Source organism: Argentina silus (assembly GCF_951799395.1).
Source record: "Argentina silus genome assembly, chromosome: Y".
NCBI lineage: Eukaryota > Metazoa > Chordata > Actinopteri > Argentiniformes > Argentinidae > Argentina > Argentina silus.
Window position 1 is genome coordinate 13489679 of NC_139654.1, and position 144179 is coordinate 13633857.

The window sequence follows — 144179 nt, forward strand, 5'->3', positions numbered from 1 at the left end:
GGAGATTTACGTGATACACCTGCAAGCTATCCCCCCGGTCCGAGCGTACTACCTCGTAATCCACGTCCCCCATGCGACGTGTGACCACAAACGGCCCTTGCCACTTCGCTAGTAATTTCGTGCTGGAGGTGGGTAACAGTACGAGCACCTTATCTCCCGGTGTAAATTCTCGTAGGGTAGTTCCCCTGTCGTACAGTCGCTTTTGACGCTGCTGGGCTTGCAGCAAATGCTCGCGTGAGATAACCCCTAGGGCGTGGAGCTTTGTGCGCAAGTCCAGGACGTATTGAATCTCATTCTTACTGTCGCTAGACCCTTCCTCCCAATTTTCTTTAAGAAGGTCTAGGACACCCCGGTGTGTCGTAGCCATTTATGCCAATTCCGACTATCCTCGTGTACAAACTTCCGGATCATTGACTTCAAGGTCCGATTGAACCTCTCACAAAGGCCATCAGTGGCCGGGTGGTAGACACTGGTTCGAACCGCCTTGATGTTCAACAAGCCATACAGTTCTTTGAGGGTGCGTGACATAAAATTAGTGCCCTGATCGGTGAGAATCTCTTTCGGGATTCCCACGCGGGAGATTACTTGAAACAATGCCTGCGCTACACTCCTGGCAGAGATATTGCGCAGCGGTATTGCCTCGGGGTATCGGGTTGCGTAATCTATCAAGACCAACACAAATCGATATCCCTGTGTACACCGATCAAATGGCCCGATAATATCCATCGCAATGCGGTCGAATGGGTTCTCGACCAATGGTAAGGGCCGCAAGGGGGCCCGTGGAATGGCCGGGGGATTTACCAACTGACATTCGCGACAAGAAGCGCACCACCTACGCACCTCTGCCCGAATTCCCGGCCAATAAAATTGAGCCATTATACGGTTTAGTGTCTTATCATACCCTAAATGGCCCGCCATGGGGTTGAAATGAGCCGCTTGGAAGACCATTTCCCGGCGGCTACGGGGAACCAACAACTGGGTTACTTCCTCCTGGCTATGTGAGTCACGACTTACTCGGTACAACCTGTCGCTGATAATCGCGAAATAGGGGTGGGCGCGTACCGAGTCTGGCCGTACCAAAGTACCATCAATCGCTATCACTTGGTCATAGGCCGATCGTAGGGTCTCGTCACGAGACTGCTCGAGGGGGAAGTCACCTAGCAGCGGATAGTTCAGCGGGGGAATCTCGGGTTGAGACCCCCCCGCCGGCTCCTCGGCATTGTCGCGAGGCACCGCCTCAGCACAGAGCACATTACACGCCTCACACCTCCCTCTCTGTCGTGCACGCACCCCGGTAGTCCGCTTTACCGCTTGAGGAAACCCCTCCCAATCTACACCCAGAATAAGGGGATGCGTGAGGCGCGGGCTAACCGCCGCCTGTACACTATGCTTTTTCCCTTCAAAATGAATTTCGATCGCGACCATGTGAATGCGTGAATGTCCCCATGCACACACTTCACCAACACCCTCGATGCCTTTAGCAATGCCCCCGGTCGAACCAGGCGCTCCTGGATCATGGACTGCATGCAGCCCGAATCCAAGAACGCCTGGTGCGTATCATGTTGTATCCTTACCGGAACACGATACGCCGCTCCTGGTCCGGGGGGAGGGCCCGGTATGTCGCCGATGCGGACGACCTGACCAACCTCCCTCACTGGGCACTCCGCCCGTACATGGCCCGGCCGTCCGCATCGCCACCACACCCCCCCTGTCGCTCGGGGTGCTTCCTGTGGGGCCAGGGCTGGTTCTCGACATGCCTGCCCCTGCCATCTCGTCCTCGGGGCGGGCGCCGGCCTCTCCTCCTCCGGCAGCACGGCAACTTCCGGGGTTGGTCGTCGGGGCTCCTGCGGCGGGAGGGAGAGATGGTCCTCCACCAAGGTAACGGCGGCCGCGAGATCCTGGGGCCGGTGGTACTGGACCCAGGCGGCGGTCCGGGCCGGGAGCCCCGTGAGGAAGTGCTCCAACACCACCCGGTCCCTGACCTCCTCCGCCGAGCTGTTCTCTGGGTCCAGCCACCGCCGCGCGCTGTCCCGCAGCCGCTGGGCGTAGGCAAAGGGCCGGCTCCCCTCCTCCATTGTCAGGGCCCGGAACCGGCGACGGTGTTCCTCCGGGGTGAGGCCCAGGCGGTCCCGAATCGCCCGAGCGAGGGAGGGATAGTCCCGCTGGGCGGCCGTTGGCAGGCTGTGGGCAGCGAGCTGCGCCTCGCCCGACAGGAGGGGCAGCAGATGGTACGCCCACTCGCCGTCCGGCCACCCCGAGATCCTCGCCGTCCCCTCGAACACCGCCAGGAACGTCTCCGGATCGTCCAGGTCCCCCATCTTCTGGAGGTGTACCTTGGGGGGACCTTGTGGCGACCCGGGCGTCGGTCCCGCTTTGATGGCCCCGACGAGCTCCCGGAGGAGGGCACGGTCCTCAGCCCTCGCCGTCGCCATCTCTCCCATCGCGGACTGCTGCTCGTGCTGGAGGTGGGCCTGCTGTTCCAATATGAGGGCCATCTTTCCGATGGCCGTGCTTAACGCCTCCATCTCTGTGTCCCAGGTTGGGCGCCAATGTAACAAAGTCCGTGTACACAGAGAGGCAGACGCAGCGTGTCGGTGAGGGAAAGGTCCCGTTTATTCATAAAGTCAGAATAGTTCGTTTGTTGGCTTTCCAGCCTCCTCAAAACACTCGGCGACTTTCCAGTCGCCGTTCTCCTCCGAAACAGAGGCACACACATCTTAAACCATTTAGTCAACGAGGCTTCATTTGCAACAGGTGTGCAACGGAGCCTCGCCGACATAACCCTGGCCACGGTCCTGTAGCTCCCTCTACAGGCCGAACGCTGCATGTCCCCCCACAGTATGATATATAGTATATCTATGTGTATACGGATTTGGAAGAAAGCCACCGTTTCCTCTTAAAGGAAACGTAAGATACTTTTTGTAAAAACCAAATAATCAAAAATAGGAATAGAGGCAACCCTTTGGGTAGTCGGAGTAAGAATTATGAGAGATAATTGAAATAAGTGGAGAGAGACTCGGAAAAAAACGGGAAGGCCGCCATCTTGAAACGTCATTCGGGTGGGGCGGTAATATTGTAAAAGGGGGAGGGAACCAACCGAGTTGGCTGAGCTGCGTTTTATACAATAGACTTTACAGCAGTCAGGTTTAGGTGAAAAGAACTAAAATATTTTATTATATAAGTATATGCTGAGTGAAAGTGATTCTTAACTGAAGAGTTGCATGTCTAAGCGCACACTGATTCATTTCACATTCTAGGGTTCCATACAGACACACCCCACATTCACACCCACCCTACACACACTTACCCCCTCCCCCTCATCCTCACCCATTCACACCTCACTCACTTACACTCACACACACATCTTATACATACATTACACACACACACACCCATTCTTACAGCCAAATCAATAACAGAAGAAGATTGCCTCATGTGCAGTCCATCACCGCTCAAAAAGCTACGAGTTGTACCTAATCCACATACATACCAGGCATGTCATCAGTTTAATCAGAAGGTCTATCACTTGGGATGGACAGAACAACCCTATTGTGGAGCCGAATGTTTGGGTATCTTAAGCAACCATACACTTAATAAATTGTATGGTCAGACTTTTAGAGACCAATGTAAAATGCCATTTATTACAATCAGCAGAGGTTCATCAATTACACAGATGATGTCCTAACAGCCCAAGGAGAGCAGGTCAGAGAGACAAGCAAAATGATATGGCAGAACAGACAGGCATTACATTTTATAAGCTCAAGGTGGAGAATGTAAACTGTTTGGGGACGAATGCTGTACCTATATTCCGAACAATACTGATCCCGCAGGAAGTTTTGTCAGAGCAATGACTAAACTTAAAAATTTGAGAAAGGAAGTGAAAATTAATGCAGGCACAGACTTTGGGACATGAGACTGGTTAGACAACATCCTAGGATCATGGGGAGGAATGTTGGCAAAAATGGGAATAATGGTTGTGATTGTAGTGTTAGGACTGATATTTTGTTGTATAATGCCTGTTTTGAGATCTTTCTTTATACAGAGCACAATTAAGCAGATGAGTGTGACCAGAGGGATAGCTCCGATGGCACTCAACAAAACTCAACACCTACTTGAGAGGAACATTGCTCCATTCATTAAGAAGGACGAAACCCTGGCCATACAAGGACTATATTCCCCTTGGAAATATTGACAACTCGAATGGACGATGATGTGTTTTATGGTGTCGTGTATAACAATTATTGTGTGTAGAACTGATAGAATGACCATGTTGAATGTATGCATAGAGGTGCAATGGGATGGCCATGGTTCAGGGACAGGGAATGTTCCCCTGTAATGGAAATATAGGTTCCATTACAGGTTGGTGTATTATGGGATATTTTACTTTTTGTTAACGAATTGTGTCGTCATATAAATGTGTAGGAAGTTGTTGCTCATGGGGACGGTGAGAACCGTGGGGGAATTTTCCTGGTAAGAGGCTAGGTTTTTCGCCCCCACCTGTAAAGGAGACGTGCCCCCAGGAGCTAATAGAATGTCATACTGTTGATGCAATTCATGTGTTATTTTTTACTACGATTCACATGTGTATATTGTCTTGAATCATTTGCATGTTTTATTAGTAGGTCGTTTTCAATCACCAATATAGGATGTGGGACTATTAAGTCCCAAAGGGGGGAATATATGGTACATTTAAAGACAATATAAGGGTTTGTAAGAGGTCACAAGAAAACAGATGGTCCTAGAATATTTGGAGAATGCAGTCAGGAGGGGTGAGGTCAGATTGAGGGGTTTGATATAGGTGAAGAAAACAAAGGATCAAAGCTGCAGAAACCAGGATAGAGTAATTAAAAGTTAGGGTAAATAAGTAATAAACAAAGTTGTAAACAGCCAGAACAAAAGGCTTTTGAAATCAGCCTGGGCTCAGCAAGATCTGATCAGACAAACTGACACCAGCCAGGTGTGCGGCGCACACCTTGATGACGAAATATAGATCTTGAATGTTATTGGTGCAAGTAGACAGGAAACAGAAATACGTTGAATAGGAGGCGTTAACCTGTGCGAAGTCTATAAAGGCAGGTGACTGAGGAGATAACGGGGTCAACTTTGCAAACCTGAACGGCTACATATTCTGCGTGAATAAAGTCTTTGAATAAATCAACAGCTCTGGTTAACGGTATTTTATTTCAAAGTATTATAGCTTAAATTCTACGACACTTCGACCTATTTTGCTCCTTTGTGTGATATTGTTACAGGTCCAGACGGATCCACAAAACGTTGCCTTACAGTATGCACACAAGGTAGCAGGAATGATGAACCAATCTCAATGTTATGTTTGTATGTTGATGCCCACATCTCATGCACTGGGAATACCCCAAATGCCCGTACCCCTTTAATGCTGCTCTAATGAAAGACTACTACTACATGACTGCTCGGCAGAATAGACCTCTGTACTACTACACAGCCCTTCGTAGCTGTATATTCTATGTTGCCCCTAACACACAGACCTGTGAAACCTGAACGTACAAAGTTGCACATTGTGCTCTCATGGAAATGGACTCCACCTAGTCAGAACCATACTATAACTCTAGCATGCAGACTCAAGGGATGCTACTGTCTAAAATCTGTAAATGGTAGTGTGCCCGTTGGTCGGAGTGAGTGTAATCACACAGTCACAACTAGGTCTCACCTACCCAGCTTCAAATACATTGAACAACACTTATTGGGTTTGTGGTCCAAAGGCCTACTCTATGTTGCCTAGTGACTGGTTTGGGACTTATCTGGGTTTCGTTCTTCCTGGGATTGTGGAATCTTGGACTACCTTCTGACTATGTGCAACACTCATACACACAAGCTAGACGTTCACTTAATACTGAGGTGTCATCCAAACTATCTCACTCTCGAGGTATTCAACATTACCTTCTCTCTTGGTGTTGCCCTGACTGATATCAGGACTTTGGCAGAGGAGATGGATAAATTGGCTTATGCTCCAGCTTATCACTAGAAATGTTGGGAGATGAGACGAGTAACGTGAGAAAAGTGGTACTTCAAAATCGTATGGGCTTAGATATGCTTTATGCTCAACAAGGAGGACTGGGTGCAGTCCTTAATACTACTTGTTGTTTCTACATTCCCGATCATTCTCAAGACTTGGCAGTACAAATAGAATAGATAAAGGATGTAGCGTCTGCTCTGCATATTCCATCGACCTCTGGGTGGGATCCCTTTTCCTGGGCCTCTCCCTTGCTACAGGGCCTACTGAAATTGTTGGCACCCATTTTGTTTGGTCTGTTGGTAATATACACTCACAGAACACTTCATTAGGAACACTTGTACACCTTCTCATGGTGGAGGTGGTGTAATGGTGTGGGGAATGTTTTCTTGGCACACTTTGGGCCCGTTAATACCAATCAATCATCGCTTGAATGCCACAGCCTATTTGAGTATTGTTGCTGACCATGTGCATCCCTTCATGGCCACAATTTACACATCTTCGAATGGCTACTTCCAGCATGATAATGCACCATGTCACAAAGCAAAAGTCGTCTCAAACTGGTTTCATGAACATGACAATGAGTTCAGTGTTCTTCAGTGGCCTTCCCAGTCACCGGATCTGAATCCAATAGAACACTTTTGGGATGTGGTAGAATGGGAGATTCACAGCTTGAATATGCACCTGAAAAATCTGCATGAATTGCGTGATGCAATCATGTCATCATGGACCAGAATCTCAAAGGAATGTTTCAAACATCTTGTTGAATCAATGCCACGAAGAATTGACGCTGTTTTGAGAGCAAAGGGAGGCCCTACCCAGTATTAGTATAGTGTTCCTAATAAAGTGTTTAATTTTGATAAGACATTACTTGTTGTTTTATATTTTTTTATTATTCATTTCTGCATTTTCTTGTTTTTGATTATTCTTAAGTTGAATTAACAAGATATAATAATCAACTGTCGTAACTTTTCTAGCTGAAGTAGCCTCTACACCTCTGCATGAGGAGACAGAAGGGGGATGTGGAAGTAAATGAAAGAATATAATGTAATCAAATTCTTATTCTTGCTTGTTTTTATATTTTCTTATTCTTGATTTGTTTAAAATAATCAGAGGGGGGACTGTTGGAATTGTACAATATTCCATGAGTGTTCTACCTCTTGCCCTTTCACCAAGTAGCAGTAACCTTACACAACGCAGAGGGACTACATAACACCAGACACTAGGGAATGGGGGGGTCAGGGGACTGGTTACCATAGCAACCTAGGACCTGGATCACCTCAAGGTCAAATTCCTGAAAGTGTCTCTTACTGGTATATATTCTTTGGGAGAGGAAAATCTCAGAGAGAGAGTGTAATAATGTCCTTGGACAAAGAGGCGGACTCGAATCGTATGGTGAGGGAAAACCCAGTTTATTCTCTGAATGTACGTCTGGACCTTGTTGACTTTCCAGTCGCCGCTTTCCAGTCGTCCTCCTCAAAGCAGAGGCACACACGTCTTAAACCATTTCGCTAACGAGGCTTCATTCGCAACAGGTGTGCAACAAAAGCCTCGCTTCCGCACCTTGGCCACGGTCCTATAGCACCCTCTACAGGCCGAACGCTGCATGTCCCCCCACATACCCCCACCGCTCGACACAGGCCGGGGACACGACGGCCGACAGCCTACCCCCCCCCCCCCCCTGCACGGGAGAGGAAGTCTGCCACGACCATCTGCGCCCCCGGTCTGTGCACGACCGAAAAGTTGAAGGGCTGCAACGCGAGATACCACCGGGTGATCCTCGCGTTCACATCCTTCATGCGGTGGAGCCACTGGAGGGGAGCACGGTCGGAATAGAGGGTGAAAGCGCGACCCAGCAGGTAGTAGCAGAGGGCGCCGACCGCCCACTTGATGGCGAGGCACTCCTTCTCCACCGTGCTGTACCGGCCCTCCCTCTCCGACAGTTTGCGGCTCAGGTACAGCACCGGCCGGTCAGCCCCCTCCACCCGCTGGGTCAGCACTGCTCCCAGGCCTCTATCCGACGCCTCCGTCTGTAGGAAGAAAGGGAGGTTAAAATCAGGCGCATACAGGACCGTTTCTCCACAAAGAGCGCCCTTAAGGGCCTCGAACGACCCCTGGCACTGGCCCGACCATTGGACCGGATCCGAGGCCCCCTTCCGGGTGAGGTCCGTCAAGGGACTGGCCAGCTCTGTAAACCCCGGCACGAACTGCCGGTAATAGCCAGCCAGCCCCAGGAACGCCCTCACCTCCTTCTTAGTCTTGGGACGTGGAGAGGCGGCGATGGCCGCAGTCTTTTCAACCTGCGGCCTCACCTCCCCTCGACCCAAGTGGTACCCCAGGTACCGGATCTCCCTCCGCCCGATCACGCACTTTTTCGGGTTGGCCGTCAGCCCCGCCTGCCTCAGGGACCGCAGAACAGCAGCCACACTCTGCACATGCTGCGCCCAGGTGTCACTGTGAATGACAATGTCATCCAGATAGGCAGCAGCATAGGCAGAGTGCGGCCGCAGAATGCGGCCCATGAGGCGCTGGAAAGTGGCTGGGGCTCCGAACAACCCGAAAGGGAGCACCGTGAACTGATACAACCCGAGCGGAGTGGAGAATGCAGTCTTCTCCCGGGATACCGGCGAGAGGGGAATCTGCCAGTATCCCTTCGTGCAATCCAATGTCAAAAAAAACTTGGCCGTGCCAAGCCGGTCCAAGAGCTCGTCAACCCGGGGCATCGGGTAGGCATGGAATTTGGAGACCGCATTAACCCTTCTATAATCCACACAGAACCGTATAAACCCATCCGGCTTGTTGACAAGCACGATGGGGCTACACCAGTCACTGCGGGACTCCTCGACCACACCCAGCTCCAGCATGGCTTCCAATTCCTTGCACACAATGTCTCGTTTGTGTACCGGCAACCTATAGGGACGCATGCGCACCGTTAAACCCGGCTGCGTTTCTATATGGTGGTCGATAAGCGTAGTCCGACCGGGCAGGGGAGAGAACACGTCAGCGAACCTAGCTTTCAAATCTGCAACGTCCGTGGCCTGGCTAGCAGAGAGGTGGTTATCAATACCGACCGGAGTGCTAATTTTTGATTTTGGGACTTCCGGTCCAAACTCATCTCTCTCTGGAATTATTGTAGCCAGAGCAACAGTGACCACGTCGTTCCATTTTTTAAGGAGATTTACGTGATACACCTGCAAGCTATCCCCCCGGTCCGAGCATACTACCTCATAATCCACGTACTACCTCATAATTTATGCCAATTCCGACTATCCTCGTGCACAAACTTCCGGATCATTGATTTCAAGGTCCGATTGAACCGCTCACAAAGGCCATCCGTGGCCGGGTGGTAAACACTGGTTTGAATCGCCTTGATGTTCAACAACCCGTACAGTTCCTTGAGGGTGTGTGACATAAAATTGGTGCTCTGGTCGGTGAGAATCTCTTTCGGGATTCCCACCCGGGAGATCATTTGAAACAATGCCTGCGCTACACTCCTGGCAGAAATATTGCGCAGTGGTATTGCCTTGGGGTATCGGGTTGCGTAATCTATCAAGACCAACACAAATCGAAACCGATAATATCCATGGCAATGCGGTCGAATGGGTTCTCGACCAACGGTAAGGGCCGCAACGGGGCCCGTGGAATGGCTGGGGGATTTACTAATTGACATTCGCGACAGGAAGCGCACCGCCTACGCACCTCTGCCCGAATTCCCGGCCAATAAAATCGAGCCATTATACGGTTTAGTGTCTTATCCGCTTATGCCGCCATGGGGTTGAAATGAGCCGCCTGGAAGACCATTTCCCGGCGGCTACGGGGAACCAACAACTGGGTTACTTCCTCCTGACTATGCGAGTCACGACTCACTCGATATAACCTGTCGCTGATGATCGCAAAATAGGGGTGGGCGCGCACTGTGAAGTACCATCAATCACTATCACTTGGTCATAGGCTGATCGTAGGGTCTCGTCACGAGACTGCTCGAAGGGGAAGTCTCCTAGCAGCGGGTAGTTCGGCGGGGCCGAACGCTGCATGTCCCCCCACATACCTCCACCGCTCGACACAGGCCGGGGACACGACGGCCGACAGCCTACCCCCCCCCCCCCCCTGCACGGGAGAGGAAGTCTGCCACGACCATCTGCGCCCCCGGTCTGTGCACGACCGAAAAGTTGAAGGGCTGCAACGCGAGATACCACCGGGTGATCCTCGCGTTCACATCCTTCATGCGGTGGAGCCACTGGAGGGGAGCACGGTCGGAATAGAGGGTGAAAGCGCGACCCAGCAGGTAGTAGCAGAGGGCGCCGACCGCCCACTTGATGGCGAGGCACTCCTTCTCCACCGTGCTGTACCGGCCCTCCCTCTCCGACAGTTTGCGGCTCAGGTACAGCACCGGCCGGTCAGCCCCCTCCACCCGCTGGGTCAGCACTGCTCCCAGGCCTCTATCCGACGCCTCCGTCTGTAGGAAGAAAGGGAGGTTAAAATCAGGCGCATACAGGACCGTTTCTCCACAAAGAGCGCCCTTAAGGGCCTCGAACGACCCCTGGCACTGGCCCGACCATTGGACCGGATCCGAGGCCCCCTTCCGGGTGAGGTCCGTCAAGGGACTGGCCAGCTCTGTAAACCCCGGCACGAACTGCCGGTAATAGCCAGCCAGCCCCAGGAACGCCCTCACCTCCTTCTTAGTCTTGGGACGTGGAGAGGCGGCGATGGCCGCAGTCTTTTCAACCTGCGGCCTCACCTCCCCTCGACCCAAGTGGTACCCCAGGTACCGGATCTCCCTCCGCCCGATCACGCACTTTTTCGGGTTGGCCGTCAGCCCCGCCTGCCTCAGGGACCGCAGAACAGCAGCCACACTCTGCACATGCTGCGCCCAGGTGTCACTGTGAATGACAATGTCATCCAGATAGGCAGCAGCATAGGCAGAGTGCGGCCGCAGAATGCGGCCCATGAGGCGCTGGAAAGTGGCTGGGGCTCCGAACAACCCGAAAGGGAGCACCGTGAACTGATACAACCCGAGCGGAGTGGAGAATGCAGTCTTCTCCCGGGATACCGGCGAGAGGGGAATCTGCCAGTATCCCTTCGTGCAATCCAATGTCAAAAAAAACTTGGCCGTGCCAAGCCGGTCCAAGAGCTCGTCAACCCGGGGCATCGGGTAGGCATGGAATTTGGAGACCGCATTAACCCTTCTATAATCCACACAGAACCGTATAAACCCATCCGGCTTGTTGACAAGCACGATGGGGCTACACCAGTCACTGCGGGACTCCTCGACCACACCCAGCTCCAGCATGGCTTCCAATTCCTTGCACACAATGTCTCGTTTGTGTACCGGCAACCTATAGGGACGCATGCGCACCGTTAAACCCGGCTGCGTTTCTATATGGTGGTCGATAAGCGTAGTCCGACCGGGCAGGGGAGAGAACACGTCAGCGAACCTAGCTTTCAAATCTGCAACGTCCGTGGCCTGGCTAGCAGAGAGGTGGTTATCAATACCGACCGGAGTGCTAATTTTTGATTTTGGGACTTCCGGTCCAAACTCATCTCTCTCTGGAATTATTGTAGCCAGAGCAACAGTGACCACGTCGTTCCATTTTTTAAGGAGATTTACGTGATACACCTGCAAGCTATCCCCCCGGTCCGAGCATACTACCTCATAATCCACGTACTACCTCATAATTTATGCCAATTCCGACTATCCTCGTGCACAAACTTCCGGATCATTGATTTCAAGGTCCGATTGAACCGCTCACAAAGGCCATCCGTGGCCGGGTGGTAAACACTGGTTTGAATCGCCTTGATGTTCAACAACCCGTACAGTTCCTTGAGGGTGTGTGACATAAAATTGGTGCTCTGGTCGGTGAGAATCTCTTTCGGGATTCCCACCCGGGAGATCATTTGAAACAATGCCTGCGCTACACTCCTGGCAGAAATATTGCGCAGTGGTATTGCCTTGGGGTATCGGGTTGCGTAATCTATCAAGACCAACACAAATCGAAACCGATAATATCCATGGCAATGCGGTCGAATGGGTTCTCGACCAACGGTAAGGGCCGCAACGGGGCCCGTGGAATGGCTGGGGGATTTACTAATTGACATTCGCGACAGGAAGCGCACCGCCTACGCACCTCTGCCCGAATTCCCGGCCAATAAAATCGAGCCATTATACGGTTTAGTGTCTTATCCGCTTATGCCGCCATGGGGTTGAAATGAGCCGCCTGGAAGACCATTTCCCGGCGGCTACGGGGAACCAACAACTGGGTTACTTCCTCCTGACTATGCGAGTCACGACTCACTCGATATAACCTGTCGCTGATGATCGCAAAATAGGGGTGGGCGCGCACTGTGAAGTACCATCAATCACTATCACTTGGTCATAGGCTGATCGTAGGGTCTCGTCACGAGACTGCTCGAAGGGGAAGTCTCCTAGCAGCGGGTAGTTCGGCGGGGAAATCTCGGGTTGAGACCCCCCCTCCGGCTCCTCGGCAGTGTCGCGAGGCGTCGCCTCAGCGCAGAGCACATTACACGCCTCACACCTCCCTCTCTGTCGTGCACGCACCCCGGTAGCCCGCTTTACCGCTTGAGGAAACCCCTCCCAATCTATACCCAGAATAAGGGGATACGTGAGGCGCGGGCAAACCGCCGTCTGTACACTATGCTTTTTTCCCTCAAAATGAATTTCGATAGCGACCACAGGATATTCGTGAATGTCCCCATGCACACACTTCACCAACACCCTCGATGCCTTTAACAATGCCCCCGGTCGAACCAGGCGCTCCTGGATCATGGACTGCATTCAGCCCGAATCCAAGAACGCCTGGTGTGTATCGTGTTGTATCCTTACCGGAACACGATACGCCTCTCCTGGTCCGGGCGGAGGGCCCGGTATGTTGCCGATGCGGACGACCTGCCCCACCTCCATCACTGGGCAATCCGCCTGGATGTAGCCCGGCCGCCCGCAGCGCCAACACACCCCCCCTGCCGCTCGGGGTGCTTCCCGTGGGGCCAGGGCTGGTTCTCGACGTGCCTGCGCTTGCCACCTCGTCCTCGGGGCGGGCGCCAACCTCTCTTCGTCAGATGCCACGGTTCTTTCCGGGCGCCAGCCCCCCGCCCCCTGGCGCGGGGCCGGGGTTGGTCGCCAGGGCTCCCGCGGCGGGAGGGAAAGATGGTCCTCCGCCAAGGTAATGGCGGCCGCGAGATCCTGGGGCCGGTGGCACTGGACCCAGGCGGCGGTCCGGGCCGGGAGCCCTGTGAGGAATTGCTCCATCACCACCCGGTCCCCGACCTCCTCCGCCGCGCTGTTCCCTGGGTCCAGCCACCGCCACGCGCTGTCCCGCAGCCGCTGGGCGTAGACCAAGGGCCGGCTCCCCTCCTCCATCGTCAGGGCCCGGAACCGGCGTCGGTGTTCCTCCGGGGTGAGGCCCAGGCGGTTTCGAATCGCCCGGGCTAGGGAGGGGTAATCCCGCTGGGCGGCCGCTGGCAGGCTGTGGGCAGCAGATGGTACGCCCATTTGCCGTCAGACCACCCCGAGATCCTCGCCGTCCCCTCGAACACCGCCAGGAACGCCTCCGGGTCGTCCAGGTCCCCCATTTTCTGGAGGTGGACCTTGGGGGGGACCTTGTGCCGACCCGGGCGCCGGTCCCGCTTTGATGGCCCCGACGAGCTCCCGGAGGAGGGCACGGTCCTCAGCCCTCGCCGACACCATCTCTCCCACCGCGGACTGCTGCTCCTGCTGCATGCGGGCTTGCTGTTCCAGGATGAGGGTCATCCTGGCGATGTCCGCGCTTAACGCATCCATTTTCCGCCTTCACTCTGTGCCCCAAGTTGGGCGCCACTGTAACGTGATCCTTGGACACAGAGGCGGACGCAGTAGTTGTGATGAGGGAAACCCTGTTTATTCAGATTGTTACTTCTTATCATTCGTCTCTGGTTCTGGTCGACTTTTCAGTCTCTGGCTTTCCAGCCCTCCCTCCCGAAAGCAGAGGCACACACATCTTAAACCATTTCGTTAACGAGGCTTCATTCGCAACAGGTGCGCAACAAAGCCTCACTTCCATAACCCTGGCCACGGTCCTGTAGCTCCCTCTACAGGCCGAACGCTGCATGTCCCCCCACATATATATATTGTTGAGATTATGCAGCTGGTTATGTTGAATATTTATTTCTGAATATGATGTTTGTGGAACAAACATTTTTTGGGAGTTATATTTACTAAGCCCCTGAGCCATTTTTTACAGTGTAATTGTTACACAGGCTGAGGAACCAAATGATGGCACACAGAGAAGGTGGTGGGGTTTAGCCTGAAGGCGTATTTCATAATAAAAGGGAAAAGGGTAGGGGAGAGAAGGATAATCCAAGTGAGAGTAGTCCAGGGTCGGTCCAGGGTTCGGCAGGCAGGCGGGTAGTGTCGTAGAATTTAAGTTATAATACTTTGAAATAAAATACCGTTAACCAGAGCTGTTGATTCATTCAAAGACTTCTTTATTCACGCAGAATATGTAGCCGTTCGGATTGGGCAGGGGTGGCTCCGGCTGCTTGTCTTTTTCCTGTGAACATATAACTTTGTGTATCTCAGTTAATTGTTTCATATATTGCTTCAATTCCATTTGGAGTTGTTCCAGTGGTGGTCCTTTGTAAGGTCCTCCTATTGTCGGCACTGGCATGGGTCGACCCGTAAGCATTTCATGCGGTGTTAAATGCGTGTTTCTGTTAGTTTGCATGCGATGACTCATTAATGCCAGTGGCAAGGCATCTACCCAGTTAAGCTTTGTGCTGGCACATATCTTATTCAGCTTTGTTTTGAGGGTATTTATTCTTTCTACCATTCCTTGTGATTGTGGATGGTAGACACAACCCAATCTTTGCTTTATTCTTAACTGCTGTATGACTTGTTTCACAGTTTTCTGAATAAATGCTGCACCATTATCTGAGCTAATCTCATTAGGTATTCCAAATCTGGGTATTACTTCTCTTGTTAGAAATGTAACCGCTGTTCCTGCCCCTAATTCTGCCGATGGCGTTGCTTCTACCCATCTGCTGAATCTATCTATGACAACAAGCATGTACAGTGGGGGAAATAATTATTTGATCCCCTGCTGATTTTGTTAGTTTGCCCGATTACAAAGAAATGAGCGGTCTATAATTTTTATGGTACTTTTATTTTAACAAATAGAGACAGAATATCAACAAAGAAGTCCAGAAAAAACACATTATATAAAGTTATAAATTCATTTGCATTTGATCGTAGTAGTATGTATGTAGTAAGTATTTGTAGTAAGTATTTGATCCCCAAGCAAAACATGACTTAGTACTTGGTGGAGAAACCCTTGCTGGCAAGCACAGAAGTCAGACGTTTCTTATAGTTGGTCACCAGGTTTGCACACATCTCAGGAGGGATTTTGGTCCACTCCTCTTTACAGATCCTCTCCAAATCCTGAAGGTTTCAAGGCTTTTGCTTGGCAACTCGAAGCTTCAGCTCCCTCCACAAATTTTCTATAGGATTAAGGTCTGGAGACTAGCTAGGCCACTCCATGACCTTAGTGTGCTTCTTCTTGAGCCACTCCTTTGTTGCCTTGGCCGTATGTTTTGGGTCATTGTCATGCTGGAAGACCCATCCACGACCCATCCTCAGTGCTCTGGCTGAGGGAAGGAGGTTCTCGTCCAAGATCTTATGGTACATGGCCCCGTCCATTGGCCCCTCAATGCAGTGAAGTCGTCCTGTACCCTTAGCAGAGAAACAACCCCAAAGCATAATGTTTCCACCTCCGTGTTTGACGGTGGGGATGGTGTTCTTGGGATTGTAGCATTCAGCATTTCTCTCCCTCCAAACACGAAGAGTCAAATTTATGCCAAAGAGTTCAATTTTGGTCTCATCTGACCACATCACCTTCTCCCAAGCCTTCTCTGAATCATTTAGGTGTTCATTGGCAAACTTCAGATGGGCCTGTACATGTGCCTTCTTGAGCAGGGGGACCTTGTGGGCACTGCAGGATTTCAATCCGTTACGGTGTAGTGTGTTACCAATGGTTTTCTTGGTGACTGTGGTCCCAGCTCCCTTGAGATCATTACTAAGCTCCTCCCGTGTAGTTCTGGGCTGATCCCTCACCCTTCTCATGATCATCCTTACCCCACGAGGCAAGATCTTGCATGGAGCTCCAGGCCGAGGGCGATTGATGGTTATTTTGTATTTCTTCCATTTTCTAATAATTGCACCAACAGTTGTCTCCTTCTCACCAAGCTTCTTGCTGATGGTCTTGTAGCCCATTCCAGCCTTGTGCACGTCTACAACTCTTACCCTGATGTCCTTTGAATGTTCTTTGGTCTTGCCCATGGTGGTGGAGAGGTTGGAATGGAAGAGATTGATTCTATTGACAGGTGTCTTTTATACCCATAACAAGCAGAGATTAGGAGTACTTTTCCTAAAGTGACAGGACTAATCTGTGTGCCTCATGGGCATATAACCGGTCTGTATAAGCCAGAATTCTTGCTGGTTTGTAGGGGATCAAATACTTATTTCCTTCGATCAAATGCAAATGAATTTATAACTTTATATAATGTGTTTTTTCTGGACTTCTTTGTTGATATTCTGTCTCTATTTGTTAAACTAAAAGTACCATAAAAATTATAGACCGCTCATTTCTTTGTAATCGGGCAAACTAACAAAATCAGCAGGGGATCAAATAATTATTTCCCCCACTGTATCTTTTCCCATTGACCTTTTTTATCATGTCTACATAGTCCATTACTAAATGGTTAAATGGTCCGTCTGGAACCGGTATGTGTTCTAAGGGTGTTTTGATTCCCTTTCTTACATTATTTATTTATTTATTTTTTTGTGCACATACTGTGCATTCTGCCAATGCATTTTTTACCATTGTCTGTAAATAGGGTGACCAATACCCTTGGAGTTTTATCTTTCTCACAACTTCCCCCCTTGCGCAATGGTCAAAACCATGCGCATCAGTGATCGAAATCCCCAGTAGCACCGTAGGTGCCGCTATAGTACCCTCATGCGACCTCCACAATCCTGTAGAGTCTACCTTTGCCCCCCTTTGGAGTCACATGGATTGCTCATACGGCCCTGCAATCTGTTGCATGCGTATTATATCCTCTAGCTGCGTTATCGGTTCTATTAATACCATTGGGGCCAACACGGCCACCTCACACTTTGACGCTCGCTTTGCCGCTTCATCAGCAGCATTATTACCCTGAATAATGTAATCATTGCCTTTCTGGTGCGCCTGACATTTAATGATCGCTAACCGCTTTGGTTTCATCATGGTCGACATCAATTCCTTAATTTGCTCACAATGCTGTATGGGTGACCCATCACTTTTCAAAAAGCCTCTCTGTTTCCATACTGCTCCAAACAGATGACAGACTCCATGCGCATACGCTGAGTCAGTAAAAATGTTCACTGATTTGCATTCTCCCATTTTACAGGCTTCTGTCAGTGCTCTTAGTTCTGCCAACTGAGCAGAACACGGTTGTGGACAGCTGTCTGTCTTCTCTTCTCGGAATGTCTGCCCTATTTGTTTGACTATGCCATACCCTGCATGATTTCCTAAATGATCTCTATAACATGAACCATCTACAAAATATGTCTCTACTGCATATGGTAAGGGTGTTGATTCTAAGTCTGGTCTTAACCTGGTGAATGTTAGCGAGTGTGCTATACAATCATGTTCTTCCCCTTCATCTGCCAGTGGTATTAACTCAGCTGGATTTACTGTGCTACATCTCTTGATAGTGATGTCTGGGTATGTTAATAACGACAAATACGACAGGTTCCTAGCTTGCGCTGGAACAAACCTTCCCTGTTCTAACAGTTCCACTGTCTTGTGATGTGTGTATATTGTTGTTGGGTAGCCCTTGTAACTGTAATTTGGTCCCCTATAGGGATTGACTAATCCCTGTGGGGGCTCCTGCTGTGGCTGGCCATAGCCCTGTTGTCTATTCTCCCTAGGTTGCCATGTATTAGTACAATTCCTTCGGAAATGTCTTGGTTTTTGACATCTCCAGCACACGTCAGGTGGGCCTTGTGGGTTTGTCCTTTGGAACCTTCCTTGGGGTCTCTGTCTGCCGTTCCATGGCTGAAACTGCTGGGGCTGCTGGGTATACACCTGGACTACAGGTACGGTGGGTTGCTCTTGTCCCTGAGGTCTCAGCACTGGAGGTGGTTCTGGTGTGGCTCTGTATGGAACTGGTTTCCTGGTTTCGGCGCCCATTATGCCTTGTATCTTCTTTTTGTTTCGTTCTGTGAGTTCCCCCAGCTGGAGCTGTGTTAACTTTCTCTGGTTCTCCTTTTCTTGCTCCTTTAGCCTTAATTCATCTTTCCGGTACTTTTCCACCGCATGGACTAGATGATCACAGAACTCCTTGTGTGTTTTTGACGTGGGTCCCACCACATCCTCTAACCTGCTTTTCACCGGAGGAGACATGGCCTCTATCACTGCGGTTCTGAACAGAGTTGTCATCAGTGGGTCTCCCTCTGGGTCTACTTCAGTCTCTAGTTTCCACTTCTTCAGTTGCTGATGCAGGTATGTGGCAGGATTCTCAGTCTCTCCCAGTGGGTCTCCCTTCAGGGTCTTAGTTTCCAGCCTTTGTGGATATTCTTCTCTCAGGGTTGTCCACATCTCATTTCTGGTTTGATCAACTGACATCCCATCGGCTCTGGTATTGCCTTTTGCTCCTCCCAGTCCACAGCTTATGAGAATGTCTTCCATCTTTGCCACCCCCAGTACCTTGGCCAACAGGGCCTTGAGGTCTCCCACCGCCAGCAGCTTCCCTGCAGTCTCTTCCTCAAAGCTTTTAATCCATTTACCTGCTCCATCATGTATGTCAGACACATAGTGTCCTTGATTTCCTTTTATCAGGATGGGGAACTGTAATCTATCTGGGCGACCTATCTTTCCCCTATCCCTCAACTCTCGTTCTGTTGTTCTGTATTCTTCCTCATATCTTCTTCTAACTTTTGCTTCCCAGTCACTAATCATTTCGTCCATTTTTTGTGCTTGGTCTATCTCCCTCTGGCTCATCCAAGATTTCCTCTCCTCTTGGCTCTCTTCACCAGACCTCGGGTCATCTCTTAGCTCATCTCTGGGTGTCCAGGCGGTTGCCCCCTCATCTCTGGGTGTGCTGTATAGCTGTTTCTCTTTTCTGCGTGTGCTTGGTTCCTTCCCTTTTCCTATCTCCCCTTTTACTCCGGCTTCCAATGGTTTAGTTCTCTTTTCTTGTCTTGACTCTGACCTCCATACGCCTTTGTCTACCTGGTTTAGGGCTTCTTTTAGTTCTGCATAACAATCAAGTTCTATGGGGCTTCTTGATCCCCTTCTCACTTCACTTCCCCTCTCTTCTTCCTCATCTTTGAACAATTTCAACATGTCTATGTCTCTCTTTCTGTTCTCCTGTCTCTTTGTTAAATTTTCTCAAGGTTTGTGGTTTTTTATCAGTGTTCCCATTTCCTTACACACTGCAACATCAAATGTCCCTTCCTTTGGCCACTTAGTATAATTCTTACTAGTTAGTTTTTCCCATTTTTCTGACATCTTTTTTATTTGCTTATTCAAAAGAGGGTTTTTATTCTCTAATATTTCTACTGGAGTTACCCTGGTAATCCCTTTCTCCATTTTTCCTTTTGTCTTTCCTTTTAAATGTCTTAATTTTCACTCTTTTCTGCAATTTGTCAAAAGAGAACAATATTGTATTATTGGTTTTCTAGAATATCACTGTAAGATTAAAGAAATATGTTAGGAAGCAGCTTTGGAATCAGCTTGAGATATCCTAATCACAATTGGTGTCTTACACCCTGGGAATCAAACATAGGTATGACCAACAACTGTGTGTATTTGCATGTATGTATGTGTGCTTGAGAGTGTATTTGTATGTGTGAGAATGTAAGAATGGGTGTGTGTGTGTGATGTGTGTAATGTATGTATAAGATGTGTGTGTGTCTATGTGTATGAGTGTGTGTGTGAGGTGTATGAGATGTGTGTGTGTGTGTCTATGTGTATGAGTGAGGGGGAGGGGGTATGTGTGTGTGTATGGAACCCTAGAATGTGAAATAAATCAGTCTGAGCTTAGACATGAAACTCTTCAGTTAAGAATTAGTTTCACTCAGCATATACTTATACAATAAAATGTTTTAGTTCTTTCCACCTAAACCTGACTGCTGTAAATTCTATAGTATAAAACGCAGCTCAGCCCACTTGGTTGGTTTTCTCCCCCTTTTATAACAATACCGCCCCACCCGAATGACGTTTCAAGATGGCGGCCTTCCCGTTTTTTCCGAGTCTCTCTCTCAGTCTCTCTTCACTTATTTCAATTATCTCTCATAATTCTTACTCCGACTCCCCAAAGGGTTGTCTCTATTCTTATTTTTGATTATTTGGTTTTTACAAAAAGTATCTTACGTTTCCTTTAAGAGAAAACGATGGCTTTCTTCCACATTCGTATACACATAGATATACTATATATCATACTATATTCTCATTATTTTGTACTCTGGGAGGCCTAAAGAATTCACACATTGACCCGTTCTCTAAAAATGTATACTCTTTACTCTTCTGTACCTAATGTCTACAATATATCTATTAGATTAGACGTTTGTCTTCTCACTTATTTTATATTCTAACTGTCGTCCTCCATTCCTGACCAACAGTGTTATACAGAATATCTCTCTCCGTTTCGAGCCTTTTGTCGCTCTACTCCCACACAGCACAACAATATATCACTCTCTCAACACAACGACTTTTACAAACACTCAATTTCATGAACTATAACACAAATAATCAGTAACATATTTTAAAAAGTGTAATTCACAAAAATAAAGTTCACAATTATATAAAAATCTGTTGTTTGAAAAATACATTTTAAAGTTACAATTATGTTGAATGATTTGAGTTGATACTACTTAAAAAAAAAAAAGTTGAACAACAGAAGTTGAAGTACAACAGAACTATTGTCACTCAAAAGCAATATGTTACATTTACTTAAAAGTTGGTAATTTGTTAACTTAACTTAAAAATGTAAGTACACCTCACTTCCCATCAAGGTTTGTGGTCAGTACCACATAAAGATTTTGAGGAGGCTATGAAGTGGGAGAATTTTAATTCGGCCCCTATCTTCTTCAGTTTCCCTTCCCCCAGAAGAAAAATGACTGAGCTCTGTGGAATGTCTTGAGGTGTCAAAGCTGTGATGTCATCAGTTTAGATGTAATAAGATGAATGGTGGTTGGGTCTCCTTATGAACAGCTACTAATTGAAATACTGTGGTTGTAAAATGATATAAAAGGTAGAGGTCAGGGAAAAGCTCTCTCTCTTTCCTGTGTCCTGTTGTGAGGCTGTCGTCATGTTGTGAGTAGCATTGTTTTGAATGATCTGTGGTCATCTCTCTCTCTTTCTCTCTCTACTCTCTCTCTATTAGAATGTAACATTTCTCTATGAAGTATTCACCTTGTAATAGTTGGATAAGTATACAGTATTATTAAAGCCTCATTTGATTAATTCTATTTGATCTTTCTTGCACTAAAACAGCACAGACTCAACAATTCTTTGCACAAAGTGATAATTACATTGGAGTCAGATTATCAATATTAGATATGCTTTGCTATTAACAAAATATAGCCAAAAGTCTCTGCCAAACCTTTGTGTGGAAACTAATATTATTATTAAATACTCTACAGGCTACACTTTTGGAAATGTTCAAGTTCACCTAACTCAATATATCTGTGTTAGCAATGCCTGGGAGTTTACAGTGTAGCCAACACACATCACACCTGCTGTAGCAGGGAGATGCTCTTCTTCGATACGGCCTGCCCACCCACGCCACATCTAGAGACACCTAATTGGCTTCAGTAGATGCAGAACACTGTATGTCATGGAGGGGTTAGTGCCACAGCAGGACTAGCGTCGGTGTGGGACGACACCCTGCATCCAACATAACAGTGCAATGATAGTGAGTGAGCATGTCTTCTCGGTAAGCATGTCTTCTCCCACAAGCGCCCCTATAAAAAAGAGAGTGATGTTAAGAGTGAGAGAGTAAGAGAGTGAGAATATGTAAATGAAGCAAAACGTTTATCCAGAACCGTTGGGAGGAGGGTCGGACATATAGACTTGCACACATTTCCCAACAATGGGTTAGGGTTAGACGTAATATAGTTATAATCAAACAAGAACCAACATCACAGGTACATTAGTTAGTGAAATAATTACAATTACCCACAATGCCCTTGCAATAGAAGGAAGAACATTTGCATATTTGCTAGGGAATTATGGGTAAGTGTGAATTTCTGTTCTTTGTGGTGCATTATCTCACTAACCAATGTACCTGTGATGTTGGTTCTTATTTTATTCTAACTGTATTACATCTGAGCTCATGTTCATGTGTTTTGTTGGGGTGGTATGTTTTTGATATGACAGAACTACACTCTCATGAGTACAGGTGGATGGAACTCTCATGAGTACAGGTCATGAGAGTTCCAGTTAAGTTAACGTATAAATGTAAGTAAATGTAGCATAAAATGTAATATTTATTTCTGAATGATGTTTGTGGAACAAATTAAAATTATCGGACTAGAAATATTAATGTAAACTTACAAAAATCTATGGTTTTGACAAATGTGAGTTATCTTGACTAAGCCCCTGAGTAATTTACAGTGCAGGGAGACGTCTCTCTTTGGTCTAGAGGTGATAGCACTAAGAGAAAATCTGGCGCGCCAATAGCTACTAACGTACTCACTCCGTATTGAATAAGATGCCTTAATTCAACACAATTATCACCAATAGCTAGACAAAATTCCATCAAGCTAGCTCCACAGCTTGTGTTGATTTCTCAAAATATATACCCACCATTAGATTTTCCACGCAAATTATCTGATTACAGATGCGACTGCGACCCAAATTTACACAACGCTGGTTCCGTATTGATATGGCCAGTTCAGTAAGAAATTAGCTGCATACGGAACTGCATCCTGAAACTAAATAGGCTTATAGTCCTTAGCACTGAGTCTGACAGTTCCTGCAAGTACAGGAAATTAAGCCATTCCAACCTAGTAACCTGAAACACCAGCACTCCTGCTCTGAAGTTACCACTGAACTGCGCCCAGTATAGCAAACCCGAAGCCCACAGTTACAGTGGGGGAAATAATTATTTGATCCCCTGCTGATTTTGTTAGTTTGCCCGATTACAAAGAAATGAGCGGTCTATAATTTTTATGGTACTTTTATTTTAACAAATAGATACAGAATATCAACAAAGAAGTCCAGAAAAAACACATTATATAAAGTTATAAATTCATTCGCATTTGATCGAAGGAAATAAGTATTTGATCCCCTACAAACCAGCAAGAATTCTGGCTCATACAGACCGATTATATGCCCATGAGGCACACAGATTACTCCTGTCACTTTAAGAAAGTACTCCTAATCTCTGCTTGTTATGGGTATAAAAGACACCTGTCATTAGAATCAATCTCTTCCATTCCAACCTCTCCACCACCATGGGCAAGACCAAAGAACATTCAAAGGACATTAGGGTAAGAGTTGTAGACCTGCACAAGGCTGGAATGGGCTACAAGACCATCAGCAAGAAGCTTGGTGAGAAGGAGACAACTGTTGGTGCAATTATTAGAAAATGGAAGAAATACAAAATAACCATCAATCGCCCTCGGCCTGGAGCTCCATGCAAGATCTCGCCTCGTGGGGTAAGGATGATCATGAGAAGGGTGAGGGATCAGCCCAGAACTACACAGGAGGCGCTTGGTAATGATCTCAAGGCAGCTGGGACCACAGTCACCAAGAAAACCATTGGTAACACACTACACCGTAACGGATTGAAATCCTGCAGTGCCCGCAAGGTCCCCCTGCTCAAGAAGGCACATGTACAGGCCCATCTGAAGTTTGCCAATGAACACTTAAATGATTCAGAGAAGGCTTGGGAGAAGGTAATGTGGTCAGATGAGACCAAAATTGAACTCTTTGGCATAAATTCGACTCGTCGTGTTTGGAGGGAGAGAAATGCTGAATGCTACAATCCCAAGAACACCATCCCCACCGTCAAACACGGAGGTGGAAACATTATGCTTTGGGGTTGTTTCTCTGCGAAGGGTACAGGACGACTTCACTGCATTGAGGGGCCAATGGACGGGGCCATGTACCGTAAGATCTTGGATGAGAACCTCCTTCCCTCAGCCAGAGCACTGAGGATGGGTCGTGGATGGGTCTTCCAGCATGACAATGACCCAAAACATACGGCCAAGGCAACAAAGGAGTGGCTCAAGAAGAAGCACACTAAGGTCATGGAGTGGCCTAGCTAGTCTCCAGACCTTAATCCTATAGAAAATTTGTGGAGGGAGCTGAAGCTTCGAGTTGCCAAGCAAAAGCCTTGAAACCTTCAGGATTTGGAGAGGATCTGTAAAGAGGAGTGGACCAAAATCCCTCCTGAGATGTGTGCAAACCTGGTGACCAACTATAAGAAACGTCTGACTTCTGTGCTTGCCAGCAAGGGTTTCTCCACCAAGTACTAAGTCATGTTTTGCTTGGGGATCAAATACTTATTTCCTTCGATCAAATGCAAATTAATTTATAACTTTATATAATGTGTTTTTTCTGGACTTCTTTGTTGATATTCTGTCTCTATTTGTTCAACTAAAAGTACCATAAAAATTATAGACCGCTCATTTCTTTGTAATCGGGCAAACTAACAAAATCAGCAGGGGATCAAATAATTATTTCCCCCACTGTACATTGTTGAAGCTAAAAACACCAGCCACACGCACTTCTGACTCCAGAAAAGACCCCAAAACTTTGAAACACTGAACTGATACTGCACATTCACATGAGTTAAAGAACATAACGAAAGCTCATAACTATTGGCAACTTACTTCCCAACTGGTACATACTGCTGTGCCTGCCATTACATGTAAACACGCAGAACTCAACCTGCAAGAAGGCAAAGAGAAAACAAATGTTTAACTTCCCCGGTCACCGATAGGATCGCAAGCACATCGCTGGAATGGATAGAGGTGATCTTCTTGTCGGTCCTTGCCAAAGCAAGCGCTTTACCGGGCTGTTGAGATTCAAGAGAGGGTAATCCAAGGTGTTGGAGCCATTTTGATATTTATGTTTGCAAATGAATTTGAGTGATTTAAGATTGATGAAATGCTATTGAAATAATTATTATATTTAAGTTTATGAAATATAGTTTAATAGTATGGTGAATTATGGTTTACAATTACGTAATTCTATGTGTGAAAACTGTGATTGACTGCCGTGTTCTGTCTGGCCAATTAAGTGTGACGTCTGACAGATGTCTAATATAGGGATGGGTCACCTATGACCAGGTAGAGCGGAAGTGGCAAACAATTTTTCAACCGCGTGAATGCGATAGAGACATCTTTGTTTGTATTTTGAGTTAGAAGGGAACAAATAAATTAATCTATACTTTAAGACGCGCGTTGTCCGGATTTATCCGCTCTCAGAAGCGGCCGCTGAAAAGCTGCCACTACAATTAAGTTGAAAAATTGCGCTCCGAAACGTCGGACAAAGAAACTTGTGGATTGCATCTTCGATCTGTGCTTGGAAATACATTGGACTACGTTCAGCATCTGCTTGCTTTCTTCGTGAGTAACCTGGCGATTTCCATTGTCTTCAGACCCAGGTACGATCAGACATTAGGAGAGACTTTGAAATGTTTGATGGAACAATACAAATTGCGCGATCGCTGAAAAATCATACTGGAGCGGATCATTGAGATCCCGACGTGTTAATTCAACGTGGACACTCTTTTAAGAAGATTGCTTGTGACAAACTAAAGACTTCAGTAACTAAGCATAACCTGCAATAAAATCTGCAAAATAATTACGACCCTGCAAATGAAAAAATTATGCGCGCAACACTGAACGAATATACAGACGGCAAGAATGAAACGAAGTGATTAAATGAAGACGCTGTTTATTTGTATGTTGATGTGACATATGTATAGGAAGGAATAATTATTTATAAGACCAAACAAAATAACCGAGATCATGTCTGAGGAACAAACAAAGCAACCCGAAAACCCTCAAGAGGAGGCCAAAAGCCCAGACACGGATGAGCCCGATCAAAGCAAACTTGGTATTAAAGAGCTCAGCGCAACGCGTCGCGGCAAACTTGGGCATTGCACTCGAAAAATGAACGAAATTAATAATGACATGATAAGATTTGGTAGAGGCGATGCTGATGCTGTGAAAGCACAATTGGAAGAGTTTCAGAAAATATTGAAGACATTTAAGAAATCTCATGAATCTGTTCAAATGCTGCTATCTGATGACGTGAAAGAAAATGAAAATGTTGACTGGTATGAACCGAAGATTGCAAAATTTAATGACTTTATTTGTCAAACTGAGATATGGTTAAAACGTCAGCAAGACCCACAATCACTTGTTGATGTGCATGATAGTGTGTCAATTGTATCTAAGAGTAATTCAAAGGCATCATCAGCCCATTCAGCGCGAATTAAAATTGCTGTGGATAAAGCTGGTTTACTGGCCAGAGCTAAATCTTTGAGAGAGAAACACGAAATGGAAAAGGTTAAATTACGAGCTAAAATGGAAGCATTACAACTAAGAGAGGATCTTGCTGTCACAAATGCCAAACTACAGGCCCTAGAAGAAATTGATCCAACTGAATCAACAGCAAGAACAGCTTTCAGACCTGAGGATGGCATGAATACTTACCTGGAGAGATATATGGAAAAATCACACAGAACGGAGGAACCAATTTCCAAATCAGTGGAAAGCAGCAGAGTTACAGTGATATCTCAGCCGGATTTTGTGGATTTGGGAGCAATACCTAAAACACCACTACAGAAGGCTATGCGTGTAGGCCTACATCAGAAATCAACGGCGGCACCGCAAACAACCACTGCTGCAACGACTAGGCCCAACTTATCAAGCCGAGGCACTAGAACTACTTTGACTCAACCAAGAAGAGCACAATCTACTCCGGAAAGAGAACTATTAGAACCCCTAGATAACTCAGACTTGACAAATCTGCTTGTATCTGTTGTAGCTCAAACATCACTTCCAAAGAAGTGAGGAAGTTCCCGTGTTCAATGGTGACCCTCTGGACTTTCAGTTGTTCATGCAAGCAATCAAACACAACATAGAGGATAAGACTGACAGTAATGAAGATCGACTGTACTTTCTGGAACAATATACAGTTGGACAGCCAAAAGAACTTGTCAGAAGCTGTTTTCACATGGACGCTGCGAGTGGGTATGCTGAAGCAAAGCGCCTGCTCAAGCGACACTTTGGCAATGACTTTAAAATCACAACTGCCTATATGGAGAAGGCCTTAAACTGGAGTATAATCAGACCAGATGACGGGAAAGGCACTTCACAGTTATGCGTTATATTTAAGAAGTTGCTGTAATGCTGCCCAAAACTTTCAATACATGTCGGAACTTGACTTGCCATCCAATATGGGCGGCAGGTAGCCTGGAGGTTAAAGAGGCCGGCCAGCAATCGGAAGGTTGCTGGTTCGATCCCCGCTCCAGGAGGGATCTGGATGTGAGTTGGTGACTGGAGGGTTGCTGGCAGCATATCCAGGTCCCTACCACTGCCGTTGTGCCCTTGAGCAAGGCACTTAACCCCGAATTGCTCCAGGGGCGCTGACTTGGCTGACCCTGTGCCCAGAGCCCAGCGCTCTGTTCTCCCTGGGGGGGTGTGCACGTGTGTTGTCTCGGAGGGGGGGGTTTGCAGTGCGTGTGTGTTGTCTCGGGGGGGGGTGTGTGCAAAAAGACCCATTCCAACAATTGATGTGAATTGATTGCATGGCAAATAAACAGACTTTCTGACTTTTTTCTGATATGAAACAAATTGTCTCCAAACTTCCATATAAACTCAGAGAGAGATGGAGAACAGTGGTATGTGACATTATGGAACAGACACAACAGAGGCCTAAATTCAATGATCGTCAGATTTGTTGAGAACAGTCCAAAATAATGCAGGATCCGGTCTTTGGCGACATTCAGACGTTCGTAAAGAAGCAAAGGTGAGAGCACCTACAGTGAACTTGCCCTATGGGAAATCTGCCAGCAAGCAGAGCTTCGTCACTGCAGTAACTCCAGTCACCACTAATGCTGTTGCTAATGCCAATGTCAAAGAAAATAGAAATCAATCTAGAAATGTCACTCCTTCAAATGAAAATGATGCTTTTGAAAATGATGCCTGTGTCTACTGTAAAAGAGAGCATGGAATGGAAAGATGTGAAACAATGTCAAAACTCCCACACAAAGAGAAAGTGGAATTTCTTAAGAAACATGGATTTTGTTTTGCCTGTCTGATAAAGACAGGCAAAACAGCAACTCCTGTCTCAGCAAGACATGTAAGAAACGCCTGACATGCCGCTCATGTGATAAACACCCTACGCTCTTACACATTGAAAACCTGCCACCAGATGGCGCCATAGAAACTAAAGCACCTGCAGTAGCCACAAACAATGCCAGCTGTGGTACAGCCGTTCAGGCCAACTCTGTCACAGTCAGCCTGCCACCAACCGACCAAACAGGGGCCGGCAATACGAACAAACTGGCAATTGTACCTGTGAGTGAAGGCGACCAAGGGTAGTCATTCAATAAAAACATATGCATTCCTGCATCCCGGGAGTTCTGCTCCCTTCTGTACAGAAAAACTAATGGAAGAACTGTCTGTCAGAGGGAGGAAAACTGAAATTCTGCTTCAAACCATGAGTTATGAAAAATCTGTGAAAACCTTCAAAATATATGGACTGGAAGTATGCAGCCTTGATGGCAAAGAATTCATAGAACTTCCAGAGGTCTTTACACAACGAGCTATTCCTGTAAGCGATCAAAACATCCCGAGAGAAGAAGATCTTAAACAATGGCCTTACCTTAATGAGGTCAAGTTGAACTCCATTAAAGCTGATGTGAGTCTGTTGATCGGGGTGAACATCCCCAAAGCTATGGAACCACTCAAGGTCATCAACAGCCAAGACAATGGCCCTTATGCCGTTCTGACACATCTGGGATGGATAGTGAATGGCCCACTGGGAATCAGCTCACATGTTGACAAACATGGACGACCACAGATAACAACGAATAGAATATCAGTGGCTCGCTTGGGCGATCTTCTGATCCAACAATACAACCAAGACTTTCCAGAATTGACCTATGAAGAGAAAGCCGAACATTCGTTTGAGGATAAAAGGTTTTTGCAAATCATGAAAGAATCCTTAAGAAAAAGAGACGGTCATTATGAAATCCGACTTCCTTTCTGTAAGGATGATCTTCGTATGCCAAATAATAGGCAAATGGCTGAACAAAGAGCATATAGCCTTAAGAAAAAACTTGAGAAGGATGAGTCTATTAAGAATGGTTATGTGTGTTTTATGAACGATGTCTTAGTGAAAGGACATGCAGAGATGGTACCTGAAGAACAGGTCCACCGGACTGATGGAAGACTCTGGTACATTCCCCACCACGGAGTGTACCACAAGCGTAAAAAGACAGTCGTTCTGTCCTTGCGTCTTTACCTGCAGAGGAAAGGGCAAAAGAAGTAAAGAACATTGATCTTGACAAAGACAAGCTTCCTGTAGAGAGAGCACTTGGCATGCGTTGGGATGTTGAGTCCGATACATTCTTCTTTGACACCACTCTGAAACAACAACCAGTTAGTCGAAGGGGAATCTTGTCTGTGCTCAATTCTGTCTATGATCCTATGGGATTCTTATCACCAGTTATGCTCACAGGAAAACTGATACAGCAGGAGCTGTGTAAGATCAACTGCGGATGGGACGATGAAATCCCAACTGCCCTTGCAGAAAGATCTTCACATGATCTCTGACTTCAAGATTAAAAGATGCTACAAACCCGTGGATTTTGATGTCATTGACACCCAATTACACCACTTCTGCGATGCCAGTGAGAGTGGCTATGGGACAGTCAGTTATATAAGATTTACCAGCAGAAGCAGACCTCCTCACATTGCGTTTGTGATGGGGAAAGCGAGGGTTGCACCCCTGAAAGTGGTCACGATTCCCAGAATGGAGCTCACCTCAGTTTTGGCCGCCCGTATTGACAATACGCTCAAGAAAGAACAGGAGCTTCAGATCTCAGACTCCTTCTTCTGGACTGATAGTACTTCTGTCCTGAAGTACATTCTGAATGACACTCAGAGATTCAAGACTTTTGTGGCTAACCGAGTATCTGTGATTCGTGACCTGACACAGAAATCTCAGTGGCGTCACATTAGGACTGATCTCAACCCAGCAGACAATGCGTCTAAGGGAATGCGAGCTGAGGCTTTTTTGAAAGTAGGATGTTGGCTTAACGGTCCAGACTTTCTGGCCAGATACTTCTCATCATGGGACAAACTCATCAGATCTACGGCGTGGCTTTTGAAGTTCAAAGGGACTCTGAGACACTTGATCCAATTGAAAAAGGCAGGTAACTCACACAGTGCATCAGTTAAAAAAGAATATGCGAAGGACAAGCAGGATTTTACAGATGCTGAGGGAATCAATACGAAGAGATACGGAGCCTTGTTTACATGTCTTGTTTACATGTCTTGCCAGTAGAGCTGTACACTTGGAGATGGCTTACTCCATGGATACAGATTCATGTATCTCAGCCTTACGAAGGTTCATCTGCAGACGTGGTCAAATTAAAGAAATTGTTTCAGACAACGGAACAAATTTTATGGGCGCAGAGCGAGAATTTAAAGAAACACTTGCTCACCTAAACATGAATAAAATACAGGATTCAATTAATGCAAAAGGCATCAAATGGAGTTTCAACCCGCCTTATGGTTCTCACCACGGAGGCGCGTGGGAACGTCTTATTCGAATCATAAAGAAAATCCTTTACTCCATCACAAAGGAACAGACCTTAGATGACGAATGTCTTCAAACTGCCTTGTGCGAAGTGGAGGCAGTTCTCAATGCCCGTCCCATTACAGTAACATCTGGAGACCCTAAAGATCCTGAACCCCTAACTCCAAATCACCTTCTGCTCTTGAAAGGAAAACCCATTCTTCCACCTGGGCTCTTTTCCAAGCAGGATGGCTAAGGTGGAAACAGGTTCAGTACCTATCAGACCTCTTCTGGAAGAGATGGACACGGGAGTATCTTCCCTTAATGCAGGAGAGACAAAGATGGAATGAGGTCAAAAGAAATCTGAAACCTGGAGACATAGTACTGATCATAGATGAGACCTCTCCACGAAACTCCTGGCCTATGGGACGTATTATGGAAACCTTTCCAGATGCAAAAGGCTTTGTACGTCGTGTCAAAGTGAAAACTCAGACAGGCATCTTAGAAAGACCTATTACCAAGCTGTGTCTTCTCAAAGACATGTCCTGACTGACCATCTTACAGACCCGACTGACTGACTCACATACTGACAAACACCACACTACACTGCTCACAACATAACATTTATTTCGATAAGATCTTGAAACCTACTGAAATCCTTTTCTATGCACAAGAGTATATTTCACATTTTGAATGAGTAAAGAATACATACGAATCTGTTGGATACTTACCTGTTGATTTTTATGATGGAAATGAAATGTGTAAATGTGAAATAATATGATTTTGAAAAGGACTATTGAATGAATTTTGAGAACATTTTTTGAGAAAAGACTTTGAAATCCCCTTGACTTTTTATAAGGGCTTATATTTTTGAAAGAAAAAGAAAACCTTTTTTTATGGACTTTTCATTAACTATTGAAACAAATATGTGAAAAAAAAAGAAAAAAAAATTGTGAATAATGTGACAATGGACTTTTGGACTGTGTGGCTCCTGTGAATATTTTATGTTATGAATTGCCTTATTATGGCCAATTAGGTGCCGGAGTGTTGGAGCCATTTTGATATTTATGTTTGCAAATGAATTTGAGTGATTTAAGATTGATGAAATGCTATTGAAATAATTATTATATTTAGGTTTATGAAATATGGTTTAATAGTATGGTGAATTATGGTTTACAATTACATAATTCTATGTGTGAAAACTGTGATTGACTGCCGTGTTCTGTCTGGGCAATTAAGTGTGACGTCTGACGTTCTGATTGACAGATGTCTAATATAGGGATGGGTCACCTATGACCAGGTAGAGCGGAAGTGGCAAACTATTTTTCAACCGCGTGAATGCGATAGAGACATCTTTGTTTGTATTTTGAGTTAGAAGGGAACAAATAAATTAATCTATACTTTAAGATGCGCGTTGTCCGGATTTATCCGCTCTCAGAAGCGGCCGCTGAAAAGCTGCCCCTACACAAGGGGTTCCAACGTTTGGTAGTAATAACACAACACAACAGATAGAATCCAGCGAGAGGGAGGGAGCTGCAAGATAGTAGCATATATCATGGGGAATACAAGATGGCAATGTTTGATGGTCGAGTCTACATGGTTCTCACCACCCGTAAAGTCAAACAGATAGATCAGCGAGGAACACTCATGTCAGTCAGTAGAAGCAATCACAGCTCTCCATAAACCACTCAGTAGGCAAAAAGGCAATACTATTAGACAAAATCTTACAATGGTCAATCCTAATAATGATCACCCAATTAGCAAGAAAAAAAATAAGTTTAGAGATGAAAAGCAGCAGCCAAAAGTTCTATAGCGTACTCTCACAATGTGTATGACGAAGGTTACCTTACTAGCTGACAAAGAAACCCAAAACCAGATGACGGGAAGAACACAACCAAACTGTACTCGCATAGCCAGTGGCAAAAACACTGTTTAACCATGGTGGAATGTTGCATAACTCGGCTATTTTAAGCCTAGTCCCATGAACATGTGATGGTGTTGCTTTCTTTGATACGTGGGTTCACGTATGCCCTGACTGAACCTATGTAAACCTTATTGATTCTAGGCTTTGCCTTTGCCTTTGGAGTCTGCTATTGGTGTCTGTCAACATGAGGGCTAAAGAGATGTCAATGAAAGTCAGGGAAGCCATTATGAGGTTAGGGTTAGGGTTATCATTAAGGGATAGGGTTAACATTACAGTTTGGAACATCATTAAAAGGAAAGAAAGCACTGGTGAGCTCAGAAATTGCAAACGGCTTGGTAGGCCAAGGAAGACTTATATTTACATTTAAGTCATTTAGTAGATGCTTTTATCCAAAGCGACTTACGATAAGTGCATTTGTCTAAGTGAATCAACTATAGATCAGTCATTTTAAGTAAAACCATCAATATTTGTATTGTTTAATTCCAAGTTCTGGTAATGTCGGGTGTTAGGAGGTGGAGAGGTCTGAGGAGGAGGAGCCCAGGTGTACCCTAAAGAAATGGGTCTTTAGTCTGTGGTGGAAGATAGGTAGTGACTCTGCCGTAGTGACAGTGGTGTGAAGCTCATTCCACCACTGGGGTGCCAAGAGAAAGAAGAGCCGTGACTGAGCAGAGTGACCACTACGTCCTCGTAGAGATGGCAGTGCCAAGCGGCCAGCAGAGGTAGAAGAACAGGATTGGCATTTGGGGATTGGGCTGGGGTTTGGAGACTGACCATTGTTTGCAGATGGGAAGGGGCTGTTCCCTTTACCGCTCTGTAGACGAGCACTAGGGTCTTGAATCTGATGCGAGCTGCTACTGGGAGCCAGTGAAGGGTGCGGAGGAGGGGGGTGACATGGGAGATTAAACACCAAATGGACTGCAGAGGTCTGATGGTGGAGGCAGGGAGCCCAGCCAGAAGTGAGTTGCAGTTGTCTAGGCGGGAGATGACAAGTGCCTGGACCAGGAGTTGCGCTGCTTTTTGTGAGAAATGGGTTTATCCTTTGAATGTTGTAGAGGAAGAATCTACAGGAGCGGGCCATCGCTGTGATGTTAGCTGCACATGACAGTTGGTTGTCTAGGATCACCCCAAGATTATTTGCTGTCTGGGAGGGGGACACAGTGATGGAGAAGAAGTGATGGAGAAGTCTCGGAGAGAGCAGGCTTTCCCAAGAAGGAAGAGCAGTCTTGTCAAGACTGATCTTGAGGTGGTGAGCAGACATTCAGGCAGAGAGTCATCAGCATAGCAGTGGTAAGAGATGAGGAAATTACAGAGCCAAGAGATTTGACATACAGAGAGAACAATAAGGGTCCTAGGACAGAGCCCTGGGGAACACAAGTGGTGAGGGTGTGTGATGTGGACAGCGTTGTCTAAATTCTACCAAAATGATGTCCAAATGCTGTCAAGAAACTCGTCCTCAATAGCTGTTCAGCAGTTGCAATTCGTGAGTCAGAATTTGATCAGAGTATGAGCTCCGGGCTTGGTCTCCAACACACTCTCTCCTGCTCCGATGCTTCAGGTATTACGCTCCGCAGCGGGGTGCGCGCCCAGCGAAATGCTTCAGGGAGCTTGTTTTATACCCCTGCTAAGGTACCTCCCTACCTTGTGTATGTGTGTCTATGTCTGAACATTGTGTGTCTATGTTTTGCCTAGTGTGTGTCTCTGTTTTGCAGAGCAGGCCTACAAAGTATTTGCAGAGAGTGTCTAGACAAGGGGGGGGGGGGGGAATTGCATCATCACCAGATTTCGCAACACTAAAATTAGGAAAGTTTCTCTGTCCCTCAATAAGTATGGCTTTCAGGCCCCATCACATCAACACATTCTCCAACCGTATAACAATATAATAATCAAGCATTTTAAAGGATCCACAACCAGCAAATCACTCTATTCTTCATACTATTAATCTTAAACATCCTCAACATGTTCATACTTGATTTTGGACACCGTGGTACTTTCCTGTTGGGGACTTTCCACCACCTGACCTGCCTCTCCCGGCAGGCCTTACACAATATGCCCTTTCTTGCAGTGATTAATCTTTGTACCCATGACTACAACTTTCAGTAATATAGTATCTTACTTCAGTGATCATCTCTAAGTAAGATTACACAATCAAACATGGGTATTCTCATATTCTTAGCACTTTCTTTGATAGCGGGCCGTCATCACAATGAGGCCTAAGCAGATATGGTGACACGGGGTCAAGCACTCTCACTCTAGTTCCGTCTATGCAATTAGGCTGTCGCATATGTTTGAATCAACTTATCATCTATAGGCCATTATGCAATTACACATTTTTGAATCAACTTATCATTGACTGATCCTGGAAGGTGGAGCTGATGAACGGCTCCATCCCCTCTTCCAGCACCAGGTTTGACAACTCCTGCTGTAGCAGGGACAACTCGTATAGTAGATCCGTGAAGTCAACCTCGCCAGACATTTCTGGTGAAGGACTCCGCGGTATGGTCTCCGATAAGATCCCTGTCTCTAGAGTGAGGATGGGCATTTGGTCATCCTCTGGTATCATAATTACTATTTTAGGATCATCCTCAGTCGTATCCAACAGGGCTCGTGAAGTTGGCGGGGGCGGTGGCGTAACCTCCTTCTTTTCTTGCGCCCCCTGGCCTCCTGTGGGTTTCCCGGGAGCTTTGCGCTTCGCCTCAGGACCCCTCTCAGCCTTCGGGCCCAACCTGTAACCTGGGTAACTCTGGGAGTGGTGCTCAGGCCGGGGGAAGGCCATACTCGACTCGCCCTCGGCGACAATACTAGCCATAAATTGACAGACTAACCAATCCCACTTATCCAACCAAAAACTGACAAAGTAACTAGCAACAGATCAGGAACACTCTCCAGGACCTAGGCGTGTGTCACGCCCTCCACTTCCATCTAGCCTGCAATACTCCTGCTCTCGCTCTGTCACTCTCTCCCTGATTATCAGAAGTGGAGTCAAGTGTGCAGGAGTCACTTTACCAGCTGTCTGTCATCTTCCCATCATTAGCCCTGCTATAAAGATTATCCAAACTTCACCACGCTGCCAGATCGTAGCTTCAGTTTACTGTTAAGTCATGCTTCCAGCCTTTCCATAATACTGTCCCATCAGTATATCCTTTGTATATTAATTCCTGTTTCTCTGTGCCTGCAGTACCCCAGCCTGACTCCTGCCTCTGACTCCAGCCTCCTGTTACCTGTCCTGCCTGTCTACCTGTCCTGCCTGCCCTGTCTGCCCTGCCGGCCCAGCCACCTCTTCTCTGCTTGCCATTCCACCTTGCTACTCCGTTCTCCCCTACTCCTCATCCTCCCTCCTAGCACAACCTTGGCTCTACAATAAATACACCCTTCGTTTGGGTTCAACCATCATCTGCATTTGTTCTCTGTGTTCTGCATTTGGGTTCACTAGCCTGACCGTTACAGCCTGAATGTGTCAGAGACTACCATCTGCAGAAGACTTCACCAGCAAAACTACAAAGGCTACACTGCAAGGTGCAAACTACTAGTTAAGCACAAAAGCAAGTTTTAAATCCTATTGAACATGCATTTCAGTTGCTGAAGAGGAGACTTGAGGCAAAACGTCCTGAAAACAAACAACAACAGGCCTGGCAGAGCATGACCTGAGAAGATATCCAGCGTATGGTGGGATCAATGGGTCACAGACATCAGGCAGTTATTGCATGCAAAGGATTGTTGACCAAATACTAAACATGAGCGCTTAATTTGGACATTTGATAAATCTGTCCCATCACTTTTGGGTACCCTGAAATACACAAATACCATCAAATAGAAGCTGAGAATCTCTAGTCTAACCTCATAGTTGTCATGCTTAACTGCCCCATTACTTACGCAGGATACTGTATTCGTCTTTGTCTTGTCATCGTAGATGTTGCTCTGTAAGCCTGATGTACTGTATAGTAATTAATTTCCCAAGTTGAGTATATTGGTTTTTCACACATCTTCATTGAATAACGTACACATTATTGTCACTAAGACCTTCTTTCAATTTTGTTTCCCCTCAACACCCCTCAAACTGCAGAAAACACATGCATTATCCATCTGCTTGTGCTCGTGTACGTAAGCAAACACACACACGTACACACGCACGCACACACACACACACACTAATCAATTGATTCCGTCTCTCTTTGTTTCCAGACCTCCACTACCACAGTGAACATAGTGGTCACAGACGTGAATGATAACAACCCTGAGTTTGACCTGACCCTGCCCAGGAACTTCACAGTCCAAGAGGGAGAGGCCAACGTGTTTGTGGGTCAAGTCACGGTAAGAATGGACCACATACACAGACAACCTTTGTCCGAGTTATTTTCTATGAACGTTACAATAAAAATAAACGTTTCTATGTTTTTTCATTCTTTAAACCTTCCTATGTGACCCTCTTCACCATAACCTGAGTACCAAGTCCCATTGGTGCCCATGTAGCCAAGGTGAATCATGCTCTGAGTTGCCCTGCCTGAGACATAAAAACCCTTGGATCTTGAGAATGTCATCTAGGTCTAATGGTAGACGCTTGCTGGAGACAGGTTCAAATCCCAACCACTTATCCTGTGTGGCGAACATCACAGCGACAGCACGCTCCTGTAGATTCTTCCTCTACAAGATCAGAAGGATACGTCCATTCCTCACCAGAGAAGCAGCACAACTTTTGGTCCAAACACTAGTGATCTCTCGCCTTGACTATTGCAACGCACTCTTGGCTGGACTCCCTGCCTCCGCCATCAGGCCTCTCCAGCTCATCCAGAATGCTGCCGCCCGTCTGGTGTTCAATCTCCCCAAATTCTCCCATTTCACCCCCCTCCTTCGCACCCTTCACTGGCTCCCGGTAGCTGCCTGCATTAGATTCAAGACCCTGGTGCTTGCCTACTGGCTGGCAAAGGGAACAGCCCGTCACACCCACAGCAACTGATATGGTCATTATTCCAACACATCATATGTAGTTTGGCTGCTCCTGTCATCCAAAGGGATGTCCCTGTTGTCTGGCTCTGTTCTGCTCCACCAAGTCGTCAGGCTGTTTTAAATTAATTAGTCCAGAGTTTGTCTGAGGAAAAATCTGAGAATAATGCAGCAAGACATCCTCTGTGCCTGTGTGCGTGTGCATGCAGGTTCAATGGGAGGTGCGCTCATCAGTGTTTGCTTTGTTACCTCTATGTCTTTCTCTGTTATAAGGACTCTGCCTAGGGAAATTGCCTTAATTGACGACAGCACAATGCTATTCTTTGATGAAAGATCAGAAGATGTGAGACAGTATGAGAGGTATTGGTGATTTTGTAAACGGCTGCCTACTTTGGATGTGTTATTCAGTGTATATAACTATTATAGTGAATAGTTATAACTATTGTTATACTATACTGTTCTAAAGTGGTGTGCAACATTTACACGAGGCCAAGGGCTACAATGGATAGTTTACCCAAGGTAGATCAGTTTGATTTGTTAGTCAGGCCACTGCTGTGAGTGGCTAGATGCTGAACTAAAATCGCTCTTACTTTTTCCACCTCATTTCACTTTAGTTGTGTTTGGAAAATCAAATTGGTAAGGTCAGATGGTTCCTTACCTTGAAAGTAGTCTATTGGCCAGGAGAAAATGTAATCCATGGTTCAGAGTTGTTTAAAAAGCCAACTCTGAACCATGGATTACTGTTTCTCTTGGCCCATAGACTACTTTCAAGGTAAGGAACCATCTGACTATAAGCTGTAAAATAGTAGTAGGCGAGTAGTTCATTATCCTTCCCTCCATCCGTCCTTCCTTCCTTCATTCCTTTTTTAGTTACTGATCTACGATCTCTGCAAGATAGGTAAGCCAAATGATTTCTCAGGTGTCTCAGCTAACCGCTCACAGGTGTGCTGAGTTAGCTCTGCAATCCTGAGGCCTTTTATACTCCCCAGGACAAGCTGAAGACAGACTGGCTGGAGGAACGAGTCGAGACCAGCACCAGTCTCGTGCTGGAACGAGAGAGAAGGCCTGGAAACCGAAGAGGAACCCCAACCAACCAAAGGAAGCCAAAGCCGAGCTAGGGCGAAGAGGTCAGTGGCAGGGACTAGTGATGGGCAAATGAAGCTTTTGTGAAGCACTGAACCACTTGAGCCAATTGTTTCGAAAATGGGTTCATTACTCGAAGCTTCAGTTACAGTGACCTCTCCTGGCGAAGTGCAAGGCTGCAGTCAAATTAGGCAGGCTAGTTGGTGGACAGGAGGCTTTTAATTACACGCACGCACGCACGAACACACACACACACACCTCAATGAGCAGTGTTGGAGAAACTACTTTACTTTTGTAGAAAAGATCTTTTGTTCTGAAGCATCTTTGGTTTGATCACCCTTGGATTTAAAGTATTGTAACGACCCTGTGAAAGGCCCGTTAGCAACTCCGCCAAGGGAGTTACCTCTCTTGGTGTTGTGGCTAGCACGGCCGGTTTGTAAGCGAAAGATTACGAGTTCGATACCCGCTTAAGGCAAGCTGCTCTACCCCGCCGTTGATACAGTATCTTTGCTTTGATGAAATTCTTTGATGCACACACACACTAACACTGAATATCATGTTCTATTTACAAATAAAGATTGATGAATGTGTGTATTGTGTTATTGAGGAGAGAGTGCTGGGGAAAATATGGCATAGGTTGGGTGTGTTTGTGTAACTATGGCAGGGGGTGATTATGTGGGATGGGGAACACTCAAAGATTACAAGAAGAACACTCAGAGAATACAAACGCAATACCAACAACTCAACAGCAACAACGCACCTACTACGACAATCCACAAATTGTGCATTGTTTAGAGCGGTTATAAAGTGTTGAGGCACTCAAATTCAAAACTGTCGCAACCTATCACCTGTCAGAATCGAGACGAGGCAGTGCCAGTGAATCACCTGATTGGACCGCGAACCAGTCACATGATTTTTTTCGCACCAAAGCAAGCTTTGAAGCAGTGCTTCGATGGAATTGTTGTTCAGTGTTTGAAGCACGTATCGAAGCTTCAGTGTCGAACTGCCATCACTAGCAGGGACCCTATACCCGACTAACTTTGGCCTGTCTCTCTCTCCCTCTCACCACAGGAAGAACCAGACAGAGCACCGTAACGTCAACCGCCAACCCGGTGAAGATTTGAGTTGCCTTTTGCCCCTCCCTTTTCCACGCACCTTATAAATAAAAGCCCTAAGTTGATTTCACCGCAACCCCTGTTTCTGCCTGTTCTATTCCCATTGGTTGTCCCACTGTTGTGCATCATAGACCAGGCGCCCACATATGGTGGAGAATGCGGGTAACCTGAGTCCTCGCTATCAGTGGGAAAACCGGTTGGAATAGAGCACGTCAGAACGAAAAAAAAAAAAAAAAGGGGGTTTAAGCATGGAAGAAACCCTGAGAGCGATTTTGACAGCTCAGGCCACGCTGCAGTCAGCTGTAGCTGAGTTGTGCAAGGCAACCGGAAGGCGAGAGCGACAACCACGAAATGTGCTGACCAAGCAGACGCTTGTGCATCATAGACCAGGCGCCCACAATACACACACTCCAGATACATAACACAGCTATAACGTTTCTTGTAGATTCTGGAGCTACACATTCTGTTATTAAAGCTGACACTTTCCCAATACCTCCGAAGATGAGTGGTAGATATGTGAACTCAGTAGGGGCATCAGGGGGAATAGTAGGAGAAAGATACACAAGTCCATTGACATGCACAGACGACATGTCAGGCAATTTCAAACATTCATTCTTATTGTCAGAATGCTGCCCCAATTAATCTGATGTGACGAGATGTAATGTGTAAGCTGGGAATTTGTCTCATCTCAACACCAAATGGCTTGACTGTAGTTAATAAATAATAAATGACCTTATTTCCCCTGACAGTCACATATTTGTGAAGTACAGCCCTGACACACCGCTATATGTGTACGAATGGAAACTCTGCACATCAGCCGTGACTCCCATAGCCACCACACTCATTGAAGAGGCACAAAAACTTAGTCAACATACACTCACCGGCCACTTTATTAGGTACACCTGTTCAACTGCTCGTTAACGCACATATCTAATCAGCCAATCACATGGCAGCAACTCAATGCATTTAGGCATGTAGACATGGTCAAGACGACCTGCTGAAGTTCAAACCAAGCATCAGAATGGGGAAGAAAGGTGATTTAAGTGACTTTGAACGTGCCATGGTTGTTGGTGTCAGACGGGCTGGTCTGAGTATTTCAGAAACTGCTGATCTACTGGGATTTTCACGCACAACCATCTCTAGGGTTTACAGAGAATGATCAGAAAAAGAGAAAATATCCGGTGAGCGGCAGTTCTCTGGGCAAAAATGCCTTGTTGATGCCAGAGGTCAGAGGAGAATGGCCAGATTGGTTTGAGATGATAGAAAGGCAACAGTAACTCAAATAACCACTCGTTACAACCAAGGTATGCAGAAGACCATCTCTTAAAGCACAACATGTCAAACCTTGAAGCAGATGGGCTACAGCAGCAGAAGACCACACCGGGTGCCACTCCTGTCAGCTAAGAACAGGAAACTGAGGCTACAATTCACACGGGCTCACCAAAATTGGACAATAGAAGATTGGAAAAACGTTGACTGGTCTGATGAGTCTCGATTTCTGCTGCGACATTCAGATGGTAGGGTCAGAATTTGGCGTGAACAACATGAAAGCATGGATCAACAGTTCAGGCTGGTGGTGGTGGTGTAATGGCGTGGGGGATATTTTCTTGGCACACTTCGGGCCCCTTAGTACCAATTGAGCATCGTTTAAACGCCACAGCCTACCTGAGTATTGTTGCTGACCATGTCCATCCCTTTATGACCAGTATACCCATCTTCTGATGGCTACTTCCAGCAGGATAACGCGCCATGTCACAAAGCTCACATCATCTCAAACTGGTTTCTTGAACATGACAATGAATTCACTGCACTCCAATGGCCTCCACAGTCACCAGATCTCAATCCAATAGAGCACCTTTGGGATGTGGTGGAACGGGAGATTCGCATCATGGATGTGCAGCCGACAAATGTTGATGACCTGATGACCTGTGCCCCAACGCGAGAGCAATGTGAGGTAGACACGATCGCACTTCTGAAACATCTAGCTAATGAAGGTCATAAAGCCAGTCCCTCGACTGGCTTTATGATTTGTACAACAACAGGTGACATTTTTTGCTGTGGTAACCGCACATGACACACTCATTGCAAAACCACTCTCATCTACACTATCTGCACAAGCAGCAGAGCTCACAGCTCTCATTACAGCATGCAAACTAACAAAAGATAAGACAGCTACCATCTACACAGATAGTAGATATGCATTTGGAGTAGTACATGACTTTGGCACTCTGTGGAAACACAGAAACATCCTCACTTCATCTGGCAAACCCATAGCACACCATACACTCGTGTCTCAACTGCTGGATGCTGTTCTACTCCCCAAGCAGATTGCAGTTTGCAGATGTGAAGCTCACACAAACAATTCTGACCCTATTTCACAGGGCAACGCGAGAGCAGATATTGCAGCAAAGACAGCGGTCAGACAGGAATTGAAGCCAGATGTAATGACTCATTTGCATACTTCTGTTTGTACCCCACAGCAGATTTGCAGGAACTGCAAGGCCGCGCAACGGCCGATGAGAAGGCTACGTGGAAGAAATGTGGTTGTTTGTTTGATAATGGGGTATGTTACGGCCCCAATAACTTACCTTGCCTACCAAAATACCTGTTTCCCCACTATGCTAAGTTGACACACAGGTTGGACCATGTGTCAAAACGAGGAATGCTAGCACAAATTAGTCAACATTGGTTCACAAAGGCTTTTCAAATTATGCTACTAAATGTTGTCAAGCATGTGTGATATGCGCCATAAATAATGTAGGTAGAGGCATACACACACCACAAGCAGCACATCCTCCACCAGACAGACCATTTGACCATCTACAGATGGACAGATGGATTCTATCTAGCCATAGTCGACATGTTTTCCAAATGGGTCGAGGTATTTCCCTCAGCCAAACAAGACGCAGGTGCAGTAACCAAGGCACTCATAAAAGAGATCAACCAAAATCAGCAGTGACAATGGTTCACCGTTCGTCAACACAGTTTTAAGACAAGTGGGCAAGTATTTTGGCATAAACTTCAAACAACACTGTGCCTATCAGCCAGTGGCGGTGCCATTGAAAAAGAAAATGGCACACTAAAAAATAAATTAACCAAGTGCTGCACAGGGACAGGACTAACATGGACCAAAGCTCACCCCATCGTTCTCATGCAGATGAGAGCCAGGGTGAGGTCTAAGAATGGCCTAAGTCCCTTTGAAGTTTTGTTTGGCAGACCACCAAACACTGGTATTGGTCCTGTTAGAAGACATTTGCCAGACACATCACACTGTGAGGATGAGATGCTCCGTTATTGTGTAAATCTTTCCTCTGCTCTGATATCCACAAACAGGTTAAAGATGCTCTACCCATACCAGCTGACAGACCCCTGCATGGCCTGAAGCCTGGTGACTGGGTAGTGGTAAAAGACCTAAGGAGGAAGAATTGGAAGTCCAAACGGTGGACCGGGCCCTTCCAGATCCTACTGACCACACAAACAGCTGTAAAGGTCTCCGGAAGAGCCACGTGGGTACATTCAAATCACTGCAAGCGAATTCCAGAGCCGATAGATGACTTCCACCCCTCAGTCCACCAGCGACCTCCACACCCACCCCTGGACCCACCTGACGAACCACATCAGGGGTGAAAACACATCAAGAGTGTGTGATGGAGATCAGTCCATCACGGGTTGGGAGTGTATGGGTGTGTTTGTGTGCAGGGGTATATGTTGTGTTTAGGTGCTTGTGCAACGCAGGGGAGGACTCATGGGTCTGCGGTTGTTGGGCAGTCATGAGGGGCAGTTCTGCAAAGAATAAAAGGTATGAGTACGCAGCTAACACATTGGTACTCACAGCTGTAAATAACATTAACTATAAATAACATTTGAGTTATTGTGAAACATTGGTATTCTACATTTTACATTGTATATGGGAGATGAATGAAAGGTAGAATGTGTGTATATACTCACCTGGTTGTGATTGCAGTTCCTGGTTCACCGGCAAAAGGAGTCCTCAAGCCACAGGGACAGCCTATATAGTTTTGGAAGCTCACATTGTTAATTGAACGGGGGGATGGATTATGTAATTTGGGTTGTGTACATTGTGAAGCTCCCCTCTTACTTGTCCTATGTTAATCATGTCACCTGGGAGGGTATTTAAGTGTGGCCATTGGAAGTTGGTTTTTGGTGAGATCGGTACCAATAAAATGCCTCACAAAGGTTGTTTTTTTTTGCAACATGTCTGCCTCTTCACTGAAACTCCATCCGTGCTAAAGCTTACAGAGTGAAATAGCGTCCTTCTCCATCAGTAGCATGCCAAGCTCCATCGAAGTGACGTGCAGGAAGACATCCTGTGTCACCCACGAGGGATGGAACGCAGACCATGGCATTCGTTCAGACAGAAGTCCTTTGTGGCGTCAGACGCACCATTTGTATCCTGTTAATGATTACTGCCATTATTGTGATACCTATATTGTTGATGCTTACAGCTATAGTAGTCGCCACAGCCATGCTGGCCCTGTGTGGCTGCTGTATCATCCCCTGTGTAAGAGGCCTGGCTATTAGAGCCATCGAGAAATCTGTCTCCCATCAGATGACTGCGCTCAACGGAGTCACCCAGCCCCTGTTGGGAGACACCCCTGATTTATTCCCTGTCCCGGCTTGGAGTCCCCCTTATCGCGATGAAGAAGATACCCTTGTTTAATCTTTAAACATTTCTGTCATTCTCGCTTGCTCTTAATGTAAGAGGTCTATCTGTTACGGTTCCCCCTCCTAACCAACCCCCTGGCACCAGGAAATGCAATGGAAAAATTAACTTCTGTTATGAATCTACTGACATTTGATTGAACTTTTGCACTCCGAAGTAAAACTGCTGTTTTGCAAACTGCCTAACCGCAGACAGATACACCCCGGACGGGGTTCCTGTTTGCTTTATCTATCTGCTGCAAACAAAGGGTTGTGCTGTTGGTGAACTCTTGACGTTTTTTTTTTTTTTGTCTTATCAAAGGCATTCTGTAACTGACATCCTCATCACATTTGACAGATTCCTCTGACTGTGTGATCCTTCTGTAGAAGCTTATTCAGTAAAAGCTCTCAAAAACAAGAACTGGAACATTATTTCAGATTTCCACCACAGCATTGATTACTTTATCTTATGATGACTGATGGATAGATAATTCACTTACTTAAACAAATGTATTTGTTGTAAGTCGCTTTGGATAAAGGCGTCTGCTAAATGGCGTAAATGTAAATGCATATTTTAGAGAACTGTTATCAATTCCATTTTACAGCAAGATAGTTACAGATAGGCCTACTGCTAATTTGTTAATTATCACTGGCTGGTACACTTTTATTTAATATCCCCCAAATATTAAATCATGTCGCCAGTTACGATAGAAAGATGTTTGATTGAGCAGTGTTTTAGTGAGGGGACTGGCTTTCTTCACTGCAGCCTCCACTCACTTTGGGACTGTTACGGTTCCCCCTCCCAACCGACCCTCTGGCACCACCTCGAGGTCGCGGCGGTCATCACTGGAGCGTCTCCCCAGTCAACAGCGCACCTGGACCCGATCGCCAATCTACACCCGACATAAACCCTGCCTGATCTTGACTCCAGTGCCAGATCATACTGTGTCCCACGGTAACCCTTCGAGTTTCACCTACGTTCTAGCCTAGACTATTCTCCTCCGAGTCCCCAGTGTTTGTTTGTGTTTTCACCGTGTGTCATTGTGTCCCCCTCAGATTCCTCGTCCTCCCTGGTGTTTCCCCCTCGCAGACCCCTTCCACGGACCTAGCCCCCATTCCCTGTCTATTCATGTCAGATTGTGCTAAAACATTTCCCCCTTTTTCTCTGTACTGTGAAAGAATGCGTGATGACGGTATGAGAGTAGATCGGAGTTGGTCCCATTGCTTGGTCCTCGTTAAAATAACCTGATATTTAAACCATTTCCACTCTTCATCTCTGCAATTCATGAGCTGCTATAATAAACTTGATTTTGCTGAGAAGGCAAGCTGATAAGGCAAACCATTCTCTTTTCAAACGTCCTTCACAGCTCTTGTCACCACGCCAACAGCTTTCGGCAACAGTTCACACCTTGTGACTGCTGCAGCAGTGGCATTGAGGTATACCTCGCTGCGATGTTGGTGTGCTCGTATTAAACACTGGCCCACTGTACTGTAGCCTACATACACACACAGGTGGAGAAAATAAGGTTAGACTGAGAGCAAAACTACGTATGTTGTGGCTTGAGTAAAACAAATGTAATAAGCCTGCGTTTCGACATACGGGTGTGATGAATGGGGTACGTGTCTGTTCTTCGCAGGCAGGGTGCAGGCTTCTTTTCAAATGTAATCGCGTTGATCATGCAAATAACTGTTATTGTCTTTCTGTCTATGTTGCTGATATCGCTATTACGGTTGAAATGGGTAAGCCATTCATAACTGTCAGGTCAGTTTCGATTCACCATGATGAGGGTAAAGCTACGGTGAGGAGCTTTTGAGGGGCAGGTGATAATCACGCCTCAGGACGTGACTTGGACATGTTCGCTATCAAAATCAGGTGTGGTAGTCATGAAAATGCTTCCCAATGTTGTTCCTATGTGTGATTTTGAAATTGTAACAACGCTATTATGTTAATGTTATGACATTTAGGGAAAGTCAGGGAAGGAGTTTTTTGAGGATCAATCCTGATCGTGCAGCTATTGTTTTTGTCCCCACATCACTCATCACGTCCTCTCACCCATCAATACTGTAGCTGCAGGCAGGCTCTTTTTGTCTTTTTTTCCTCTGATATCGACTCCTGAAGCTAAGACACAGTTTAAGGGTGTTCAAATAAAACCTCTTCATTCATGTGTGATGTCAACTGTTGCATGTCAAAATGCACTTATGAATCTGAATCTGTGAAGGTATGTGTGCACCTATGTATTTGAGCTGTGTTGTGTTTTATCGTGAGGCCTCAATTTCAAAAGAGAGGATTGTGGGGGGACATGCAGCGTTCGGCCTGTAGAGGGAGCTACAGGACCGTGGCCAGGGTACGGAAGAGAGGCTGGTTGCGCACTTGTTGCGAATGAAGCCTCGCTAACGAAAGGGTTTAAAATGTGTGTGCCTCTGCTGTCAAAAGAAGGACGGCAACTGGAAAGTTGCCGAGTGTTTGGAGGGCTGGAAAGCCAAATACGAACAATTACCAATTACCAATCACCTTACTTTATGAATAAACGGGACCTACCTTTCTTGAGCCACTCCTTTGTTGCCTTGGCTGTATGTTTTGGGTCATTGTCATGCTGGAAGACCCATCCACGACCCATCCTCAGTGCTCTGGCTGAGGGAAGGAGGTTCTCGTCCAAGATCTTATGGTACATGGCCCCGTCCATTGGCCCCTCAATGCATTGAAGTCGTCCTGTACCCTTAGCAGAGAAACAACCCCAAAGCATAATGTTTCCACCTCTGTGTTTGACGGTGGGGATGGTGTTCTTGGGATTGTAGCATTCAGCATTTCTCTCCCTCCAAACACGAAGAGTCGAATTTATGCCAAAGAGTTCAATTTTGGTCTCATCTGACCACATCACCTTCTCCCAAGCCTTCTCTGAATCATTTAGGTGTTCATTGGCAAACTTCACATGGGCCTGTACATGTGCCTTCTTGAGCAGGGGGACCTTGCGGGCACAGCAGGATTTCAATCCGTTACGGTGTAGTGTGTTACCAATGGTTTTCTTGGTGACTGTGGTCCCAGCTGCCTTGAGATCGTTACCAAGCTCCTCCTGTGTAGTTCTGGGCTGATCCCTCACCCTTCTCATGATCATCCTTATCCCACGAGGTAAGATCTTGCATGGAGCTCCAGGCCGAGGGCGATTGATGGTTATTTTGTATTTCTTCCATTTTCTAATAATTGCACCAACAGTTGTCTCCTTCTCACCAAGCTTCTTGCTGATGATATTGTAGCCCATTCCAGCCTTGTGCAAGTCTACAACTCTTACCCTGATGTCCTTTGAATGTTCTTTGGTCTTGCCCATGGTGGTGGAGAGGTTGGAATGGAAGAGATTGATTCTATTGACAGGTGTCTTTTATACCCATAACAAGCAGAGATTAGGAGTACTTTTCCTAAAGTGACAGGACTAATCTGTGTGCCTCATGGGCATATAACCAGCCTGTATGAGCCAGAATTCTTGCTGGTTTGTAGGGGATCAAATACTTATTTCCTTCGATCAAATGCAAATGAATTTATAACTTTATATAATGTGTTTTTTCTGGACTTCTTTGTTGATATTCTGTCTCTATTTGTTAAAATAAAAGTACCATAAAAATTATACACCGCTCATTTCTTTGTAATCGGGCAAACTAACAAAATCAGCAGGGGATCAAATAATTATTTCCCCCACTGTATATACAGCGGGTGAAATAAGTATTGAACACGTCACCATTTTTCTCAGTACATATATTTCCAAAGGTGCTATTGACATGACATTTTCACCAGATGTTGGTAACAACCCAAGTAATCCATACATAGAAAGAAACCAAAACAAATAAGTTCAGAAATTAAGTTGTGTGTAATAATGTGAAATGACACAGAGAAAAAGTATTGAACACGCTTACTGATATTCATTTAATACTTTGTACAAAAGCCTTTGTTGGTAATGACAGCTTCAAGACGCCTCCTGTATGGAGAAACTAGTCGCATGCATTGCTCTGGTGTGATTTTGGCCCATTCTTCCACACAAACAGTCTTCAAATCTCGAAGGTTCCGTGGGCCTCTTCTATGAATCTTGATCTTCAGTTCTTTCCATAGATTTTCAATGGGATTTAAGTCAGGTGATTGGCTGGGCCATTCTAGCAGCTTTATTTTCTTTCTTTGAAACCAATTGAGAGTTTCCTTGGCTGTGTGTTTGGGATCATTGTCTTGCTGAAATGTCCACCCTCGTTTCATCTTCATCATCCTGGTAGATGGCAGCAGATTTTGGTCAAGAATGTCTCGGTAAATTTGCCCATTCATCCTTCCTTCAATTATGTGAAGTTTGCCAGTACCATTTGCTGAAAAGCAGCCCCACACCATGATGTTCCCACCTCCAAACTTCACTGTTGGTATGGTGTTTTTAGGGTGATGTGCAGTGCCATTTCTCCTCCAAACATGGTGTGTATTATGGCATCCAAACAGTTCAATTTTGCTCTCATCTGACCACACTATATTCTCCCAGTATTTCACTAGCTTTTCCAAATGTTGTGCAGCAAACTTTAAACGAGCTTCAACATGCTTTTTTTTCAGCAATGGAGTCTTGCGTGGTGAGCGTGCATACAGGCCATGGCGGTGGAGTGCATTACTTACTGTTTTCTTTGAGACAGCAGTACCTGCTAATTCCAGGTCTTTTTGAAGCTCTCCACAAGTGGTCCTTGGCTCTTGGACAACTCTTCTGATTATTCTTTTCACTCCTCTGTCAGAAATCTTGCGAGGAGCACCTGATCGAGGCAAATTTATGGTGAAATGATTGTCTTTCCACTTCCGTATTATGGCCCCAACAGTGCTCACTGGAACATTCAGAAGCTTAGAAATGCGCCTGTAACCAATGCCATCGTTATGTCTTGCAACAATTAGGTTGCGAAGGTCTTGAGACAGCTCTTTGCTTTTACCCATCATGAGATGTGTCTTGTGTGACACCTTAGCAATGACACCTTTTTGTAGGCCATCAGTTGGGACTGAACCAGCTGATATTAATTTGCACTGACAAGGGGCTGGATTGCTTTTTAATTACTGATAGATTTCAATTGTTGTCTTGGCTTTCCATGCCTTTTTGCACCTCCCTTTCTTCATGTGTTCAATACTGTGTCATTTCACATTATTACACATAACTTAATTTCTGAACATTTTTCTTTTGGTTTCTTTGTATGTATGGATTACTTGGGTTGTTACCAACATCTGGTGAAAATGTCATGTCAATAGCACCTTTGGAAATATATGTACTGAGAAAAATGGTGACATGTTCAATACTTATTTCACCCACTGTATATAAATAGATAGGTAGATAGATATATACATGGTCTAGAGCCCCTATGGGCTACGTTGAAAACCCAGCAGTGTTTGGGCAGCTATAAGAGATAACTTTAGTATCTATTTAGTAAGAATTGAAAGGGGGTTGTACCCTCAAAATATTTGGCAGAACAGAGCCACAAGGCAAGCTTGCAGAGATTACTGTTTGTAAAAGTTGTTGTTGTTTTTTGTTTTTGGGCCATAAGCTCACCAGGGAGGGCAAATGCCTGAGTACAAACAGAATAGACGCAATCACTAAAATACCTAAGATAATTACTAAGAAACCCCTGTTATTTTTTTTGTTTCGGGTTGGCCTGAATGATAACCCATGTTTACCGAAATGTTTATTTTATTTTTATGAAGTGTTGTCACATGGAGAAGATCATGTGTCAAAAGGGGGGATGACGGATATTGTAAACAAGCATTGGTACACCCAAGGCTTTTCAAATTATTCACAGAATTTGGCATAACGTAGAAAGAGGGCAAATGGTTCCCCAATCAAGCCATCCTCCCCCTGATGGCCCATTTGATCATGTTATGATGGACTTCGTTGAGTTAAACCCCTGCGAGGGAAAGAAATATTGTTTAGTTTTTGTGGGCATGTTTTCTAAATGGGTTGATCAGGAAAAGCAGATTCCTCAGCAGTGGCGAAAGCATTGGTAAATGAAGTAGTGCCACAATTTCCCTAGGAAATTGTTGAGTGACAATTGGTCACACAAAATGTCTGAATACTTAGGGGTGGACTTGAAAAAACTCACTGCTCTTATCACCCCCAGAGTGGAGGGATAGTGGAGAGTGAGAATAGGACAATCAAAATGAAACTGACAAAAGGGTGTGAAGAAGCCGGACTGAACTGGGTTAAAGCTTTCCCATTGATCCTCACAGCTATGCAAGGGAGGCCTAGGGCAAAGAACGGCCTGTCTCCTCATGAGATCCTGACTGGTAGAACACAGGAATAGATGCACCACATAATGGGTGTGAGCTAACCATTGAATATGCAAATTACTCTATGCTAACATACTGTGCTAACTTGACCAGAGTTTTAAAGAGGCATCCACAGAACCGTGAAGGAGGCACTCCTCACACCACTAGGGGGACCTCTCCACGACATCCAGCAAGGGGAGTGGGTGCTGATCAACAACTGCAGGAGAAAACACTGGAGCAGTCCACGGTGGTTGGGGCCTTTCCAGGTACATCTCGTCACGCAGTCTGCAGTAAAAGTAGCAGAGAGAGGCACGTAGGTACATGCCACACTGCAAGAAGGCACCACCACTGGAGAGACCAGTGGGGACGTCAGCGGGCAGACCCGGAGTGACCCAGCCATCAGCGGGCAGACCGGGAGTGACCCAGCAAAATCAGACGTCAGCGGGCAGACCAGGAGCGACCCAGCGAGACTAGACGTCAGCGGCCAGCCCAGGGGCAACACGATGGGACCAGGCCCAAAACGAGGAGTGACCAGCCAGGAGGAGAGGAGTAGTAAGGCCCAAGACAAGGACAACACTGAGCCACCGCAGGGCTCCAACAACAATCATGTGCTAGTAACCTCTGATTCTAACATAATTGAAACACCATGAAGCCGCCGAGACAATTGCGGCCTACGGAGTGGGGTTCCGGAGGGGTGAGAATGGTGATCAGATGTTTTCTGATTGTTGTCATTATTGTTGGAGGAGCCGAGCCTGGAGGAGAGGCTCCGACACATGCAAGCAGAGACAATCTGGCATTAAGAATAATGGTGGATTACGCTAGACAAGGTAACATGACTGATTGTTGGATCTGCCAACACATCCCTGCCTCCTCATGATCACCTGAAACCACGGAACTGTTCGGTGCCACGATCCCCAGTGGCTGTATATGAGCTACATAATGTGACATACTGTTTCTCTAATAAGACAACATAACACATTCCCAGCCACTTTCTTTGCTGTATCACTTGCATTCATTGTTGCAAACACAATTATGGATGTGAGAGATTATTTTCCATTAAGGGATTCTTTTTGGCCACTTGGTTATTGACCAATATTGTAGATGACATCTGTGACTGAGATGATGATGTCCCATCGACTGTGCTTTTTCCTGTCCGCCATTCAACTTTGTAGATTTCTTGTAGAAGTCTCCCCTGGCCTCAGGGTAGCATTCCTGAGCAGTTTTGTTCCTCTCCATTTGCTCAGTTTGTGATACTATTATCCTTGCATTGAGATGGACTCAATTCAACTTAGAGTGACTTGTTGACAACATTTTTGCATTTGAGCTAATTTTAAGAGTGTCATAGCAAAGGGTCTGAATACTTATGTAAATGAGGTATTTATGTATTTCAATTTTAATGAATTTGCAGAAGTTTCTAAAAATTTGTTTTCACTTTGGCATTATGGGGTATTGTGCGTGGATTGATGGCAAACAAATTAAATGTAATCCATTTTAAATTGAGTCTATAACACAACAAAATGTGGAAAAAGTGAAGACAAATTAAACATAACACGACAAGCATTGGACTACAACCCACAAGAAAAAAGGAAACAGGGATGGACAAAAAACAACTGGAGACCCTCCACTCTTCAAAATGTTTCACTCTAAAGGAATGGGCTTTTTAGGGACCACGGGGAAAGTGTAATCACTTTAAGGTTAAGTCGTTTTCTTTGGAGATGATGGAAGGCGGAATGTAGGCCCGAACATGGTTCTTGAAGGCTGTCCTTGACATGGTCTTCACACGCAGAGCTGACAGAATCTGGTAACGCAATTATTGACAGTGGTCAATAACTGTATAGACAGGACTGACATCTCCCTTTCCACACGTTTGTTTGTAAAATGAATAAATTGGTGCCATACCTTATTTGTCTGGATGGTAGAAGACCCTGTGAAGTAGACAGTGGCAGAGAGATGTACATTCCCTGCAGGAGCGCTGCCTATAAGGGGATATTCCACTGCCTGGTGTACATGCAACTCTGGTGGGTGCATCTCTGGTCCACAGAGACGAATGTCCCTCTTGTGTATGGGGGGAAAAAAGACAGGTAATTATGCAACTTATCACAGACAGCATATGTATGACTTACTGATCAGTTGTACAGTCATCATCTGTCATGCTTGGTTGATATGTAGAGTCGTCTGGATCCAGAATTGAAGTATTCTCTGATTCAAGCAAGGATGGCAACTCCAATCGATTGGATGGTGGAGAGTCGTAGGGCCCAGTAGCTTTACGGGGTGTTGAAGTGAGGCGTGGCAGGGCCCACACCAACAGTCTTTGTTGGAACCTTTGCTTGGTTAGGATAATTACTGAAATGCAGAAATCATTGTTAATTTATCATAGTAAATATATCATGCAGTCAGTAATTATATGGTCCCTGACCCCAATGACTTGAGTCAAAACCAATCAAAATGTTATACATTTAGTTTAGTTGACTATGGTAGCTACTGCAATTCTCAACAACAAGGAATGAGGATCATTGATAAAGTATGGTACTATGGACAATTGCAATGATGCATTGTAATCAAGGCAATTGTGATAAGTTCAACATGGTAGGATTACCTTATACAAGTAACTTGGGCATACACTGTCTTGAATCAACTATCTAAACATGAATACACACCTTGGCTCTTTTTCTTTTCCAAGGTTCCTTTTGACAGCTGTGTGCCCACAGTTTTCTGTCGATGTAGCCTGGCTCTGTCTAGCACCCAATATCCCTTCTGTAGATGGGCTTTGCCTGACATCATCAGCCCAACATCAGCCGTAGTTTTGGCGCGATTTTTGCAGGGGAATGGGACTGGGAGACTGGGTGAGGGAGACCGGGATAAGAGTGAAATTATTTAGCCATGTGATGGAAATCTTTCAGTGAACAACAATAAACGATGTTTGGTCTCAGTTGAGAGTTTTAATGCATATAGAAAATATTATACAATGTTGGTCAGCTGGATCAGCATTCCTTCACCAACAGTGTGGATTCAGATACTGATGCTGTGGCTGAGGAGAGGACCATCCTTAACTCCAATGCTCATACGTCATAGGTCTAGGGGTAAACATATCTTGCACCTATTTGCTGATAAAGAAGCTGGGAAAGAAGCGTAGGCGTTGTGAGTTACTATCTCAAACCTCAGCCTGCAGTTAGGAGTGTTCCAAGGTCAGAATAACATCTTTGATGCAAAGAGAAGGAGCAGTCGGTTTTGGTTCTTCCTCAGTCACATAATTAAAAATAACAAAGTACATTGGGTCACAGAGAGGTCAATACATTTCATATATGACTTAAGCAAAATAGTACAAATATATTTTTTGCCATTACAATCCCCCCTTAGATCCTTTAAGGATCTCAAAGTATATTACAACATTTATTCATTTGCATCCATAATTACCTTTCTGGAAAAGTTTTCGGCAATCACTTAATAGTCGAACAAACAGAAAAACTTATCTCAGCGTTGGCTGTTTTTGTGAGTTGAAGAAACTCTATGTTGTAGCAAGCATTTTATACTGGGGTTGGCAAAAGGGATCACATTTTATACTGTATCAGTGTCATCATAGTCATCATCATCGTCATGATAGGGAGGAATCCACTCAGGGGTGGGATACAGATCTGGATAAAGGTCAGGTGATGCGGTCATTTGTTCATATTGCTGGGGTATCTGGACGTATTGTCCCATCATGGATTTTATCATCGAGCTCATCATCACCTTTAAACAGGGAACAACACAACAGAACACCAGGAACACTATGCATAACACAGATAATATGGGAGTACATATTTTCCAGAGAGCAGCTTCCCACCCTCCCCCTGTTATTTGTGTCATTTAGGTGGTCAACGACATGGGTCATGTTATCAGTGGCATCGGGGACCTAAGTACAACAACTGGTGCCCACTATATGACAGACCCCTCCCTGTGCTGCCAACATCATGTCCAGTGCCATTCTACTATTCTACATTCTACTATTGCACTATTATTTGTACACAGAATACACAGTATTTGGCTGCTATTTACTGTCTTTACTGACTGTTCTTTTTGCACTGTTTAAATTATTTTTATTGAATGTTTTACTTTTAGTATGTCTTGTCTTATCTGTTGTGCCTGGGCACTTTATCTGTCTCACCGTGGGAGAGTGAGAAACGTCCTCTCGATTCCTTTGTATGTTTTGACATGTGAAGAATTGACATTAAAGCGACTTTGACTTTGACTTTGATTCTATTCTGTAACGCCAAGTTTCTAAGAGCTCTGATTTCGGGAGTCAAGGTCTCAAAACCCTTTTCCACCAATGCCGTGAGGTTTTCTAAATCTAGAGTAAGTGCGTCTATATTATGTGCATTGTTAACTGTTCCATAAAAGGGTATGAGACCCCCAAAGAACTTCTGTCCTGTTGAAATCCTCACTCGATCACGTTTCTGAACACGCAGTGGCTGATGGGGCACGTAATAATGTGGATAATTTACATGATACCTAGGCATTTTTCCGAGCATTCCTATCGCGGGGAGTAGGCGGGATAGGAAACATTTTCCACACCAGCCAGGCCTTAGGGCTTGATATACGTTTTTACCACATACCCAAACATGCTGGGTGAGGCAACCAAACCCGTCGCCGTGGGGCATACTCACGAGAGGGTTATTGCTGACGTTACCTGTCGTGCTGTTAAGGAGAATCAGATGATTAGTTAGATTTAATTTTCCAAGATATGGGACTCCTACGTTATTCTTACAATTGGTGGTGGAACCGTTGTCTGCTTTTATCCCACATGTTACCTGTATTGTTAAATTACACTTTGACTGTCCCAAAGGCTTGCTGGTCTTATCACAACTTCGTTCAAAACATATGTCTGGAGGCATTCTGCCTGGTGGTGTGGTAAACACCGGCCTGTATACGTCCTCATTGGTTATGTCCTCGGACACGTTGACTAGTCTAGCAGTGCTGTGGGAAAAATTAGGTGCAGACACATTAAGCCTCTTCAATTGGTTAGTCAAATTTTTTACGTGGTAGTTGGGTACAAACGTAACAACTCGTGTTGGTTAGTCGTCTCGTTGATATGTATATGGTTTGATACCATAGATTCTGAGTCTGATCGGACATAGATGTATTTAAAACACTTCGCCGAGATCTAGTTGTTTTACGGGCTTCTGGACCTGCTGTTGGGCTGACCATGGAGGAGAGTGTCAAGCGGTTTTGTTTATCATTAGCATCACTACCATTTATGGCAGTTCTATGCTCTAGGAGCCACAATATAGGTCCCACTATCACACATGTCATTAATAGTAGGAAAATAATGGTGCCCCTAGCACCACAAAAACCTGGGTGTCTGAATGGATGCCATGGTCTTTGTTGTTGTCGCTTCATGTTGGTATTCAGGGTTTTTGATGATCTAGACCACAGGTGTCAAACTCATTCCATGGAGGGCCGAGTGTCTACAGGTCTTTGCTCTTCCCATCTACTTGATTGATGAATTAAGGTCACTAATTAGTATGGAACTCCCCTCACCCGGTTGACAAGGTCTTAATTGAAAGGAAAAACCAAAAACCTGCTGACACTCGGCCCTCCATGGAATGAGTTTGACACCTGTGATCTAGACTGTCCTTTGTTGCTGCAGGGAGTTCCCTACGGTTGGTGGATTGGCACTCCACTTGTTGGGACCAGGGCACGACCGATTGTCTCCCTGTCCTGTTGGCTTGAGAGCGTCGTTATTCTGGTCTGGCGTCCTCTGGTGTCGTCTTGATTCGTCTGCAGTGGTTGCAATGGATCCACGTAGCTCTCTCTGCAACTTTTACTGCGGTGTGGGTGGTCAGGAGCACTTGGAATGGTCCTTGCCAACGACGTGTAGCCCAATTCTTTCGTCTGAAGTCTTTCACCATCACGTGATCACCTGGCTTGAGGTCATGGAGTGGACCCTCAGCTGATCTGGGTAGGTCGTCTCCTACCTGCTTGTGAATGTCTCTAAGGGTAGAAGAGAGGTTAGCACAGTATCTTAACATTTCATCTTCACATTGGTCTGTGGATGGGAGCTGTCTCTGGCGTGGGTCCAATGCCTGTTTCTATTGGTCTCCCAAATAGAATTTCAAATGGGCTTAGCCCATATTTTGGTCTGACTCGTGCTCTCATTTGGAGGAGCACAATTGGGAGTGCCTTCATCCAGGTTAATCCTGTCTCAGCACAACATTTTGCCAATTTGTTTTTCAAGATTCCGTTCTGTCTTTCAACTGCTCCGCCACTGGCAGGGTGATACGCACAGTGTTGTCTCATATCAATGCCAAAGTATGTTCCCACCTCCCTTAATGTTGCATTCACGAAATGTGAGCCGTTATCACTAGAAATTGTTGTTGGAATACCCCATCTTGGTATGACCAGAGCCTTGGCAACTGCTGCTGCATCAGCTTTACTTGTTGGGAAGGCCTATGTCCATTTTGAGAACATGTCACACGTTACCAAACAATACTTTTTACCTTCGCTTGGGGTGAGTTCAATAAAGTACATTTGGAGATGGTCAAATGGTCTGTCTGGAGGTGGGTGTGCTGCTTGCGGGGTGGAAACCCCTCTGCCAGGATTGTGAGCTGCACAAATTATACATGCTTCACAGAATTTTTGTGAGAATATTGCAAACCCTTTTGTGTACCAGTGTTGGTTAATGGATGCTAACATCCCCCCTTTTGACACGTGGTCTTGACCATGTGTCAATTTAGCAAAATGGGGAAACATATACTGGTTTGTTGTCAGGACCATACCAGACACCCTCTGTTACCACACAGCCATTCTTCCTCCAGGTGGACTTTTCGTCTGGTAGAGCCTTCCTCTGGATTTCCTGTAAGTCAAGGAAGGGTGTGGCAGGTGTGCTGTCATTTAGGAGAGAGAAAGAAGAGTCATCATATGGTTTTTGGGCTGCAGCCTTTGCTTGTTTGTCAGCATGAGCGTTACCCAATGACACTTCATCAGTGTTCCGTGTGTGAGCTTCACATTTGACCACAGCAATTGATAAGGGAAGCAGAACAGCATCGAGGAGAGCAGACACAATTTTGTGATGAGCTATGGGTTTCCCTGTGGAGGTTAAGAACTGTCTATGTTTCCACAGGGCGCCAAAATCGTGTACTACGCCAAATGCGTATCTACTGTCTGTATAGATGTTGACAGTTTTGTTTTCAGCCAATTTACATGCTTCTGTGAGCGCAATTAGTTCTGCAGTTTGCGCTGAGAGGTTTGACGGTAAGGAGTCAGATTTTAATGTGTCATGTGATGTTACCACAGCATACCCAACTCTATTGATGCCTGTTGTCTGGGTCACGTAATGCAGATCCGTCCACAAACAGGTCTAGATCGGCGTTAGGGATGGGCGTTTCCCTAAGGTCCGTCCTTGGGGAACAGATCTGTGAAATGGAAGCAACACAGTTATGTGGTTCGCCGTCGTCCTCTGTTGGGAGAAGGGTAGCAGGGTTAAGAACAGTACAACTTTTTACTGAAATGTTAGGCATGTCTAGTAAGGTCGTTGTGTATCTCAGCCAACGTGTTGCCGAGAGATAGGATGTTTTCTGTTCAAGCAAGATCATAGACACAGCATGTGGGACAAAAAGGGTTAGATCAGAATATCCTACAATGTCCCTTGAAGCCATCACAGCTTTTTCTGCAGCTGCCACTGCCCTTAAGCATGCAGGGAGTCCAGCTGCCACGGGGTCAAGTTTGGCTGAGAAATAAGCCACTGGCCTAAGTCTCCCACCATGTTCCTGTAGGAGCACAGATGTCATACAACCTCTCCTTTCGTCCACAGTCTGTGTGAATGGTCTGTCAGAATTAGGTAGTCCCAGTGTGGGAGTCGTCTGTAAGGTCAGTTTCAAGTCGTTAAATGATTGCTCAGCTTCAGAAGTCCAAACAATTCTGCTGCTAGCTGTTAGCCCTTTACCGTGGATCATAGCATTGAGTGGTGCCTCCATAACAGAATAGTGGGGAATGAATGCTCTGCAATAAGAGCACATACCTAAGAACGACATAACCTGTTTCTTAGTTTGTGGTTTCGGAATGTCTTGGATTGCTTGAACTCTTTTGGGGGAGAGGGATTTGCCCTCTGCTGTGATCACATGCCCTAGGAAAACAACCTTTTCTTTGACAAACTGTAATTTTGATATGCTAGCCTTATGACCTTCCGCTGCTAAGTGTTTTAATAGTTTAACAGTGTCAGCCTCGCATTGTTCCTGTGTTGGACTACAAATCATCAGGTCATCAACGTATTGTAGGAGTGCACTTTCTGGCGATAGAGTGAGTGTTGACAAGCTGTCTTTTAAACATTCAATGTAGATTGTTGGAGACTCACAATAGCCTTGACACAAACGTGTGAATGTGTAAGTTTGTTCATTAAATGTAAAAGCAAACCAAAACTGGCTGTCCGCATGGACGGGTATGGTGAAAAATGCATTTGCCAAATCTACCACGGAGAACCATTTACTCTTAGGAGGTAACTGTGAGAGGATGGTATAAGGGTTTGGCACATTTGGTGCCCTCTGCTGGATAGCTTCATTTACTGCTTGTAGGTCTTGTACAAATCTCCATTCATCAGGTTGACCCTTGTCTCTAATTTTCTTTACAGGAAAGATTGGAGTTTTGACTGGTGAGGCTTTGCAGGGAACAATTACCCCATCCATCAACAAAGAGTGGAAGACAGGTGTAATTCCATCAATTGCGTCTTTCCTAAGCGGATATTGTTTCTGACATGGCCTGTAGACTGATTTGGGAATAATCACTACTGGTTCTGCATTTTTTATTAGGCCCACATCATGTTTGCCCTGTGCCCATAGGGAATTTGGAACTTCCTTGAGGGCCGGCAAGTCTGAGGGGTTTAGATCTGGTTTGGTTGTGACGTCACTTTTTACCTGTTGAAACATATCTGAGCTCTCTGGTACCAGTTCTACAGTTCTACTTGCATGCACTATATATAAACACTTTGTTTGAAAACCTTCAAGTCATGGTTCCATTTGACTTTTGCATTTGCTGTATTTTCCCACTTACATGAGACAGCAGTGAGTCGTGGCTGTGTTGTACAAAAGTGTGGCAGTCTAGTGTGTGGTTACCGTTTGTTCTGGTCACAACTACCCCTTCAGGTGTGGAAACGAGGGTGATCCCTAATCTACACATCAGCTCTCTTCCCATAAGATTAATGGGACAACAGTGTGATAGTAGAAATGAGTGTTTAAAGTGACCCTGAACTGTGTCCTGACATGTCAGTGGAGTTATGTAATGTTCTTTTACAGACTCGCCTGATGCACCAACAGAGTGTGCATATCTACCACTGAGTTTGGGTGGAGTGGGGAATGCACTTAATTTGATCACTGAGTTTGTTGCTCCTGAATCGACTAAAAATGTGATGTATGTATCATTTACCATTAATGTAAGTGTTGGCATTTTTAAGTAGGCCTTTGAGTCATACTTGATATGTGCCATGGTTTAATGACTGTTCCTTTTTTACCTTAGCCTCTATGTTAGCAACAATCTCAGCTATCATTTCCTTGCTAATGTTGTTGTGTGTCATGTGTGTTTGTGTTGTGCAATCACCTTCCTGACGTGTAGGGTGGTTGGTCTCATCTTTGTTGTGCGTCAGTGATGTCAGTGGCTTGGACTCCTCCCCCTCCCGCACGCCCGCCGCCTGGATACAGCTTCTGTTTGGTTCCTCTTGGGGCATTCTTTTGTCCAATGTCCCTTTTCTCCGCATTTGAAACAAGTATCACATATTGTCTGAAGTCTGGGGCGGCCTGGACGTCCTCTGAACTGGCCCCTGCCTGCCCCTCTTCCTCTCCCTCTGCCTCTTCCTCCCCTGCTCTGTCCTCTGCCGTCACCGGTTAGGTGTTGCATCATGGTAAGTTGGGCCAAGTGTAAGTCTTTTGTGTCTTTATCGCTCCTTTTCTTCTTTGTGCTTTTCATCACATCTTCAGCATGAACAGCATGTGCTTCAATTATGCGCAGTTTGTCTTGGCGCCAGGTGATGCAACTGCGTTTTACCCTATCAGAGATGTTAGATTGTAATCCGTTGAGGAAGCTGTTTTTCAGGTGGGCTTCCCATGGGGTGATTTCAGCGGTGTTGATGTCTCGTGGTGTGTCAAGGCAACAGTAGATCTTGTATACATCCGTCAATCTTGAGAGATATTCGCCAACTGTCTCATCGTCCTTCTGTTTGCATGTAGCAACCTTGTCCATATCCATTCTTGCGGGAAACTCACACTCGCAACAGGCCACAATTGTCTGTATAGTATCCCTGTAGGGGCCGTTGGTGTTGTTGTTCCACTCTGGATGAACCAGTCTGATATCTCCATCTTCTGGTGGGGGAAAGGAGCCATGAATTCTTGTCCAGCCAATCCCCGCATATTTTCCCATCAGGACCCATCTGAGTTCATGTAGAGTTGGGCGGAATTCTCTGCAAAAGGTGGTCAGCTGTTTTCCAAACCTCACCCCTCCTGCGTCTTCAGGATTTGGTAGGTGTTTTGATGCTTCTTTTATGTCTCTTTCGGCCCACGGTCTGTGGACCAACATCGCCGTGCCGTCCCCTCCCGGCACCTCTATCATTGGCAGGGTGAGTTGTGGGGGAGATTCAGGTTGGTATGTCACCCCGGACCTCGTGGCAGATGATATGCTTGCAGAGCTGTCTGGCATGTGGGGAGAAGCGGTCACTGTTGACTTTTGTGGGGTGGAGTGAGGAGTCAGGTACGGAGGTGGATCGCCTGTGTCCTCTGCGGGTGGTGCAGATGCTGCTGGAGCCTTGGGTTGCTTTGGCCTTACCACTGGTCCACTCACGGGCGGCAGATTCTGGTTGACCTGTGGTTGGACGTTCTGCGGGGGTGGTTGCTGCTGTCGTCTTCTTGGCGGGGCGCAGTCGAGGTCGGTGTCCTGCAACTGAACACACTGAGGCACACATGAGATTTTCCCTGCCTGACTTTTCCTATCCCTTATCATAGCCTCTTTCTGCCACATTCCATATACTTTCCAGTCACCTCTATTCTTTCCCTTGCTCTTCCTTTCCCTTTCCTCCATTTTTAGTTTTAGTTGATCTAGTTGTCTTAGGTTAAAACTACCATCTGCTGGAAAACCAAGACGTTGTACCCAGACATGATATTGAGTAATTGATTCGTCACCATAGCTCTTTCTCATGAATTTTACATTAGGGCCAGTATAGGCCTGATTCGGATCTTGTTTACCAAGTTTTGAGCCCATTTTGTTTTATTTCAATTTCCCTTTTGACTTGAGGTGTTCATACAAGAGTGTTGGACAATTAAACACAATGTATAACAATTATTATTACCAAAAGTATTATAAAAGACAGTGTTACTTTTTTTAATTAATTTTTTTATAAATGATCTTTTAGTAGTTTAGGTTGGTATTGGTGGGCAGTATTATATTTTAGTTTGTTTTTCTTTTTATTACCCAAAGTATTATAAAGGACAGTATTCTGTTTTAGTTTTTTCTATGAATAAAATCTTTTAGTAGTTTAGATTGGTGTTGGCGATCTAACAATAGGAACGTGATTTATACCTTGCGCGCTGTGGGGGGACATGCAGCGTTCGGCCTGTAGAGGGTGCTACAGGACCGTGGCCAAGGTGCGGAAGCGAGGCTTCGTTGCACACCTGTTGCGAATGAAGCCTCGTTAACTAAATGGTTTAAGATGTGTGTGCCTCTGCTTTCAGGAGGACGGCTGGAAAGCGGCAACTGGAAAGTCAACCAGATCCTAACGTACACTCATAAAACCACCATACACCTAACTGAGTCCGCCTCTGTGTTGCGAGGACATTGTTACATTGGCGCCCAACTTGGGGCACAGAGTGAAGACGGAGAGGAAAAAAGAAATATGGAGACATTAAGCGCGGCCATCGCTTGGCCGCAGCCAGCAGGAGCAGCAGTCCGCGGTGGGAGAGATGGCGACGGCGAGGGCTGAGGACCGTGCCCTCCTCCAGGAGCTCGTCGGGGCCATCAAGGCGGGACCGGCGCCCGGGTGGGCACAAGGTCCCCTCAAGGTCCACCTCCAGAAGATGGGGGACCTGGACGACCCGGAGGCATTCCTGGCGGTGTTCGAGGGGACGGTGAGGATCTCGGGGTGGCCGGACGGCGAGTGGGCGTACCATCTGCTGCCCCTCCTGTCAGGTGAGGCGCAGCTCGCTGCCCACAGCCTGCCAGTGGCTGCCCAGCGGGATTATCCCTCCCTAGCCCGGGCGATTCGAGACCGCCTGGGCCTCACCCCGGAGGAACACCGTCGCCGGTTCTGGGCCCTGACGATGGAGGAGGGGAGCCGGCCCTTTGCCTACGCCCAGCAGCTGCGGGACAGCGCGTGGCAGTGGCTGGACCCAGGGAACAGCTCGGCGGAGGAGGTCGGGGACCGGGTGGTGTTGGAGCAATTCTTCACGGGGCTCCCTGGGTCCAGTACCACCGGCCCCAGGATCTCGAGGCCGCCATTACATTGGCGGAGGACCATCTCTCCCTCCCGCCGCAGGAGCCCCGGCGACCAACCCCGGCCCCGCGCCAGGGGCCCGGCGCCCGGCGCCCGGAAGGAGCCATGGTGCCGGAGGAGGAGAGACCGGCGCCCGCCCCGAGAACGAGATGGCAGGGGCAGGCATGTCGAGAACCAGCCCAGGCTCCACAAGAAGCACCCCGAGCGACAGGGGGGGGGTGTTGGCGATGCGGACGGCCGGGCCATGTACAGGCGGAGTGCCCAGTGAGGGAGGTGGGGCAGGTCGTCCGCATCAGCGACATACCGGGCCCTCCCCCCGGACTAGGAGCGGCGTATCGTGTTCCGGTAAGGATACAACATGATACGCACCAGGCGTTCTTGGATTCGGGCTGCATGCAGTCCATGATCCAGGAGCGCCTGGTTCGGCCGGGGGCATTGTTAAAGGCATCGAGGGTGTTGGTGAAGTGTGTGCATGGGGACATTCACGAATACCCTGTGGTCGCTATCGAAATTCATTTTGAAGGGAAAAAGCATAGTGTACAGGCGGCGGTTAGCCCACGCCTCACGCATCCCCTTATTCTGGGTGTAGATTGGGAGGGGTTTCCTCAAGCGGTAAAGAGGGCTACCGGGGTGCGTGCACGACAGAGAGGGAGGTGTGAGGCGTGTAATGTGCTCTGTGCTGAGGCGGCGCCTCGCAACACTGCCGAGGAGCCGGAGCCGGCGGGGGGGTCTCAACCCGAGATTTCCCCCCCGAACTATCCGCTGCTAGGTGACTTCCCCCTCGAGCAGTCTCGTGACGAGACCCTACGATCGGCCTATGACCAAGTGATAGCGATTGATGGTACTTTGGTACGGCCGGACACAGTACGCGCCCACCCCTATTTCGCGATTATCAGCGACAGGTTGTACCGAGTAAGTCGTGACTCACATAGCCAGGAGGAAGTAACCCAGTTGTTGGTTCCTTGTAGCTGCCGGGAAATGGTCTTCCAGGCGGCTCATTTCAACCCCATGGCGGGCCATTTAGGGTATGATAAGACACTAAACCGTATAATGGCTCGATTTTATTGGCCGGGAATTCGGGCAGAGGTGCGTAGGTGGTGCGCTTCTTGTCGCGAATGTCAGTTGGTAAATCCCCCAGCCATTCCACGGGCCCCCTTGTGGCCCTTACCATTGGTCGAGAACCCATTCGACTGCATAGCCATGGATATTATCGGGCCATTTGATCGGTGTACACAGGGATATCGATTTATGTTGGTCTTGATAGATTACGCAACCCGATACCCCGAGGCAATACCGCTGCGCAATATCTCTGCCAGGAGTGTAGCGCAGGCATTGTTTCAAGTAATCTCCCGCGTGGGAATCCCGAAAAAGATTCTCACCGATCAGGGCACTAATTTTATGTCACGCACCCTCAAAGAACTGTATGGCTTGTTGAACATCAAGGCGGTTCGAACCAGTGTACCACCCGGCCACTCATGGCCTTTGTGAGAGGTTCAATCGGACCTTGAAGTCAATGATACGGAAGTTTGTACACGAGGATAGTCGGAATTGGCATAAATGGCTAGATCCCCTGTTGTTTGCGGTACGGGAAGTCCTCCAAGCTTCCACTGGGTTTTCCCCGTTTGAATTACTCTACGGGCCTAAGCCCCGGGGTGTCCGAGACCTTCTTAAAGAAAATTGGGAGGAAGGGTCTAGCGACAGTAAGAATGAGATTCAATATGTCCTGGACTTGCGCACAAAGCTCCACGCCCTAGGGGTTATCTCACGCGAGCATTTGCTGCAAGCCCGGGAGCGTCAAAAGCGACTGTACGACAGGGGAACTACCCTACGAGAATTTACACCGGGAGATAAGGTGCTCGTACTGTTACCCACCTCCAGCACGAAATTACTAGCGAAGTGGCAAGGGCCGTTTGTGGTCACACGTCGCATGGGGGACGTGGATTACGAGGTAGTACGCTCGGACCGGGGGGATAGCTTGCAGGTGTATCACGTAAATCTCCTAAAAAAATGGAACGACGTGGTCACTGTTGCTCTGGCTACAATAATTCCAGAGAGAGATGAGTTCGGTCCGGAAGTCCCAAAATCAAAAGTTAGCACTCCGGTCGGTATTGATAACCATCTCTCTGCTAGCCAGGCCACGGACGTTGCAGATTTGCAAGCTAAGTTCGCGGACGTGTTCTCTCCCCTGCCCGGTCGGACTACGCTTATCGACCACCACATAGAAACGCAGCCGGGTTTAACGGTGCGCACGCGTCCCTATAGGTTGCCGGTACACAAACGAGACATTGTGTGCAGGGAATTGGAAGCCATGCTGGAGCTGGGTGTGGTCGAGGAGTCCCGCAGTGACTGGTGTAGCCCCATCGTGCTTGTCAACAAGCCGGATGGGGCTATACGGTTCTGTGTGGATTATAGACGGGTTAATGCGGTCTCCAAGTTCGATGCCTACCCGATGCCCCGGGTTGACGAGCTCTTGGACCGGCTTGGCACGGCCAAGTATTTCACGACGTTGGATTGCACGAAGGGATACTGGTAGATTCCACTCTCGCCGGTATCCCGGGAGAAAACTGCATTCTCCACTCCGCTCGGGCTATTCCAGTTCACGGTGCTCCCTTTCGGGTTGTTCGGAGCCCCAGCCACTTTTCAGCGCCTCATGGACCGCATTCTGCGGCCGCACTCTGCCTATGCTGCGGCCTACCTGGATGACATTGTCATTCACAGTGACACCTGGGCGCAGCATGTGCAGAGTGTGGCTGTTGTTCTGCGGTCCCTGAGGCAGGCGGGGCTGACGGCCAACCCGAAGAAGTGCGTGATCGGGCGGAGGGAGATCCGGTATCTGGGGTACCACTTGGGTCGGGGGGAGGTGCGGCCGCAGATTGAAAAGACTGCAGCCATCGCCGCCTCTCCGCGGCCCAAGACGAAGAAGGAGGTGAGGGCCTTCCTGGGGCTGGCTGGCTATTACCGGCAGTTCGTGCCGGGGTTTTCAGAGCTGGCCAGTCCCTTGACGGACCTCACCCGGAAGGGTGCCCCGGATCCGGTCCAATGGTTGGGCCAGTGCCAGGGGTCGTTCGAGGCCCTTAAGGGAGCTCTTTGTGGAGAAACGGTCCTGTATGCGCCTGATTTTAACCTCCCTTTCTCCCTACAGACGGACGCGTCGGATAGAGGGCTGGGAGCAGTGCTGACCCAGCGCGTGGAGGGGGCTGACCGGCCGGTGCTGTACCTGAGCCGCAAGCTGTCGGAGAGGGAGGGCCGGTACAGCACGGTGGAGAAGGAGTGCCTGGCCATCAAGTGGGCGGTCGGCGCCCTCTGCTACTATCTGCTGGGTCGCGCTTTCACCCTCTACTCCGACCATGCTCCTCTCCAGTGGCTCCACCGCATGAAGGATGTGAACGCGAGGATCACCCGGTGGTATCTCGCGTTGCAGCCCTTCAACTTTTCGGTCGTGCACAGACCGGGGGCGCAGATGGTCGTGGCAGACTTCCTCTCCCGTGCAGGGGGGGGGGGAGTAGGCTGTCGGCCATCGTGTCCCCGGCCTGTGTCGGGCGGTGGGGGTATGTGGGGGGACATGCAGCATTCGGCCTGTAGAGGGAGCTACAGGACCGTGGCCAGGGTGACGTCGGCGAGGCTCCGTTGCACACCTGTTGCAAATGAAGCCTCGTTGACTAGATGGTTTAAGATGTGTGTGCCTCGGCGTTCGAGGAAAAAGGAGTGCGACTGGAAAGTCGCCGAGTGGCTGTGTGTTACGAACTTGAAAATATTACGAACATTTTATCAAATAAACGGGATTTTCCCAGAAAACACAACCTCGACTCCGCCTCTGTGTCACGGACTTGTTACAGTCTCAGTTGAGAGTTTTAATGCATATACAAAGTTTAAACAATTCTGCTTACGGCCGGATCAGCATTCCTTCACCAACAGTGTGGATTCAGATACTGATGCTGTGGCTGAGGAGAGGACCATCCTTAACTCCAATGCTCATACGTCATAGCTCTAGGGGTAAACATATCTTGCACCTATTTGCTGATAAAGAAGCTGGGAAAGAAGCGTAGGCATTGTGAGCTACTATCTCAAACCTCAGCCTGCAGTTAGGAGTGTTCCAAGGTCAGAATAACATCTTTGATGCAAAGAGAAGGAGCAGTCGGTTTTGGTTCTTCCATGACACCACAGTGATTTCAAGATTTCAAGTTTTCAAGATTCTTTGTCACGTGCATACAAGTATACAGTGAAATGCAAAGGTGACAGTGCCACAGAGTAGTGCAACAATAAGTTTTAAAATAAAACTAGAAAAGAATAAAATTAAATTAAATAGAAGTACTAAAAAATATAAACAGTATGAACCGTATAAACAGTATAAACAGTATAAACAGCGGTGCAGCAATGTACGCAATGGAATGGCAATATACAATGGCAATGACAGGTTGACAGCACAGATAATTACAGTGGAGGATGAGTCTGCAATGGATGATTATGTGTTTGCATATGTGTTATGATGTCAATGAGTGTGTGAGTGACTTGATTGGCCTGATCACAGACGGCGATGAGACGGCCTACAGGAGAGAGGTCGACCGCCTGGCCCAGTACAGCCAGGAGAACAACCTCTCTCTCAACACCGACAAGACCAAGGAGCTGGTGGTGGACTTCAGGAAGAAAGGCCGGGAACAGGACCCTATCACCATCAACGGGTCCGCAGTAGACAGGGTCAACAGCTTCAAATTCCTTGGCGTCCATATTTCCGATGACCTCACCTGGGACAAGCACACCAATCAGGTAGTGAAAAAGGCACAGCAGCGCCTCTTCCACCTCAGGCGGCTGAGGAAGGTTGGCATGGGGCCCAAGATCCTGCGGACCTTCTACAGGGGCACTACCGAGAGCATCCTGACGGGATGCATCACTGCCTGGCAAGGAGAAGGTGGTGCGGACAGCTGAGCGCATCAGTGGATGTGAGTTTCCCTCCATCCAGGACATATACAGCAAACGATGTGTCAGCAAAGCCCGGAGGATCATCAGAGACCCCAGCCACCCCAATCACAGCCTGTTTGAACTGTTCCCGTCCAAAAGACGGAGCCTCCTCCGGAGCCTCAGGGCCATAACTCAGAGGCTCTCCAACAGCTACTTCCCCCAGGCCATCAGGCTCATGAACAAGCCTACCCCGAACCCATGACTTTACCCCCAGCACACCCACAGATGGACTCTACTAGCACATAGTCACTTTAACAACACCTCTTACACCAACGGCACAGTGCAATAATAATGACATTCCACTGAACCACTTTACTTTTTTACTCTACTATTTATACTGCAATGTCACTTATTGTCTTGTCCTACCTCACTGCACTACTGCGTATTTGTATTATTTGTATTATTTGTATTGTATGCTATTATGCTATTGTATGCATTGTCAAGGAACCAAGCCCAAGAATTTTACTCCCTGCACTCGTGTATGAGACGTAACAAATAAACTTGAAGGATCACCCCAAGGTTCTTGGCTGTATGGGAGGAGGTCACAGTAGAGTTTTCGACTGTGATGGAGAAGTCTTGGAGAGGGCAGGCTTTCCCTGGGAGGAAGAGCAGCTCAGTCTTGTCAAGGTTGAGCTTGAGGTGGTGGGCTGACATCCAAGCAGAAATGTCTGCAAGACATTCCGAGACACGTGTTGCCACCTGTGAGTCAGAAGGGGGGAAAGAGAGAAAAGGTTGAGTGTCATCTGCGTAGGTGTGGTAGGAGAAACCATGTGAAGAAATTACAGAGCCGAGAGATTTGGTATAGAGAGAGAACAGTAAAGGCCCAAGGACAGAGCCCTGAGGGACACCAGTGGTGAGGGGTCGTGGAGAGGACAGCGATCCTCTCCATGTCACCTGGTAGGAGCGACCAGCCAGGTAGGATGCAAACCAGGAGAGTGCAGAGCCAGAGATGCCCAATTCTGAGAGGGTGGAGAGAAGGATTGGGTGGTTTACTGTGTCAAATGCAGCAGATAGGTCCAGAAGAATGAGAACAGAGGAGAGGCAGGAAGCTTGAGCGGAGTGGAGAGCCTCTGTGACAGCGAGGAGAGCAGTTTCAGTTTCAGAGTGCCCAGCTTTAAAGCCGGATTGGTGAGGGAAGTCAAAGAAGTTGTTTTGAAGGAGGTAGTTGGTTAGAGACAGCACGTTCAAGGGTTTTAGATAAGAAGGAGAGAAGGGATACTGGTCTGTAGTTATGGACAGCAGACGGGTCAAGAGTTGGTTTCTTGAGAAGAGGCTTGACTCTGGCTGTCTTGAAGAATCATGAGTGTTCCCAAGTGCAAGGTGTGTGTTATGGTGTGTGTTGTCTGTTGTGGTGTGTGTTGTCTGTAAAATTGATGCTGTGACAAGTGAACAAAAGTACTAGCCTATTCTTCTCGTTCTATTCATTACAAGTAACTATTGAGTGTGTTTGGGGGTGCAAGGGCACATATGCGATACAAATATTGTTAACACATACAATAATGACTATTGTCCCCTTGGGGAAATGTTGTTTTTAACATTTTGCCTAAAGTAAAATACATTATAGACAATAAAACAGGACATAGACAGTTACAAATTATACACAATATATACAATCAATGTTGAAGTACAGTACATTATGACATACAACTCAACATGTGCATACTGTAGCACACAATCACACCATACAGCACATACACACTTAATAAATGTCAATACCAGGCTTGACAATGATTAAACAGTACCAAAACAGTGCATATTATTCAGCACAATAAATAATCTTCTGCATTTAGAGGATATCCCAAAGTTAATCTGATTCAAATTCTACCTAAAATATGTAGAAACATAAATTATCAACAACGCTTAGGTTGTGGGTTTGATTCCCACTGGGATCATATACACTGAAAAATGTATGCACTCACTGCAATGTAAGTCGCTTTGGATAAAAGCGTCAGCTAAATGGCATATTGTGTGTGTAGTAGTTAATTGCATCTAATGTCCAATCAATTACACCTCTGCAATTTCAGTTAGATTTTACCATAATATTTTATTGTGAAATCCTCTCTATATTATCTAATATCTAAAATACTTGATAGAAAGACTTGTGAAAAGTGACAGTATGTTGCAAACTTCCATAATTATAAAAACACGTGATCACTTTGACAGCGGAGAGCGCTGATGTGCTCGGATTGTGTCCTTCCGCTACCAACAAAAGAACTAGCAGGCCACAGAAACATATAAATCAAAAATACATTAAGATATCAAACTTATGTTATTAAAAATCCATTCCGTCATTGAAAAAAGGTGTCTGTTTGATGGGAAGAAACTGGCTTGGATTTCGCTGTAGAACTATATATTAACGGCGGTAGGATATTTCTCTCAAATCCTAGCCTGTTCTACTTTTTTTTTTTTTACTCTGTTGAAAGCTTGAGAGTGTTCAGCTGGAGAGAAACGACAAAAGAAAGATGACTCTCCGGGACGTAACTGTCAAACGAATCCGTGCAGATGTTTGATCTTTGTATAGCCAATATACATTGAAGGTGGAGCCTGTCAATTATTCAATCAACAACTATGTTGATTCGCTAGGAGGGTTTTGGGATCAAAACGAAGTAGCTATTGTTGCTAGCTAGCTACGTCTGAGTGGATACTGCTCGGCTTTGCGAGGGTAGCTAGCTAGCTAATCTTGACATTTTTTGCGCCGGAGAGTTTTCTCTCCTTGCTGTCAAAGTCAATCACGGCGGCCGCGGTTGAGCCAGAGCCAAAGGCAGGGACCGTGTCTGACATTCTATGTTTCGGCGGGAGGAGAAGTGTGTATTTTTGAGGGAGTTGAAAGACCAAATTCAGGACATTGGGGAAGTCAGGCCTGCGCGGAGGAGTAGAGCAAGGCCCGTCATTATGATCCAGAAGAAGCCATTCTAATCCTACTCAACGACAACCACTGCTAGTTTATGCTAGCCTGTTACTGCGGGAGAGGAGCTGCAAAATCAAGAGAGCAAAGATCAATCGAGAGACAAAGCCATTGATAGCGAAAACAACGATTACTTTTCATAATTTTCAAACCCTAAAAGACTCCTGTCACTACAATGGCTGCGATTATAAAAGAAATGGTCAGCCGGAACAAAAGGAGATACCAGGAGGATGGGTTCGACTTGGACTTGACATGTATCCTTTCCTTCACTAACTAACCAGTGTAATTCCATGTTTGCTTATCCTATGATTATAATTGCCTGCTTTGGTAGGTCATGCTGGCTATCTAGCTTGTTAGTGACAGTGTTGGTCAGCCAACGTTAGCTAGTTGATTGACCTGCTGGACCGCGCAGCAAGCATGTTTGAATGATGGTCTGTCAACTGAGAACGCAGACATGTCAGAATAAACTATGATAGCAACAGTAACTTAGTCGGCTAACTTATCATTAATAGGCAATGTGAGGTTTGCGTCTAGTATATTGTAACTAATGTTGGTGAGGGGAGCTATTGAATAGCTATAACGGTAGACATCCAGAAAATTATAAACAGTAAGATTTGAATACTTTATGGCGTGTAGTAGTTATAAGACATCGATCTTGCTGCAGTGAAACATATCAATGGATTTGGTAAAGGTTCAGCAATAGTCCTGACTTAATTTTTCAGAATAGTAGTTTGCTGTTGATGTTTTCCCCCATAATAATTCTCTGGCTAGGCTACCTGGTCTTATCGATTAGCTAGGTACCGATCGAATTTTTCTTTTCTTCTAATTCCTTTCCAATCTCTATGAAATTGTGGTCCAATGTCTGCCCCACCTAAACACTGCCAAAACTTGTTTTCAGGCCATTAAATGGTCAATTCTGGTGGCTTGCAATGAATGCTGGACCTGAATCAAGGGCAATTTGATTGACATGAAGTTGGCTGGTATACACTCAACATAATGATAAGGTGGTCCTCCTGGAAGCTGGTTTTACATCCCTGCTATAGAATTACTAATAACCTATCCCAGCCTTACTGTATACAAAAAGATAAGTTAAAAAGGAGTCGGCTGGTTTCTGTTTCCCAGCTAGTTGGTTAAAGAAAAATAAATACATTTTCAATTTAATTGTCTATATTTATCAATCAGAATATCAATACATCCATTCATATTCCAACCCTGATGCTCACCCCATGTCCCTCATTTGGCTAAGACTCACCCTCAGACTGCGGTGAGCTGCTTAGCCCTAACTTGCTGCTGACTACAGTGATTTAATGGTGCCACATAAAAAAATCACTTTAATTGCATTTAACATGTTAATTACAAAAATACATAAAACTGGTAAATGATAATTATTCAATTTGGTGGCTGTGTGTGCTTTTAAGGCTACTCTTCACCTTGCTTCATCATTCGTCTGGCTCTTTTGCTAAATAATCAATCTATTAAAAGACAAATATAGACACTAATGTTGTATGCACACCTCCAACTGTGTCAACCTAACTTTTGAATTTGCAGTGTTCAAATGATCTACTGCAACTCTCAAGGTATCCCCTCAATACTCACCACCTCAATACCCACCACAGTTGTCTTACCGTTTGCGAGAGCATTTGTCAAGGCTTCTTCTGTTCTTCTGGGCCTTGATGTGGATGACGAGTTGAAGGGTGACCACATGGCTTGGAATCAGCTGTTGATGGTAGAACACCATAGTAGAATAATGACTGATGGAGCTTGTCTTGTAAATTGGAGACAAGGGTCGAGTTCTGACATTTTCTAAGTTTCCATCTGGCATTACATTTTTATTGAAAGTTGGCTGTTTTCAGTATTGCATTGTTATGAAAAAGCAATGAGTATTGAAAACATCTCTGAACACTAGGCTATTTGCATTAGATGTGTGAATTTGGAAGTTGAAGTTCAAGGAAAGGAATGGAATTTCAAGCGAAACAAATGACAATTAAATGCATTGTTTCTGCAATCTGTAGCCTACAATTTAAGATGGAAACCACTCAAACTGAAATCGGTAGGCTTTAATATTAGAGATGTTGCTTTAGGTTGCAGCATTTGGAAACAAAATGTAAGCTTTATTCAGTTAATTCAATGCAATACTAAGTGATTTTTGTTAATTCTATCTGGGCATACATTTTGCATGCATCTTAATTTCTGCTAACGAATTGGCATTGACAGAGTTTTGCAGTTAGATGTGGGTGTGAAGGTGAGAGAGGGTTGTGTCACTGTCACAGAGCCCAAGTGAGGCCTGTCTGCAGCTGATGAGCAGTCCGTTGGTTGTGTTGTCCTCTTCTTCTGAAGTTCAGTATCTGACAGAGTTCTGGGAGGTCACCCTTAAAATAGAGCAGTGAACTAATATCAGCAATGCTGTCTGTGAATGCTCTCTGTTTTTCCCACCCACCACCTCTATTTCTTTCCTGCCCCCTCTCCGCTGATTCTATTTTTCCCACTCTTCTCTGTCCTCCTGCCTGCCTCTCCCACTCTCTCGCTTTCTCTCAGCCTTGCAGTTATTGAGAGCATAAAGGTGTGGCAGGGCTGGCTTTGGAGAAAGGGTGTGCCTTTTTCTTTTCGAAGAAGTTTCCGTCGGGGGACCCGCGTGTGCATTTCCTCCCAGCTGCTGAGCTACGCGATCCCCTCATGCCCTGGGCTGGAGCTCCTCTCCTAGGAGTGCTAACGCTTCTTAAAAACACTTACAATCTTCTTTGAGGCATTAATGGAAATAATGTTCCAGTATATGTCATAGAGCCCAAGCGATACAGGATTTTCCGGTCCAATGCCGATTTATGGGGGGCAAATTCACAGATAAGCAACATACAGTGCATAAGTATTGGAAAGAGGAGGCATTTTGTCTTCTTTTAGCTCTATACTTCAACAGTTTGGATTTGAAACAATTACTATGGGTACAGATCAAAGTACAGATGCTCAGCTTTAATTCAATGTTTTTTTTTTTCTTTCAGATTGGTTTCACCGTTTAGAAAGTGCAACATTTTTTAAACATACTCCCCCGATTTCAGGGTTCCAAAAGTATTGGAAAAAATCATAATGTCCAAATTAATCATGTTTAGTATTTGGTCGACAATCTTTTGCATACAATAACTGCCTGAAGTCTGCGACCCATCGACCCCACCAGACACTGGGTGTGTTATCTGGTGATGCTCTGCTAGATGACTGCAGTCATCTTCAGTTCCTTCTTCAGCAAATTAAATGCATGTTCAATTGGATTTCAATCTGGAGAATGACTTGGCTAGTCAACAACTTTCCACTTTTTGGCCCTGATAAACTGTTGCTATGGCGGTATGTTTGAGGTCATTGTCTTGCTGTATGATGAAGTGCCGTCCAATGAGATTGGAAGCATTTGGTCATACTTCAGCAGACCAAGATGTTTCTGTACACTTCATAATTCATCCTGCTACTGCCGTCAGCAGTTACATCATCAATGAAGACAAGTGAGCCAGTTCCAGTGGCAGCCATACATGCTTAAGTCATAACACCCCCTCCACCATATTTCACAGATGAGGTGGTATGCTGTGGATATTGGGCAGTTTTTTTCTCCCCACTTTACTCTTGCCATCACTCTGGTACATGTTAATCTTTGTCTCATCTGTCGCAAGACCTTTTTCCAGAACTCTGTCATCCACTTTAGAAGTCTTCCTTGGCCTACTGGGCTGTTTGCGATTTCCAAGCTCACCAGTGCTTTCTTTACTTTTAATGATGTTCCAAACTGTTGATTTTGGTAGGTTTAAGGTTTTCGCTATATTTCTGAGATTTTTTTCCCTGATATTTCAGCCTCATCATGTCTCTTTGGTCCTCATGTTGACAGACACCATAGCAGACTTCAAAGGCAAACGCAAAGCCTAGAATCAATACTAGACATTGAGAGCTCCTCTTAAGACTGCACAAATGACATGACAGAACTATTTCCCCACCAACATTATTGGCCGATATTCGCCCTTTACAGAAATATCTCTATCGGTACATATTCCTCCGATAATGCACCGATACATCACCCAAGATGAGAGTCAGCCTCACATTCAGAAATGTACATTCAGTAAATTCCGCTCTCTTCACAAGAGTAAACAAACCTACGTCATGCAGCCCATACGTTTGGTTGGAACTACACACCAAGCTGCTTGTGACAAACGTTAGCTAGAATGTCTGTATCTGAAATTCATGGATACAAGCTGTTAACTGGTGAAATAAATTATTGGTAAATAATAGCTTGCTGTGTGTGACTTCTTATGCCGAATAACTCTTGTTAACAGTAACATCCTTTTAGTTTGCAGCTGTGCTAATTGACTGCAGTCCAAAGAGCTAACGTTAAATTCAGCCATTTTGGTAGGCACTGCAGTAACAGCAAATGCCAAAAACCAAGTGTATTCATTTATAAAAACGTATAAATGTATTTGCTCTGGAAAAACCCAATTACACAGATTTTTCTATAATTTTGGAATGCGAGTCTGACACATCTTTGGTGTATTATTGGAGGAATATGTGCCGATACAAATTATTCTGTAAAAGGTCAATGTCGGTCAGGCTCTCATGTTGAAGGCCACAAGGAAGTATCTTGGCATTATGCAAATACTGTCAGACCGTACAATTGCCACGGGGGTTCATTAGATGAATGCAATGCATTGGACTATGTTCCCTAAAACCTAGATCTCTTGAATTGTAATGCCACAATCGCATTTGGGGTACATATTGTGCCTATCTGAATAGGGTGTGCACTTTTTGTCAAGGTTAGATACAGCAGTTGGAAAGTTAGTGCGTGCCTGCGTGTGTGCCTGCGTGTAGTTAGAGGCAAGGCAGTCTTCACCTTTCTTACTAGAGCTGTCAGTTGTGTGTCCAATTTTTCAAAAAAGTTCTGCCAGAAACTGAAGAATTATATCCAATTAGAAATTAACAGCCCTTTTCTATTTCTGACACTGTGGCTCAGGAAATGTATGAAAAGTGTGCCCTTTAAACAGCAGTTAATGTGCACAATCCCATGGCTTATGTAGACAGGCAGACCTCAGGATGACAGTTACAGGTAGGTGTTGAGTGTGAGTTGTGCTTCTAATGCATCTTTAACAAATAAATGTATGGAGAGGAAAACGATTGTAGGTGCAGCTACAAAGTGGTGTGTGTGCGTGCGTGCGGTGCTCTCTGTCAGGATGATGGTGGTCCCCTGTACCCTAATCCTCCTATGCAACATCACTCAAGGCTGTCTTCCATGCTTACATTTGATCTATTCAATATTCCATGTCATTGGGCTGGCCTGCAGGAGAGCTAAGCCCAACATTTGCCATGATCTCAATTTAACTTGAGCTGTTTAAATACAGTGCCTTCTGAAAGTATTCAGACCCCATCACTTTTTCCACATTTTGTTGTTAGACTCCATTTAAAATGGATTAAATTAAAAGAATTTGCCATCAATCACTATTGTGGAATGACCAAGCAAAAACTGTTTTTTTAAAATGTAAATTTATTAAAAATGAAATACAGAAATACCTCGTACATAAGTATTCAGACCCTTTGCTATGACGCTCTTAAAATGAGCTAAAATGCAAAAATGTCAACAAATCACTCTAAGTTGAATTGAGTCCATCTTAATGCAATTATTTTGTCATTTGTCGTCATTTTGGAATTAATATCTTTGTTTTTATAGGTTCTCTGATTTGCATAGGAATCAATTACACACTGTGTAGATTAGGATGTCATGACCAACTCAGCAAATTTCATAATTTTCTCTTGATCCTGACAAACTCCCCAGTCCCTGCCGGTGACAAACATACCCATAACTTGATGCAGCACCACTATTCTTCACATGAGAGATGGTGCGGGAACTGCATTGCATGTGTTGGATTTGCACGAAACTTAATGCTTTGTAGTAAAACAAATAAACACATTTCCAGCCACTTTCTTTGCTGTATCACTTGAATTCATTCTTGCGAACACAATTATGGATGTGAGAGAGATTATTTTCCATTAAGGCTTTTTGGCCACTTGGTTATAGACCAATTTTGTAGAGTGACTGAGATGATGTTGTCCCATCGACTGTGCTTTTTCCTCTCCACCATTCAACTTTGTAGATTTTTGTAAGTCTCCCCAGGCCTCAGGGTCGCATTCCATAACAACCTGATCCACACAGTGTGTAATTGATTCCTATGTAAAACAGAGACCCTATAAAAAAAATAAAATAAAAAGATTCCAAAATGACATGAACTATTATCCTTGCATTAAGATGGACTCAATTCAACTTATTGAGTGACTTGTTTGACATTTTTGCATTTTAGCTCATTTTAAGAGTGTCATAGCAAAGGGTCTAAATACTTATGTACATGAGGAATTGCAATTTTAATAAATTTACTGAAATGTCTAAACCTGTTTTCGCTTCGTCACTCTGCTGTATTGTGTGTGGATTGATGGCAAATCCTTTTAATTTAATCCATTTTAAATTGAGTCTATAACACAACAAAATGTGGAAAAAGTGAAGGGGTCTGAATACTTTCTGAAGGCACCGTACATGCAGGTTGAGCAGTGGAGATTCTCCAAGTGCTCCCACGTGGTCCCAGCTAGATTAGGATGCTACTCTAGTACTCCAGTCCTCTCTGCCTCTCATAGTCAAGGCCATCAGAACCCCTCTGCCCTGTATTCAACCCCCCCCCCGAATTGACAATTTAAATAGAATGACCCCAACCATTGATTATGTGTATGTTTGAATTTGAATATATCAGTGATGCTGTGTAGAAAGTGAATGTCATAACTTGACTGTTATTTGCAGTGCCAGATTTCAGATTTGGTATGTAGCCTACACTCACCGGCCACTTTATTAGGTACTGTTCAACTGCCCGTTAACGCAAATATCTAATGGTGTGGGGGATATTTTCTTGGCACACTTTGGCCCCCAAGTACCAATTGAGCATTGTTTAAACGCCACAGCCTACCTGAGTATTGTTGCTGACCATGTCCATCCATGACCATGACCACAGTGTACCCATCTTCTGATGGCTACTTCCAGCAGGATAACGTGCCATGTCACAAAGCTCAAATCATCTCAAACTGGTTTCTTGAACATGACAATGAGTTCACTGTACTCCAATGGCCTCCACAGTCACCAGATCTCAATCCAGTAGAGCACCTTTGGGATGTGGTGGAACGGGAGATTCGCATCATGGATGTGCAGCCGACAAATCTGCAGCAATGATGCTATCATGTCAATATGGACCAAAATCTCTGAGGAATGTTTCCAGCACCTTGTTGAATCTATGCCACAAAGAATTAAGGCTGTTCTGAAGGCAAAAGGGGGTCCAACCCGGTACTAGCAAGGTGTACCTAATAAAGCGGCCGGTGAGTGTATGTGTACGAAATATGTATGCATAACTGTATGAGTCCTTGACCCTGTGTGAACACAGATATCTACCCAAACATCATTGCTATGGGCTTTCCTGCTGAGAGACTCGAAGGAGTGTACAGAAACAATATAGACGATGTTGTACGGTGAGTCGACTGGGACCAAACGATTGAGTCACTTATGATCTCACCCCATGAGGATTATAATGGTTGTGTAGACACGAGTTTGAACCATTTTGAACATAATCTGTATGTTTTCCAGTCATTTAAAATCATGAAAAATAGTTTTTGATTATGATGAATATCATTTCTAAATACCTTTATTGACAGAAGTACAGTTTTTTTTTACCGAAACATAACCTATTATTACTCCATCGTTAATTTTTGTTGTCAGAGGAGACTTTGTAAACAAAATGTAAAAATGTGATTCTGCTCAATGGAGTGTCATTCCTTGAGCACTACAGATGTCATAAAAATCAAGAGCTATTTGCATGGGGAAATGCGTTTGTTTACTGTTTTTGTTGGTGGCCCACTCTAATGGTATGCAGAAATTAACGTGTTTTGAGTTGATAAAGAATCCAGGAGGGTAATAGGTATTGTTGAATATAGCTGGGGAAATTTAAACTGGAATGGCCATTTGCTCAATTGATTATGTAGAATATATTAACCCATTTGTGCCGAATGCCGCGCGACGAATACCGCCGGTTGCTGCATTGCGCAACTTTGAATCTACCGCCAGTTGCTGTGTGGCGCAGCATTTTTGATTTGTCGTAATTTTCATGAGTGCAGCATATAATGCACTGTCATTGGTTCAAATACACATGAGGTGGGTCTTGTTGATTTTTTAAAACCATGTGAGCACCCAAATGTCGTGTGGTTCGCCGAAAATCACGTAAATCAATCAGACATACACGTGCGTTTATCGTAGATTTTTTAAACGCACGTGTATATCTGATTGATTTTCGGCGAACCACACGACATTTGGGTGCTGGTTTTAAAAAATCAACAAGACCCACCTCGTGTATTTGAACCAATGACAGTGCATTATATGCTGCACTCATGAAAATTACGACAAATCAAAAATGCTGCGCCACGCAGCAACGGGCGGTAGATTCAAATGTGCGCAAGCAGCATCCGGCACAAATGGGTTAACAATGTTCTGAATCTTACCATCTCTCTCTCAACAGGTTTCTCGACTCAAAACATAAAAACCATTACAAAATCTACAATCTGTAAGTTTACCCCGAGATGCTAACATTTACTTTGTCTACAAATTAGTTTTCCCCTGTGGCCACTGACTGAGAATGTCTTCCCCATTTTAGTTGCGCAGAAAGACACTACGACGCTGCCAAGTTTAACTGCAGAGGTATGCCGTTATCACAAATGTTTCATACCCAATTCACTCTTGACTGTTGACTTAGAGCCATGGCCATTTTAGGTTGTTGAAAGCAACAGTTTTCTCTCTCTCCCCATCAGTTGCACAGTACCCCTTTGAAGACCACAACCCGCCTCAGCTGGAGCTAATCAAGCCATTCTGTGAAGACCTGGACCAGTGGCTAAGCGAGGATGACCATCATGTGGCGGCCATCCACTGCAAGGCAGGGAAGGGCCGCACCGGCGTCATGATCTGCGCCTATCTCCTCCACCGAGGGAAGTTCCTGGAGGCACAGGAAGCACTCGACTTCTACGGGGAAGTGCGGACAAGAGACAAGAAGGTCAGCCAATTGTGTGGAGGGTAGAGATTCTGCATTACCCTCCTTTGTCAGAAGTCGCATTGATGATTTTCTCAGTGTGTCACTTAATCCGATTCCTAATTTCTTGGACAATTCTGGTGTGTTTAGTGATGGGCTGATTTCTTAGAATTTAGGTTTGCTGGAAGCATACTTGAAACAAATCCTTAATGGATGTTTTCTTCCATTTTGCAGGGAGTCACAATCCCAAGCCAGCGACGCTATGTGTACTACTACAGCTACCTTCTGAAGAACCAGCTAGAGTACAAGCCCATCGCTCTGCTCTTCCACAAAATGGTGTTTGAGACGCTCCCCATGTTTAGTGGAGGCACCTGCAGTGAGTCGTCACCTTTTTTTTCCTCTGATGACATGCCACCCACCATGAATGGAGTCATCCTTGGGTGGTAACATATTAAAGCCAAGATCTTGGATTTGTTCCAAAGTCAAATGAAGTGTGTGGAGAAATGGTTACTCCTGTTGATTAGTTAGAATGATGGAAGAATTGGCTGTTGAAACTCCTCTCTCTACTCCATTCAGCAAGACCAGTTATATTAGGTAATGTAGAGTAAAATCTATGTAGTAGCCTAGCCTGCGTCTTGATAACAAGTCACCTAGGACTTCTCACAAAGAGAAGCTATTCTACTGCATTGCCGTTTTCATTTTTGATTATTATTGTTATTGGAAGGAAACTTTGTTCATTCTTATAGCCTAGGGTTCGTCAGTAAGGCATGGTAGAAGTGAATGTCAGTCCCTGCACATTGTTGCCTACATGTCTTGCTCAAGTAGAGATGCTGATTCTCACCACACACTGATCTTAAAGCAGTTTAATCTGATGAAATACGCTTCACCTCATTGAATCAATGCAATGTTATGCATTTGGTTCTACTCTATGTAATTTGCCTGATGAGCCTTCCTCCGTGACGCGTAGATTTGAATAATTTTCCATGTTGGTCTGAATGAAAGAGGGGAAAAAATGATGGCAAATAAACCTGTTTTCTGGTCTAATGTGCAGGAGGCACAGACTGTCTTTCCTCCTGGTGTGTTTTGTAGTATGTCTGTTTTGCAGAATCTTGCTTGTTGAAAATGCACAGTTTTCTCCTCCTTGACTTTTCTGATCCTTCCTTCCACCTGAATGTGCTGATCTGCTGCTCTGTATTCATCACCCTTCTCTTTCTGTTTGACCAGAGTTGGGGCAATTTAATTTTAATTCAGCCAATTCTGGAAGTGATTTTGATGTACAATTCAAAATGGAAATACCTTTGATGTAAAAAATAAAAATAATTTCAGCTCATTGAGAAATCATAGAAAAATAACTTCCCTATCTGAAATCATTGAATTGTTATTTCATTTAACTTGCTGAATTGACTGAATTGAACTGACCCCAACCCTGCCTCTAACACCTCCCTAATGAGGGCCCTATTCTGAGTTGGACGGTCACGATTGCTGGCAGCATTCAGTGTTATTAACAGACTAGCATGATCAAACCATTTTCTTAACATTTGTATACAGTATATGGTTAATTTGTGATTTGTGTCACGACCAGTAGCCTTGAGTAGATATCGAGTGACGAGTTCTCCAATTTCTATTCCATGTATGTTTTATTTTGTAGATGTGTGTATGTGCATAATTGATATGCTAATGTCCTTGTATAAAGATGTGACTGCTATGCTCTGAAGCGCCTTCCTGCTGGCCTAGCAAGGCTGCTAGGCTGTCTGTTAATCTCCTCTCTCTCTCTAAGGGGACAGTACCGTTAAAAACAGGAGTGACCCGATTCCTCAGGGCTTCAAGAAAGGGAATTGGCATTGGGGTAAATGAGCCTTTCATCCATTTTTACTTCTATGATCATAATCCTAACGCATTAATTTGGCCTTGAAGATCCACAAGGACTAGTCACAGCTACTAGTAGTAAATCATTCGGCTAGAGAACGACTAAGGCTAAGGAGGCATAGAGCTCAGATATCACTGCTGTGAGCCATAGGATGGAAGACCAACCGCCCACCCAAACTTTAAAGACGTTTCTCGATGCAATTGCAGTGTGTTCGTTAGCCGACCGAACTGTGACTGTTATCAGAATAGGGCCCCATGTCTCCTTGGCTTTGGTTCTCTGGGTGTTACTTGTGGTCAACATGCTGTTTTTTTTTTTTTTTTCCCCCCTCTCTCCTCAAGTTAAATGCATGTTTTGTCTGTTCTTACAGTGTGTCATAGAGGGTTGCCTTGTCAAACTGTTCTTTCATGTGAATGTGGCAAAAACGACTCAATTAAACTAACCCTGGTTTCCTAACTTGTTCTCTCTCTCTCTCTCCATTGACACGCTTTGCAGATCCGCAGTTTGTGGTTTATCAACTAAAAGTCAAGATCCATACGTCCAACCCAGTGCACACAAGGCGAGAGGACAAGCGTATGTACTTTGAGTTCCCCCAGCCACTGCCTGTCTGTGGAGACATCAAAGTGGAGTTCTTTCACAAACAAAACAAAATGATGAAGAAGGTTGGTTTTGTTTCCCTGTCACACAAGTGCCCCTCATCGCATTGCTCAATCAGGCAGGATTTTCATATCAAATAATATCTGGGTAAATGTTTAAGTTAAGTACTTGTTTACAATTAAAATGCCAAATGATTGTAAGATGGAACATCTTGTAAGATGTTCGTTCCGCGGTTCAGTGTTTTTAGCTGGCTGTAATGTTGACCAATTCATTAGCAGCCTAGCGTCTCTTATGTGGATTTATGCAGCATTTCTGTTTGCAGTTGGATGCTATTCAATTTGTTACTTTTGAAGCTAGCTTTGTGAAATTGTTAGCAACTCTACTAATAAGTTGGCGAACAGGTCATTTTAGCTTGCAAAATGCGTGCTAGCTCAAACAACAAGAATTTTAGCTACATCATTTTCTGACCTTTGTATTCTGAACAGTCTTGCTGCACTTTTTTTCAACATTCTAGAAGGCCAGTTTTATCTAGTCTTGGCTGTTATCTGTACCTGCCTGGAGCTGGCAAGGTGTGCACTGATAGTGCTGGCTAAAATGGATACAGTGAACTACAGACCGCCCACTGGATTCCTATGAGAGATTGTTGCAGTGAAGCCAGGAAATGCCATTTACGGGGGCTGTCATCTTGAATTGTCATCTATTTCCGATTTGTGGCACTAGGCCCTTGGCACCAATGCAGGCGCAGTCCATTGCTAAAGTAGAGGTGATTTGTAGTTCTGAAAGTACAGGGACGCAAGGACTTCTCAAAATGGATGAAAGACATGACAAAAACCCACTGCCTTTTTAAAATGATAAATCCTATCAGCTGTAAGACTCGTATCTGGAGTATCCAAGTACACAATCATTAAATTGAATCAATATTAAATAAATTATAGACAATGAGCTAAGACATGGGCATGTATAGCCTATATTACGCATAGTAACAGTAGGGCTAGGCTACATGGTAGAATTATGGATCAGCTATTTGACGACTGTTTTTGTTTACAGGCATCCGTAGCACTTCTGATGATGGGCTACATCAACAATTTAATGATGCACGCAATACGTGTCATCTATAAAACATGGTTAACTTTCAGTGTCATTTAATCGTGGAGTTGGATTGAACTTGTTGCAGGTGAGTAGCATACAAGTTCAGTGTGGACAAATCGATGCTCCTGGACCCTGAGTAATGATTAGTAGACTAGGCTTAAAAGCAGGGGTTTCACGACTACTGATTTTTGATTGTCATCAGGTTTGTCAAAAAAGTAGTCGACGAATCATTGTTTACATTTTTATGTAAAAAGTAGCAGTAACAACAATGTCTTCATGAAAAATGACAGCAGAGACGAGCAAAATGGCGGCGATTATGCACAAGACGGAATAGCGAAGAATAGGCGCGAGATGAAACAGCAGAGACTATTAGAGCCTGACAGATACTGGATTTTTTGGTCCGATGCCAATTTATGGGGGGCAAAATTCACTGATGCCGAGAAGAAAACAATGGCAACAAGATGCTCTTTGATGCTGATTCGGCAAAAATCGATATCTCAATAATGACCTGAAATTATTTCCATTGATAAATTTAGCAATTTATTTATTTTATGTGCAAAGTTACTTGTACTTTGCCAAATGAGAATTTCACATGTTCAATGCACTGCATATTGATATCAGTGATTTGCTGAATCTAACTTGTTGTGATACAGTTTGATCATTCACTGAATTTGATTTATTTGTTATGCTGTTACAGTATATTCAATTTACAAAAATGCACAGTGAAAAGCATTTTTAAAACATGCTGTTAGAATACCCCCTGCACTTGCTGGTTTCCAACCACTATAATTTCCAGTAATAGTTTATTCCAGCCCTCCCCCTCCCCAAGACGAACTTCTTAAAAGTGGTAAATTCCGCTTTGACAAACGTTAGCTAGAATGTCTGTGTCTGAAGTTCATGGATACAAGCTAGCCATGTTAACTGGTGAAATAAATGATTGGGAAATACTATGTTACTGTGTGACTCCTTACGCTGAATAACTCTCTTGTTAGAGGAAAGCATACAGTGCCTATAGAAAGTCATCATACCCCTTTGAAATAGTTACGACTATTTGTCGTACAGCCTGAAATCAAAACCCATTTAAAAAAAAATCTTTTTCCAGCTTTATGTACAAATTTAGCCATACAACATCAAACTAATGAAAAAAAAGGCGACAGTTCTGAAAATGAAAAAAGACTGGGAATGGTCGATTTTAGATTAGATTAGATTAGATTCAACTTTATTGTCATTGTGCAGAGTACAAGTACAGAGACAACGAAATGCAGTTAGCGTCTAACCAGAAGTGCAAAATAGCAGAAAGTGCAATGAACAGTATTTACAGGTAGTGCAATATATGATCAGTAGTAGTGCAGTATAATATAGCAGTGCAGTATGTGAGTAACAGTAGCATTATAGCAGAATAAATAGTTACAGTATGAACAGTGTAGCAGCATATGAGCTGTATGGGTAATGCAGTCTAGCAGTATATATGTATTAACAGTAGCATGAGGTAGATAGCAGAATAAATATAAATATGGAATGCCGTATAAACAGGTATGTACAGTATGTGCAGTAGTATTAAAGAAAATATAAGGATATGTGCATTATTTGCATTATGAACAGTATGGACAGGTATGTACAGAAGAGCAGTGGTATTGAGTAAGAGCAGGGGAGGGGAGTAGTAGTGCAATTGTCCGGGGGGGGGGGGGGTTGCAGGGGTAGTAGGTTGTCAGGTCGGTGCAGTGTTCAAGTTCAGTAGGGTGACAGCCGCAGGGAAGAAGCTGCCTCTGAACCTACTGGTTCGGGTGCGGAGAGACCTGTAGCGCCTCCCGGAGGGGAGTGGGGTGAAAAGTCTATGGTTGGGGTGAGAAATGTCCTTGACGATGCTGCGTGCCTTACGCAAGCATCGTTTGCCCTGGACAGCCTCGATGGAGGGGAGTGAGGAACCGGTGATGCGTTGGGCAGTTTTCACCACCCTCTGCAGTGCTTTCCGGTCCGATGCCGAGCAGTTGCCATACCATACTGTGACACAGTTGGTAAGGATACTCTCGATGGTGCAGCGGTAGAAATTCACCAGGATCTGAGGAGACAGATGGACCTTCTTTAGTCTCCTCAGGAAGAAGAGACGCTGGTGAGCCTTCTTTATCAGGGTGGAGGTGTTGAGGGTCCAGGAGAGGTCCTCAGAGATGTGGACACCCAGAAACTTGAAGCTGGTGACTCGCTCCACCTCAGTCTCGTTGATGAGGATGGGGGTGTGTGCGCCAGCTTTAGACTTCCTGAAGTCCACAATGAGTTCTTTGGTGGTCTTGGTGTTGAGAGCCAGGTTATTGTCATTGCACCACACTGTTAGGTGCTGGACCTCCTCCCTGTAGGCCGACTCATCGTTGTTGCTGATGAGACCGATCACCGTTGTGTCGTCTGCAAACTTAACAATGGTGTTTGAGCCATGTACAGGTGTGCAGTCGTAGGTGAAGAGGGAGTAAAGGAGGGGGCTCAGCACACAGCCTTGTGGAACGCCGGTGTTCAGGGTGAGGGTTGAGGAGGTGTGGTTGTGAAGCCTAACAGACTGCGGCCTGTTGGTCAGGAAGTCTAGAATCCAGTTGCAGAGGGAGGGGTTGATGCCCAGTTGCCTGAGTTTGGAGATCAGTTTGGAGGGGATGATGGTGTTGAATGCTGAGCTGAAGTCAATAAACAGCATTCTCACATAAGAGTTAGTCTTGTCGAGGTGGGACAGGGCGGAGTGAAGTGCCGTTGAAATGGCATCCTCTGTACTCCTGTTCTGCCGGTAGGCGAATTGAAAGGGGTCCAGTGTGGGTGGTAGGCAGGTCTTGAGTTGAGCTAAGACCAGCCTCTCGAAGCACTTCATGATGATGGGCGTGAGTGCCACTGGTCGGAAGTCATTTAAGCTCGTTGCAGTGGAGTGTTTTGGCACCGGCACGATGGAGGTGGTTTTGAAGCACGCGGGGACAGCTGCTTGGGCTAGGGACAGGTTGAATATGTCAGTCCAAACCTTAGTCAGCTGCACAGCGCAGGCCCTGAGGACGCGTCCGGGGATCCCATCAGGACCAGCAGCCTTGCGTGCGTTAGTCCTGCTCAGTGCCGCACACACGTCGGTGGGAGATAGAGTGAGGGGCTGGTGATCCGCAGGGAGCACAGCCTTGATGGCCACCTCCTTGTTGTCCCTGTCAAAGCGGCCGTAGAAGTGGTTCAGCTCATCAGGGAGGGAGGCGTCAACGGAGAGGGGTGAGGTGTTAGTTGGTTTGTAGTCTGTGATGGCCTGGATGCCCTGCCTTTACATGTTTAGTTGAGACGCCAACGAAATTAATATGCTTCTACCGTCAATCGGTCACTGGGACAATACTAAATCTAAAATTAGAAAATAACAGAAATCACATTCGAAAACAGTCTTATTTGGCCAGATGGAATGCAAAGTTTAACATTGGTTTCAATGAGGAAATATGCTTTTTGGCACCAGCCACTGCAGTTCTCCACTTGGCCACATGGTGTAGCCGCCTTCAAAATCTCTTTGCAGTATTGTTCCCCTGTGATGAGTGCATAAAGAGTACTGGAAAATGACAAACTTAAAAATTCTAACCAAAACACTGGAAATTATGCTTTTCACTTTAGTGGGCCTTTTAAGTACAGGAGCCTTCAACAGATTCCACATTATTTACCAAATAAAGAGTTCAAAACCCTGAGTGAAGTTCCAATTGTTTAATCCCAAGATGCATCGGTTGAATACACAAAGAATGAGTCGCAGCTCTCCTAATGTACTCCCATGAAAGCACCACCCTGCCCCAAGCGATAAGACCTTGAAGGAAATGTTACAATACAATGAACAGAACACAATCTCTTTGTCAGAGTGTGAAGCCAGCTGCCAGTGTCCACCAGTGAAGCTGTACTCCCCACTGTTATCTCGGGAGAGTGTTCCGCAGAGCCTTGAACTTGAGCTGCAATAGCACATCATACTTGAAACTAGGCCTATGGCCGCTCAATACATGTTACACAGTTCACACAGTTTCTATGCAATCTGTCGAATTGACCATGTTCTTAGCCTTGCATCTGACAGAGATGTTGATTGTAGTCCAATAGCTCATATTTTTCTCCTCTCCCCTCCTTTCACCAGGACAAGATGTTCCACTTCTGGGTCAACACCTTCTTCATCCCTGGACCGGAGGAGAGCGAGGAGAAGGTAGAGAACGGGACAGTAGTGAACGACGTGTACGTCCTCCAAAGTCAGCAGCCCCCTTCTTCCGGTCCCGGCAGAGGTGGCATCCTGCTCCCCCAGAGTGCTGAGGACAGCGACTACCTCATCCTGGGGCTCACCAAGAACGACCTGGACAAGGCCAACAAAGACAAAGCTAACCGCTACTTCTCACCTAACTTCAAGGTAAAGGAATGGAAGAGCTTAGCGTCAATGCTAACTTATGGATGGATTTACAGTTCAGGACTGTGTACAGTAGGCAGAAGTTTTGAATTTGGCCAACGAGTACTAGTGAGTTTTATTTCAGGTCATTCACCTCGGCAAAACAACCACCAGGAGGCATAGTTGCGCATGATGAATATGTTTACAAACAAGTGGAGCTTATGAGTTGTTTCAATTTTGAAAAGGACAAATGATTGTCTGGTCACTTTTCTTTGGATAATTTAGAACAAATCATGTCTTCGTGGACACTTAGTAAAATTATGTCAGACATGGAATACGTGTGTCTGCGAATTTGCAGATTATTAACTCATAGTGATATATTGATTCTCAGTTGATTCCGTGCATTTCAGCAGTAGGCTATATGGACACACAATTATATTTTCACAGTTTTACTGCCTGTATCCAACGAGTCATTTGTATTTGCCTCCAGGGACGTAGGAAGTATATTTTGCGAGGGGGGGCTGCCAAAAAATGTTGGGGCCGGGGGGCTTTATTTTCTAACTAAACGGTAATATAAAACAGCACAAAACAAATGAGGTAAGCAAGGAGTGGCTGAAGGGAATGAGCGGTTTTGATAACTGGGAAGATTCCTGGGCAGTACAATACTGACGATTGGGTTTGGCGCACAATACACATCTGTTAACAATGAATCAGTCGTTGAGTCAGTAGTTTATAACTCCAAATGACCCCTTAATTGGTCAAAGATCAACTGGGCGTCACATTCAACATTTCATAATTTCATTTCATTCAACATAAATGTCTCTTCATTATTGTTCATTCTTTGGAAAATGGTATATTGTACTTTCGTTTAATACGTAGGATCATCTATCTCAGTATTTTGTTTATTTAACATTTAGGCACCAAACAGTCATACCAGAGTACATTGTATCACATTGGGAGTTTTAAACTCTTAAAATGTTTAATCCCATCCTAAACATTCACACATCATCTTAGTATATCACTCTTTACATTCTGAACCAACCAAATACCTATTTCTCTCAGGGCCAGTTCCCTTTGTCTCTCAGACCTCAAAACTGTGTGGTCTCTTTGGGAGTGGAGGTAACTCCTTTGTCTGTTGGGTTATCCCTTATCTCGTACTTCAAAGGAGAGGGATGTGTGGGTTAGGTGTGTGTGTGGGGGGGAGGGGAAATGGCCTAGCACGAGGGGTCATCTCCTCTACACCGGTTAGTGTGAGTGAAAACCAATTGTAGCGTATTTGGCATTCATAATCGTTTCCCATTAACAAACAAAAGTGTGACAATGTATCTAGGCACTGGAGAGTGGCTAGATACATTGTCAATGATTTGAAAGTTCTTCATTTAACGAATTCCGTTAGTTCATAGAAAATTGACATGCAAACATGAGTTTTACTGTAGCCTTTAATGTTACAGTGCATTCAGAAAGTATTCAGACGCCTTCACTTTTGTAAATACTTATGTGAATGTGTGATTTCAATTTTTTTATTTTAATAAATTACCAAACATTTGTACAAACCTGTTTTGGCTTTGTCATTGTCATTCTAGGGTATTGTGTGTAGATTGATGAGGGAAAAAATTAATTGAATCCATTTCAGTATAAGGCTGTAACACAACAAAATGTGGAAAAAGTGAAGGGGTCTGAATACTTTCCCAATGCACTGTATATATTTTACAGAATTGAGGCCACCCCCGACGCTGAACGCATGGCGTCTGTATGACTTGTCCGACAGATCAACTGCATACACTTCCAGTTGATTTAGATATCAGCTTTCCAATAAAGTGTGATGGGTTTGGCAGAGCCTATTGTGACGTTTAATGATAACAACCTATATAGGACAGCAGTCGATGACATCAGCCCACATTTGCTGACATTCACAAGGGAAGGTGACTGAATTCCCCAATGTCTGTGTGCTTAGTTGAGCTCCTCTTACAACAAGCTCAAATTCTTCCGATTAACAAACAAAGCGTGACAATTTATCCAGCACACTCTCCCCCTTCAAACAATCCCTCAAAGTGCAAAACAAAATAATTGTATTATTATTACATTGTGTGAACGAGAGAAGGCTGTCCTTGCCGGAAATGTGGACGTTCGCACCCTATTACGATTGTTTTAATAATAATAACTGTAGGCTACTTTTCTATTCAGTCTCAATCCCGCTGAAACCCATCATCTTTTCTCCTGTCTCACATGAAAATTCCTAACTTCATTCGGTTACATTATTAAAGCCGACTCTATTCGCCACTTATTAATTCATGACAGACTGTGCTAAAACATTTTCCCCTGTTTGTCTGCGCTGAGTGAATGCGTGATGACGGTATCATCTCTGCAATTCATGAGTTGCTTTAATAAACTTAATTTTGCCAATCTATCTGATAAGGCAAGTTGATGAGGCAAACGATTCTCTTTTCAAACATCCTTCGCAGCTCTTATCACCACCTTGTGGTGGCTTTCGGCAGCACTTCACACCGTGTGTCCGCCGCAGCAGCGGCACTGAGGTGTGCCCCACTGTGATGTCGGGTTGCTCGTTTTAAACCGCTGCCAACTGTAGATCTTAATTTGTGTGAAGAGGGTCTTTATGATGTTGAATGAAGGTGTTATTATCATGCTGAATTCACTCATTCTGAAAGGGTCCCCCAGTCTGATAGCTATCATTTTATTTGTTTTTTTCCTCCTGTCTCTTGCTGCTTTAGGTGAAGTTGTATTTCACGAAAACCGTGGTGGATTCTTCGAATTCCGAGACGAGCACCTCGACATCTGTCACTCCGGACGTTAGCGACAATGAACCGGACCATTATCGATATTCTGACACCACTGACTCTGACCCGGAAAACGAACCCTTTGACGAGGAGCAGCACACACAGATCACTAAAGTGTGAATTCTTTTTTTAACAGGAAGATTAAATATACACCAGAGAGGAAAAAAATAACTTGAATATGAACTCTCAAAAGAAGAATCCTTCCCCCCCCCTCCCCCTGAATGGCAATGGAACATGCAAATTTTAGGAGGAGAGAAAAAAAAATATCCATACCGATATATTGTTTTTATGATTATTTTCTTTGTCACGGCTGTGACCTTGCGTGAGGTATTGACACTGTTGCCCCGTGGGAAAAGGTGTGCATGCATGCGTGCATACAGTGGCTTCGGAAAGTATTCAGACCCCTTTTTTTACTTTTTCCACATTTTGTTGTGTTATAGACTCAATTTAAAGTCAATTTAAAAAAAAAAAAAAAAAATTTGCCATCAATCCACACACAATAATACCCCATAATGGCAAATGTATTGAAATACAGAAATCTCATTTACATAAATATTTAGACCCACTCAATAAGTTGAATTGAATCCATCTTAATGCAAGGATAATAGTTAATATATTTTGTTTTTATAGGGTCTCTGATTTGCATTGGATTCAATTACTGTGTTACACAATTACACAGGTTGTCATTACAAACTGAGCAAATGGAGAGGAACAAAACTGCTCCAGAATGCGATCCTGAGGCACAAGTAAATTTGGAAAAAGTGAAGGGATCTGAATACTTTCCCAAGCGTGCGTGCACAAAACATTTTGTGTCAGACAATGCAAAGAGTAAAACAATCAGTCGAAGGGAGGTGAAGTTAGAATGATATAGGACTATGCTGCTCCTACTCCTGTTGAAACCAAGGCCAGTGCTGCCGTCACTTTGTCCCCCCCCCCCCCAAATCCTCCTTTACTGTGAATGCTTCCCATGGGTTTTGCAGGCTGTCTCACATGACTTTGGGTCTTTGTGCAGTGCGTGGGGGGTCATGATGAAGAGGCTGTGATGTCTCGAGCATTGCCATTCCTTTTCCCACTGTATACGTTAAATTATGCAGAACAAGGCCTCCAATGTAATTGTCCAAAACATTTTTTTATCCTAGGGTAATAAAATTATAATACAAGAAAACGCAGGGGGTGTTTGCAATAATCAACACTATACTTTTAAAGGACAACGGTGGTGTGCATGTGTTGGAAATGTATGCAATGTATTTTTCTTAATGAAAACAGCTCTCAGGTGATTTCTCTTCAGCCTGGGGAGTCATAAAGGGAATTCCTGGTGTGTTTAAAGTGAATTACATCACATGGTTTATGTATCTCCCCCCCTGATTTCGGAATCAATATTGCACCATGAAAACCATGTGCAAAAAACAGTTTTGGTAATTTGGTGTCACCGCACTGACCAACACAAACTTTGCCACCAGTATTGTTATGTTCAATAATTACCAATAGGCGAAAATAGACTTATCACAATGGCCACAGCAGTTGCCGTGGATAATCCCTCATACCATCAGTACGTCCTCTACAAAATGTGGAAGTAGGCCGAGTGTATATTCTTGCATTGAAATTCTGTGCACTATATTCCCTAAAACATCGAATGACCAGTGTTGCATACATTCATCACTTCTGTGCCAATTACTAATGAAATCATGCAACTGTGCATGTCTTTGATGGGGTATAAAATCAAATAGGAGAATATTTTAAACATTGTATACTGTACAGATTACAGGAAAATATGCATACCTACTGTACTTCATAGAAAATATGTTGGCTGTTAAAATCATGTCAAATTCCACTTCAGTCTATAGTAATATTGGGAGGGGAAATAATATAAAGGAGCATACAATAGGCCTATGTAAGGCTACACACTTCCTGATGCACTTTCCAGCCAATTGTGTCGAAAAAATTCATTACTTGAGGCTTTGATCAACACAGTGTACACTCGTGGCACCTGCTGGTCAAAATAATTTAGAACAGCCAAATTATTATCGATGATGACGTCCCACACGCCGATGACGTCCCACACGAGTATAATTATTATTTATGTTTGGGAAAAAATATTAGGAGACTTTCTAAGATTGAAATAAAGAGGGAAACATTGTGTATGCCTTAACTGGGCAGTGAAGTGCTTCTTATAACTGGGAAGTGGACCGTGCTTATGTAACTGGGCAAAACGCATTTTGGTTCCAGCTCTAGGTTTCACTCAATAGAGGCACACAACTTTAAACAACTGTCTGTCTCCTATACAACAACCCTCAAAATGAGTGGGGTTTCACCTTATTTTCAAACAAACCAATACCAATCCAATCAGGTGGTAGTGCGACGAAACGAAGCTTCGGACGTCATTGATGAGGTGTTTCTGGCAAAGCGACACAAGCACCGGCCGCACTGTTTCGAATAAACTACTCAGCGAGTTCAACGCAAGCTCCAGAGCTTTGGTTTTGGTAACATCACTAACGAGAGGTTCATTCTACAGCGTTAATTGAATTCTTAAATATTTGTTAGAACGTTAACTTAGATAATTATCCATTCCAACATTTGCAGTAAAATCCTGTTTGGTGAGGACAATGAATATCTTCATCTCATTCAATTATCCCCACCCACTCATTGCCGGGACCTGCCCTTTGCTTCTCTGCCAACTGAAATTTAGCGGCCATGTCAGCTAAAACTTTGTGGTGCGTAGCGTTCTTTAGCAGAAGCAAATTGGAGCCCACTGTGTTGATTAGGCTGTCCAACTCAATCAAGCATCAATCATACCCATAACATGATGCAACTACCACGATTGTTCATACGGGCTATGGTGCGAAAACGGTGATGGGTGTGCAGGATTTACACTTAACGTAATGCTTTGTAGCAAAACCAAAGAAACACATTTACAGCCACTTTTTTTTTATGTATTTGAATTCATTGTTGCAAACACAATTCTAGATTAGAATTTTTTTTTTTCATTAAGGGATTCCTTCTGGCCACTCGGTTATGTAGACCAATTTTCTAGATTAACTGGTATGATGATGTCCCATCGACTATGCGTGCCCCTTCTCAGCCATTCAATTTCGTCGATTTTTTAAAGTCTCCCCAGGCCTCAGAGTAGCATTTCCTGAGCAATTTTGTTGTGACAACCTGATCAACAGTGTGTAATTGATTCCTATTAAAATGATGGACCCTGCAAAGACAAGGTTATATGTTCAAAAATAAGTTTCATTGCACTTAATGGACTCAATCAACTTGAGTAACTTGCATTTTGAGCAAATGTACAGTAAGCCACAGCAAGGAGGGTGTAGACTTTTATAAAAGGCCTTCTGTTTTTAATTGTAAGTAAAACAATTTTTTTTTTTTTTTTTTTTTTTTTTTTTTTTTTTTTACTACTTTGAAAGTGTCCAGCAGGCACTGTAGATCAGTAGGGGGGAAATCCTATTTTAATGTATTTCGATTCCAGGCTCTGGGACAACAGAAGGTGAACATGTTTAAAGGAGGTGTGGGCTTTCTATAGGCACTGCCTCATTTTGCCTAAGTAATTCACCAAGCTGTAACTGTCAGGAGGCTTAGGTTAGTAGGTTTGTATGGGGTTATGTCAAGGAGGTGAGAGTGTGAAGCTGAGAACTAGTCTGCAATGAAAGATGACACAAATGCAGTAAAGCAGGTAGACACTGTTTAACGTTTGGGGGAGACACAGAGGAATCAAGTTTCTAACATTTGAAAAAGAGCCAAGATCTGAGCTTCCTCCCCTCGGTCCTTCTCCTCCAATGCATGTTGGGAAAGAGGTGAAGAATTGAGGAGAGACTTTTGAGATTGGGCCTGATACTCGGGCCTAACCTAGAGAGAGTAGCCCTGGGTAAAGCTTGCTTGCTCCGCACACAGACTTCAGTGACAGGATTAGCCACCATGTCACTGTGATAGCAGTGGGAGCCAGGGAGAGACCATGGCTAAAGCAAGGCCCCATGTCCTCTGATAATGAAATATAAATAAAGTACAAGAAAGTGAACCCCAGAGGCAGACAGTCCCATAATCCCCTTCTGCTCTATTAAGACTTGGTCCCCGTCTCCTCATGTTGATGGAGATATCAAAGAGTTGCAGCACCAGCGCCTCGGCGAATCAGACAGGCAGGAGTTGTCCGGGCCTACTGTAATTGGCTCAGCTGCAAGAGAGGGAGAAAAGTGGAGAGAGTGTCTAATATGTTAAATCAATAATGGATGTGCAGTGTTGGGTTGTGAGAGACTACTCTATGGGTAAGTCTGAATCTGGAAAGCCACATGTTGTTTTTAATTGGCTAAATGTCAGTGGAATCTAGATCAACATAATCAATTCACAACTTCATGTTGGTATTGCAGTCCTCCAGAGAAACAGAAATTATCAGGGCTTTACACATTATAGGGTCGACCCGAACCATGCTGTGCTGGCTCAGATTTGATCTTTTTTGCATCCTTCTTTCCAGCACTGTTATTACAACCATGGACGCATAACCAGGACAGCCTAGGATTTCAACACAGTACAATATTATGATCAAATAGTGGTCAATGTGGCCTACAAAGGGGGATTTAAGCCCATGCTGGCAACCTGATTTCCCCTCCATCTGCTGGTAGTAGTTGCATAGCATGGCTCAGCTCACCAGGATCTGGCAACCCTTCCCCCCACCCCTCCCTCTCTCTCTGGCTGACTGCACAGCTGTGTTGCGTTGGAATTACGCCAAGAATAATAGAGGAAGTAGAAGGGTCATTATCCAGAAATGGTGGAATTCGAAATTGCAACATGTCTTGAAATGTATTTCGTTTTACTCAATCAATTTATTGTACAATATTAATTAACCTCTTACCTTTTATCAATCCACAAAAAGGCGAGCTTCATGTATTTTATTTATTTGTATATATTCACTCAAAGAATGCTTGTGCAGTCTTTTTGTCATTGGTGTTACTTATACCGTAAACAACAAGGCTTATCAGAATGTTATTTCTCAACTTAATCTGCACATATAGACTAATACAGAGTCATTTGATGATAATTCAACTATTATTTATTTATTATAATCAGGTATGTATAAAGTTGTATTGTGTGATGTTTTTTTCATTTGTGCCATCATGTTTTTGCTATAATATAAAAAATAATGGAAGGACAGTCATCAAACTTGAATGATGCTATCCTTAAAATGCCAACTCTTGAATAAACAAACAATCAACAAAGAAAAATGACTTACACGTCAAATGTGAGACCTTCATATCACTGAAAAAAACATTAAGTAACACCAGTGGCCAAAGACTATTTAAAACAAATCAATGAATTTTTTGTGCTTCATCAAACTAATGTGCCATTTCTTTCAGTTAACTATTGAACACTCATTAGAACATAGGTAACTCAGTAATAAGTAAATAACTCTCTTTGAATGCACTTTTAGCCTCCAGTAAAATAACAGTCAAAGTCCCTAACTAACTGACTCTCCATTGTTAAAACACGTATGTGTGAGAGGTTCCAGCTGAATTAGGCTTGTTCACTTCACGTTCAGCTGTCCCTCCAAATACACTGCTCAAAAAAATTAAGGGAACACTTAAGGGACACATCAGATCTTGATGAACGAATTATTCAAGTTGAAAATCTTTACTGATGTACATTGTATAATTTGTTGAGAACAAAATGACGTAACAACGGTCAATGGAAACCAAAATCATCAACCCATTGAGGGCTGGATTCAAAATCACACCGAAAATCAAAGTAAAAAATTCAAATCACAGGCTGATCCAACTTGTGTGAATTTTATCACGGCAACTCATGATGTGATTCAGTAGTGTGTATGGCCCCCGCATGCACTCCCGACAACGTCTGGGCATGCTCCTGATGAGTCGGCGGATGGTGTCCTGGGGGATCTCAATGGTCATTCAATGGTATCAATGCCTTCTTCATCCAGGAACTGCCTACACACTCTGACCACATGAGGCGGGGCATTGTCCTGCACTAGGAGGAACCCAGAGCCCACTGCACCAGCGTAAGGTCTGACAATGGGTCTGAGGATCTCATCCCGGTACCAAACAGCAGTCAGGGTACCGTTGGCTATGACATGGAGGTCTGTGCGACCCTCCAAGGATATGCCTCCCCAGACCATCACTGACCCACCGCCAAACCGGTCATGCTGGATGATGTTACAGGCAGCATTACGTTCACCACAGCGTCTCCAGACTCTTTCACTCCTGTCACATGCTCAGTGTGATCCTGCTCTCAAGAGAACAGGACGCCAATGGTGGACCTGCCAATTCTGGTGTTCTCTCGCGAATGCCAATCGAGCTGCACGGTGCTGGGCAGTGAGCACAGGTCCCATTAGAGGACGTCAGGCCCTCATGCCACCCTCATGGAGTCTGTTTCTGACAGTTTGGTCAGACACATGCACACCAGTAGCTTACTGGAGGTCATTTTGTAGGGCTCTGGCAGTGTTCCTCCTGTTCCTTCTCGCACAAAGGAGCAGATACCGGTCCTGCTGTTGTGTTGATGCCCTTCTACGACCCTGTCCAGCTCTCCTTGTGTAACGGCCGGTCTCCTGGTATCTCCTCCATGCTCTTGAGACTGTGCTGGGAGACACAGCAAACCTTCTTGCGACCTCACGTATGGATGTGCCGTCCTGGAGGAGCTGGACTACCTGTGCAACCTGAGTGGGCTGCAAGGACACTTGCAGAACACAAAACTAGAGAAGAATCAGTCAGGAAGGATAAGGAGAGAGCAATTGTCTGTGGCCACTACATGCAAAACCATTACCTTTTTGGGGGTTGTCTTGCTTTTGCCTCTCCAGTGCACCTGCACACTTTCATTTGCACCAAAGCAGGTGAAATTGATTCACTATCACTTGTGCCTCCTGAATGGGCAGATTGATATCTCTGAAGTTTAACTGACTTGGTGTTACACTGTGACGATTAAGTGTTCCCTTAATTTTTTTGAGCAGTGTAGGATAATTTGTTGCTTGTAAGCTCAATAGATTGTTATAAATACAGCTCTGGAAAAAATTAAGAGACCACTGCAAAATGATCGGTTTCTCTGGTTTTACTATTTACAGGTATGTGTTTGTCAATAGTTTTTTTTTTTTATTCCAATTACTTTTGAGGTACTACGAGCACTGTTTTTGCCATCCAGCTGGTCCTGTTGCAAGAGGATAGTGATGACCACAGCAGTGTTTTTTATACTTTTCCTCATTGCATAAGATTTGGTTCAGGTGATCACCTAATCAGTACCTCATTAAGTAGAATGAGGTGTGCCTGTATTGGAATTCAACAGTCACTGGAATGGAACGGCTGCCATACATGTAGAGATGCTGATTTACGAAAAATTTGGAGTGGTTTTTTCCAGAGCTGTATGTTCCAGTAACTAATTAAACTGACCCACGACGTGAGCTAATGATGAGTTGATAACATTAGTCATCATCACAATTTCACTTGTAAACTGCTTGTTTACTTGTTTTAACCTGAGTTGGCATTTTGAAAATATCTCTCATGTAGTTTACAAGTAGCTAGCGAACATCCTGTAGTGTTATCCACCTGGAGAAAATCCTAGCTTTTTTGTGGCAGTCATGGGAGGGATGAGGAAACTGACATCAACACGTTATTGGCAGAGGTAATGAGCGGCGATGTGACGAAAGCTAGCCATCGGCGAGATAAATTCAGCAATTCAGACTCAGGACAGACCCTTGCATTTTCATATACAGCTCAGGATAGAGCAATAATATAGATTTTTCTTTGATGATGCTAATTTCATCTGCCTTGATCCAAATGTCAATCAATTCAATATAAATCGCAGTTTTAACTGGACTGACCCTTTAACAATTTAATATGTTCCACTATACAATTACTCCCACTATGATACATTTTGAACACAACTGTCATTGTCTACTGTAATACTGAATGCATTTCTCATGGCTCTGTGAAGGCTGAAAATGTCTGGAGCTGGCAAGGCCAATGCAGCTACACAGTACAGCCAACTACTGCCAACTCCCTGGACAGTGTGATGACATCAGAGAACCCTGTCCTCAGTAGGATGGCCGAATTTGACACAGAGGCTCTGTCCCCCACTGCAGAGCTACACGGAGCTGAGGTACCTCCATTTTTGAGTAGAATAGACTAGAATATAGGCTACTAGAATAGAATGTGACTTTATTTGTCTGTGTGTTACAATAGAAACCACACAACACGCCATCATCACCTTCATTAACTCTCATGTCTCGCAACTGTTTGTCAAACCTTGCATCAAGAGTCTACCCCCAGTTGAGACTTTTTACACTGGCCTCATCCCTTGCATCACTATAAAGACCAAATAAACTCAAAATAATTCCACTGATCTCAGAGTGGTTATGCTATACTGTACAGTATATTCACAGTCACACGTGAAATCAGGGCGTGTGTTTGTTTGTCCTCTCCTCAGGCCAGTGATAAGAGACAGATGGTGGACGTGACAAAGCAGGACGAGAGCTACACCAACCTGCCCTCAGCTACAGCCTCAGACTCCACCTGGTTGGACAACAAGCTGGAGGCAGTCAGTGATAGTCAGGCGATGTCACTTTCCTCCACTATCAAAAGCTACTGCCATACCGCAACTAGCGTCTGTGCCTGCAGTAGTGATTACTGATATACATGTACTATGTCTAGTGTTTACTGCCATACCATGCCTAGTTGTGTAAACAATGTTAAAACGTTATGGCTAGATTTTTAAGGTGCTGTACCTCCACTTCAACCCTGATGTTGTTTCCTTGTAGGTGCAAAATGAGAGAGAGCTGGAGAACTTAGCTTGTTCTTCGACCTTCATGGAAGGTAGCACTTGGCTATCAAGATCATTAACAGACTAGCAACCAACATGTTTTTGAAAAATAAAAGTATTTCAGACTATCAGACACAATTACTGTCTTTTTCACAGACAATACAATACTTCCTGTTTCATCTAAAATGTTGTGTTTTCTGCTTTTGGGGACTGTGTTTTTGGTTGACTTTACCCTAGGCCTTCCACTCTGAGCACAAGGTGAAGAACTACCCCATGAAGGAGCACACAGAGAATGAGTTGGAGGAGCTTCATAGGGTGCAGTGTATAAGAAAGATTGAACGGACTGATTGTAACGTAAGTTATTCTGCGCTGTATGGAGCAAAGGGCTGGGAGTTTTAAAACAATCGGCCATGTGACTGTTTTTCATACAAATGTTATTTTTTATTTGTATGAAAGTGCTTTCATGTTTTAATCCTCATTAAAGAAAATATCTGCACACCTGATATTGCAACTGCAGGTGAAAACGAAGTAGAAAAACATGAAATTGTAAAGAAAAACTGCTTACATTCGATTTACCACACTGAAGAAGGTATCTTGACCGAAACATCAGTGATAATGAAACGCTGTGATTTAAGCAGTGTTGCATGGAGTTTTTCTTTACAATTTCATATGTTTTAACCTTGATAAATTATTACAACAAAAAATATTTTTCAACACTACCCAGACATGGAAAGACAAATGGCCCTAATCAATATTTTTCTGCCACGCCATTCACCCAAGACATTCCCTCCTCAAACAATTCCCTCCTCACAGGTATGCTCAGTTCAGAGGCTCCAACCCCTACCTCTACAGCCAGTTCAACCTACACATCAGAGAGCAGAAGATCAACCAAATAACTCTGCTACAGGTAGAACACTACTTGGCTTTATGTACAGTATTCAGCATTTCATAAGCATAGTATTAGTATTCAGACTCAAGTATTCATTTTAAACATTTGAAGTGGCTCCTACAGTCCCAGTACCCTATAAGCAAATTATTACTATGCGTATACAAAATGCATTCTTTCTCTCTCTCCCAATAGGATGTGAAGACGCCGTTCAATGGGGAGTTTGAGGCGGTGCGCAAGCAGAAGGAGCAGGAGTTCAACCGCGTGAAGGAGAAGAACAAATGCATCATGGAGATCATGTCAGAGCTGGACCTAAAGCAGCAGCTTGTGGGAACCCAGCCTGTCTGATAACGAGTGACCAGAGAAGGCGCTCTCCGTGGACGACTCAGAGGTATTACAGCTATAAAGTATACAGGTATAAAGTCCAGATTGGTGCCTGTACTTGCCCCTACACCAAAAGCCACTTCTGTAGGTCTGAGAGGACTAGTTTGGTATATGAGCAATGTGGCGGTACAGTACATATGGTAGAATTGTTGGCCTATTTCCTGGTTTGGATTCTTAAAAACATGAATTACTGCACATATTAATATGATTTGAGTGTGGGCATGAGTAATGCATACCTGTATCCGCCTCCAGATTAAAATGGAAAAGTACCTTACCCTAGAGCATAAAAAGAAGGAGGAGGAGGAGAAGAAGAAAAAAGCAGAGGAGCAAAGACGGCTAGCTGCCAGGGTATCGTGTCACCCCTAAGCCTGCTTCTCTCACCTTTCCCTCTTCTAAATCTATCCCTCTCATCCCCCTCTCACTGTTTACTGCTCTCAGGTGAATATAATAGCTGACAAACTAGATCTGTAGGTCATGATACAAACCGATCAATAGAACTGTCGGTCCCACTTTATTTGAATATTCCCCTATAGATGGTCTACAGATGCTCAAACTATAAGATTAGGGTTAGTTTGTTGATACAGTAGTTGATAGTGATGCTATGAAAATAAAAACACTGAGCTGGTGTTTGGAATGCAGACTGATTAAAGTGAATGTTGCTGCTGTATCATGTTATTAGCTTGAATCCCCATTCCAGGGTGACAATGTCAGAGAGACAGCTCTTGATGACAAGATGGGTGGAGTGCTCGAGCTGAAGAGAGAGGACATCTTGAAAATGGTACGGTCAAAAACAAGCACACTTACAGTATAAGAAATATGAATAAAACGAACAATTGTTACCCCAGATTGTAGTGCGGCAAACCCATTTGAATTAAAAAAAAACAACCAAAAAAACATTAATAATGGTGATGATTGTGAGGTTGCCAGTAGCACCTCAACTGGTAAGGGATGTGTTTGCGGCTAGTTGGTAGTGGATAACCCTTGGAAGATGGTGATGCATGGAGAAGGATGGAAGCTGAATGCCAGAGGCGGTGGATTTATTTAACAAAAATAACAGAGCAAAATAGAGCATACGGTAGCCGAGAGAAAATAAATGACAAAAATAATCAACTCAAATAAGTAAAATAGGCTTAAGTTTAACTTGGAGTTAAGTTTGCTGCAGCTTCAGAACAAGCCGTTACCTCTCTCCAGTCTGAGCCTGAATGCCCAGCGATATACCTCCCAGAAGCCCTCCCCAGCTTGGAATGTACCATTAAGCCGGTAAGAACAGGTAAGGCTTCAAAACCGGAAGTAGAGTTTAAATGCTTGTAAACATGATTACAATGGGTTTTTGTTTTGTTTTTTTACATTCGTTTTACACACATCAATGTCAGACATATAGCGCTATTACATGATTTAATATTAATACTGCAGTTTACATTTTCACATTCGATTCAATCGCTACAGCACAAGGCCCTTCATTTCAAATTTGGCGGCGCCCAATCCTACATTCTAGCGCGCACCAGTGCGTGTTCTCTTTCACTCCCGTCCGGGCAACCAGGAAATGAAGCTGTGTTCTCTGAGCTCCAACTAGCTCTAGGTAGCTCCATTAAGACTTTTGGTTTCGCTTTTCGCCGTATTCGCGGGTTCAAAATAAAACTTTGAGTTAAAACATGAATGGAAAGTGATGGGATCACAATATTTTCTCTTATTTTTCTGAAATAAAGACAAATTACCCAACAGAAAGTATATACAAAAAATATTTTTGATCTTTAAAATGTATATATTGGTGCAATTACATGTAATTTTACACGTCTATTATATTTGTATAAACTGGACTGTACACAAAATATTTTCCAAGGCTAAACACGATTTTTACTACCATTGTACTCCACAACACTTCTAGTATACATATCAACTGAGTTTCAACCATGAGGGATGTCATACGAACAATTGCTGCCACTTTACTGTGGCCCAACAGTTCAAAGTGCCTAGTCTAGATTTCATAGGGAATACATAATGGACTGTACACAAAAAAAAATCAAAGGCTAAACATGATTTTCACTACCACTTTACTCCACAACACTTCTAGTATACATATCAACTGAGTAGGAACTTGCTTATTAGTACAGTACTCATGATATCTGGTAAGTCTCTCATGGTATTTATATGGTATTGGGCTGTTTGCTCCGGCTTTAGATTGACATGCTTTGCAAGATCTAACGTGTGGCATTTTAATCTGTTCCCTTTCCCATCTCTTAAAGGGCCAATATGTACTGTAATTGGTACATACATTTTTTGGCTTTTAAATAAATTATATAGCCATTGAGTCTTGAAGAATATAACTTATAAATGCCTCATGAGCTTAAATCAACTGTCTTACCCCATCAGAACCCAAAATATTAAGCTTGTTTTATTCCATTGTTTGTAAACCATGCAATTGTAAACAACACTGTATAGCTTCAAAACATGGTTATAATTTTCATCTCATGGATGGTCAGTCCTTGCATCCATACCGTAGCTCTGTCTATGAAGTTGAGAGTGGTTACATTTCTCCAGCCCCATCTCTCAGCTGTTTACCAACAAAGTGGCGGGGAGCCCGCTTTGTTTGAATTACCGATTGCACCTTTAACGACCCTTATTCTTCTAACAGAATGAAATTGGAGAGGAGCTCAAGAAACACAAAGAGGATGTGAATGTGTTCCGAGAGACTTACGACAATGCTGTGGCCAAGGACAAAGTACGTCTGGTGGTGTCACTTCCACTGCCTCATACCAGACCTGGTTCGAAATAGGTCTCTTTCAAATACAAACAGTGCGCTTGATTTAGCTTGACAAATGCATGCAAGTGGAATAGTCCCGAAAGTGCAAAGCCTGCCCATCCAGTGCACTAGCTAAATCAAACGCACCCAAAGTATTTAAAAGAAAAGGAGTTATTTGACGTGCCTGGCCATGTTGTTGATCAACTGTGTAAACTATACAGGCACAGACTACCTGAAGTACAGCATACGTAAGAAGGAGGTAAGTAGAATGTACCTGCTTCCATAACTTAAAAACGATGAATATACAAAAAGAGGCTCTCTTGGCAATAAGGAGTTTAGGTTAATCCCATGTATATTCCAAGCTATTTTGGAAATATCATGAATGCATGAATGAAATCATTTTCACTGATTGTAACGTCTGAATTGAACACTAGAATGGTAATCAACGCCAACTGGATCATGATAATTATTTGGTAGCTGCCTTGTGTCAGTGCCAGTGAGTGGTGTGTGTTGTGTGTGTAACAGATGACTCTGTCTCTGCCCAGGGTCCAGAGGATGCGGACCCAGACAGACAACAGCACCAGTCCTTTTAAAGAGTGCCCCCTGGATGGGCGGCGGCTGAGGGGCTCTGTCAGATGATGAAGGCCATGGAGGAGCTTGAGGCTCCAGAGAACATGCCAGAAGTCCTGGATCCGTCTGTGTGGGAAAAGTTCTGTCTGACCCACAGAGCAAAAGTGGAGAGCGAGCAGCAGGTAAGGAGATAAGATAAGCTTTTATTGTCTATTTCCCAAAGAAATGTGCTTTGAGTCTTTAAAAATAAGATCATATCAGCGCATCAATACACATGTTAATACGAATAACACAACATACTCATTATGATGTTCTCTAACACCTTGAAATCTGTATTTTATGCATTATGAACAAGTGCCCCTTTGTTGCATGTGAGTTACGCACACCACAGAATATGAGCACAGGATGAGAGTTAGATACACAGGAAGTTACCTGAATGTACCTGAATATCACAACTAATTAAAACAAAAACAAAACTAGATAATTTCCCCTTTGTTATGTCATGTCTTGTGTATGTTTGTGTCCTGTTCAGGTGAAATGCAGGCTTTACTGCAGAAGAGGATAGATGGGGATGGGAGGGCAAGGCTGGAAATTAAAATCTCAATGGGTACGAGTGGCATAGTGTGAGTACACTCAGTCTGTTCTGAAAAGCAACTTGAATAGGATATGTTTCTGTCCCACATGTTATAATGTTATAATATAATAATAATTTTTAAATGGTAAAACCATTGAATTAAAGCTGAGAATCTCTACTTTAACCTCATAGTAATTGTTTGATTTCAAATCCAAACTGTTGGAGTATAGAGCTAAAAGAAGACGATGATTCTGCTTTCCAATATTTATGGAGGGCACTGTATATGCATTTAAGAACATAGTGTAGGCCTTTTTACTCATTTTTAATTAAACCAACTAACTTACATTACTCACTTTACATACGGTATGCATGTGTATGTCAGCATGTGTGAATCTGCTCCATGTCTGTCAGGCCTCGGGGGAGCAGAAGATAGCCAGCATGGTGGAGTTTAAAGACTTCCGTAAGGACATCATCAAGCAGGAGTGGGCGCACAAGAGGATGAGGATGCAACAGCAGGGACATCCAGATGCTGTGTGTCTTCCAAGAGCTGCAGGAGGCATGTTGAATCAAGAAGGGGGGGGGGGGGGAGTGATGCAAAACTGACTCTAGAGCAGTGCCCTAAGGGTAACATGGAAATGTCTTCCTTCTTTCACCAAGAGCCCTTGAATATCATATAGCCTGAAACACTACACCGGCTTGGCATCGAACTATAAAATGGATCAACCCACTCATGTCCTGAATACGGAAAAAAATGTTTGAATCAAATGTCACTGCCCATGAATTATATCATGCCTTTGCACACAAACTAAAAGGAGATTGTCTCACCACTTGTCTTGATTTTAACAAAAAGCTATTTTTCTTCCAGTATCTCAGTGACATATCATGAGAACCTTTACAAGAAAAGGCAATGTGAACACAGAGGAGAATACATATAATTTAATTGATTCTAATCCTTCATATAATTTTTGTCAAAATATTCATTCAAGTGTCAAAGAAGTTTAAGTTGATTAAGCAGCTGAACAGGCAGGCAGCCATGAAGGAGGAGATGATAGCTGTTCTCGACCAGCAGCTGGCCAACATGAAAGTGAATGTGTTAGAGAGGAGACATACACTACATAGCCAAAAGTATGTGGACACCCCTTCTAATTAGTGGGTTCTGCTATTTCAGCCACACCCATTATAACAGGTGCATAAAAGCAAGCATACAGTATATGCCATTTAACTGACACTTTTATCTAAAGCAACTTACATTGCAGTGAGTGCATACATTTTTCAGCATATATGGTCCCAACGGGAATTGAACCCCCAACCTAAGCATTGTTAGCACCATGCTCTACCAACTCAGCCACAGAGGACCACAGAACGGGACCGCCGAGTGCTGAAGCGCGTAAAGATTTTCTATCCTCAGTTGCAACACTCACTACCGAGTTCCAAACTGCCTCTGGAAGCAACGTCAGCACAAGAACTGTTTGTCGGGAGCTTCATAAAATAGGTTTCCATGGCCAAGCAGCCACACACAAGCCTAACATCACCATGTGCAATGCCAACCATCGGCTGGAGTGGTGTAAAGCACACCGCCATTGGACTCTGGAGCAGTGGAAACGCATTCTCTGGAGTGATGAATTACGCTTCACTGTCTGGCAGTCTGACGGACGAATCTGGGTTTGGCGGATGCCAGGAGAACGCTACCTGCCCGAATGCATAGTGCCAACTGTAAAGTTTGGTGGAGGAGGAATAATGGTCTGGGGCTGTTTTTCATGGTTTGGGCTAGGCCCCTTAGTTCCAGTGAAGGGAAATCTTAATGCTACACCATACAATGACATTCTAACTTTGTGCCAACAGTTTGGGGAAGGCCCTTTCCTGTTTCAGCATGACAATGCCCAAATGCACAAAGCGAGGTCCATAATGACATGGTTTGCCGAGTTCAGTGTGGAAGAACTTGACTGGCCCTGACCTCAACCCCATCAAACACCTTTGGGATGAATTGGAACACCGACTGCGAGCCAAGCCTTCACGCCCAACATCAGTGCCCGACCTCACAATCACTATGCTTTTGTGGCTGAATGGGAGCGAATCCCCGCAGCCATGTTCCAAAATCTAGTGGAAAGCCTTCCCAGAAGAGTGGAGGCTGTTATAGCAGCAAAGGGGGAACCAACTCCATATTAATGCCTATGATTTTAGAATGAAACGTTCAACAAGCACATATGGGTGTGATGTTCAGGTGTCCACATACGTTTGGCCATGTATATATGAAGCTATGGGTTATCTATTAATGCATTTCACTAATTCTCTTGTGCCTTTAACTATCATGTGTAGAGAGTACGGCTTTATGAGAAGTGAAACTGCCTGATATTTTTTTTTGCTCCTTCGCATGTCTGATTTTATATGACTCAAGACATACTGTATGCTTCCATTGTATGACCTTATTTCCATGGTGTTCTGTTCAGCCATGGAGGAGAACGATGTAGAGGAGTGCTACCAGAACATCATCCAGAAGAAGAAGCTGGTAGACCCAGGGAGAAGACGTAGCCATCCTCAGGGCTGAGGTTGAGCATATAGGATGAGGACCTTCCCTGCACTCGCTCAGCTCAAACATGAATCAATGACGCAAGCGCTCGTTTTATTAATTAACTCCTTTTTATTCACATTCTTTATATAACAAAACTTGACAGTGAAAAGGTGTACAACTTGATATACAGAACTTCAATTTCAAAGAAATGTGTACTGTATGTAGCAGCACAAATTAAAACGTGCAAACAAATGTGTGTGATGGATTTCTGTCTCTTCAGCATTGTGTAAGCAGGAAGAGCAGGAAATCAGTTTTTATGATGAACAAACATAAGTGACATTATGAATCGGTGAAGTCCTCTTCTGTTCGATCAAAGTGCAGAATGCCATCCTCCTGTCCAAACAGGTCAATCACCTGGGATATGCTGGCTTTCTTGCCGTCTACGGGGAAATATTGCTGTCTATGGGGAGATGCCACTTGTCAGTCAACTTTCTGAGCTGTGTCAGGTCATTCTAGGAAGAAATGACACATATGGGGGATAAAACAAACATTTGTGCAGAATATCACAAAGTCTGCCACACTTCTCTTTTTGAAGACCCACACAATTGCTGTTACCTTACTTCTGTACATTTTCACCATATTCTGTCTGCGTAGAGTCTCTGTTCTTTCTCTCACGTCTCTCTTAAGCTGGTCGTAGTTCGTAGTTGTAGTGAGTCTGTTGTAATGATTCAGGCCTGGGGCCAGGGACTCTTCCACTGCTAGTCTGTGGGATTTCTCTGGGCTCATTTCTGTTTGTCAACGTTCTGTATATCTGTTCTAGCGCAATGTACCGTTTCAGTCTCTTTAGCCTTTCCTTCAGCGAGGCACTAATTTGCTATTTTGGCTTGGAAAGAAAATAACAACCCAGTGAGTGATACTCATTGACAGCAAGGTGACATTTCACAAGAGCCCTAGCTGGTTAAAACAGCTTGTACCCAATTTGCTAAACTATTAGTGGAAATGTGGTCTATTATTGATTGGAAATAATGATACTATTGCACAGTAAGCAACAGAGACATGAACCAGACCTTACTTTTTGCACTTTGGATTCAAAGGGACTTGACTCTACTGGATCACAAGGTGTGCCATACACACTTTAATTTGATCTTCTTGGGTGTGGACTCGTTGTTTTTTTTATTATTACATGCAAGCCAGACTCATAACCAATGTTCCATTTGACCCCACACAAGTCCTCCTCTCCACAGTCACCACATCTCAATCCAATAGAGCACCTTTGGGATGTGGTGGAACAGGAGATTCGCATCATGGATGTGCAGCCGACAAATCTGCAGCAATGATGCTATCATGTCAATATGGACCAAAATCTCTGAGGAATGTTTCCAGCAACTTGTTGAATCTATGCCACAAAGAATTAAGGCTGTTCTGAAGGCAAAAGGGGGTCCAACCCGGTACTAGCAAGGTGTACCGAATAAAGTGGCCGGTGAGTGTATAGTGTATATGACAGATGTCATGGACAAAACATGTGGCTCGCCGACACATTGAGCAGAGCATACTTACCTAAAACTACACACAGCTGGATCAGTAGCGTCTGAAATGAGACCATCAATATCTACACATCTCAGAGGAGAAACTGAAAGATATTCGATCTGCTACAAAAGATGACAAGTCACTGCAGACGCTGACCAAAACCATTCAGAAAGGATGACCACAAAACAAGAAAGATGTATCAACTGATGTCACACACTACTACGCTTTCCAAGAGGAATTGAGCGTTCAAGATGGGTGTGGGGGGACATGCAGCGTTCGGCCTGTAGAGGGAGCTACAGGACCGTGGCCGGGGTGTGTCGGCGAGACTTTGTTGCACACCTGCTGCAAATGAAGTCTCGCCGGCGAATGTTTAAGATGTGTGTGCTTCTGCCATTTGAGGAGGGGAGCTGGAAACGGCGAGACGGGCACGCTGTCGGAGAGAGAGCGGACCGTGTGTGAAGGAGGCTGGAAAGCCAAGAGACATTGAAAACCACTGTATGAATAAACGGGAAAGTTGTTCCCTTACCGTGAACGCTGCGTCTGCCTCTGTGTGACAACGAACTTTGCTACAGCGTGTAAGGAAGTGGTTGAAATATTTATGGTTCATGTTGGCTGCATCTTTATAACTCCTGTTTAACTCAGATGGATTTTGAATTGTACTAATTTACATTGTTTACCATGCTGTAGTGCTTCAAGACACTACCTACATTTACATTTTACATTTAATTTTGCATTTTCATTCGTATCTATTCAAATGAATAAAAGGCTGTAACAAAGTCCGTTTATACACAGAGGCAGACGCAGTATATCGATAAGGGAATTGGTCCCGTTTATTCATACAGTGTTCCGCTGGCACTGTTTGGCTTTCCAGCCTCGTTCAAAGTCTCTCTCGGTTCTCGGCTCTGCTCTCCTCGCCTCGCCTTCTCCAGCTTAGCTCCCTTACTGAAATGGCAGAAGCACACACATCTTAAACATTCGCCGACGAGACTTAATTCGCAGCAGGTGTGCAACAAAAGTCTCGCCGACACAACCCCGGCCACGGTCCTGTAGCTCCCTCTACAGGCCGAACGCTGCATGTCCCCCCACAAAGGCTTTTATCCAGAGCGTACTATACTAATGTACTTGCCAACGTTCTCTATTGACAAATTCCCTTTCCCTAACATTTTGAATTAAAGTAGAGATTTTTAGAGCCGTCTCTAGGTTCATAAGGTAAGGTTCTCTTGGTAAGTAAAAAAAAAAAAAAAAGAAAGAAGACAGTTGTTCATGTTCACCCTAGTTGTGTTTGTATAGTGTTAAAACCCTCCTATTCCTTTTCTGTCATAATTCATGAACGCAGAGCTTATGCTGAAATGATCATTAAACTCTCCCCAGACAGTAAAAATGTGGGGAAATATGAGACAAAAGAAACATACTGTAGTGCCTTTGAGTGTTACTGAAGACTTTTAGTCTGAATGTGTGCATGCGTGCGTGTGTACAGTGCCCTGCTAAGTAATGGGACAGTGAAGCATTTTTTCATCTTTTGGCTCTACACTCCAAAGGTGAAATCAAACACTTACTATGAGGTTAAAGTAGAGATTCTCAGCTTTTAATTGATGGTATTTGTGTACATATTGGTTTCACCATTCAGAAATTACAAAACTTTATTGACACAGTCCCCCCCTTTTTTAGGCCACCAAAAGTGACAGATTTATCAAATAATAAAGCACTCATGTTTAGTATTTGGTTGACAATCCTTTGTATGCAATAACTGCCTGAAGTCTGTGACCCATTGACCCCACCAGATGCTGGGTATGTTCTCTGATGATGCTCTGCCAGGCCTGTACTGCAGCCATCTTCAGTTGTTGTTTGTTTTAAGGTCTTTTTGACTTATGTTCCCTCTTCAGCAAATGAAATGCATTTTCAATTTAAATCTGGATATTGACTTGGCTACTCTTTCTTAGTTGCTATGGCAGTATGTTTGGGGTCATTGTCTTGCTATATGATGAAGTGCCGTCCAATGAGATTGGAAGCATTTGCTCGTACTTCAGCAGACAAGATGTTTCTCTACACTTATGAATACATTCTGCTGCTGCCGTCAGCAGTTACAGCATCAATGAAGACAAGTGAGCCAGTTCCAGTGGCAGCCATACGCGCCCAAGCCATATTTCACAGATGAGGTGGTATGCCGGGGATTTTGGGCAGTTTCTCCACACTTTAAACTTGCCATCACTCTGGTACATGTTCATCTTTGTCTCATCTGTCCACAAGACAGATTATTTTTTTTCCAGAACCCTGCAGGCTCTTTTAGGTACTTTTTAGCAAACTGTAATCTGGCCATTAGGTTTCTTTTGCTAACTAGTGGTTTAACACCTTGCAGTGTAGCCTCTGTAGTTCTGCTGGAAATCTTCTGCGGATGGTAGTCTCTGACACATTCACACCTACCTCCTGGACAGTGTTCTGTGGGACAGTTGTTTAACCCTTTCAACACAGCTCCCAAGTGGTTGAGACACGGGCGTCCCAAATTCTTGTATATACTACTTTTTGTATATATTTGAAATTGAAATACTGGAAATGAGACAAAATTCCCATCTCAGTGCCAGGTTTAGTATTTTAGCTCGCTAACACAGCCAATGCGATCATTAACAGCTACACTTTCTGGCAGCTAGGGCCATAAATCAACAGGCTGTCAATTAGCCCTCTCCATGTTGACTTTCACACATCCTCCAGTCTCCGACAATAAATAGGCGAAATGTTTGACGTTCAGCTCAGCTCTTCGTCTTAAAAAATCTTGGTCTCATATCGGAATAAGAATATAAATTCCAATTGTTGCATGTTTAACAGTATAATCATTTATTTGTATGCTCACTTGACAAATATAAACGCAGATCACTTCCAGTTTGAAAAAAATACATACATTTTCTGATAACTCGAAAGAAAATACATGACATAAAAAGCAAACTACTACTCAAATAATTAAGTACTGACTGTTTTGTTTATCACCCGGTTTTGAGGTGATTTAACCTGACAATATATTGATATGTCTCCTTGTTCGCAATGACCACCTACACAGACATAATGCTCACACACCCAACGCAATCGCGTAAATGCCTTCTAGGTATCAGATTACATGTTTTTGATGAACAGCAGGTTCTGGCTATGTTGCCATGGACACTTTCAATGCTTGCTAAAATGCTGCAACATGACTGTGACAGTAAGGGGTATTACAAATAAGCTACTGCAAGCTACCTATGTGTATGGGTTTCTCTTGCGCTCCTTTGCCTTGGTTTCAGGTTTTGTACGTTGCTGTGGAGGATGGTTGAGGGTGATCTGTTGTAATGTGGACAGATTAACTGTGATTCAGAAGTTCCTGAAATTTAGCATCTTTGTGGAAGAGCACTTGTATTGGCGCAATTCTGATTCTCTCTCTCTCTCTCTACACCATCTATTTCAGCGCACTGCGCGACAAGCTATCCATTATCCTCAGGCTCAGCAGTCAACTAGTACATGCGTGAGGAGCTGCAGCACTTTCTCCTGAGGCTGATTTACTACTGGATTACTTGTTACTTAACCATGGCCAGCGGTGGCAAAAGACATCTGACCATGGCAGAAGTATTGGAGGAACTGGACCAAAGTGCCAAAGGTGATAAGGGATGGTCCTCGGAGGCGGAGAGCATCGACTCTGTAGCTGAAGCGGCATTCCAGGATGGATTGGACCCGCTTCTTGACTTGTAAGTGAATTTAACATAAATTAATTTACTACAGATTATGTTTTGCCAGACAGTATTATACTGTCAGCCTAGTATGGGTAAAACTATGGGTAAAGCACTATCCATCTTTACTGGAGCCATCATAGGCTGTACAGGCTGGCCTTCCCTCCCTCAGTAGGCCAGTATGGCCACGACCAGGTTGGGGGAACATGAGAAGGGGACACCTGGATACGATCGCCCCTTCGGCATCCGTCCCCTACTTGATGACATCATTGTGGCATGCAGGGCCTTCGACCACCCTCATCCGCATCAAAGAACCGGATCAGCAATACATCAATGCCAAGCCCACCAAATGGGGCTTCAAGCTTTTTGTTTTGGCTGACTCCAGAAATGGCTATACCTGTGATTTTAACATCTATCAAGGTAAGCTTTTCTCAGCCACAGGAAAGGGGCTATTTCCCTCACTAGTAGGAGCATTGGATCCACCTGTAATTTAGCTGGCAAACAGGGCACTGGTATTGTATGGTTTGAAGTAATACTGTAATCCTGATAGTGCTAAGGGCAGTTGAAGACAAACAAGATAAATATTACAGGGCATTTTCGGGGCATTATTTACTTATATACAATTTCTCTATATCCTTGTATAAATGCCCCCAAACAAACAAAAAACAGACCTTGGTTGATAAAACATGTTCTTGTACCTGCAGTCATGTTTTGATTTGATTGTTTAAAAAGATGTTTGTGGTAGGAGATGTTTCTCCTACCACAGCTACGCAGATGACACTCAACTCTTTCTCCCTTTTCCCCCTTCTGACTCACAGGTGGCAACACGCATCTCTGTGTGTCTTGCAGACATCTCTTCTTGGATGTCAGCCCACCACCTCAAGCTCAACCTTGACAAGACTGAGCTGCTCTTCCTCCCTGGGAAAGCCTGCCCTCTCCAAGAGTTCTCCATCACAGAGGGGACTCCACTGTGGCCTCCTCCCAGAAAATCTTGGGGTGATCCTTAACAACCACTTGTCCTGTGCAGCGAACATCACAGCTACAGCACGCTCCTGTAGATTCTTCCTCTACAACATCCGAAGTATACGTCCATTCCTCATGAGAGAAGCAGCACAACTCTTGGTCCAGGGACACTTGTGATCTCCCGCCTTGACTACTGCAACGCACTCTTGGCCGGGATCCCCGCCTCCGCCATCAGACCTCTGCAACTCATCCAGAATTCTGCTGCCTGTCTGGTGTTCAATCTCCCCAAATTCTACCATGTCCCTCCTCCGCACCCTTCATTGGCTCCCGGTCGCAGCTCGCATCAGATTCAAGACCCTGGTGCTCGCCTACCGGGCAGTAAAGGGAACAGCCCTTCCCGACATGCAAGCAATGGTCTGCCCCCAAACCCCTGCCCGATCACGCCGTTCTTCCACCTTGGCTGGCCACCTGGCACCGCTGTCTCTACGAGGATGCAGCGGTCGCGCTGTTCAGTCACGGCTTTTCACTAGTATGGCGCCCTGGTGGTGGAACGAGCTTCCCACTGCTGTCAGGACTGCAGAGTCACTACCTATCTTCCACTATAAACTGAAGACTCATCTTTTCAGGCTACATCTTGACTGTCCCTTTTAAAGACCTCTTCACCCCCCACTACCCCTCTGTACAGTTCCCTTACTGTTAATAAAAATAATAAAAATGTAAATTAGAATGGATTATTGTATATTTGTGTGTGTATAGGAGGGAAGTGGGTGGGGGGTTGATGAGAGAGTGAGGTGGCAGTGTCGGAGATCTCGCCAAGGGCTCCAAAAAGGCTAGGCTTGGCTGATGCCAAGGGTGGCTGTGCCATGCAAGGAGATTTTTCCTCTCTGCATTGTGAGGGAAAACATCCAGTGTGATGTTGATAAAAAGATGTGGCCTGATCGACAAGAACAAATGGACTGAATGTGGTGTATACTGTATTTGTGTTGCCTTTTTTGACATTGCTTTGTTTTTGCAGTGACTTGTTAGCTTGCTGTATTTCATTTTTATTCTCTGTATAAAGTGCATTCGGAAAGTATTCAGACCCCTTAACTTTTTCCACATTTTGTTATGTTACAGCCTTATTCTGAAATGGATTCAATTATTTATTTTTCTCATCAGTCTACACACAATACCCCACAATGACAAAGCCAAAACAGGTTTTTAGAAATGTTTGCTAATTTATTAAAAATAAAAAACTGATATCACATTTACATAAGTATTCAGACCCTTTGCTATGACACTCGAAATTGAGCTCAGGTGCATCCTGTTTCCGTTGATCATCTTTGAGATGTTTCGACAACTTGATTAGAGTTCACCTGTGGTAAATTCAATTGATTGGACATGATTTGGAACAGCACACACCTGTCTATATAAGGTCCCACAGTTGACAGTGCATGTCAGAGCAAAAACCAGGCCATGAGGTCGAAGGAATTGTCTGTAAACCTCAGAGACAGGATTGTGTCGAGGCACAGATCTTGGGAAGGGTACAAAAAAAATCTGCAGTATTGAAGGTCCCCAAGAACACAGTAGCCTCCATCATTCTTAAATGGAAGAAGTTTTGAACCATCAAGACTCTTTCTTGAGCTGGCCGCCCGGCCACACTGAGCAATAGGGGGAGAAGGGCCATCGTCAGGGAGGTGACCAAGAACCCAATGGTCACTCTGACAGAGCTCCAGAGTTCCTCTGTGGACAAGGGAGAACCTTCCAGAGGACAACCATCTCTGCAGCACTCCACCAATCAGGCCTTTATGGTAGAGTGGCCAGACGGAAGCCACTCCTCAGTAAAAAGCACATGACAGCCCACTTGGAGTTTGCCAAAAGGCACCTAAAGGACTCTCAGACCATGAGAAAAAAGATTCTCTGGTCTGAAGAAACCAAGATTGAACTCTTTGGCCTGAATGCCAAGCGTCACGTCTGGAGGAAACCAGGCACCACTCATCACCTGGCCAATACCATCCCTACGGTGAAGCATGGTGGTGGCAGCATCATGCTGTGGGGATGTTTATCAGCGGCAGGGACTGGGAAACTAGTCAGGATCAAGGGAAAGATGAACGGAGCAAAGTACAGAGAGATTCTTGATGAAGAGCGCTCTGGAGCAGGTTAGGACCTCAGACTGGGGCGAAGGTTCACCTTCCAACAGGACAATGACCCTAAGCACACAGCAAGAGTGGCTTCGGGACAAGTCTCTGAATGTCTTTGAGTGGCCCAGCCAGGGCCCGGACTTGAACCCGATTCAACATCTCTGGAAAGACCTGAAAATGTCACACCCTCCACTTCCACCAAGCTGTGTCAGTCTCTCTCCCTCTTCCCAGCCTGGGTGTTTGGTGTGGGCATGGCTGCCGATAGTTTACGTCATCTTCTACACACCTGCAGCTCGTCTCCTCATCACCCTTCTGTGATTTATACTCCGGTTTTCCATTCATTCCCCGCCAGTTCGTTATAGTGCTTACCCCTATACGTCCCAGCAATTCCACGCCTGTTGTTTTTTTGACTTTGTGTGTTTTTGCCTAACCCCTGCCGGATTATCTGCTTTTCTTAGGACTGCCTTATTGTGTTTCGAACTCCGCCTGAAAACCCTCTATCCGAATACCTGCCTATCTCTGGACTGCCTTCTCGTGTACTGACCGCTGCCTGATCTACTCGCCTGCCTCCACTGCCTGCCCAGCCCTCCTGCCCTGCCTGCTCTGCCTGCCCTGCCAACCCAGTCACCCCGTTACCCTTTCCCTGTTTTGTTCCTTATTAAATATCTATATTATTTTATACCTGTGTCCCGACTCTGTGTGCTGCACTTGGGTTCACTAGTTCTGATACTTGACAGAAAATAGCTGTGCACCGATGCTCCCCATCCAACCTGACAGAGCTTGAGTGGGTCTACAGAGAAGAATGGGAGAAACTCCCCAAATACAGGTGTGCCAAGCTTGTAGCGTCATACCCAAGAAGACTTGAGGCTGTAATCGCTACCAAAGGTGCTTCAACAAAGTACTGAGCAAAGGGTCTGAGTACTTGTGATATGTACAGTGCCTATAGAAATTCATCATACCCCTTTGAAATAGTTACTATATTTGTCGTACAGCCTGAAATCAAAACCCATTAAAAAAAAATTTTTCCAGCTTTATGTACAAATGTAGCCATACAACATCAAACTAATGGGAAAAAAAAGGCGACAGTTCTGAAAATTTATAAAAAATTAAAAACAAGAATAGTCATCATTCCCCTGATTTAATACTTTGTAGAGCCACCTTTTGCTGCAATTACAGCCATCAATCTGTTGGGATATGTCTCTACTAGCTTTGCACACCTAGATTGGAGAATATTTGCCCATTCTTCCTTGCAGAATTGTTCCAGTTCAGTCAAATTCCGTGGTGAGCGGCGATGGACTGCTCTCTTCAAGTCCATCCACAGATTTTCTATCGGATTTAAGTCAGGGCTCTGACTTGGCCACTCAAGGACATTCACCTTTCTGTCCTTAAGCCACTGCGTTGTTCTTTTGGCGGTATGTTTAGGATCGTTGTCGTGTTGGAAGGTGAATGACCTGCCCATCTTCAGCTGTCTAGCAGAGGGACGCAGGTTGTCCTCAAGAATTTGGGTGTACTTGGCAGCATCCATTTTCCCTTCAATCCTGACCAATTGCCCAGTCCCCGCTGAAGAGAAACATCCCCACAACATAATGTTGCCACCACCATGCTTCACAGTAGGTATGGTGTGTTTTGGGTGGTGTGCTGTGTTTGGTTTTCGCCAAACATAGCGCTTGGAGTTCAGTCCAAAAAGTTCAATCTTAGTCTCGTCTGACCATAAAACCTTTTTCCACATGGCAACAGAATCTTCCAGGTGTGTTTTTGCATAGCACAAACGAGACTGAGTGTGGCACTTTTTCAGAAAAGGCTTCTTTCTTGCTACCCTGCCATATAGGCCAGCTTTGTGTAAAGCTTGTGAGATTGTAGTCACATGCACAGACAGACCAGTCCCAGCCATAAAGACTTATTTACACAGTCCTTCAAAGTTGCCTTTGGCCTCTTGGTAGCTTCTCCGATCAATGTCCTCCTGGCTCGGTCATCCAGTTTGGACGGACGGCCTGATCTAGGCAAGGTGTTGGTGGTGCCATACGCCTTCCACTTCTTAATGATGCTCTGAACGGTACTCAGAGGGATAGCTAAAGCCTTCGAAATCTTTTTGTAGCCTTCACCTAACTTGTGCCTTCCTACAACTTTATCCCGGTGGCCTTTTGAAAGTATTTTTCCAACCATGGTGAATTCTTTGCACTTCTAGTAGTGGAATCCTCAAGAAACAGCTGGTTTTGTTCTGAAGTAATCAAAACCAGTACAATTGATGTCAGGTGGGGGGCAATTAGCCTGGTGTTTGATCTGAAAGTTGATTGGTTGCACCTGAGCAAGTTTATAATGGTATACTCTAAGGGGCTGATCACTTAACCAAACCAGGTATTTCACTAATTAATTTTTAATAATTGTCCAGAATTTTTAAAATGTTTATTTTCACTTTGATGATGAGGATTATAATGTGTACATACAGCTCAAAAAAGTTGATTTTATTTATTTTAATTTCCAGGGTGTAATGTGACAAAAGGTAAAGATTTCACAGGGTATGATGACTTTCTATAGGCACTGTAAATGTGCTATCAGTTTTTTATTTTTAATAAATTAGCAAACATTTCTAAAGACCTGTTTTGACTTTGTCATTGTAGGGTATTGTGTGTAGATTGATGAGGGAAAAAAATAATTTAATTCATTTTAGAATAAGGCTGTACACATAACAAAATGTGGAAAAAGTGAAGGGGTCTGAATACTTTCCGAATGCACTGTATACACTTACCAAGACTTTATTAAGAACACCTGTGCACCTTCTCATGGTGGAGGTGGTGTAATGGTGTGGGGAATGTTTTCTTGGCACACTTTGGGCCCGTTAATACCAATGAATCATCGCTTGAATGCCACAGCCTATTTGAGTATTGTTGCTGACCATGTCCATCCCTTCATGGCCACAATTTACCCATCTTCGAATGGCTACTTCCAGCATGATAATTGTGGTGGATGTCTAGGATTTACCACTCTGTACTTCAGCTCTTCGGAGATGAGATTCAAGAAACAAAGTCCTGAGTAGCCACAATATTTGAGTCCGGTATTTTTTGCTTGCAAACAAGAGACGAGAGCCTAACAGCAGCCCAGCGTAAATCCGGGGGTCTGTTTCGTGCAAGTCTGAAGAGGCGATTATCAGGGTTGTCTTTTATACAGATGAAACATAATGGTAGGCGCCGCCAAGGCTACCACCGGCTAGCTTGTGCTTACGTGAGAGGGGGCGGGAGAGAATGAACAATGGGGAGACTTTCTTACTGATCAATTGGTGCTTTCTTACTGATCAATCGGCGTTCAACATTTCACACCTATCCACCTTCCTGTCGGCGAGATGTGTCTGTACCTTTATTGTCGCTCTCCCCCACCACTCCCTTCGAAACCACCACTATCCATATGGTGATTATACAGCGTTTCTCAAAACAATGGCTAGAGAACTTTAGAGGTGTGGCAAGAGAAAATGTAATCACAGTATTTACACAAGTTGTATCAGTCATTTGAAAGTGTATATCCTTCAAACAGTCCTATCAATGTATTTTCCATAACATAATGCACCATGTCACAAAGCAAAAGTCGTCTCAAACTGGTTTCATGAACATGACAATGAGTTCAGTGTTCTTCAGTGGTCTTCCCAGTCACCGGATCTGAATCCAATAGAACACCTTTGGGATGTGGTGGAACGGGAGATTCACAGCTTGAAAGTGCACCTAAAAAATCTTTGCGTGATGCAGTCATGTCATCATGGACCAGAATCTCAAAGGAATGTTTCCAACATCTTGTGGAATCAATGCCACAAAGAAATTGAGGCTGTTTTGAGAACAAAGGGAGGCCCTACCCAGTGTTAGTATAGTATTCCTTATAAAGTGCTCGGTGAGTGTACAGGATCATTGAATTTTTCAAGAACAAAATGGAAATACGTAAAATAAAGCCTTTTCTTTCTGGATATTCATGCTCTTGAGTGGCATTCTTTCTGCATTGGTCATCTTTGGTAAAATAATTATAGGAAAAAAGAATACAGCCCATGCTGTGATAATATGTTTACTTGCCTTTTATGGTACATACTATAATTACAGGATCAACAAATGGCACAGACGTACACAAGAAGGTTAACCATGTTAGGGTATATTGATAGTTGTAGTTAGTATTTATTGGGCCATTGTGTAACAATTGATTGAAATAACTTTTCATTAGCTAACAAGTTGGATGTTTTGATGCAGGTAGTTGATTTTGTGTCATGTATTTAATGTTTTGAGAGTCATTTTGGCCAATGTGTTTCAGTTTTGACCTGTGTGTTAATTGTTTTGAAAAAGTGAATTCTGTTTGGACAAATGTGCTCAAGCAATTGAACTGTAATCAGCAAATAAAAGGTTTCACTGTTTTTTTAAGACCAATTTTGGGTTAAATTCCATCATGCAGAAACAGATTAAAGTGAATCACAACCAATAGTTACCAGAAATGTTTTAGCACCAGGTATAAAAAGTTGAGACCTCAGTCATGCAGCTGGTGAAAGGGGAAATGGACGATAGTGTCGTGTGTGTGTGTGTGTGTGTATACATGTGGGTGTGATCTGTTCTATTGACCAGCAGGACCAGGGCCAGTCCCAAAGCAGAGAGAGTGTGGAGAGAAATATGACTACACCTGCTATACTGTAGGAAGGATCCATTGCAAACTGTTCAATGACTAGATGCAGTACTGGTGGATGAGTAAGACAATAGTAAAACCCACAGACCTCTGGTGGCGGTCTCTATTATACCGCCAAAACAATTGCTTCGTAACCACCATTAATAATCAATAATCAACAGCAGATCCAGTGTTCTGGCAGCAATAGGACTTTTGGATTGTTCACATCTAAGCAACTTTTAATCAGTATTACATTTTCAATTACATGTTGGAGTTGGAAGTACAGTGCCCTGCGTAAGTAATGGGACAGTGAAGCAGTGAGGCCCTATACTCCAAAAGTTTGGATTTGAAATCAAACAATTACTATGAGGTTAAAGTAAAGATTCTCAGCTTTTATTTGATGGTATGTGTGTATTTTAGGGTACCCAAAAGTAATGGGACAATTGGCTTGACAGGTGTTTCTGGTAAGTCAGGTGTGTTCTGTCACATCATTTGTGCAGGCATAAGAGAGCTGTCAATGTTGTAACGGGTGGTTTTAAGTGGACCCAAGTGCAGAAAGGAGGCAGGACTCAAGAGTTGCAAAAATTGAACGTAAACTTTACTTTGTTACACAGGAACGTCTGAGGAACCAAATGACGGCACACAGAGAAGGTGGTGGGGTTTAGCCCGAAGGCGTATTTAATAATAAAAGGGTAGGGGAGAGAAGGATAATCTGGGTAAACGTCAGGGCTATCATTGCTCCCATTACCTCTGAGGCATTCAATGGATATGGCAAAAGGGGCATTGAAGAGGCAGTGCTATGTGGTAGTTGGGTACAAACGTAACAACTCGTGTTGGTTAGTCGTCTCGTTGATATGTATATGGTTTGATACCATAGATTCTGAGTCTGATCGGACATAGATGTATTTAAAACACTTCGCCGAGATCTAGTTGTTTTACGGGCTTCTGGACCTGCTGTTGGGCTGACCATGGAGGAGAGTGTCAAGCGGTTTTGTTTATCATTAGCATCACTACCATTTATGGCAGTTCTATGCTCTAGGAGCCACAATATAGGTCCCACTATCACACATGTCATTAATAGTAGGAAAATAATGGTGCCCCTAGCACCACAAAAACCTGGGTGTCTGAATGGATGCCATGGTCTTTGTTGTTGTCGCTTCATGTTGGTATTCAGGGTTTTTGATGATCTAGACCACAGGTGTCAAACTCATTCCATGGAGGGCCGAGTGTCTACAGGTCTTTGCTCTTCCCATCTACTTGATTGATGAATTAAGGTCACTAATTAGTATGGAACTCCCCTCACCCGGTTGACAAGGTCTTAATTGAAAGGAAAAACCAAAAACCTGCTGACACTCAGCCCTCCATGGAATGAGTTTGACACCTGTAATCTAGACTGTCCTTTGTTGCTGCAGGGAGTTCCCTACGGTTGGTGGATTGGCACTCCACTTGTTGGGACCAGGGCACGACCGATTGTCTCCCTGTCCTGTTGGCTTGAGAGCGTCGTTATTCTGGTCTGGCGTCCTCTGGTGTCGTCTTGATTCGTCTGCAGTGGTTGCAATGGATCCACGTAGCTCTCTCTGCAACTTTTACTGCGGTGTGGGTGGTCAGGAGCACTTGGAATGGTCCTTGCCAACGACGTGTAGCCCAATTCTTTCGTCTGAAGTCTTTCACCATCACGTGATCACCTGGCTTGAGGTCATGGCTTGAGGTCAGACCCTCAGCTGATCTGGGTAGGTCGTCTCCTACCTGCTTGTGAATGTCTCTAAGGGTAGAAGAGAGGTTAGCACAGTATCTTAACATTTCATCTTCACATTGGTCTGTGGATGGGAGCTGTCTCTGGCGTGGGTCCAATGCCTGTTTCTATTGGTCTCCCAAATAGAATTTCAAATGGGCTTAGCCCATATTTTGGTCTGACTCGTGCTCTCATTTGGAGGAGCACAATTGGGAGTGCCTTCATCCAGGTTAATCCTGTCTCAGCACAACATTTTGCCAATTTGTTTTTCAAGATTCCGTTCTGTCTTTCAACTGCTCCGCCACTGGCAGGGTGATACGCACAGTGTTGTCTCATATCAATGCCAAAGTATGTTCCCACCTCCCTTAATGTTGCATTCACGAAATGTGAGCCGTTATCACTAGAAATTGTTGTTGGAATACCCCATCTTGGTATGACCAGAGCCTTGGCAACTGCTGCTGCATCAGCTTTACTTGTTGGGAAGGCCTATGTCCATTTTGAGAACATGTCACACATTACCAAACAATACTTTTTACCTTCGGTTGGGGTGAGTTCAATGAAGTACATTTGGAGATGGTCAAATGGTCTGTCTGGAGGTGGGTGTGCTGCTTGCGGGGTGGAAACCCCTCTGCCAGGATTGTGAGCTGCACAAATTATACATGCTTCACAGAATTTTTGTGAGAATATTGCAAACCCTTTTGTGTACCAGTGTTGGTTAATGGATGCTAACATCCCCCCTTTTGACACGTGGTCTTGACCATGTGTCAATTTAGCAAAATGGGGAAACATATACTGGTTTGTTGTCAGGACCATACCAGACACCCTCTGTTACCACACAGCCATTCTTCCTCCAGGTGGACTTTTCGTCTGGTAGAGCCTTCCTCTGGATTTCCTGTAAGTCAAGGAAGGGTGTGGCAGGTGTGCTGTCATTTAGGAGAGAGAAAGAAGAGTCATCATATGGTTTTTGGGCTGCAGCCTTTGCTTGTTTGTCAGCATGAGCGTTACCCAATGACACTTCATCAGTGTTCCGTGTGTGAGCTTCACATTTGACCACAGCAATTGATAAGGGAAGCAGAACAGCATCGAGGAGAGCAGACACAATTTTGTGATGAGCTATGGGTTTCCCTGTGGAGGTTAAGAACTGTCTATGTTTCCACAGGGCGCCAAAATCGTGTACTACGCCAAATGCGTATCTACTGTCTGTATAGATGTTGACAGTTTTGTTTTCAGCCAATTTACATGCTTCTGTGAGCGCAATTAGTTCTGCAGCTTGCGCTGAGAGGTTTGATGGTAAGGAGTCAGATTTTAATGTGTCATGTGATGTTACCACAGCATACCCAACTCTATTGATGCCTGTTGTCTGGGTCACGTGATGCACATCCGTCCACAAACAGGTCTAGATCGGCGTTAGGGATGGGCGTTTCCCTAAGGTCCGTCCTTGGGGAACAGATCTGTGAAATGGAAGCAACACAGTTATGCGGTTCACCGTGTTTTAATAGTTTAACAGTGTCAGCCTCGCATTGTTCCTGTGTTGGACTACAAATCATTAGGTCATCAACATATTGCAGGAGTGCACTTCCTGGCGATAGAGTGAGTGTTGACGAGCTGTCTTTTAAACATTTATTGTAGATTGTCGGTGACTCACATCAATTGCGTCTTTCCTAAGTGGATACTGTTTCTGACATGGTCTGTAGTCTGATTTGGGAATAATCACTACTGGTTCTGCATTTTTTATTAGGCCCACATCATGTTTGTCCTGTGCCCATAGGGAATTTGGAACTTCCTTGAGGGCCGGCAATCTGGTTTGGTTGTGACGTCACTTTTTACCTGTTGAAACATATCTGAGCTCTTTGGTACCAGTTCTACAGTTCTATTTGCATGCACAATATAACAAACACTTTGTTTGAAAACCTTCAAGTCATGGTTCCATTTGATTTTTGCATTTGCTGTATTTTCCCACTTACATGAGTCCTGAACACATCGTCTTACCCATGGACCCAGATCCTCCCAGTCATCCTTTTTGTGTTTGGCAAGTGACACATGTGGGTGAGAGCCAGGTACATGGAACGGTGCAGGATACTCCGGACAGTGTGCATGAGAGAGATGGTGATGTTGAATTCACATTACTCTGTTTCCTCTCTGGGAGCTTGACAGAAATTCCACATCTATGGTTATTCCAATACATACAACTTAACATTAGCTTTTCATGCTCATAACCTGTCCGATACCATTGTTTCTCATATGCTGCGTCTTGTCCTCTGCTTACATATGCTGTCCAGTGTAAGTCTTCTGGTTGCATGTACTGTGTGTCCTTCTCTTGTGTCAATGTTTTTGCTTGCTGCACTAGCGTGTCATTTCCTGTCTTACCCAGCTTCCATTCATACACATACAGCAGTGAGTCGTGGCTGTGTTGTACAAAAGTGTGGCAGTCTAGTGTGTGGTTACCGTTTGTTCTGGTCACAATTACCCCTTCAGGTGTGGAAACGAGGGTGATCCCTAATCTACACATCAGCTCTCTTCCCATAAGATTAATGGGACAACAGTGTGATAGTAGAAATTTGTGTTTAAAGTGACCCTGAACTGTGTCCTGACATGTCAGTGGAGTTGTGTAATGTTCTTTTACAGACTCGCCTGATGCACCAACAGAGTGTGCATATCTACCACTGAGTTTGGGTGGAGTGGGGAATGCACTTAATTTGATCACTGAGTTTGTTGCTCCTGAATCGACTAAAAATGTGATGTATGTATCATTTACCATTAATGTAAGTGTTGGCATTTTTAAGTAGGCCTTTGAGTCATACTTGATATGTGCCGTGGTTTAATGACTGTTCCTTTTTTACCTTAGCCTCTATGTTAGCAACAATCTCAGCTATCATTTCCTTGCTAATGTTGTTGTGCGTCATGTGTGTTTGTGTTGTGCAATCACCTTCCTGACGTGTAGGGTGGTTGGTCTCATCTTTGTTGTGCGTCAGTGATGTCAGTGGCTTGGACTCCTCCCCCTCCCGCACGCCCGCGGCCTGGATACAGCTTCTGTTTGGTTCCTCTTGGGGCATTCTTTTGTCCAATGTCCCTTTTCTCCGCATTTGAAACAAGTATCGCGGTCCACATGTTGTCTGAAGTCTGGGCGTCCTCTGAACTGGCCCCTGCCTGCCCCTCTTCCTCTCTCTCTGCCTTTTCCTCCCCTGCTCTGTCCTCCTCTGCCGTCACCGGTTAGGTGTTGTAGAGTAAGAGGTAGAGTCATGCAGGTACGGCTGGAGCCTTGGGTCGTTGCTTTGACCTCACCAATGGTCCCTTCACGGGCGGCAGATTCTGGTTGACCTGTGGTTGGACATTCTGCGGGGGTGATTGTTGCTGTCGTCTTCTGGGCGGGGCGCAGTCGAGGTCACTGAGGCACACGAGGTTTTCCCTGCCTGACTTTTCCTATCCCTTATCATAGCCTCTTTCTGCCACATTCCATATGCTTTCCAGTCACCTCTATTCTTTCCCTTGCTCTTCCTTTCCCTTTCCTCCATTTTTAGTTTTAGTTGATCTAGTTGTCTTAGGTTAAAACTACCATCTGCTGGAAAACCAAGACGTTGTACCCAGACATGATATTGAGTAATTGATTCGTCACCATAGCTCTTTCTCATGAAATTGACATAAGGGCCAGTATAGGCCTGATTCGGATCTTGTTTACCAAGTTTTGAGCCCATTTTGTTTTATTTCAATTTCCCTTTTGACTTGGTGTTCATACAAGACTATTGGACAATTAAACACAATGAAAAACAATTATTATTACCCAAAGTATTATAAAAGACAGTGTTACTTTTTTTTTTATAAATGATCTTTTAGTAGTTTAGGTTGGTATTGGTGGACAGTATTATATTTTAGTTTGTTTTTCTTTTTATTACCCAAAGTATTATAAAGGACAGTATTCTGTTTTAGTTTTTTCTATAAATAAAATCTTTTTCAAGATTCAAAGTGTTTATTATCATATGCACAGTAGAAAACATGTTTCCCTGTACAATATACAATACTAAAGAATATACAATATATACTAAACAAATGTACAAGACAGCAAAATTTAAGGCATAAAAATAAAATAGCAGCAATAATAATAATAAACAGTGCAAGCGTAGCAGTGCAATTATGCAAACTGGAATTTAGTTATGAGGTAGTAAGGTTATATTAATCTCCTATGGATTGTTTAGGAGCCTGATGGCAGTGGGAAAGAAGGAGTTCTTCAGTCTGGTGGTCCTGCATTTAACACTTCTGTACCTCCGGCCTGAGGGTAGAAGTGTGAACAGTCCGTGCTGGGGGTGGGTGGGGTCCTTGAGGATGGAGGCGGCTCTCCTGTGGACTCTGCGGTGGTAGATGCTCTGCAGAGAGGGCAGTGGAGTCCTGGTGATTTTCTCAGCGGTCTTCACCACTCTCTGCAGGCGTCTGCGGTCCATAGCAGTAGTGCTGCCGTACCATACAGTGATACAGCTAGTTAGGATGCTCTCAACAATGCAGCTGTAGAAGTTGCTGAGGATCTTGGGCGACATGCCAAACTTCCTCAGCCTCCTCAGAAAGTACAGCCGCTGTTGGGCCTTCTTAACCAGCTGTGTGGTGTTAAGTGTCCAGGTGAGGTCCTCACTGATGTGGACGCCCAGGTATTTGAAACTGCTCACCCTCTCTACTTCAAGATCCCGGATGTACAGTGGCCGATGAGGTCCCCTCTTCTTCCTCATGTCCACTATCACCTCCTTTGTCTTGTCCGTATTGAGGGTGAGGTTGTTGTCCTCGCACCATGTTACCAGACTGGCCACCTCCCTCCTGTAAGTTTTGTAGTTTAGATTGGTGTTGGCGATCTAACAATAGGAACGTGATTTATACCTTGCGCGCTTTTCAGCCCTGTCTGCACTTGCTTTATCTGGAGTCTCGTCCGATCTCCTAGCTCATATATTTTCTGGTATATTTTATGCAAGCACTTACACAGTCTGTAAGTTGAACTCGTCAGGACAACTCCAGGTTTTACTAAACCTTGGTTAAAAATACTCGTCCGTGGAGCCTCGTCCGGTCTCCAAAAAACCCAGTTCCTATGTTATCTCACACAACACCTTCTCTCTTTTACTCTTAAAACCAATAATACATTTTTATCAGTAAAACTTCATGAGAGACACATCAAAACATTTTAGTCTTGTGATGTCATGTGTTTTGGTCAATTTAAATTGTTGCCAAAGAATAAACTGAAAGTTCCTCACCAGGTTCAAGGGATCGCAGCGCTGGGTGAAGTCTGTCCCAGGGCCCTTGGTCCTTGTCACTCGGTTCTAATGAGGTTTAAGGCCGAAGACTGTTTCTTCAGGACGGTTGGTCACCGCCGGCGCCTGGTCAGAGTCCCCTCAGTCGAGCGATCCCCGGCGAGCCCCCAAGATTGTGATGGAAATCTTTCAGTGAACAACAATAAACAATGTTTGGTCTCAGTTGAGAGTTTTAATGCATATAGAAAATATTATACAATGTTGGTCAGCTGGATCAGCATTCCTTCACCAACAGTGTGGATTCAGATACTGATGCTGTGGCTGAGGAGAGGACCATCCTTAACTCCAATGCTCATACGTCATAGGTCTAGGGGTAAACATATCTTGCACCTATTTGCTGATAAAGAAGCTGGGAAAGAAGCGTAGGCGTTGTGAGCTACTATCTCAAACCTCAGCCTGCAGTTAGGAGTGTTCCAAGGTCAGAATAACATCTTTGATGCAAAGAGAAGGAGCAGTCGGTTTTGGTTCTTCCTCAGTCACATAATTAAAAATAACAAAGTACACTGGGTCACAGAGAGGTCAATACATTTCATATATGACTTAAGCAAAATAGTACAAATATATTTTTTGCCATTACAGCCATCAGGGTCTGCCTGAAAAATTATTTTGCTACTGTAACATACAGCTAACGTTAGATACACCAGGATCGTCCAACACATACTGCCAATTTTGGGAGGCACGCTAACATTAGCTAACAAGTATAATACAGCTTTTTATCAATCAAACACAAATCTAATCCCTAAAGAAGCTAGTTAGCGAGACGTTTTAGCCCAGCTATGCTAGCTAACTTTAGCTAGCTAAGTAACATTTGAATTGGATTGGGAAACAGCTAGCTAGCTACTTACATGTTCTAGCAGGCTCATCTGACTTGGTTGTATCGGTTCTTAAAGATGAAGGAGATGATTCCTGTAGGATCTGTTGAGATTTACGACTCAAAATAATGGAGAGGAATATGTTCCAGATGCTAGTGAAGAAAGCTCTGATTCCATGACCTTGGAACTACCACTACAGAACAGTAGTAGAAGAGGCACATTCCCCAGTCAATGTAGTATGCAGGCAGAGGACTCTAAAGTAGAGCCCTGCGCGGGACTGTTTTCTTCATCCCGCTCCCGCCCGCTCTCACTGAATTTCTGACCATTACCGCCCGCGACCGCAGGGTGCGTGTTACACTCCCGCCCGCTCCCGCAGTGTGTATGTCCACTCCCGCCCGTGTCCGCAAAACTCTGAGAATTTCTGCCCGCACAATAATAGAGATGCATTGATTTTGTGTCTTCTCCCGTCCCGCAGGCGAAAACACGTAATTTTATAGGCTATTAATCAAGAGATTCATGGGGTTGTTTGTTTCGTTTCTCTGGCCTGCATGTATTTTGACGCGGTTAGGGAAAGCGCTTCTATTTCGTCAAAGCCCTACGTGAAATGTGAGCAGCACTTCCAGAGCTTCCGAAGCTAGGCTATAGTGTTTGCCTGATGATATCTTAGTTGTCCTATACAAATCTATCTGATTTAATGTTAACATGATAATTGTGAGCTTGATGGATAATTTACAAAGTTCATAGGCTACCTGACCGAAAGTTAGATGCAAATCCTTCATTGTCATCATTGCAGCTGCTTTCCCCTTTCGCGCACGCATCAATTATGTGATTGTGGTTACAGTCTCTTTTCTAAGAGAGACCTGAATAAGAAGCATGATAATGAGAACACAGATACAACACGACAATCAATTTAAATATAACTTAGTTTTATCAAAAACTTTTCACCATCACACGGCACACACAAATAGACTGCTTTTGCTTGAGTTTCTTTTCCACATCATTAACAGTGATCTCCATTGTCGCTAGCCTAGACAACATCCCGATCCCGCAGTGTTTTTTTTAGCCGCCCGTTCCCGCCCGCAGCAAAGTTCAAACCGCCCGCTCCCGCGAGATTTGCGGGATCAGGGATCGTAAACCAGGAAAGCTAAACACTAGGAATAAACGCTGGAACGTATTGACAAAAGTACAAAGACAAACTGGCACAGAGACAGGGGAACACACAGACTAAATACACAGGGAAGGATGATGAGGAACAGGTGAAGCCAATCAGGGCGGGGTAGACAATCACACAGGCGGGAAACACACAAGGGCAGGTAGTGAAGTGTCTGAAACGAGACAAGGTGAGTAACGCAAAAATAAACAGGAAACAATAAATGAATAACATGAAACAAAGACAAACATGAACTAAGGAACAGGACGAGACGCTACAGTACCCCCCAACCCCCAGGGATGGCACCTGGCATCCCAGGCAGGTCAGAATGGGCTTGGTGGAATTCCTGGATGAGGTCAGGGTCCACGATGTTCCTGGTGTGGACCCAAGCCCTCTCCTCAGGCCTGTACCCCTCCCAGTCCACCAGGTACGGACGGCCCCGACCACAAACTGCCAGGAGTCGCTTAACCGTATATACAGAATCAGAGATGAATTGTGGCCCCCAATCTGACACCACATCCCTAGGGAATCCATGGATACGGAAAACATGAAACAACATTACCTCCGCCGTCTCCTTGGCGGACGGCAATTTAGACAGAGAGATGAAGTGCACCATCTGTCCACCACTGTCAGAATGGTGGTGTTACCTTCTGAGGGGGGTAACCCCGTGACGTCCAGTGAGATGTCAGACCAGGGGCGATGAGGCACAGGAAGCGGGCGAGAGGAGATGGGGGTTGGGAGACCTTGTTCTGGGCGTTCACAGGACAGGCAGCCACATACTCTCCAACCTCTCTCTCCATGGACGGCCACCAGAAGCGTTGTCTGACCACGAAGAGCGCCCGCCGTATTCCAGGGTGACAGGAGATAAGGGGCCCAGTGAATCACCTGAGAGCAATGGGAGGCAGGGACAAACAACTGGTTCGGAGGACAGCCATCCGGTACTGGAACATTAACACTCGCCTGTCTGACCTCTTCCTCAATGCCCCATGTAACAGCTCATCCCACACAGGAACAAGGCAGAATGTTGGTGGGAGCCCTTGGGGCAGGGTCAGGGTCAAACAGGCGAGACAGAGCATCTGGCTTAACGTTTTTAGAGCCCATCTGGCCTGCCTGGAGTTGAGCCGTTTGGCGGTCCGGATGTACTCCAGGTTTTTGTGGTCGGTCCAAACCAGGAAAGGGTGCTCTGCTCCCTACAACCAGTGGCGCCACTCCTCCAGAGCCGCCTTGACGGCCAACAGCTTGTTACCCACGTCATAATTCTTCTCGGCAGGAGAGAGCTTCTGGGATCGGAAGGCGCATGGGTGAAGCTTGTTGTCCCCTGGAGACGGCTGACTATACAACAAAACACACTACTGTATGTTTTGTGGGTTAGGTGTTCAGGAAATGGCAAGACATTTGGAGCGTCAACACAGCAATGACAGTGAGGTAAGCAAGGGTATTTAGTTTTCCAAATAAATCAAAGGAAAGGCTAATGCAATTAGTTTCTCAGAAATAAAGGCAACTCTGCACACAATGTGGATGTGGTCGAAACAGGTAAAGCAAATCTTATTCCATACAAGCAACTGCAAGTTCAAACTCAGGGACAAGACTACATGCACTGTGTATACTGTCAGGGATTGTTCTCAAGGAAAATGCTGTGGAGACATGTTTGCACTTTCAAATTCAAACCCACAAGTTTGAAATCCAAACTGGGGAAAAGTGGAGTTCTAACTCTCTGTGCCTTTGTTCAACCATCCCCTGCTGGATTCTCTGACGGCCTATGGAAGCTACTGAATGACGTGAACCAAGACAATATCTCAGATGCTATCAAGAAAGACTGCTGCATCATTGAGTTTGGAAAGAAGTTGTACAAGGCGAAAGGGTCTGACAAAGACCAGCATGAATATACAAAATATACAGAATATACAAAAGCTTGGTAGACTGGCACTTCACACAAAAGAGGTTACATCCCTGAAGCTCATCAAACCAACACATTTCAATACTGAAACGGGCAAATATGAATCTCCATCTCTTGCTCGCAAACTCGGACACAACTTGCATAAGGTATCCTTGTTTCCTAAATCTGAAGCACAGATGAAAGGAGACAAGAATGCAGCAGAAGAGGCCCACAAATTTGCTGAATTAGCTTCAAAGCAACTCGACCAGGCTAAATGAAATGCTGCTCAGCTTTTACCATTCACAGAAGATGTAAAAACTCTGCATTGTTATTCAGATGAGAAGTAGCAACAATACCTGAATGACTTGACACAAGTCTTCACCCGAGAAATGGAAAGACCTGGCACAGGTGATTCTGGCACAGGTTATACTATTCAACCGCCAGAGAAGGGGAAGTATCCAAAATGCCATTGTCTAGCTTTGTGGAGACACATCAGAACCTCATTAAGGACATCAACCTGGCCCTCACAGAGCTAGAGTAGAAACTCTGCAAACATTTTACTCAGATATAGATCGGAGGAAAGAGAGGAAAGAAGGTTCCTGTCCTCTTAACCCCGGGAATGCAGGAATCACTTGTTCTGCTAGTTGAGAAGCGAGACAAATGTAGGGTGCTTAAAGAAAATACCTACTTGTTTGCACGACCATCTGCAATGAGCCACTACAGAGGTTCGGATTGCATATGACAATTTGTGAAAGCTTGTGGTGCCAAAAATACTAACACTCTCCTCTACGAAGCTCAGGAAGCACGTTGCAACCCTCTCCAAGGTACTCAATCTCAAAGATACAGAGCTTGATCAGTTGGCGGATTTTCTTGGACATGATGTCGCAGTGCACCACAGATACTACCATCTCCCCGAGGGCACTCTCCAACTTGCTAAGATAAGCTAAATACTCATGGCCACCTGAGCAGGGACGGCTTGGAGAGTTCAAAGGGAAGAGCCTAGATGACATCCTCATCGACCCGAATGGTATTAAATCAGTTTTTCAGCATTAGTCATCTTTTGTTTTCTCAAAAGTATGTTGCAACTACATGGAAAGTGTAAGGGTAGGGGCGATGTTACAACATGTTATGGGTTTTGCCACATTGACTTGCCAACACAACACACCATCTCCAATATTCTACCTGATATTCCTCACCAGTTATCTTATAAACTATGTGGTTGATCCTAAGGGGTCATCCTACTAATTGCACATAACAACTAACAATCCAAAACTACCAAACCAGCTACTTGTTTTGGATATGATTGTGGTTGTTTTGGCTACTTGTGAATTGTTTTGGGTTATTTGGGGTTTTGGGGGGAAATTGGTAGGACCCATCTTAAACCTTAAAAGTTTTGCTGTGTTTTATTTCCCTCCTTTTAGAGACAATCCGGTTGGACGATGAAGCGTGTGATGAGTGTGGACATGACAGGTATGCATTTTGACTCTAGGTTATCCATGTGTTTCTTGGTTTGTGAGATCCGTCAATAGATATCAATGTTTACAGTGTTTAAAGGTCCATGCCAAAAGCATAATTATTTTATACTCCTGTTCCACTGTTATATCAATATATAGTGAGAATCTTGATCTCGTGAATCAGACAATGACATCTGCTTCTTGCTCAAGGTTGACTTGAATTGTATCTTGAATGCTTTTATCTCTACGAATGGATTTGACACTTTTAAATATGATTTATTTTTCAGAGAGCAATGTCAATATAGCAGAGTGTAGCTCAGTAAACTGTGCACTACGTGGTCTCCCACAGCACACTGAAGGGCTCCTATTATTTCCTACACTGCGGAGTCGGTCTCTTCTAGTGGCATCACACTCTCCCCTCTTTTATCTGTTGTGTGCCCTGGCACAATCTTCAGATGCATCACTCTGGTTAGCCCAGTAGACAGTACGCTACTTGGTCACCATGTCTCCCACGGAGCACTGTTGGCCTCCTATTATTTCCTACTTTAGCGAACACCGGTTGCTAAAGGACTTTGGAACTGCCAGTCAGCGGTCTAGAAAGCAGAGGCTATCTCAGCCTATGCCTGCTTCATGTCCCTCCACTTCCTTGCTCTCACAGAGACATGGATTACACCGGATAACAAAGCTACTCCGGCAGCCCTCTCTGATGCCTACTCCTTTTCCCATTCCCCTAGACTCTCTGGTCGAGGAGGAGGAACAGGACTCCTCATCTCGCCTAAGTGGTCACATAATGTCCTTCCCCTGTCACACCTGAGGTTGCGGTTCTGGTGACTCTGGTGCCCTCCTCTGGCGGTCCGGTGCCAGTGCTCTCCAATCACCAGTTCATTCATTTCACCTGTGTTTCCTGCCCTGTGTTTGGTATATATAGCCCTTTTGTTCCCCTTTGTCCTTGTCAGAGATTTTCCCTGTCCTAACGTAAGTGTGTCCTGCCTGCCAGTCTGTTATCTATGTTGTCAAGTAGTGTACCCTGTTGGCCTGTTAGTATTATTTCTCTGTTTACTCCACTTGTTAAGTGTGTAGCTTAGTTCAGCGTTACCCAACCGCTGTGCCGCGGCACACTAGTGTGCCGTGAGAGATCGTTGGATGTGCCGTGAGAAATTATCCAATTTCACTTTTTTTTTTAAATTAACATTTATTAATTATTATCTGCAAATAAAATGCCATTGTCGAGTGTCTGTGCTGTAATATAGTGACTGGCAGAGTAATGTAATATTCGTCCGGGTGGCAGCAGGTAGCTAATTGCCTCGTTCCTTCTTAGAGACAAGAGAATTAGTGATGCATGCGACAGGTCGTGGTGACAGTGATGGAGAAGTTTTTAAAAAGGAAAAATGTAAACTCCGAACTGGGCCCTGGACAAGATTCTGACCCAGGTGAAGGCCCTAGTATGAGTGGTGGTAAAAAGAAAGCAAAGACGGTGAGCTCGAGGCAATACAGCGAAAGCTATCTTCCAACAGCGCCATGGTGCCAAGCAAGCTTAAACGCCATCTCCAAACGAAACACCCGTCGCTTCAAAACAAGCCGATGGACTATTTTGTTCGCCTGCGTGAAAACACAGAGAAACAGGCAACTTTTATGAGAAAAACCACAAAGGTAAATGAGAAAGCCCTCAATGCTAGTTACCTAGTTGCTGAACTCGTAGCTAAATCAAAAAAGTCCCACTCTGTGGCAGAGACATTAATACTACCTGCCTGCAAAGCCATTGTCAACGAGATGCTCGGCCCTGACGCGGTTAAAGACATAGCTAAAGTCCCGCTCTCAGATAACACAATTGCCAGGCGTATTGATGACATGTCTACAGACATCGAAAGTCATGTTTTGGGAAAGATACGCATCAGTAGGAAATTTGCGTTGCAACTTGATGAGTCTACGGATATTAGTGGACATTCTCAGCTCTTGGCCAATGTGCGTTTTGTGGATGGAGATGCCATTAGAGAAAACTTCCTATTTTGCAAGGCACTGCCAGAAAAAACAACAGGAGAGGAAATTTATATAATATTGTAATTATATATACTGTATCAGGCTACAGAGTGTCATTTTGTAACATTTTTGGTTGGTGGTGTGCCGCAAGATTCTTCCAATGTAAAAAATGTGCCGTGGCTCAAAAAAGGTTGAAAAACACTGGCTTAGTTTATGTAGACTGGTTTTCTCCACTTTTATTTTTACCCTTTTGCCAGTATATGCCTGTATACCATGCGCCAGTCCTCTCATTAAAGAGTATCTTTATTTTTGTTACATCTGTCGTCCTGAGTTTCCCTCCGCACTTGGGTCCACCCTACCAATACCATAACACACACCTGTCCATATCCACCTTCAAATTCCATGCTGTTTCTGTCACCTCCCCTGTCAAACTTCACATTGTTGTTATCTATCGTCCACCAGGTCAGCTTGGCCACTTCTTAGATGAGATGGATGTCCTTCTCAGCTTCTTCCCTGAGGACAGCACACCGCTCACACTACTGGGTGACTTCAACATCCAGTCGGAGAAGCTTCACTCGTTTGGAGCACTTGACCTTCTCTCCTCCTTTGGCTTTACCCTGTCCCACTCTCCTCCGACTCATAAGGCGGACAATCAGCTCGACCTTGTCTTCACCGGATCCTCCCATACCTCCAACCTTACTGTTACCCCTCTTCCGGTTTCTGATCATCACCTCAATGCCGGCATGATCCTCTCCACGCGCTCCCTGGCTGTCTGAAACCCTGCAAGCTTGTAGAATAGGGCTCTGGACAGCTGAGAGGAAATGGAGAGAAACTGGCCTCCGTGATGACCTAGACCCTTATCTCTCTCTCCTCCTCAACTACACCTCATCTGCATCAGCTGCTAAAGCTTTATACTACCATTCCAAAATTCAATCCTCTGTCTCTGACCCAAGGAAACTGTTCTCCACATTTTCCTCACTCCTCAACCCCCCTCCTCCCTCCTCTCTGTCTGCCGATGACTTTGTCACCTACTTTGAAAAGAAGGTTGATGACATTAGCAGCTCCTTCCCTCTACCTCTCACCAACAATGCTACCTTTCCTCCCAAAACCACTGTGCAACACCCAGTCTCTGGTTTATCAGATGTCTCCCCCCTCTCCCCTGATGATGTTTTAAAACTGGTCACATCCAAGCGGGCTGTGTCCATCTCCAAAGACCTCCTTCCGTTCCTTAATCAATTCCTCTCTATCCACAGGATCTGTCCCAGCTGCCCTCAAGACAGCCAGAGTCAAGCCTCTTCGCAAGAAACCAACTCTTGAACCGTCTGCTGTCCATAACTACAGACCGGTATCCCTTCTCTCCTTCTTATCTAAAACCCTTGAACGTGCTGTCTCTAACCAACTGTCTAATTACCTCCTTCGACTGGCAAATGTCACACTTTGTTATGAACGTCTTTATGTGTTTGTTAATTCCTTGCCAGTAAACACATTCTTGAGCTCTCCTAAGGCATCCTTCTATCCCCAGATGAGAGGAGTGAATATGGCGGGAAATGTCACCTCCGAATGTGTACAGTATAATAGCTCTCTCGCCTCTGTACACAATCCCATTGTAGCAATGTTCGTTGTCACACAGAGGCAGACGCAGCGTTCACGGTAAGGGAACAACTTTCCCGTTTATTCATACAGTGGTTTTCAATGTCTCTTGGCTTTCCAGCCTCCTTCACACACGGTCCGCTCTCTCTCCGACAGCGTGCCCGTCTCGCCGTTTCCAGCTCCCCTCCTCAAATGGCAGAAGCACACACATCTTAAACATTCGCCGGCGAGACTTCATTTGCAGCAGGTGTGCAACAAAGTCTCGCCGACACACCCCGGCCACGGTCCTGTAGCTCCCTCTACAGGCCGAACGCTGCATGTCCCCCCACATACCCCCACCGCCCGTCACAGGCCGGGGACCCGACGGCCGACGACCTACTCCCCCCCCCCTGCACGGGAGAGGAAGTCTGCCACGACCATCTGCGCCCCCGGTCTGTGCACGACGGAAAAGTTGAAGGGCTGCAACGCGAGGTACCACCGGGTGATCCTCGCGTTTACATCCTTCATGCGGTGGAGCCACTGGAGGGGGGCATGGTCGGAATAGAGGGTGAAGGCGCGACCCAGCAGGTAGTAGCGGAGGGTGCCGACCGCCCACTTGATGGCCAGGCACTCCTTCTCCACGGTGCTGTACCGGCCCTCCCTCTCCGACAGCTTGCGGCTCAGGTACAGCACCGGTCGGTCGGCCCCCTCCACGCGCTGGGTCAGTACTGCTCCCAGCCCTCTATCCGACGCGTCCGTCTGTAGGGAGAAAGGGAGGTTAAAATCAGGCGCATACAGGAGACCGTTTCTCCACAAAGAGCCCCCTTAAGGGCCTCGAACGACCCCTGGCACTGGCCCGACCATTGGACCGGATCCGGGGCACCCTTCCGGGTGAGGTCCGTCAAGGGACTGGCCAGCTCTGAAAACCCTGGTACGAACTGGCGGTAATATCCCGCCAGCCCCAGGAAGGCCCTCACCTCCTTCTTTGTCTTGGGCCGGGGAGAGGCGGCGATGGCCGCAGTCTTTTCAATCTGCGGTCACACCTCCCCCCGTCCCAAATGGTACCCCAGATACCGGATCTCCCTCCGCCCGATCACGCACTTTTTCGGGTTGGCCGTCAGCCACGCCTGCCTCAGGGACCGCAGAACAGCAGCCACACTCCGCACATGCTGCGGCCAGGTGTCACTGTGAATGACAATGTCATCTAGGTAGGCCGCAGCATAGGCGGCGTGCGGCCGCAGAATACGGTCCATGAGGCGCTGAAAAGTGGCTGGGGCTCCGAACAACCCGAAAGGGAGCACGGTGAACTGGAATAACCCGAGCGGAGTGGAGAATGCCGTTTTCTCCCGTGACACCGGCGAGAGTGGAATCTGCCAGTATCCCTTCGTGCAATCCAATGTCGTGAAGTACCTGGCCGTACCAAGCCGGTCCAAGAGCTCGTCGACCCGGGGCATCGGATATGCATCGAACTTGGAGACCGCATTAACCCGTCTATAATCCACACAGAACCGTATAGCCCCATCTGGCTTGTTGACAAGCACGATGGGGCTACACCAATCACTGCGGGACTCCTCGACCACACCCAGCTCCAGCATACAGTCATGAGAAAAAGTTAGGACACCCCCCAAAATATTAAGTTATTCTCTTAAAAATATGGACATATCAATATGTTATCTTCTTTCTAACAATGTCTATAGATAAAGGGGATGTAATTGAACAAAAAACTATGAAAATGTAACTTTGTAATCATTTATTTAACGAAAAATTAACAATAATGCCAATTCCTACTGAGGAAAAAGTTAGGACACCCTATGCCCTAATAGCTAGTATTGCCCCCCTTGGCTGAAATAACCTCAATTAGACGTTTCTTATAACTGTCTACAGGTCTCTGACATCAATTGGGAGAAAGTTTTTCCCACTCCTCCTTGCAGAATTCTTTCAGCTGTGTGATGTTCGAGGGGTGTCTTGCATGCACAGCCAGTTTCAAATCAATCCACAGCATCTCAATAAGATTAAGATCCGGGCTTTGACTTGACCATTCCAGAACTCTCAATTTATTTTTCTTGAGCCATTCCTTGGTAGATTTACTGGAATGTTTTGGGTCATTGTCATGTTGCATGGTCCACATCTGCTTCAGCTTCAACTTTCGAACAGATGGTCTCACATTTTCCTCAAGCACCCTCTGATACAATACAAAATTCATAGTGGATTCTATGATGGTGAGCTGACCAGGCCCTGCTGCAGAAAAGCAGCCCCAAACCATGACATTTCCACCCCCATGCTTCACAGTTGGTATGAGGTTCTTGTTCTCAAATGCTGTCTTGGTTTTGCGCCAAACATGTTTACTGTGCCCAAATAGTTCAACTTTGGATTCATCTGTCCAAAGCACATTGTTCCAGAAGTTCTGGTCTTTCTCTAGGTGTTCTCTGGCAAACTTTAGTCTTGCCCTGATGTTTTTTTTTGACAGCAGGGGTTTCCTCCTTGCACACCTCCCATGTAATGCAAACTTGTTCTGTCTCTTTCTTATGGTGGATGCATGTACTTTGACATCAATTGTGGCAAGAGATACCTGTAGGTCTCGTGATGACATTCTGGGATTGTTGGAGACTTCTTTAAGCATCTTTCGGTCAGCTCTTATGCTGAACTTGCTTGGGCGGCCTGACCTGGCCATGTTGGTGGTGGTTTTAAATGTTCTCCACTTGTAAATTATTTTCCGGACAGTGGAATGGCCAATTTCGAATAGTTTGGAGATCTTTTTATATCCCTTCCCAGACTCATATGCATCTACAATTTTTCTTCTGAAGGCCTCAGAGAGCTCTTTTGATCTCGCCATGGTGATGCAACTCACTTCAACAATCAAGAGCAAACCAAACTAAATATCTGAGGCTTAAATAGGACAGGCTCCTCCAAAATCCTCTGTAACGATGTTCTAATCATTTGCACCTGATGTGGTGCTCTTTATTATAATTTTAGGCATTTTAAGTGGAACTAAATGTGGGGGTGTCCTAACTTTTTCCTCACAAGAAGATTGCATTTCTATTAATTACATTTTACCAATCATTTTTTAAATAATTTGTTTCAGTTGTATTTGTTTAGTTATATTACCTCAATTTTTCAATATTGTTCAAATGAATATCAAATGTCCATATGTTTGAATATGTTGAAGAAGACAAAGGTTTTCATAGGGTGTCCTAATTTTTTCTCATGACTGTAGCTTCCAACTCCGTGCACACAACGTTTCGTTTGTGCACCGGCAACCTATAGGGACGCGTGCGCACCGTTAAACCCGGCTGCGTTTCTATATGGTGGTCGATGAGCGTAGTCCGACCGGGCAGGGGAGAGAACACGTCAGCGAACTTAAGCTGCAAATCTGCAACGTCCGCGGCCTGGCTAGCAGAGAGATGGTTATCAATATCGACCGGAGTGCTAACTTTCGATTTTGGGACTTCCGGACCGAACTCCTCTCTCTCCGGAATTACCGTAGCCAGAGCAACCGTGACCACGTCGTTCCATTTTTTTAGGAGATTGACGTGATACACCTGCAAGCTATCCCTCCGGTCCGAGCGTACAACCTCATAATCCACGTCCCCCATGCGACGTGTGACCACAAACGGCCCTTGCCACTTCGCGAGTAATTTCGTGCTGGAGGTGGGTAACAGTACGAGCACCTTGTCTCCCGGTGTAAACTCTCGTAGGGTAGACCCCCTGTCATACAGGCGTTTCTGACGCTCCTGGGCTTGCAGCAAATGCTCACGTGAGATAGCCCCTAGGGCGTGGAGCTTTGTGCGCAAGTCGAGGACGTACTGGATCTCACTCTTACTGTCGCTAGACCCTTCCTCCCAATTTTCTTTAAGCAGGTCTAGGACACCCCGGGGCTTACGCCCGTAGAGTAATTCAAACGGGGAAAACCCGGTGGAAGCTTGGGGAACTTCCCGCACCGCAAACAACAGGGGATCTAGCCATTTATGCCAATTCCGACTATCCTCGTGGACAAACTTCCGGATCATTGACTTCAAGGTCCGATTGAACCGCTCACAAAGGCCGTCAGTGGCCGGGTGGTAAACACTGGTTCGAATCGCCTTGATGTTCAACAAGCCATACAGTTCTTTGAGGGTGCGTGACATAAAATTAGTGCCCTGATCGGTGAGAATCTCTTTCGGGATTCCCACGCGGGAGATGACTTGAAACAATGCTTGCGCTACACTCCTGGCAGAGATATTGCGCAGAGGTATTGCCTCGGGGTATCGGGTGGCGTAATCTATCAAGACCAACACAAATCGATAACCCTGTGTGCTCCGGTCAAATGGCCCGATAATATCCATCGCAATGCGGTCGAACGGGTTCTCGACCAATGGTAAGGGCCGCAAGGGGGCCCGTGGAATGGCCGGGGGATTTACTAACTGACATTCCCGACAGGAAGCGCACCACCTACGCACCTCTGCCCGAATCCCCGGCCAATAAAATCGAGCCATTATACGGTGCAGTGTTTTGTCATACCCTAGATGGCCCGCCATGGGGTTGAAATGAGCCGCCTGGAAGACCATTTCGCGGCGGCTGCGGGGAACCAACAACTGGGTTACTTCCTCCTGACTATGTGAGTCACGACTTACTCGATATAACCTGTCGCCGTATCAAAGTACCATCAATTGCTTTCACTTGGTCAAAGGCTGATCTTAGGGTCTCGTCATGAGACTGCTCGAGGGGGAAGTCGCCTAGCAGCGGATAGTTCGGCGGGGAAGTCTCGGGGTGAGGCGCCCCCGCCGGCTCCGGCTCCCCGGCAGTGTCGCGAGGCGCCGCCTCGGCACAGAGCACATTGCACGCCACACACCTCCCTTGCTGTCGTGCACGCATCCCGGTAGCCCTCTTTACCGCTTGAGGAAACCCCTCCCAATCCACCCCTAGAATCAGGGGATGCGTGAGGCGTGGGCTAACCGCCGCCTGTACACTATGGTTTTTCCCCTCAAAATGAATTTCGATAGCGACCACCGGATATTCGTGAATGTCCCCATGCACACACCTCACCCGCACCCTCGATGCCTTCAACAATGCCCCCGGCCGAACCAGGCGCTCCTGGATCATGGACTGCATGCAGCCCGAATCCAAGAATGCCTGGTGCGTATCATGTTGTATCCTTACCGGAATACGATACGCCGCCCCTGGTCCGGGGGGAGGGCCCGGTATGTCGCCGATGCGGACGACCCGTCCCACGTCCATCGCCTGACACTCGGCCTGCACGTGGCCCGGCCGTCCGCACCGCCAACACACCCCCCCTGTCGCTCGAGGTGCTCCCTGTGGGGCCGGGGTCGGTTCTGGATAGGTGCGCCCATGCCATCTCGACCTTGGGGCGGGCGCCGGCCTCTCTCCTTCCGCTCCCTCGGTTCCTCCTGGGCGTCGGCCCCCCCCCCCTTGCCGCGGGGCCGGGGTTGGTCGTTGTGGCCCCCGCGGTGGGAGGGAGAGATGGTCCTCAGCCAGTCCCACGGCGGTCTTGAGGTCCTGGGGGCGGTGGTACTGGACCTTGGGGGGACCTGGTGCCGCTCCGGTCCCCGGCGCCGGCCCGCCGACCCTGGTGAGGTCCTGGAGGAGGGCGCTGTCCGTGATCCTCGCCGCCGTTAACTCCTCCAGCGTTGCCTGCTGGGTCTGCTGCAGGGCCGTCTGCTGCTCGAGGACAAGCGCTATCCTCGACATCGCCGCTGCTAGCGCCTCCATTCCGCCTTCCCTCTGTGCCCCACGTTGGGCGCCAAATGTGGAAGTGTCCGTGTACACAGAGGCAGACGCAGCGGTGTAGTGAGGGAAAGGTCCCCTTTATTCATACAGTCAGTAAATAGTTCTATCAGAGTTCGTTGGCTTTCCAGCCTCGTTAGAGCGTCTCTCTCTCTCCGACAGCTGTCCGCTCTCCTCGCCTCTCGCCGTTTCCAGCTTCGCTACTGAAATGGCAGAAGCACACACATCTTAAACATTCGCCGACGTGACTTAATTCGCAGCAGGTGTGCAACAAAAGTCTCGCCGACACAACCCCGGCCACGGTCCTGTAGCTCCCTCTACAGGCCGAACGCTGCATGTCCCCCCACAGTCTGTTTACTACCTTAGTCCTGAAATTACTGAGCCTAGTCATGAGGAATGAAAAAAGTCAATAGGGCAAGCAAAAACAACTAATTTCTGGATCTGCATTTTAATTTTATTTTCAGAGAGAATGAGTTCCTAGTTCATGGTGTCCAGGAGCTGGGTGAAGAGAAGCCTTACAGGAGATATTAGTATCCAATTGTAACAAGTCCGTGACACAGAGGCGGAGTCGAGGTATGGTTTTCTGGGGAGTATCCCGTTTATTTTCATAAAATGTTAATAATAATTCCAATGTTCGTAATGGTTTCAATGTTCGTAATAATACGCCACTCGGCGACTTTCCAGTCGCCCTCCTTCTCTCTCGAACGCCGAGGCACACATATCTTAAACCATCTAGTCAACGAGGCTTCATTTGCAACAGGTGTGCAACGGAGCCTCGCCGACGTCACCCTGGCCACGGTCCTGTAGCTCCCTCTACAGGCCGAACGCTGCATGTCCCCCCACATACCCCCACCGCCCGACACAGGCCGGGGACACGACGGCCGACAACCTACTCCCCCCCCCCTGCACGGGAGAGGAAGTCTGCCACGACCATCTGCGCCCCCGGCTCAGGTACAGCACCGGCCGGTCAGCCCCCTCCACGCGCTGGGTCAGCACTGCTCCCAGCCCTCTATCCGACGCGTCCGTCTGTAGGGAGAAAGGGAGGTTAAAATCAGGCGCATACAGGACCGTTTCTCCACAAAGAGCTCCCTTAAGGGCCTCGAACGACCCCTGGCACTGGCCCAACCATTGGACCGGATCCGGGGCACCCTTCCGGGTGAGGTCCGTCAAGGGACTGGCCAGCTCTGAAAACCCCGGCACGAACTGCCGGTAATAGCCAGCCAGCCCCAGGAAGGCCCTCACCTCCTTCTTCGTCTTGGGCCGCGGAGAGGCTGCGATGGCCGCAGTCTTTTCAATCTGCGGCCGCACCTCCCCCCGACCCAAGTGGTACCCCAGATACCGGATCTCCCTCCGCCCGATCACGCACTTCTTTGGGTTGGCCGTCAGCCCCGCCTGCCTCAGGGACCGCAGAACAGCAGCCACACTCTGCACATGCTGCGCCCAGGTGTCACTGTGAATGACAACGTCATCCAGGTGGGCCGCAGCATAGGCAGAGTGCGGCCGCAGAATGCGGTCCATGAGGCGCTGAAAAGTGGCTGGGGCTCCGAACAACCCGAAAGGGAGCACTGTGAACTGGAATAGCCCGAGCGGAGTGGAGAATGCCGTTTTCTCCCGGGATACCGGCGAGAGTGGAATCTGCCAGTATCCCTTCGTGCAATCCAACGTCGTGAAATACTTGGCCGTGCCAAGCCGGTCCAAGAGCTCGTCAACCCGGGGCATCGGGTAGGCATCGAACTTGGAGACCGCATTAACCCGTCTATAATCCACACAGAACCGTATAGCCCCATCCGGCTTGTTGACAAGCACGATGGGGCTACACCAGTCACTGCGGGACTCCTCGACCACACCCAGCTCCAGCATGCCTTCCAATTCCCTGCACACAATGTCTCGTTTGTGTACCGGCAACCTATAGGGACGCGTGCGCACCGTTAAACTCGGCTGCGTTTCTATGTGGTGGTCGATAAGCGTAGTCCGACCGGGCAGGGGAGAGAACACGTCCGCGAACTTAGCTTGCAAATCTGCAACGTCCGTGGCCTGGCTAGCAGAGAGATGGTTATCAATACCGACCTGAGTGCTAACTTTTGATTTTGGGACTTCCAGACCGAACTCATCTCTCTCTGGAATTATTGTAGCCAGAGCAACAGTGACCACGTCGTTACATTTTTTTAGGAGATTTACGTGATACACCTGCAAGCTATCCCCCTGGTCCGAGCGTACTACCTCGTAATCCACGTCCCCCATGCGACGTGTGACCACAAACGGCCCTTGCCACTTCGCTAGTAATTTCGTGCTGGAGGTGGGTAACAGTACGAGCACCTTATCTCCCGGTGTAAATTCTCGCAGGTTAGTTCCCCTGTCGTACAGTCGCTTTTGACGCTCCTGGGCTTGCAGCAAATGCTCGCGTGAGATAACCCCTAGGGCGTGGAGCTTTGTGCGCAAGTCCAGGAC

General features: G+C 45.3%; 2 protein-coding genes across 3 annotated transcripts; both read left to right on the forward strand.

The window, feature by feature from the left end:
* Positions 1-70597: 70597 nt before the first annotated feature.
* Positions 70598-94143, forward strand: LOC310824218 (phosphatidylinositol 3,4,5-trisphosphate 3-phosphatase and dual-specificity protein phosphatase PTEN-like). Of its 2 annotated transcripts, XM_083697035.1 has the most exons (10): positions 70598-71327; positions 78501-78585; positions 79626-79670; positions 79761-79804; positions 79915-80153; positions 80364-80505; positions 81907-81975; positions 82489-82655; positions 87785-88048; positions 90754-94143. In XM_083697035.1, the coding sequence occupies exons 1-10, from the start codon at positions 71249-71251 to the stop codon at positions 90937-90939; spliced, it is 1320 nt and encodes a 439-aa protein (XP_083553161.1). In that variant the 5' UTR covers positions 70598-71248; the 3' UTR covers positions 90940-94143. The 2 variants fall into 2 exon arrangements, with proteins under 2 accessions (XP_083553161.1, XP_083553162.1); XM_083697036.1 differs by lacking the exon at positions 81907-81975.
* Positions 94144-98392: 4249 nt separating this feature from the next.
* On the forward strand, positions 98393-107526 carry cfap43 (cilia and flagella associated protein 43; the record flags this gene model as incomplete). The annotated part of the gene is given in 21 exon segments (XM_083696909.1): positions 98393-98436; positions 98749-98798; positions 98801-98913; positions 99241-99423; positions 99603-99626; positions 99811-99927; positions 100387-100395; positions 100397-100480; positions 100655-100783; positions 100785-100814; positions 100818-100850; positions 101096-101191; positions 101541-101621; positions 103476-103605; positions 103805-103842; positions 104109-104178; positions 104181-104335; positions 105106-105324; positions 107244-107280; positions 107283-107334; positions 107517-107526. Coding segments are annotated over 21 exon segments (1704 nt in total).
* Positions 107527-144179: the final 36653 nt, after the last annotated feature.

Coding starts and splice junctions, on each gene's coding strand:
- LOC310824218 (XM_083697035.1), top strand. CDS start 71,249: ATGGCTGCGATTATAAAAGAAATGGTCAGCCGGAACAAAAGGAGATAC. Junction 80,154..80,363: donor TGCGGACAAGAGACAAGAAG/GTCAGCCAATTG, acceptor TCCATTTTGCAG/GGAGTCACAATCCCAAGCCA. Junction 82,656..87,784: donor AAAACAAAATGATGAAGAAG/GTTGGTTTTGTT, acceptor TCCTTTCACCAG/GACAAGATGTTCCACTTCTG.